General features: G+C 41.7%; 1 protein-coding gene and 2 non-coding genes across 3 annotated transcripts; 2 read left to right on the top strand and 1 right to left on the bottom strand.

Annotated features, from left to right (window-relative positions):
- The first annotated feature begins 21,278 nt into the window (after window positions 1-21,278).
- LOC124554000 (zinc finger and SCAN domain-containing protein 2-like) lies at window positions 21,279-103,662 on the top strand. The gene is made up of 7 exons (XM_047128019.1): window positions 21,279-21,562; window positions 45,385-45,480; window positions 55,623-55,718; window positions 64,454-64,519; window positions 64,657-64,731; window positions 96,454-96,491; window positions 102,313-103,662. The coding sequence occupies exons 1-7, from the start codon at window positions 21,506-21,508 to the stop codon at window positions 103,148-103,150; spliced, it is 1,266 nt and encodes a 421-aa protein (XP_046983975.1). The 5' UTR covers window positions 21,279-21,505; the 3' UTR covers window positions 103,151-103,662.
- On the bottom strand, window positions 66,988-67,061 carry Trnat-ugu. The gene has a single exon. It is a non-coding gene; the product is annotated as a tRNA-Thr (tRNA).
- Window positions 82,755-82,828, top strand: Trnaa-agc. The gene has a single exon. It is a non-coding gene; the product is annotated as a tRNA-Ala (tRNA).
- Window positions 103,663-121,896: the final 18,234 nt, after the last annotated feature.

Here is a 121,896-nt window from a genome sequence, read left to right as displayed (position 1 = left end):
GAAGGGGGAAACCAGATGGCGCCATGGTTGGCCCGCTAGATGGCGCTCCCATAGGTCAAACAGATATCAACAGCGATTTTTTTTTAAAATAGGAACCCCCATAAACCCATTTTTATTACATATTCGTGTAGTACGTAAAGAAATATGAATGTTTTAGTTGGGTCCAACTTTTTTCTCTTTGTGATAGGTGGCTCTGTAATAGTCACAAACATATGGCTCACAATTTTAGACGAACGGTTAGTAACAGGTAGGTTTTTTAAAATTAAAATACGGAACGTAGGTACGTTTCAACATTTTATTTCGGTTGTTCCAATGTGATACATGTACCTTTGTAAACTTATCATTTCTGAGAACGCATCATGTTACAGCGTGATTACCTATAAATACCACATTAATGCATTAAATGCTCAAAATGATGTCCGTCAACCTCAATGCGTTTGGCAATACGTGTAACGCCATTCCTCTCAACAGCGAGTAGTTCGCCTTCCGTAATGTTCGCACATGCATTGACAATGCGCTGACGCATGTTGTCAGGGGTTGTCGGTGGATCACGATAGCAAATATCCTTCAACTTTCCCCCCAGAAAGAAATCCGGGGACGTCAGATCCGGTGAACGTACAGTCCGCGGTAAGGTGCTTCGACGACCAATCCACCTGTCATAAAATGTGCTATTCAATACCGCTTCAACTGCACATCAGCTATGTGCCGGACAGCCATTATGTTGGAAGTACCTCGCCATTCTGATAGGAAATCAGTGTACATTGCACCATTTAGATTGCCATCGATAAAATGGGGGCCAATTATCCTTCCTCCCATAACGCCACACCATACATTAACCCGCCAAGGTCGCTGATGTTCCACTTGTCACAGCCATCGTGGATTTCCCGTTGCCCAATAGTGTCGGTTTACGTTACCGCTGTTGGTGAATGACGCTTCGTCGCTAAATAGAACGCGGGCAAAAAATCTGTCATCGTCCCCAAATTTCTCTTGTGCCCAGTGGCAGAACTGTACACGACGTTCAAAGTCGTCGCCATGCAATTCCTGGTGCATAGAAATACTGTACCTAGTGCATAGAAATACTGTATGGATGCAGTAGATGTTGATGTAGCATTCTCAACACCGACGTTTTTGAGATGCCCGATTCTCGCGCAATTTGTCTGCTACTGATGTGCGGACTAGCCACGACAGCAGCTAAAACACCTACTTGGGCATCATCATTTGTTGCAGGTCGTGGTTGACGCTTCACATGTGGCACAACAATTGCTGTTTCCTTAACTAACGTAACTATCCGGCGAATGGTCTGGATACTTGGATGATGTCGTCCAGGATACCGAGCAGCATACATAGCACACGTCCGTTGGGCATTTTGATCACAATAGCCATACATCAACACGATGTTGACCTTTTCCGCAATTGGTAAACGGTCCATTTTAACACGAGTAATGTACCACGAAGCAAATACCGTCCGCACTAGTTGAATGTTACGTGATACCACGTACTTATACGTTTGTGACTGTTACAGCGCCATCTATCACAAAGGGAAAAAAGTGGTCCAACTGAAACATTCATATTTCTTTACGTACTACACGAATATGTAATAAAAAATGGGGGTTCCTATTTTTAAAAAAACGCAGTTAATATCCGTTTGACCTATGGCAGCGCCATCTAGCGGGCCAACCATAGCGCCATCTGGTTTCCCCCTTCAAGCTACACGAGTTTCGTTCTTTGTAGTTTTTTCGTTTGACGCTTATTTCGTGAGATATTTGGCCCAGTCACTATCAATGGACCACCCTGTATAATGCCTTAGTAAACTGGGGGCTGTTTCTAGCATGAAAGACATTAGTTAAGCAATAACTGCCACAACTAATTGAGTGTGTTGCTTAACTACTACCGCAGCTTTGATTATGAGAAATGTGGCCCCTATACAAAGCAGCATATCTCAAATCATGAATGTATTATGTACTCCTATGAGACATAAATGAGGGATATTTGTAACTAGTCAAATTAATTAAAATTTTCCTGCTGAAATGTGAATGTAGTACGTGTCATGAACTATGAACGTTATAACAACTTGCTATATAGTAATGTTTCGGAACATACGTCTCACTTTTCTGATCCTGCAACAGCAGTGGACTTTCTTTCTCTTGCTGTGAAAGAATACGATGATCTGAGTGCATTGTCATGATGCCTAATTTCAGGACAAGCTGCAATGGGTTATGGACGGATTTTCTTGCTACATACCTAGCTCAAACGCATGCGTCCAAATACTAGTTTTCTTCCAGCTTACAAGGATTAGTCCATCTCAGTTCTTGGTACTATGTTATGTGTCCATAGTTTGTGCCTTTCTGTACGAGTTAAACTTATATTGTTACTTAGTGACTATCGACACCTTTGTTGACTGAATCTCTACTTGCTTTGTTGTAGTGGTAGGGAATGGTTATTCAGCCATCGTTGTTAATTATTCCTGAAACATTTCCTCCCCTTTCTCCTGCTTGAATCCTTGGGGCTGACCTCAAGTGAATTCTGAGTATTTCAGTGTAGATCCAGCCACTGTTTTGTCGGTTTGTCTTTGAGATTTGGTGCGTCATTTAACTCAAAAGCATTTCAACTGTATCGGAAATAACTGGCATCTTTTTGGAATTTGGAAATACTTTGGGGTACGCCGTAGTTCCCCCCCCCCCCACCCTCCCCCGCCTCTTCTCATAAAAGACTCACTGAGAAGTGTGGGCATTCTTCAATGAACTACTGAAACTACTGAGAACAATCAATATTGAGTTAGGAGATTTGTGACAAATAAAATAATTACACAGGCTCTTCACTCATATCACCTAGAAACTGCAAATCAACTGTTTGTGTGTCTTTATCTCCATATAGAAAACTGGAGAAAAATCACTGGCTACACTGTACATGTTTCACGTTTGTTACCAGAGCAACAATGCGTTGTCATGTAGCTATGGCGTGAAAGCATGGTGGTCGAGAAGGGAAGGAAAAGGGGGGAGTGTTAGAATACTGCCCCTTCTCACATTTGGGATCTAAAAAAGTTTGTACCACCTGCAGATCTACGAACGTGTATGAACTTAGATTCAAGGTGAATCGAACAGTAATGAAGGTGATGGCACTTGTTTTGAACAGTGTATTATTACACAGGTGTATTATTACGTAAAGTGACAGCAAAACCAAATTTTTACAGTCATGATTTCTGCCTTAAGTCTAGAACCCCTCCCCCAAACTCAGCGCAGTGTCTAGTCTGCAGTTCACCTGTTCGAAAGTGCTATGCACAATTAGTTACATATGCATACATGGATTGTCCCACATTAAGAGACACAGACTGAAAAATGGAAAGAAGGGAGAGGTTCAAATGGCTCTGAGCATTATGGGACTTAACAGCTGTGGTCATCAGTCCCCTAGAAGTTAGAACTACTTAAACCTAACTAACCTAAGGACATCACACACATCCATGCCTGAGGCAGGATTCGAACCTGCGACCGTAGCAGTCGCACAGTTCCGGACTGAGCGCCTAGAACTGCTAGACCACCGCGGCCGGCCAAAGAAGGGAGAGGACACAATGTGTAGATTCTGTAAGATGCTTCAATCAAAAGCAAAAATCGCTGCCAACAAAAATACTGATACCGTATTTCTTGACGGCAACATAGTTTGTTCACTGGCTCTGCCTAGAGATCAAATAAAACTCCAAGCCAATTTCTTTTTTCTGTGGGGGGGGGGGGGGGGGGCAGAAACCGTAACTCGCCCCCTCAGAATCTGAAGTGGGGGGGGGGCGAGCTATTTAATTTTGGAGGGTTATAATAAACGTTAGTTTATGAGACAGTGCAGGCAAAAGATATGGCCATTTATGTCAGATACACTGAAGAGCCAAAGGAACTGGTACATCTGCCTAATATCATGTAGGACCCCCGCGAGCATGAGAAGTGCTACAACACGATGTGACATATACTAAACTAATATCTGAAGTAGTGCTGGAGGGAACCGACACCATGAATCCTGCATGGATGTCCATAAATCCGTAAGATAACGAGTGGGTGATCTCTTTTGAACAGCACATCTGAAGTAGTGCTGAAGGGAACCAACACCATGAATCCTGCATGGATGTCCGTAAATCTGTAAGATAACGAGTGGGTGGAGATCTCTTTCGAACAGAACGTTGCAAGGCATCCCAGATATGCTCAATAATGTTCATGTCTGTCGAGTTTGATGGCCAGCGGAAGTGTTTTAACTGAGAATAGTGTTCTTGTAGCCATTCCATAGCAATTCCGGATGTGTAGGACATTGCATGGTCCTGCTGGAATTGCCCAAGCCTTCGGAATGCACAGTGGACATGAATGGCTGTAGGTGATCAGACAGGATGCTTACGTACGTGTCACCTGTCAGAGTCGTGTCTAAACGTATCAGGGCTCCCACATCACTCCAACTGCACATTCCTCGCACAATTAAAGAGCCTCCACCATCTTGAACAGGGTCCTTGGAGTCATGAGGTTCTCTCCATACCTGTACAGGTCCATCCAAGCGATACAATTTGAAACAAGGCCCATCCGACTAGGCAACAAGTTTCCAGTCATCAACACCCCAATATCGGTGTTGATGAGCCCAGGCGAGGCGTAAAGCTTTGTGTCGTGCTGTCATCAGGGTTACATGAGTGGGCCTTTGGCTCCGAAAGCCCATATGTTTCACTGAATGGTTCGCACGCTGACATTTATTGATGGTCCACCACTGACATCTGCAGCAGTTTGCAAAAGGGTTGCACGTCTGTCAAGTTGAACGATTCTCTTCAGTCGTCGTTGGTCCCGTTCTTGCAGGACCTTTTTCCGGCCCCAGCGATGTATGAGATTTGATGTTTTACCGGACTCATCATATTCACAGTACACTCGCGAAATAGTTGTACACCAAAATCGCCGCTTCATCGCTACCTCAAAGACTATAACACCATGTTCAAACTCACTTAAATCTTGATAACCTGCCATTGTAGCAGCAGCAACCGACCTTTCAACTGCGCCAGACACTTTTTGTCTTATACAGGTGTTGCCGACCACAGCGCCATATTCTGACAGTTTACATATCTCTGTATTTGAATATATTATCTGTACCAATTTCTTTGACACTTCAATATAAGGTGCTTCAGTTAAAAGCAATAATCGGTGCCAACAAAAATTCTGATCCCATATTTCTTGGCGGCAGCATAGTTGATTCACAGGCTCTGCCTAGAGATCAAATAAAACTCCACGTGAATTTGGGGGAGGGCCCCTCGTGCCTCTCCCCCCCCCCCCCCCCCCCCCAGTTGATACGCCATCTAACAAATTAAACGACTGAACTGAAAACTGATAATCATAGCTTTTCTATATTTTCATACACATTCTAATAACATGTATGAAAGTTTTTGGAGCTTTTTAGATAAGACACTGTTTTCCTCTCTATATTTACACAAGCAGGATAAATTGCACCATTGGCCGTCGATATAGCTAGGAAATGTTTAGCTGCAACAATGCTTGCACACGAATTGAAGCCAGATGTTGGCAACATTAGTGGCAAAATATTACCAGACCAGAAGGCCCACATTATCGCCACAAAATGAACGAAAGAGCTAGTGGGAATGAGGGGCTTTGTATTTGCTTCCTTTTTTTAAGTACCGTAATCGGAAAACATCAGAAAATTTAACTCACGAACTGATGGTGGATACATAGATTATTTATTGCAGAATATCGAAACACGAATTGGAATCAGAATGAGATTTTCACTCTGCAGCGGAGTGTGCACTGATATGAAACTTCCTGGCAGATTAAAACTGTTTTAATCTGCCAGGAAGTTTCATATCAGGGCACACTCCGCTGCAGAGTGAAAATCTCATTCTGGAAACATCCCCCAGGCTGTGGCTAAGCCATGTCTCCGCAGTATCCTTTTTTTCAGGAGTGCTAGTTCTGCAAGGTTCGCAGGAGAGCTTCTGTAAAGTTTGGAAGGCAGGAGACGAGATACTGGAAGAAGTAAAGCTGTGAGAACCGGGCATGAGTCATACTTCGGTAGCTCAGATGGTAGAGCACTTGCCCGCGAAAGGCAAAGGTCCCGAGTTCGAGTCTCGGTCGGGCACACAGTTTTAATCTGCCAGGAAGTTTCACGAATTGGAATATGTATTGTATAAATATAACGTTCGAGAATTGGTTAAACCAATACAAATAAGAGAGAATCACTACGTTTACATGCGACGCACTTCCGAAAGACGAAAACCGAATTTCGGAAACCGTTTTTCATTCTCGTGTATACGTGTTAAATTTTAAAGAGGGTTTTCCAGCCCAATTAAATATGGCATCTGGAAAACAGCTGATCGAGTAACTTATTCAGTCAACATAATAGTTATTTCTGTTCACTTTAATATCACAGGTGGATAGCGTCATGCTCACTCTAATATTTCTGCCAATCTTTCGCTGCACAGTAAGTCCATATTAACCGAATCGTCTGAAAATAAGACGTAGCTTGAAAACACAAGCTCGTTTCAAAACAGGTTGCGTCGGAAGCGAAATTCGATTGCGGAAATGGATAACCGATAACTAGAAGCGGATTTCCAGAATCGATTTTGAAGTGTTTACATGTCTACCCAGTAACGGTATTGGGAGATCGGTTTACGAAATCCGGTTTTGGGGCCTCCATGTAAATGTGGTGAATGTATATCAGTTACAGCCCGATTGGCTAGTACCTTTGGGGCTTTAGCAGCCAGCGATTCATAGAGAGATTTGTTATTGTTATTTATTGAGTATCCATTTTATCATATACAATGATACAGAAGTTGTCATGTTACATTTTATGAGTTTGTAATTATACAGTAAATTAATAACATAGGCCTACGGTGGTAAAACATATATAAATATATATCTCGTGCATTGTATAGTAAAGAAAAACAAAACAAACAATAATTAATTATTTATAGTGAATACTATTTTCATACATTTGTTTTTCAGATATGGCTTATTATTATCATTGACCACTATAGTAGAGATTAACAGAACAAACAATAATTAATTAATTGTCGTGTTTACCTCTTTACTATGTGCTGTTCATCATTAAGCCTCTTTGTACCGGTACCAGAAGCATGCACCGCTTTTGTATGACTCAAGGATACAATTAACGCAAGTTAAATCCAATTTTTAATGTTAATATTTTTCTTTTGTTCACGAGAATAGTAGCAGCTGGCAAGATGCTGTTATGAGCATGGAAACGGATGTGAAAAAACTCACAAAGAATACAAATAATAAAGTATGCCTCACTGCAGCAGATTTTAGTACACATTGTTTTCTACATCCATTAGTTCTGGTCATAAATGTATCACTTATGAAAACCATAGTTCTTTCTGTTGTAGACAAACAAAACAACTGGCTCTGTGCTCGTACATAACTTTCGAATAGAAACAAAACAATTTTGTTTCCACTCAGACACTACAAATTCAATCACGTAACTGCAGCGCTGTTGGTCAGAGGAGGCAAATGTGAGAGGGGGAGCGACGCTGTATTGAGAGACAAGGTCAGAGACAGATACGGTCTGGCCATAAGAATATTCTCAAACCCTGGTGAACGACACTTGCAACACCCGGCTACATCAGCAATACTGTCCAGCCGTACCGCAATATTGGTCTGATTTGCAGTCACCTTGCAACTATGTTGACAACAACACTATTACACCCACAAACTGCCGCAAAATATTGTCCATGTTAAAGCACCGTATTGGCAGAGGAAGACATTAAGTTCACTTTGGCAGGGTCCTGTGTGAAGTCATTATGACATGTACACTCTGCATCGGTGGTGACAGAGGCCTTGTCTTGGCTTTTGTGATAATTCGAGACGTAAGGTAGCCATTCTTTCAGACGAATTAAAGGAGCAGTTCATTATATTCTCAACAGGTATTTTCACTGCAATGCTGGAAGTTACTGATGCCTTTTATTTTCTTTTGGAAGTGTGAACTTGCCAACTTGTGGAAAAAAGATCTCTCATTACGTTTTGTAAATGGTAAAGCTGACAGGTTTGCTAGGGACGTCACCAAAGTTCAGTCAGTTAGATGTAGATTCACGCTCACAATGTTCTCGTGTTTGAAACTACCCAGAGTATGATTTTTTTAAATGTTAAAATTGTCCCATTAAACTATATGTAAGTACACAATTACCTTCAGAAATGATGCAGTTGTCAAAATAACAGACACAAACGTATAACACTAAAGCATAATTTGAAATTTAAAATTTTGCACATCACAAAACGAAAAAATGTAGTATTCTATGACTGTAATATCATTAGTCAATTGGAATCGGCTAACTCATGCAAATACCTGAGTGTAGCACTTTGCAGGGGTATGAAATGGATTGATCACATAGGCTCTGTTGTAAGTAAAGCAGGTGATTGACTTTGGTTTATTGGTAGACTACTGGGGAAGTGCAGTCACTCTACAAATGAGATTGCTTACAGATCATTTGTACGACCCATCCTAGCGTATTGCTCAAGTGTGTGGGATTCATACCAAATAGGACTAACAGGGTATATTGAACGTATTTAGAGAAGGGCAGCATCAATGGTCACAGGTTTTTTTGACCGGGAGAGCCACAGAGGTACTGAATGTCCATTATAATTATCCGGGCTGCTATGCCGTGGTCGGTTGATGAATTCTGTGGTGATTCCCAACGTTTACATTTTAGTAAAAGGTACTGAAGGAACTGAACTGGAAGAGACTTGAAGATAGATGCCAACTGTCCCGAGTGCTTACAAGGTTTCGATAACGGGCTTTAAATTATGACTCTAGGAGTATACTACAACCCCCTACTTATTGCTCCAATAGGAATAGTGAGGATAAGAGTAGAATCATTACTGCACACACAGAGACATTCAAACAATCATTTTCCTGTACTCCATAGGTGAATAGAACAGGAAGAAATCCGAATAACTGGTGAAATGGAACATACCCTCTGCCAAGCACCTCACAGTGGTTTGCAGAGTACAGACGTAGATGTAGATATCCTAATTTTGTCAACCAATTACACATATCGTAGAAGAATTGCATCAGTCTATCTGAAGTTGTCCAGTAGCTTATTGGTAAGCATTATTGCATCTGACCCCGTAAACAAACTGAAGTTCTGAGACATCAGTTAGGTCTAGTCACAGTGTGATGTTAGAGTTAACTTCTAATTTCGTTTCTGTGTACACGATGGTTACAGCATTTTTGCTGAAAATGGGTGATCAAAGAGCTGGAGTTCAGTAAAATGCAAAATTTGTTAACAATACTGATGACAGTTTTAAAATCATAGGCCATGACTAATAACAATGTATGCAAGCAAAATAGTATGCCCCGATATATGAAACGTAACTTGCTGCTCTTAGTTGTAGAAGGCCACAGCATGCTAAAGTCCACCTGTATAGAATTCGTCAGTACAGCATTCATCATCTACATCTACATGACTACTCTGCAATTCACATTTAAGTGCTTGGCAGAAGGTTCATCGAACCACAATCACACTGTCTCCCTACCATTCCACTCCTGAACAGCGCGTGGGGAAACGAACACCCAAACCTTTCTGTTCGAGTTCTGATTTCTCTTATTTTATTTCGATGATCATTCCTACCTATGTAGGTTGGGCTCAACAAAATATTTTCGCATTCGGAAGAGACAGTTGGTGACTGAAATTTCGTAAATAGATCTCGCCGCGACGAGAAACGTCTTTGCTTTAATGACTTCCATCCCAACTCGCGTATCATATCTGCCACACTCTCTCCCCTATTATGTGATAATACAAAACGAGCTGCCCTTTTTTGCACCCTTTCGATGTCCTCCGTCAATCCCACCTGGTAAGGATCCCACACTGCGCAGCAATATTCTACATCTACATCTACATTTATACTCCGCAAGCCACCCAACGGTGTGTGGCGGAGGGCACTTTACGTGCCACTGTCATTACCTCCCTTTCCTGTTCCAGTCGCGTATGGTTCGCGGGAAGAACGACTGTCTGAAAGCCTCCGTGCACGCTCTAATCTGTCTAATTTTACATTCGTGATCTCCTCGGGAGGTATAAGTAGGGGGAAGCAATATATTCGATACCTCATCCAGAAACGCACCCTCTCGAAACCTGGCGAGCAAGCTACACCGCGATGCAGAGCGCCTCTCTTGCAGAGTCTGCCACTTGAGTTCGTTAAACATCTCCATAACGCTATCACGCTTACCAAATAACCCTGTGACGAAACGCGCCGCTCTTCTTTGGATCTTCTCTGTCTCCTCCGTCAACCCGATCTGGTACGGATCCCACACTGATGAGCAATACTCAAGTATAGGTCGAACGAGTGTTTTGTAAGCCACCTCCTTTGTTGATGGACTACATTTTCTAAGGACTCTCCCAATGAATCTGAACCTGGTACCTGCCTTAACAACAATTAATTTTATATGATCATTCCACTTCAAATCTTTCCGCACACATACTCCCAGATATTTTACAGAAGTAACTGCTACCAGTGTTTCTTCTGCTATCTTATAATCATACAATAAAGGATCCTTCTTTCTATGTATTCGCAATACATTACATTTGTCTATGTTAAGTGTCAGTTGCCACTCCCTATACCAAGTGCCTATCCGCTGCAGATCTTCCTGCATTTCGCTACAATTTTCTAATGCTGCAACTTCTCTGTATACTACAGCATCATCCGCGAAAAGCCGCATGGGACTTCCAACACTATCTACTAGGTCATTTATATATATTGTGAAAAGCAATGGTCTCATAACACTCCCCTGTGGCACGCCAGAGGTTACTTTAACGTCTGTAGACGTCTCTCCATTGAGAACAACATGCTGTGTTCTGTTTGCTAAAAACTCTTCAATCCAGCCACACAGCTGGTCTGATATTCCGTAGGCTCTTACTTTGTTTATCAGGCGACAGTGCGGAACTGTATCGAACGCCTTCCGGAAGTCAAGAAAAATAGCATCTACCTGGGAGCCTGTATCTAATATTTTCTGGGTATCATGAACAAATAAAGCGAGTTGGGTCTCACACGATCGCTGTTTCCGGAATCCATGTTGACTCCTACATAGTAGATTCTGGGTTTCCAAAAACGACATGATACTCGAGCAAAAAACATGTTCTAAAATTCTACAACAGGTCGACGTCAGAGATATAGGTCTATAGTTTTGCGCATCTGCTCGACGACCCTTCTTGAAGACTGGGACTACCTGTGCTCTTTTCCAATCATTTGGAACCTTCCGTTCCTCTAGAGACTTGCAGTACACGGCTGTTAGAAGGGGGGCAAGTTCTTTCGCGTACTCTGTGTAGAATCGAATTGGTATCCCGTCAGGTCCAGTGGACTTTCCTCTGTTGAGTGATTCCAGTTGCTTTTCTATTCCTTGGACACTTATTTCGATGTCAGCCATTTTTTCGTTTGTGCGAGGATTTAGAGAAGGAACTGCAGTGCGGTCTTCCTCTGTGAAACAACTTTGGAAAAAGGTGTTTAGTATTTCAGCTTTACGCGTGTCATCCTCTGTTTCAATGCCATCATCATCCCGGAGTGTCTGGATATGCTGTTTCAAGCCACTTACGGATTTAACGTAAGACCAGAACTTCCTAGGATTTTCTGTCAAGTCGGTACATAGAAATTTACTTTCGAATTCACTGAACGCTTCACGCATAGCCCTCCTTACGCTAACTTTGACATCGTTTAGCTTCTGTTTGTCTGAGAGGTTTTGGCTGCGTTTAAACTTGGAGTGAAGCTCTCTTTGCTTTCGCAGTAGTTTCCTAACTTTGTTGTTGAACCACGGTGGGTTTTTCTCGGCCCTCACAGTTTTACGTACCTGTCTGAAACGCATTTTACGATTGCCTTGAACTTTTTCCATAAACACTCAACATTGTCAGTGTCGGAACAGAAATTTTCGTTTTGATCTGTTAGGTAGTCTGAAATCTGCCTTCTATTAATCTTGCTAAACAGATAAACCTTCCTCCCTTTTTTTATATTCCTATTAACTTCCATATTCAGGGATGCTGCAACGGCCTTATGATCACTGATTCCCTGTTCTGCACTTACAGAGTCGAAAAGTTCGGGTCTCTTTGTTATAAGTAGGTCCAAGATGTTATCTCCACGAGTCGGTTCTCTGTTTAATTGCTCGAGGTAATTTTCGGATAGTGCACTCAGTATAATGTCACTTGATGCTCTGTCCCTACCACCCGTCCTAAACATCTGAGTGTCCCAGTCTATATCTGGTAAATTGAAATCTCCACCTAAGACTATAACATGCTGAGAAAATTTATGTGAAATGTATTCCAAATTTTCTCTCAGTTGTTCTGCCACTAATGCTGCTGAGTCGGGAGGTAGGTAAAAGGACCCAATTATTAACCTAGCTCGGTTGTTGAGTGTAACTTCCACCCATAATAATTCACAGGAACTATCCACTTCTATTTCACTACAAGATAAACTACTACTAACAGCGACGAACACTCCACCACCGGTTGCATGCAATCTATCCTTTCTAAACACCGTCTGTACGTTTGTAAAAATTTCGGCAGAATTTATCTCTGGCTTCAACCAGCTTTCTGTAGCTATAACGATTTAAGCTTCGGTGCTTTCTATCAGCGCTTGAAGTTCCGGTACTTTACCAACGCAGCTTCGACAGTTTACAATTACAATACCGATTGCTGCTTGGTCCCCGCATGTCCTGACTTTGCCCTGCACCCGTTGAGGCTGTTGCCCTTTCTGTACTTGCCCAAGGCCATCTAACCTAAAAAACCGCCCAGCCCACGCCACACAACCCCTGCTACCCGTGTAGCCGCTTGTTGCCTGTAGTGGACTCTTGACCTATCCAGGGCAACCCGAAACCCCACCACCCTATGGCGCAAGTCGAGGAATCTGCAGCCCACACGGTCACAGAACCGTCTCAGCCTCTGATTCAGACCCTCCACTCGGCTCTGTACCAAAGGTCCGCAGTCAGTCCTGTCGACGATGCTGCAGATGGTGAGCTCTGCTTTCATCCCGCTAGCGAGACTGGCAGTCTTCACCAAATCAGATAGCCGCCGGAAGCCAGAGAGGATTTCCTCGGATCCATAGCGACACACATCATTGGTGCCGACATGAGCGACCACCTGCAAATGGGTGCACCCTGTACCCTTCATGGCATCTGGAAGGACCCTTTCCACATCTGGAATGACTCCCCTCGGTATGCACACGGAGTGCACATTGGTTTTCTTCCCCTCTCTTGCTGCCATATCCCTAAGGGACCCCATTAAGCGCCTGACATTGAAGCTCCCAACTACCAGTAAGCCCACCCTCTGCGACCGCCCGGATCTTGCAGACTGAGGGGCAACCTCTGGAACAGGACAAGCAGCCATGTCAGGCCGAAGATCAGTATCAGCCTAAGACAGAGCCTGAAACAGAGGACGAACGAGTGTAGTGTAAGCTGTCTCTTTAGTGGACTTCTTGCATCTTCTAAGTGTCCTGCCAATGAAACGCAACCTTTGGCTCGCCTTCCCCACAATATTATCTATGTGGTCTTTCCAACTGAAGTTGTTCGTAATTTTAACACCCAGGTGCTTAGTTGAATTGACAGCCTTGAGAATTGTACTATTTATCGAGTAATCGAATTCCAACGGATTTCTTTTGGAACTCGTGTGGATCACCTCACACTTTTCGTTATTTAGCGGTAACTGCCACCTGCCACACCATACAGCAATCTTTTCTAAATCGCTTTGCAACTGATACTGGTCTTCGAATAACCTTACTAGATGGTAAATTACTGCATCATCTGCGAACAACCTAAGAGAACTGCTCAGATTGTCACCCTGGTCATTTATATAGATCAGGAACAGCAGAGGTCCCAGGACGCTTCCCTGGGGAACACCTGATATCACTTTAGTTTTACACAATGATTGGCTGTCTATTACTACGAACTGCGACCTTCCTGACAGGAAATCACGAATCCAGTCGCACAACTGAGACGATACCCCATAGGCCGGCAGCTTGATTAGAAGTCGCTTGTGGGGAACGGTGTCAAAAGCTTTCCGGAAATCTAGAAATACGGAATCAACTTGAGATCCCCTGTCGATAGCGGCCATTACTTCGCGCGAATAAAGAGCTAGCTGCATTGCACAAGAACGATGTTTTCTGAAACCATGCTGATTACGTATGAATAGATCGTTCTGTTCGAGGTGATTCATAATGTTTGAATACATTATATGCTCCAAAATCCTACTGCAAACCGACGTCAATGATATAGGTCTGTAGTTCGATGGATTACTCCTACTACCCTTCTTAAACACTGGTGCGACCTGCGCAATTCTCCAATCTGTAGGTACAGATCTATCGGTGAGCGAGCGGTTCTATATGATTGCTAAGTAGGGAGCTATTGTATCAGCGTAATCGGTATACAATCTAGACCTGAAGACTTGCCCGTATCAAGCGATTTGAGTTGCTTCGCAACCCCTAAGGTATCTACTTCTAAGAAACTCATGCTAGCAGCTGTTCGTGTTTCAAATTCTGGAATATTCCATTCGTCTTCCCTGATGAAGGAATTTCGGAAAACTGCATTCAATAACTCCGCTTAAGTCGTCGGTAACAGTACCATCGGCACTGCGCAGCGAAGGTATTGACTGCGTCTTGCCCCTTGTGTACTTTACATATGACCAGAATTTCTTCGGATTTTCTACCAAATTTCGAGACAATGTTTCGTTGTGGAACCTATTAAAGTCATCTCGCATTGAAGTCCGTGCCAAATTTCACGGGTCTGTAAATTTTAGCCAATCTTCAGGATTTCGCATTCTTCTGAACTTCGCATGCTTTTTCCGTAGCGTCTGCAACAGCGTTCAAAAAAATGGTTCAAATGGCTCTGAACACTATGGAACTTAACATCTCAGGTCATCAGTCCCCTAGAACTTAGAACTACTTAAACCTAACTAACCTAAGGACATCACACACAACCAAGCCCGAGGCAGGAGTTGAACCTGCGACCGTAGCAGTCGCGCGGTTCTGGACTGACAACAGCGTTCGGACCTGTTTTGTGTACCATGGGGGATCAGTTCTATCTCTTACCAATTTATGAGTTATGAATCTCTCAATTGCTGTTGCTATCATATCTTTGAATTTGAGCCACATCTCGTCTACATTTGCATAGTCAGTTCGGAAGGAACGGAGATTGTCTCTTAGGAAGGCTTCTAGTGACAATTTATCCGCTTTTTTAAATAAAATTGTTTTGCGTTTGTTTCTGGTGGATTAGGAAGAAACGGTATTGAGCCTAGCTACAATGACCTTGTGATCACTAATCCCTGTATCAGTCATGGTGCTCTCTATTAGCTCTGAATTTTTTGTGGCTAAGAGGTCAAGTGTGTTTTCGCAACCATTTATAATTCGTGTGGGTTCGTGGACTAACTGCTCGAAATAATTTTTGGAGAAAGTATTTAGGACAATCTCGGAAGATGTTTTCTGCCTGCCACCGGTTTTGAACAAGTATTTTTGCCAACATATCGAGGGAAGGTTGAAGTCCCCACCAACAATAACCGTATGAGTGGGGTATTTATTTGTTACGAAACTCAAATTTTCTCTGAACTGTTCAGCAACTATATCATCGGAGTCTGGGGGTCGGTAGGAGGAGCCAATTATTAACTTAGTTCAGCTGTTAAGTATAACCTCCACCCATACCAATTCGCACGGAGTATCTACTTCGACTTCACTACAAGATAAACCACTACTGACAGACGCAAACACTCCACCACCAATTCTGCCTAATCTATCTTTCCTGAACACCGTCTGAGACTTCATACAAATTTCCGCAGAACTTATTTCAGGCTTTAGCCAGCTTTCTGTACCTATAACGATTTCAGCTTCTGTGCTTTCTATTAGCGCTTGAAGATCAAGGACTTTCCCAGCACAACTACAACAATTTACAACTACAATTCCGACTGTTCCTTGATCCAAGCACGTCCTGTATTTGCCATGCACCCTTTGAGATTGCAGCCCACCCCGTACTTTCCCAAGGCCTTCTAACCTAAAAAACCGACCAGTCCACGTCACACAGCCTCCGCTACCGTGTAGCCCGTTGGCCACTGAAATGAAAGTACGGTGCAAATTTAAAAGTATTTAAAGTAAGTGTCAGATGAGTAATGCTAACTAAACTTCCCATTTTACTTAAAAAACCAACCACTTGCAATTATCGTCAGCTCAGTACAATCCTTGCAAATAGGTGTTAAAGATAGAAGCTCTTTGGTCACCTATTTTCCGCAAAAATGCAGTAACCATCATGCACACAGGAACGAAATGAGAAGTTTACATTAGGATGATGAAGTTTCACTGATTTATTTTCTTTCTTGGGGGAATTCAGATTAAATACAATGTTGTCTGTTTTGGTATTATTTATGTGTAGTGCATTAGCCTGAAACCAGGAGGTACATACATCTACTGCTATTGCTACATTCAGCTGTTACTCATCCATATTAGTGTTCTGAACTATTAATGTGGTGTTATCTGCATATAGTCTGGTGTCACAGAGCAATATGGAAGGCAGACCATTTATATATATATAATGAACAGAAATAGCCCAAAAACGGAGCCCTGTGGCACTCCTTTTTTAACAGGTAAAGGATCTGATGTTTTATTATTGTTTTCTATTACTTAGGTATGACTGCAGTAGGAGGATGGTCTTATCCCCAATTCGATGGAACTGTAGCTTTCTTATTAGGATAACATGGGACACAGCATCAAAGGCTGTTTTTAAGTCCAGTAGTGTCACAAAATTTACTGACAAATTTTCAAGACAGTCATATACTGTTGTTATAGTGCTGTCAACTGCTTTCTCAGTAGAGTGGGTAGATCTAAAGCCATACTGTGCAGGACAGATTAGGTTATTATGTTCAAAATATTTGTTCATATGCTGGTGAATACAGTACTCTGTTATTCTGGAAATAGTTGGGAGTACTGAAATGGGTCAGTTATTGTCAGGTGTTGATGTTCTACCTTTCTTATAGACCTGATTGATTATGCATATTTTTAGACATTTGGGTACACTACCTCTGTTAATATTTTGTTTATTAATCCTCTGTTAATATTTTGTTTATTAATTTTGTTAAGGCCATTATCATCTCTTTTCTTATTTGTTTAACAATAAAATTGAGAAAACAGTATTACAGTCACATTAACATTATGAAACATTCTTTATATGATCCTTTGACAAGTATAGAAAACACATGAATGGTTACCAAATCATATAACAGAGTATGTTGATGGTAATTACAAAACTTAATATGTTACATAAACTTTGAATAATAGTCTTTATGAACTTCTTGAGGATTTGCAAGATTGGAGGATAATAAGAAAAACATATAAAATGTATAGTGTATGACAAATATTATCATGTATGGCAAATAGATATAACTGTTAGAACAAGAGGTGATTAAAATATTTTCTTCTCTACTGTACACAATGAAGCAAAATGAAAAGGTTATTTTGTATCGATTCTCATTCATTTTGTGAGATGCACACTTTACAAACAAGCATCGTGCGCGTTCCACATATGTGATTTGTGCAGATGCTGCTGGACTGGTTAGTTTTCTCATTCAGATTAGAAGGGCAGACACACCATCTTTTCCATGAAATTGGTGAATCTTTCTGCACGAGCATTTTGAGAGGCTCTGGAGGCTGCAGCATCCTATCAACGGCATTCCGGGTTTCAAACAGGCAAATGTCGATTCAGTCATGTCTAATTCATTAACTAGATTGCAGTTGTTCTCTGAATAGTTCGCTTTCGCAAAAGTAATTTTTTTAATTGTATGTCTTCTTGGTTCCTTCACCATACTACCAGAGGAAAGGCAACCCTGACCAAATTACATGCTGGACTTTTCAAAACGCGCTCTAGAGGCTGTGATGACTATCTGAAATTATTTTCCTTTCCCAAAGGAATAAGAAATGCTATCAGTATCTCGCTCTTCACCTTCACTAGGATGCAACTCAGAGCGAAAATCGTGTTCACGCTCTTCATGTGTTATCTCACCAGCTTCACTTTCTTCCTCATTACTAAAGCTGTTTCGTTCAGTCTCAGGCATTTTTACTATCAGTAAAACCTGAGTAAACTGTTTTGCCACTGTTAAACTTTTATTGCACTTGAGGTAATGAAAGAAACCAGATCTGACTCAACAATTCTTACGTAACTGGTATGCTGTGGGTCACGATGACCAATCGGGCTTTTTTCAACAATGGAATTGTGCATGTTTGTGATTCGTGAAGCTGAGAAATATTTATGGGCATGTTCTATATTCACGAAATTTAGATCATAAAACATAAGAGAGTTTTTCAAAGACGAACAGCAGAAACAGCTTTTTGACCCGCAGAATTAATTCGTCTGCAACTGTTTGATGGTTACCATCCCGAACGATCACAAAAGTCGATACAACGTCTCTGTTGTATTCGATACAACACGCGGATATGTCGGCAGCAGGCAGTGGTAAACCACCTCGGCACCTCATAATAGTGATGGGCTAAACTGCGATTTTCCGATATCAGTGATTTCTGTGAATGCTACTTTTCAGTATCAGTTCAAATCACAGTTAATAATCTGTGATTTGCCGCAGTTAAGAGTCGCAGTTATGGAACTAAGGTCGTGTATCCCTCCGCTACTGCTATTTCTGCGATTTCTGCTACTTCCGCGATTTCTGTGACTTCTGCTACTTCTGCGATTTCTGTGATTCCTGCGACTTACCACCGTATGAAAAAGTTCCATCTGTCAACACAGAAAATTGCATCTCAACAAACCTGTCATTGGCAAGTATGTTTTACGTTTTTTCTTCCATTGGCTTTAACTTTGTATTAAAGAAACAACTGTGAAAATATTAATAGTGTAATTAATATGTAAGTAGCCGTACAGTACCGTAATAGTTCGTATTTAGAAAATGAATTCTAACATATTGTTATGTTCACAGGTACCTGAACTACATTTCAGTCACTCAGTAAAGTGATAACTCAAAATATCATTGTCAACAGATCTGAAGAAATTGCCACTGCGTCTTTAGACCGTTTTCGTCAGACGAGAGGTTAGTTTCTAAGCGTTTCGATGGACTTAATTACTTCAGTGAGATCGTTCTTGGAAATGTGATATTCATTATAGCAAATATTAGCAATCTACTCTGTCAATTATATTGCTAGTAATTAATGACAGCAAAAATTGTTTAATAATCCTTGTGTTTTTGCAGACACAGTTCTGACTGATTACTGGTTGCTGTACGTATCCATCCACATCAAAGCTGTTGAGAGAGACTCGTGAAGATTCAAGACAGCTCTTAGAGGATTTGCAGTTTAAAAGTGAAATAATTGTGAAATAAGTGTGTGAATGATTAAACTGTGTTTTATTGAAGTTGTTGTGCGAGTTTAAAGTGAGTGAATAATAAAAATCTCATTTTCCACATGTTTAAGCCGTCCTATACCCATAATTTTTCGCCACTTATTGGTAAACACTTGTTGGAGAGTGACATGCCCCCCCCCCCCCCCCTTTCTCCACAATCTTGGTGTGACACTGACCTGTAACATATCCCGAAGTCTACAATATGCATTTTGAGGCTGTTGATATGAAAGTGGGAAGTACAGATCTTCCAGTTAAATCAGGAATAGCTTAAGTGCATTACTTGAAAGTAACACAGGAAAAGCTTACTTATGTAGGTGGTAGTAGTGTCGGCAAAAAGTTCCTGTGTGTGAAGTTGCCATGTTGAACACCAGGTGTAAAACTTTTCTCCTGAGTCTTGAACTGTGTCGGAACAAAAGTGAGGCATTCATATGACTGTTTTCATTTCTCTACACTTATACAGATGTCTGAGTTCTGCTGTGTTAACATTGCAAAGTCCTGTAGGCATGTGGAGTATTAACCAAAACTGTCATATTGGAAGCAGAATCAAACACATTTGTTACGTTACTTGATATTTTCAGGAGAAAAAGGCAATGTTGCTTCTTATTAATATAATACATTCAGAGTCACAGCAGTATTTGACCAACGATAACTGATGCTGAATGTGCATGTCGTCATATAATATGAAGGGCTTATTTCAATAGTGGTACAAGTCCATTACCTCCACTTTTCTGTCTATAATGCTTCTGAAATCAGTGATCCAAACAAACATAAATAAAGGTTCATCTCTAGCAAGAAGCCATATGCTTGAATATTTCTGGTATCTCAACTGCAGATTTTTCAGCGCTCATTTAACTTTACGACTCTGTATCTCAAAATGAACAAAAATGGACTTGTACCACTATTGAAATAAGCCCTTCATATGCACACACAGCACATCGATCTCGTGAGGCACAAGGCTCTCATAACGAAGTATGTACGTCGGTCAACAGATGACACTAGGAAAAGTATGTTAACTGCGCTTTTTAGTTGCTACTTGCGACACTTAGTAGCGATTTGTGACAGAAATCGCAGTTTGACTCGGTAGCGAACAGCGTAGTATGAACTTTGCTCAACAGATGGCAGTGCTAACTGCGCTTTTTAGTTGCTACTTGCGACTCTTAGTTGCGACTTGTCACGGGAATCGCAGTTGGTCTCCATAGCGTACCCCAGAGATGGGAGTGTCTCCCGACAGTACGCACTTGGCTGGTTTGACGTTTACTGACCGGAAGTTGGTCTCACGTGACGAGGCATCCTGTTCGAAGACGCCATTCATGTTGATGTTTATTGTTCTGATAACCAATGTTTACACAGACACAGTAAAATTGGCTTCACTTCTATAAAGAGTGATAACACACTTAGTTCTAAGAGACAGGCACTGCTTGCGATTATGGGAGTAACTTTCTGAGCGGTATGTGATCCGTATACACTTAATTCTTCTTTCTGTTTGTCACAGAAAAGATGGACGTAGTACGAACTTAGGCCAACAGATGCCACTGTTAACCGCGCTTTTTAGTTGCTACTTGCGACTCTGAAATCGCAGAAAGCAGTGCTAAATTCGACCAATAGATGGCTCACATCTTTGAATGTGAAATACTACTTGCGACTGCTAACTGTGACTGAAATCGCAGTTAGATTCTGTAAAGTTGCTACTGTGATATCTGTGACTTCTCAGTCACTGTGATTTCTAACAGATACGCGATTTTCTGCCCACCACTACCTCATAATGATGTTACGCTTGTTCCTGACGGAGCGAGCGTACTGTGGACCTGTATTGACAGATGGCCATGCAGTTGGCTAGTAGCGGCATAGGCTGCTTAAACATTCAAGGACGTAGCGTAAAATCTATACAAGAGACCAATATGGCGCACATGTGGGTGGCTGAAACGCGCTCACCCAGCGATTGGGTGGTTCCTCGCCCCCCACCCCTCGACTCCCACAAGTGTCAATCACAAAGTTATTTTGATCGGAAGTTCAAAAGATCAGCGGATGGGTAATTGTTGGTTGTTGCAAACTCGAAGCTGCAGTGACTGTGCAGCATTCATTGATACTCGAAGCCGTCTTTTTCGTGGTGATATTTGTTGCAAAATCGGAGATTTTCACAGCATTCGAGAAGACAACTTTTGAAATAAATCGTTATTCGAGAATGGCGGACGACAGCATTGCCCGCAGCTTTCAGCGTATAATTTTTTGGGAGGAGTTTGTAAGGATCAGATGTTTTTATTTACTATTTGTGGGGTTCTGTCGTTCGATAGTTTTATTCATTTTCGTATATTTGTTAACGAACAGCTTCTGTGTTCTGACCGTCTGTGCGTTTTATAAACGTGTTTTGGTATTTTACGACTTTGTCCCACGAAAGCAGAGTATTTGTGGCCTGGGAAATTCTTTGCAACTTGTGGATGCGTTGACATTTCAGTTAAGCCGCATAAAAAGAGCAGGGAGATCAAAATTCTTGCCTTAGCTCTTGAGTAACCTTCACATTGATTCGTGCTGTAGAACAGCAGTTATTGTATACTTAAATATCTTGAGTATTATACTGACCGATGTTGCAGTTGCAATACTTGCTTTGCAGTGATTAGTAGATTTCTTAGCACACTAATTAATGTAAAAAAAATGCGTGAATGTATGGGCCGCATTTTTGCACATACAGACGCATTTACATTTAATTAAAACAGAAACAACACATGTTCTTCGAAACCGGGTTTACCTAATGCGAATTTTTGGCATAATTGTCTTTTTGCCACGTTTGATATCTTAATTCGTTCTCCGTTTCATAGATTCATCTTGAGATCCTAATGCGGCAAAGAACCAATCCTGTCACAGTGCATTACATTGGATTGACAACTAAACGTCACCAAACTGATGTATACTATTTGTATTTAGACTAGATAAAACGTAAATAATGACATTAGGAGCAAAATTGCTACTTTGAAAAACATTTTTACTGATCCAGTTACAGTACAAAGCTACAGTATTTTTGCTGGCGTTGTATTTGCTTGACTGTACAGATATATATAAAAGTAATAGTTTCCATAACCTGTAAAAACTGTAGATTGATTATGAAAGTCACTCTTAACTTGCCATTCTGTTAGTGCGAATCTTCAACTCGTAAATACTGATAATTATATAATTTTGAAGGAGTGGGTAATGATACCTATTCAAGTGGGATTTCCATATTCATCCTTAGTGTTGTTATCATGTTAAGTGCCCTTGGTATATTTACTCTTTAAACGTTTCTGTTGCCAGTGATTAACATTAGTTTCAGCTTAACTGTGAGATATACAGTCATAAAACAAGACAAAAATAATTTTATGTAGACTTTCCTCCTTGTCAGTGGTACCAAATTGAGTTATGTACAATGATGGGAAGATATTCAATAAACCCCCGTCCATAATTAAGCAAGAAATAGGGAATTCCTACCAATTCAGAAGACATAAAAAACGCATCTCATAGGCCATTTTTTAAAATAAATTGTCAGTGTATCTAATTTAGAGGCTGAAAAGTTCTGCTATCTACATGCCTCGTAGTAGTGTTTGTGGGAAAGCTGTAAGACCAGTTTTAGTGTACCATAAATATGACTCAGTATTTACAAGTGTGAGGAAATATTAAGCTAGCACCAGGAGACAAACATGAGATGTATAGTAAAACTGAGGAGGCAGCAACTGTTTTTTCAAGCTAACCACTTCCTTTCTAGTTTACTTGGTTAAACATAGGTGACATAAGTGTGATTAGCATGAAGCGGTGTAGTACTATATGATTGTTAATAGAATATACAAATTAAGTTTGTATTATGTCCTTGTCTTTTGTTAATGTAATACCTTGACTCTTCCACACCCCCAGTTTCTCCTTTTGGTGGTAGCTACAGCATATAATTAATGAATGAACCATAATGTAGAATCCTAGATATGTAGGAAAATTATTGAATTAATTATTTGTTGCCTTGCACTGTGGTTATGTGATTTATAAATCATCTGAAAGTTATCGTTATTATTACTCGTAATACCAGTGAATAAATTTTCAGGGAAGTGAGATAAGAAATCCAGATATTTGACAAGACATCTGCAAGGTGTGCAGTTATCTACTGTACACATTATTCTTACTGCTTGCATTTGGTTAATGACTTTTTTGGATTGCTATAGTAAATCATTCCACAAGATAACATGGACTGAAAGTACACAAAATGAGATACCATATTCATATCCAAGTCAACTAATGCGAAATGCAGTTAATGCAGAGCATGATAGCATGAGCATTTCCTTTTTGTGACAGCCATCTAAGTTTGATAAATTAGCCTTCACCACTCAGATATCCAGTACTTAAGCCGATGGCACCAAAACCTAAAGAAATCCCATATTTAAGCAATAACTATACATTTTTCGGTTTGATTCTTTTATTTTTGCCACATCTGTAGGTCTAACATGCTGCAAAATATATCTGTATTTATGTTGAAGAAAACCGTAAGTAGAGATCTTGTCACATCCCATCTACATGTATACTTTGAAAACAACTATGAGGTGCATGGTGGAGGGTACATACCATTGTACCAGTGATTAGGGTTTCTTCCCATTACACTCATGTATGGAATAAGAGAAGAATGATTGTCTGAATGCCTCATGATCCTTATGGGAGTGATTCATGGGGGGTTATAGCATATTCCTAGAGGGAAATACGGAAGCGTCCGATCCCACCCGTCTGCTTTGACCCCATTTTGTCACAAATATGGCGGAAACAAAAACAAACACACACACTTTCCACAAGAAGCCTAATGACACTAACGGGACAAGCGCGGGAAATGGGGTGTTTTGGGTGGGGGGCAAACTAAATATAAACAAATTTAGACGCCTTGCGTAGCTACAGTGTGTAAGTGAAGACAGCCATGCATGAATACCCACCCACCTCCCCAGGGGTAGTAACCCCTGCAACCCATAGAAGATAAAGATGCTTCAGTAGCTGATTAGTGTTTTTTGTCTTTTTTAAAAAAAAAATCTCACGGGATAGAACGAACAGATCAGAAAGATAAATTTAATAAACTAAAACAGAAATTCGAGGAAACAGATAATTAAAATAAGTAATAAGTGTTTTTAAATTAAAAAAAAAAAACAAAACTCACGAGATAGAACGAACAGATCAGAAAAGTAAATAAGATAAAACAGAACTGGAGACAGCCACACTCAAACCAAACTCTGCGCTGTCATGACGTCACACACGACAACACCCTTACGTCACGGGTCAAAGCCGATGCGTTGGATCGGACGCTTCTGTCGACCCTCCTAGAGTCATCATTTAAAGCCGGTTCTTGATACTTTGCTAACAGGCTTTCTAGGGATAGTTTATGTTAATCTTCAGGAGTCGGCCAGTTCAGTTTCTTCAGTATGTCAGTGACGCACTCCCATGGGCCAGAAAAACCTGTGACCATTCATGCTACCCTTCTCTGTGCGAGTTCAATATCCCCTGCTAGTCCTATATGGTACAGGTCCCACACACCTGAGCAATATTGCAGAACTGGCTGCACAAGTCGTTTGTAAGCGATCTCTTTAGTGGACTGACTGCACTTCCCCAGTATTGCACCAATAAACTGAAGTCTACCACCTGCTTTACCCATAACTGAACCTATGTGATCATTCCATTTCACATTCCAACAAAGTGTTGTGCCCAGGTATACGTATGAGTTGGCCAGTTGCAACACTGACTCATTGATATTATAGTCAAAGAATGTGACTTTTTTTGTTTTGTAAAGTACACAATTTTACATTTCTAAACACTTAGTGCAAGTTGCCAATTTTTGCGCCACTTTGAAATCGTATGAAGATCTGACTGAATGTTTTTGCAGTTCTTTGAGACAGTACTTCATTATAGATAGCTGCATCTGCAAAGTCTGAGGTTTCTTTTAATATTGCCTGCAACATGAACAGCAAGGGTCTCAACGCATTTCCCTGGGGCACACCTGAAATTACTGCTACATCTGATGATGACTCTCCATCCAAGATAACACTCTCGTCTCTACCAAAAATTCCTCAACCCAGTCACAGATTTCACTTTTGGTACCCCATATGATTGTTCTTTTGACAGTAATTGTAGGTGTGGTACTGAGTCAAATGCTTTTTGGAAATTAAGAAATACTGCTCCTACCTGACTGTCTTGATCCAAAGCTTTCAAAATGTCATGTAAAGAAAACTTCAAGTTGGGTTTCACATGATCAATGTTTTCGAAATCCAAGCTGGTACATATCTAGTTACGTCTGCTTACATATCTATCCGGTGCATGCTAAACTATTCAAAAATTATTCAAAACTAACAAAAATGAGCTATGCAGTAAGAATGCTTATCAACAGTAGTCAGTGGTGGACATTTTGTTCGTGTACATTCATTACAGTAGTACGGTATCATTTTCTGGGAAAACGTACACCACACCAAAACAGTTTTGCAGGAGACAAAAGGCAGTTATAAAAATAATGAAACAACCAAGCAGCATAAAACTGTGCAAACCTTTTTTTTATTTTTATTTTTATTTATTTTTTTTATTTTTTTTTTTTTTAAAGATCAAATAATCTTACCCATCTTTGCTATTATATAAGTAGTTATACATGTCAAAAAAAGTATTCTAAGGAAAAGAAAACCTTTTTATTCAAAACAACTTTGCCCATGACTACAGGAGAAAGTCGGTGCCATACATCTTAACCAGTGCAACACCACATTACGCCAAAAAGGTCTGTATCAAGCAGGGACAAAACTGTGCAACAGATTGCTCAGATGTATAAAATCTCGTTGTAAACTGCATTCTTGTAAAAAATCCAACATCCTGTCTACTGCAAAACTGCTTTTATTCAATCTCTCAAAACATTGTATGTGAAAACATGTAAGTCATACTTTTTATTGTAGTTTAATTTTAGTATGATTATCAAAATTTAAATGACATATGTTTACAAGTTGTAAAACCAACAGGTAAAAAGATTTTCTGTCCAGTATCTCATGTGCATTATATGTCCTGAAAAAGAGATTAGATGGGCAAATAAAGATATGTGTAGGAGCCTATATATAGTTAGGCCATATGTGTAGGAGCCTATATATAGTTAGGCCTACTTGACATATATTTGAGTGTTACTTAATGGTTAGAACAGTCAATGTACGGTTTCGGTGCCTACAACTTAAGGCAACACCATAAGTGAAGAATGTGTTGTTTGAATATTCGTCTTAATAATTTAACTGAGTGTAATAATATGGGACCAATATTATGACTGCTTATTTCGTGCTGACAGGATTTTAAGTTCAGATTATGTTATACATGTGTTTGTGATTCACAGATCGTTTTGAGAAGTCCCTTCCTTGAATTTGTTTTATGTGATGTTCTGTGAATCCTAGTATTGAAGGACTACTTTCAAAGATATGAAATATGACAAGATTTTCAGTTTCTCTCCATTGCAAATTTGGTGGTTTCATCTGTTCTGGTCAACAAAATCCAGCCGTCTCTTCTGTGGTCTACCACAGTCTTGTCCCTATAGGTTTCTAGTCAAGAATTTGTTTTGGAAGTCTATTTTGATGCAGTCCGTATACACATTCCAACCATCTGTTTCTATCTAGATCAACTTTTTGGTGCACTGAATCAGCTAGCAATTCATTTCTAATGTATTCATTTCTGAAGTGACCTTCTTTGGTGCACCCTTTAACACTACAGAAAAATCTCATTTACATAGCCTGGGTCCTGCTCATATTCTTTTGTGTGGGAACCAATGTTTCAGATCCATAGAGCATAGTAGGAACTGCCATGACTTTCTGGATCTTCAACTGTGGCTCTTTCTTGGTTTGTTTTAAAGCCTATTTATAATTGTTCCATAGACTGTTAAATTTTAGGATCTTGTTATCAATTTCATTGTTGAAATTTCTTCGTGTGTCACAGCTGCAATACTGAAAGTGGGCTATCTGTTACACTGTCACATTAATTATAATAATTTTAGATCTTATAGGTAATTATTTTTGCTTTTAGTATCGTTAGCTGCATTAACTGTGGATCACAGTTGCAAACTCTCATTACAATACAAAACATGCCAGTTTTACAATTGCAGTAAACATTCAAAAATATGCAACATGCTGAACATTTATTCTTTTTTCATGACTCCATGAACAAGTTTTCTGGGGGGTGTGGGGAGTGGAGGAAGTAAGCTTTGCATATCAGAGCCAGGCATGGCTCCAGAATTCAGTTCTAGAGGAGAGGGTTACAATTACTTATGTCTTCCCCCCACCCACCCAACAAAATAATGTGGTTTACCATCACTCCCACATTTGACATGTCACAGATGCCTAGGATTTTAATAATAACAGTAACAAAATACTGGAGTGAGAGATGAAAAAATTGAATTTGAGATGTATGTGACACAACATGTGTCCAGTACATATAAAAAATTCACTAAATAACGAATACACAAAGTTTTGAAGTTTTGTTTGTTCAGTCTCACATTTCAACGTAAGACCGACAAGAGGAATGGAGGATGTCTCATTGATACTTAATTTCTCTCAAAGTATATTTTTGCATATGTGGCTTAACTGTCTCAGTTAGTTCTAATCTGCTCATGAAGCTGTTCTAGAGTTGTCACTTTGGTACAGTACAACCTGTCTAACATACCCCCACAGGAAGATATCCAGGAGAGTAATTTTAAATAATGCACGTTTAGGTTTATCATTGAGTTTTACCTCATGTAAGAGTTGAACTTTGTATGCATAAAGCTTTAGGCTGTTGTTTAGTACATTGTGGATAGATGATTTTGGGACAAGGAGCACATGTAGTATCATACAGATGTCTTAGGACTTCTTGCAAACGTACCTGAAGTGTGATTAATAGCCGCCACCACTGTTACTGACACTCCACCACCACCATGCCTCTTAGCAACAGATCCTATCTCTAGACACACTTCTTTCCAGGCCTTGTTTCTCTTGGCATCAAGTGAGCTTATGTGGTACTTAGCAGAGAAATATCGTTGAAATGCAACAATGAACCCTAGTTTGCATAGCACCACTTGGCTTGTGCTGTTCAGTATCCGTGTGTTTGAAAAACTTTCAGTTTCTTCATTTTTCAGTTCCTAAAATAAAAAATGAATAAAAGTAAAAATGAGCTTGATACAACATTATAAATAATAAAATTCCACAGCTAATCTACCAACTAGCATCTGACTGTGTATAAAATGTTTTAATACAATCATAATAATTTGTTTACATCAGTGGTTGATATAGTGGAACTCGTCCCCCCCCCCCCCTCCTCCCCTCACCACAACGAGGACATATGCCTGACCAAAGACGAACACGTACACAACCTGGGAGAGACAAACTAAACTTTCCTCTTGCAGTGATGGCTTACACATATGCTTAATGGTTTGGAAATGTAACTCATAGGTGCTTATTTTTGGCAGTTGGTGGAAGCACTTCATTTGTGGCACAAAATTGGCCAAGTTCTATATATGTCAATGTATCTGGTACTAGGCCATGTTTCACCTGCGTAAACATTTGACATGTATACTGAACACATCTCCACATCCCCTTCTTTGCGTCCACCACTTGCTTCCTCCGTCTCTCTGTCCACTTCGTTGTATCACCTCTGTGTGTCCATCTTGTCCTCGCCACTCTGTCTCTCCTTCTCCCCACTCTTATTTGTCCAGCTCCTCCACGTCCTTTCTCTGACTATTTTCTTGCTCCCCTTCCTCTATCTCTATCCTTCTCCCACCTCTTTCTTTTCCACTTGTTCCCCTACCCCTCATACCTCTAGTACTGAGTGAGGTGGCACAGTGGTTAGCCCACTGGACTTGCATTTGGGAGGTTGATGGTTCAAACCCATATCTAGCTACTCTGATTTAGGTTTTCCGTGATTTCCCTAAATCGCCTCAGGTAAATGCCGGGATGGATCCTTTGAAAGAGGCATGGCCGACAACCTTCCCCATCCTTCCCTAATCCAATGAGACTGATGACGTCGGTGTTTGGTCCCCTTCCACAAATCAACCAACCAACCTCCATGTACATCTTGCATCACTCCCACTCCTCCCCTTTCTCTGTTTATCTCTTCTGCCTACCTCTCTCTATTCCCCTTCTTGCCACCTTCTCCCTCTGTGCATGCCGTGCTACCAACCTCTCTGTATTCCATTTCAGTAATGACAGTCCGGAAGGTCCTTAAAGTAGTTTGTTTACATATTTGCAATTGGCCTTCCTGTTAGTAACAGTAACTACATTTCTCTCAGACAGGAGAATGCTTTGCAATTTTGTAGCAAGGCTTATAGTGTAATTTAATTCAGTTTTTTAGTTACAGATAATACCTGATTTAAAATACTCTGTTGAGTCAGAACCTTATGATCACTGTCTTTGTGAGGTCGTATGCTGTCTGGTGCCACCAAGGGCGCTGGACACGGTAAGAGAAGTATACAAATGGAGCAGAGATGAATGGGGAATCATTCTAGTGAGGATAAGTGGGAAAATATGGAAATATGCAGACTTAAGCGACTTTGACGAAAGCGAGATGGTTGTCAGAATGCCTGGGAGGAACCACCTCAGAAACAGCAAAGCTAGTCAGCTGTTCACATGCTACTGTTGTGAGCATTTACAGAAAGTGGTTGAAGAATGCTGAAACCACGAGCAGGTGACGAGAAGCTGAATTTCCGTACCTCATCACAGAACCTAGGGATTGGAGGCTTGCCACCCTCTCTAAAGCAGGACAGCCAGTGATCCGTAGCAAATTTGATGACAGAGCACAGTACTGGAGCAGGCACAAGTTCAGTGCATAGCCTTAAATGTTTGTTCCGCAGCAGAGCCCCCTATGTCTCTGTGCAATAGCAGTGGAAATACTATCGAAGACAGTGCTGCCAAAGCAGAGTTACTAAGCACAGCCTTCCAAAATGCCTTCGCAAAAGAAGAAAAAGTACATAGTCCAGAATTCGAATCAAGAACAGCTGCCAACATGAGTAACGTAGAAGCAAATATCCTCGGAGTAGTGAAGCAACTTAAGACACTTAATAAAATCAAGTCTTCTGGTCCAGACTGTGTACGAGTTAGGTTCCTTTCAGACTATGCTGATGCATTAGCTCCATACTCAACAATCATATACAACCGTTCGCTCGACGAAAGATCTGTACCCAAAGACTGGAAGGTTGCACAGGTCACACCAATATTCAAGAAAGGTAGCAGGAGTAATCCACTAAATTACAGGCCTATATCATTAACGTCGGTATGCAGCAGGATTTTGGAACATATATTGTGTTCGAACATTATGAATTACCTTGAAGAAAATGGTCTATTTGACACACAGTCAGCATGGATTTAGGAAACATTGTTCTTGTGAAACACAACTAGCTCTTTATTCGCATGAAGTGTTGAGTGCTATTGACAAGGGATTTAGATTGATTCTGTATTCCTGGATTTCCAAAAGGCTTTTGACACTACTACACAAGCGGCTTGTAGTGCAATTGCGTGCTTATGAAATATTGTCTCAGTTATGTGACTGGATTTGTGATTTCTTGTCAGAGAGGTCACAGTTCGTAGTAATTGACGGAAAGTTGTTGAGTAAGACAAAAGTGATTTCTGGCATTCGCCAAGGTAGTATTACAGGCCCTTTGCTGTTTCTTATCTATATAAACGATTTGGGAGACAATCTGAGCAGCTATCTTAGATCGTTTGCAGATGATGCTGTCGTTTATCGACTAGTAAAGTCATCAGAATATCAAAACAAATTGCAAAATGATTTAGAAAAGATATCCGAATGGTGCAAAAATTGGCAGTTGACCCTAAATAACAAAAAGTGTGAGGTCATCCACACGGTTGCTAAAAGGAACCCGTTAAACTTTGGTTACATAATAAATAAGTCAAATCTAAAGGCCATAAATTGAACTAAATACTTAGGAATTACAGTTTTGAACAACTTAAATTGGAAAGAACACACAAAAAATGTTGTGGGGAAGGCGAACCAAAGACTGCGATTTATTGGCATAACACTTAGAAAATGTAACAGACCTACTAAGGAGACTGCCTACACTACGCTTGTCCGTCCTCTTTTAGAATACTGCTGCGTGGTGTGGGATCCTTACCAGATAGGATTGACAGAGTATATCAAAAAAGTTCAAAGAAGGGCAGCACGTTTTGTATTATCGCGAAATATGGGAGAGAGTGTCACTGAAATGATACAGGATTTGGGCTGAACATCATTAAAACAAAAGCGTTTTTCATTACGACGGAATCCTCTCACAAAATTCCAATCACCAACTTTCTCTTCCAAATGCAAAAATATTTTGTTGACACCGACCTGCGTAGTGCGAAATGATCACAATGATAAAATAAGGGAAATCAGAGCTCGTACGGAAAGATATAGGTGTTCGTTCTTTCTGCGCGTTATACGAGATTTGAATAATAGAGAATTGTGAAAGTGGTTCGATGAACCCTGTGCCAGGTGCATAATGTGATTTGCAGAGTAACCATGCAGATGTGCGTGTTCCCATGCTGACCCAATGACAGTGTCAATTATGACTACAGTGGACACAGGATCATCGAGGTTGGGCTGTGGACCAATGGAACTGTGTTGCCCGGTCTGATGAATCACGTTTATTGTTAAACCGTGTCGATGGTCGTGTCCAGGTACGCTTTCATCCTGATGGACGGCTGCTCGAAACGAGCAGCGTGCCACAGACACAAGCCAGTGGGAGGAGTGTTATGTTATGGTAGACATTCACCCGGGCTTCCGCAGGACCTGCAGTAGTAATCAAAAGCATCGTGAGAGCTATGGACTGTGTGAACATTATTAGGGACCACCTGTAACCCCATATGTTTGATGTGTTCCCTAACAGCGATGGCATCTTCCAGCAGGATAACGGTGTGTGATGAGCCCAGAATTGTGCTGCAGTGGTTTGAGGAGCGTGATAATGAACTCAGTTGATGTCTCGGCTGTCATATTCACCTTATCTGAATCTCATGAAACCCAACTGGGACGCTATCGGCCTCCAGCTCCACGCTCACAAACTGACAGCCCGTAAATTATGGGAAGAGAGAGAGAGAGAGGTGTGTGTGCTGCATTGGCATCTGGTGCCACATACCTCTGGAACCCTATCAATTACTTGTCGAATCCGTGGCACACAGAATCACTGTGTGTCACAGAAAATGATCGTAACCGTATTTTAGTGATTTTAAGTAAATAACACGGTTTAAAATACTTACTTACTCCTTCATGCTACAACCCTTGTAGGGCCTTGGCCTCCCGGACAATCTCTGCTCACTCTTCTCTGCTGGCTCTCCACCCTTCTCAAATCCCCCTCCATTTTATCTAACCATCTGGTCCTCGGTCTGCCCCGTATACGACGCCCACCAGGTTTTCCTTTGAAAACTTTCTTGACTGTGCTGTTCTCCACCATTCTTTCTACATGTCCCAACCAACATAGTCTATTACTCTTTATTTCTGTGTCACAGTATCTGGTTTGGTGTACAACTCTCTGATCTTATTATTTCTGATTCTCCAAAAACCCCTATCATTCACTGGCCCATAGATATTCTTAAATATCTTGCTTTCCCATTTCAGCAACAGCTCCTCATCATTTTGTGTCATAGTTCAGGTCTCCGAACCATGCCACATATCTAACTACTGTACGATACACAGTCAGCTTCAGATCCCTACAAAGGCTCCTTGCTTTAAACACTGTAATCAGTGCAAAGCAGCTCCTGTTACCAGCTGCAATCCTTGCATGTATTTCTTCTCTCATATCATTATTCTCAGTCACCAGTGACCCAAGATATTTAAAGCTCTCACAGCGTTCATATTCTTCTCCGTTCAAAGTCATGCCTGTTTCTCCTTCACTATATCTTTTCCTAGATGTTAACATATATTTGGTCTTTGATTAATAGTCAGCCCCATCTCCGCACCATATCTTCCTACTTTTTCAAGCACGCTTTCAAATGTTCTTACCTATTACAGTGTCTACCTGAGGCATAAGGAATACTTTCTACTGGTTTATTTCATCATAACAGTTCTCAAAGTGTAGTATTGCCTATGTTACGCATATTTGGCTATGCTTATGATTACAGTTGACACGTTATTAGCTTTTCAACTAATCAAATGTGAGTGAGAATCTGACGGTCATAAACTTTAAAGATGCAGAGAAGGTCCTAGCTGTTATTTTTCAACCAACATGTGGCTCGTCTACAGAGAAGATGGGCAAAATGGTCGATTAGCACAATGCCTGTGTTATGAACGATTTCCAGGTCAATTTTTGCAAGATTGGAACAGCGGCTTAAGGGAACTAACACCTTCAGGGCTAACAGGGCCAATTGTGGTCATCACCAGACGCGACGCACTGTTGACCTGGAAGAGGATGTCTTCTGACTAGTTGATGAGTACGGGAAACATCGCAGGCTATGTGGATGTATCCCAGTGCAGCATCTGGAGATTTCTCCACAAACAGCAACTTTCCCTGTACTACCTCCAGAGGTTGTACTCCTTGAGTCAATCTGATTTTGAGCCACGTGCTGATTACTGCATGTGGTTCCTACACTGCAGTGTCGACATTCCAGACTTTCCTCAGATCGTTCTTTTCAGAAAAGAAGATCTGGTCAACCATCATAACAGCCTCATTTGGGATGAGGAAAATCCTCGTGCCACGCATCCCAGTGGATTTCAACAGTGTTTCGGTATTAATGTGTGGGCTGGTGTTATGCATGGTCATCTGACTGGCCCGTGTATTCTACCACACTGTGTAACAGGTCACAGCTAAGTGGTCTTCCTGTGAGACATACAGGTGCAGCATTTGGAGGTGTGCCATTGCATATTTGTCGGACGATAAGGTTCCAGTGCGATGGCCACCAGCAGCTTCATGAAACATTCAGGGAGAGGTGGATAGGTCACGGTGAACCAATTAATTGGCTGCACAATCTCCCAATTTAATGCCTCTGTTCCTCTTCTCCTCCTCTTTTTTTTTTAAATCTACATTAAAAGTATTGTTTACGAGACTCCTGTGGAATCACAGGATGTGTCTGCCTGCATAATGGCTGCAGCAAAGGTAATTCAGGAAACTCGAGAACTTTTATACTGTGTGCATGTGAACATTGTTTGTAGGTACATTTGCGCAAAGAAACTGCATCTTTGAGTAAATATACTAGTTCACACTGGGACAAATTGGTTGATGCATGTGCCGGATATCTTTGGATGTTGTGTCTAAGTCATTTATCTTCCAAGTGGCAAATTTCCGGACATGGGTTTTTTACCAAATATTGCTGTTCTGAGTGCCCTCTAGAACTTTGTAATAGGCATTGTGAATCACCCAGTCGATTTATGCATGGCAAATACATTTTTTATCTGTGATTTTAGGTTTTCCTGGTGTAGGGAAATCTTGAATAATTTTTGGTTATTCAGGCAGGTGGCATAGTTAAAAAGGCACAATATTTTGGCAAGCCAACTTCTTGCAATCTTCAGGCTCAAACTACTTTCTATTTGACGGAAATTATTACAGACAGATGGACTACTGATGAGCTGCTCACTATCACCAGTGGTGGTCAGCATGCTTTTGGAGGCATTTGGAGAAGTCCGGAAGTCAGTTGTCTTCAAGTCCTCGTGCTTTTTTTGATATCTGGACAATAAATTCGTACTCTGACTCCACGGATGACATCACCTACAAGACTTCCTGCAACACCTGAATTCGCTGAACCAGAACATCAAATTCATGACAGAGGTAGAGGAAAACCACCAACACACAGATGTGGAAAACCATTTAAAAACCATATCCAGGCTATCCCGCACACCGGCCCCCGTAGTTACCAACTGCACATCTCTATTTGGCCCCCTGCGATCGGCAGAAGTCGGCTGACTTTATGCCACTCCGGAATGTTTACTTTCGTTGCCAACCTTAGCTACACTTTGTGCCGTGACAATAAGTAGCCATTTTGAATATAGTGTTTATCTGCATGCACTGTTGTGAATAGTGATTGTTAATACCATTTACAACAATGAGTGAAGAGGCTGTATCTGGTCCTTCTAGTGAGTCACCATAAATTTTCGTGTCACTTCCGTTTCTTTTATGCACTATAAGCTATACACTGGCTGCTCTGGGAAAAGGAGTTGGGGGTTGTCTCGGCAGCCGATTTGCTACAAGCTGATTGCAAACTTCCGCTCCCAGTATCCTACATGCAGGGGCCAAGTTAAAGTGTGCGATAAGTAATCCACAAGGCATGCCCGCTTGGCTAGCCTCGCGGTCTAACACACTGCTTCCCGAGCAGGAAAGTGTGCTGGTCACCGACCCAAATCTGCACGGCGGATTAGTGTCGAGATCCAGTGTGCCGGCCAGCCTGTGGATGGTTTTTAAGGCAGTTTTCCATCTGCCTCGGCAAATGCGGGCTTGTTCCCCTTATTCTGCCTCAGTTACACAATGTCGACAATCGCTGCACAAACACTGTCTCTACGTATGCGTACACCGTAATTACTCTACCACGCAAACATTTGGGCTTACACTCGTCTGGTATGAGACGTTCCCATGGGGATCCACCGGGGGCCGAACCACACATTAACCGTGGGTTCGGTGTGGGGCGGCGGTGGGGTGGGTGGACTGCTGTGGCCTGTCGTGCGGTTGTGAACCACTGAGGGCTACAGCAGGTCGAAGCCTCTCCATCATTTCTAGGTCCCCGGTTTAAATACACAATCCACGAGGCAGATTCAGTCTGGGTCCTGTACCCCCCCCTTTTCTCTGGAAAGAGTCACTTTAATGAGCTCAGCTATCTGGGTGGGTTCCAGTTAGTCTTAATATTATCTTTGCAGCCTGAATGGTGATGATAAACTGGGGCTTGTAGTATATTCCTAGATTCATTGTTTAAGCATATTTTGAAACAGTGTAGGTGGTCTTTTATATTTTTGAGCATCTGCCCTTTCAATCTTTTCAGAATCTCTGTGGCATTCCACCAAGTGTCAAAAGAATATGTAATCATTCAGGTTGCCCTTCTCTGTATACACTGAATATTCCCACTAGTCCTGTTTGGTATGTATCGCACATACTTGAGCAATATTTTATGATTGGTTGCCCAAGTGTTTTGTTAGCAATTTCCTTTTTAGGGTGACCTCAGTTTCCTCCTATCCTATAAATGATTTTATAGTGTCCGCAATCGAACAAGTCCGGGAATGACTCTGGAAAACTGTGGTGGCTGGCAGAATGGCCAAGAGCGTTGACAACGAGTCACCAGAGAATGACAGGTGGGTGACAAGAGAATGCCCAGCAGTGGAGATGAGATGGCAGAATAACAAGTGCAAAGGTCAAACCGAGATAGAATAATAAGATGTAGCGAATTCAGAACCAAGCCAATGATATGTACACTGATGAGCCAAAGCTTAATAGCTTGTTTGTCCATCTTTGGAATGAAATGCATCACTGAGCCTGCATATTAGGGATGCTTGATGGTACGTTTGTGAAAGTATGTGGCATTAGATGTCTAAGCACAGGTCATGTGATTCACTTAAATAAGGGACCACTGATTTACTGATTTGCATAAGCAGTAACGGCACCCTGTAGTGACACAGATGGGTTTCATAGGATTTACATCAAGTGAATTTGGTTGCCGAGACAGCAATGTGAGTTCACTATAATGCTCCGCAAACCACTGTAGCATGGTTCTGGCTCCGAGGCACAGACAGTTGTACTGCTGAAAGATGACATCGCCGTCAGGGAAGAGATCAAGTGTGAGGGGACGCAGGTGGTTCACAGCTGTCACCGTGTCTCAGTTACTACCACAGATCCCATGCAAGTGCGGGAGAATGTCACCTGTAGCATAATATTGCTCCCACCAGCCTGCATCTGTGTTGCATTGCACGTTTTGAGCTGCCGTTCACCTCAGTGATGGCGTTTATGGACACGACCGTCAACCTAGCATACCAAAAATGTGATCCAGCTGAAGAGCTGAAACGTGTCCATTGATCTATGGTTGAATCCGAATGATCCTGTCCCCACTGCAATCGTAACTGAGATGTCGTTGGGTCAACTTGTGAAGACAAAGGGCTGGTGTGCCGAGGAGCTCCATGTTCGACTATGTACGGTGAACGGTGTGCTCTGAAACACTCGTGCATGCGTGAGCATTGTGATCTTTTGACAGAGGTGCGACGGATCACCATCTGTCCTACTTTAAAGAGCTGACAAGCCTCCAAACCCCACGGTCTGTGAAAAGTCATCGATGTCCAACCATTTAGCATCTAGTGGTAGTTTCATTGTCCTCCTGCCACTTTCCGTAGATGTTCGAGGCAGTAGCATGTGAACATTTGATCAGCTTCACCATTTTCGAGATATTGTAATATCTCTTTATATTCGATGAATTATTCTGATACAATTCTACCCTGGAATGACGTTTACTAATTTTCTATCTTCATACTCGCAGAATCCATGCACAAAGTAGTTTCATACAATAGCTATGCCATGAGCGCATAATTATTCTTTTTAGTACTCTCTCTGGTGGTGGTTAGAAAAAACTTCCGAGATTGTCTTTGTGCCGAGTAGCCTGAGCATTGTTTGAAGAATTGTAATCTGAGTATTGAGATTTATGACAAAAGGTAACTGATACGAAATTGTACGATTAAAAGGAAAATATATACTTATATTGCTCTTTCATACAAATTGTGTGTAACAATTTACGTTATTTGACATTTGAGAATTAATGATATTCGTCGATATATTGCGTAGTTGTTAATCAGAAGGGAACTTCCGAAAGACTGGATACGAACCTGCATTTAATAATCCAAGAGCTCCATTACTTCTTCAGAAGGTTAAACTTCATCAAATCCAAATATCCGCTTGATCTGAGGTATCCCGACTGATTATACAACGCTCCCAAAAATACGAGGCATTTTATTTGTACAGATTAGCAGACTGCCGCGAAGCACGAGCCTGCAGAGAAGAAGAATCATTGCCTGATTTCATTCTAACAAGTAAAATTTCTGAATCATTTTGAGTGACCGAGTTATGACTGTGTTTCCTATTATGAATGATTGACTGCTCGAACTAATTGACAACTACATAATTACATAGATAGGAGGAAAAATTACAATATTTGTTCACAGGCTCTGCATAATAATAATTTGCCCTTTGTCAAAGTAGCTTATCTCAATGGATTTTACCATTTGCAACCCATATCTTCGTTAGCGTGGTCCCCCATCCGTGTATGCTCCACTTACATGCTGTTGTTGCCATATTGTGGTGGGCAGTGGTCATAATGTTTTGGTTTATCATTGTATTATGTAAATTGAAGGTGGAGAGGGGTAGGGAGAAAGGAATAGAGATGAAAGAGGAAAACAGTTGCATCGGGGCTTTAAGTGGAATCTGCAGCGACAAGTGAAAATGTATGCCAGACCGGGTCTCGAACCCGAGATGTCATGCATACTAGGGAGTTGTGTTAACCATTGCGCCATCCGGACGCAGTGTTTATCACAGTTGTGCGGACTACATCGGCACGCTCGCCAGCATGCGTACATTCCCATCCGGCACCACCTATCCACAGTCCCTGTTGTGCTTGCCAAATTTATATTCCTGGTAGAGGTCAAATGTTGGTGTGCATCCACACTGAAGGTTGTGGACTCACTGCCTATCAAGGCAAATCAATTACATGAATGTGTGGTTTCTGTTCTTTTGGACATGCCCGAAAGAACAGACGCCACACATTCATAAATTGATGTCTAGCGAGACCTGTGCAGTAATAGAGAGAAATCACACCTAACGGATTGAAGAGGCCTAACTGGCGCCCTTAAAGCGCAGCCCAGATAGGCCAGCCGGACAGGCGTGGTTTATGGCAGCACTTCCATTGGTGCCCACAGCACCTCTGTAGTGGCAATGCTGCCTAGCGTCTGTTCTTGATATCTGTACTGTCCAGCGGGTCTTCAGACACACTGGACTGGGACACCAGAGATTTGAAGTCTGCCATCACTTTTACTTGTGACTGTGTTGATGTGACGGTTCCATTTCATACCCCTGCAAATTGTTCCAACCAGGTGCGAAGGTCACTCCAAAAGAAATGCACACTATTTTTTTTTTTAAATCCACCTTTTATTCTACATGTTTGAAAGTTTTACAGTGTGTATATACATCCTTTAGGAGCAATATTTTCATTTCTCCACATAATTTCCATCCCTCTCAACTGCCTTACGCCATCTTGGAACCAGTGCCTGTATACCCGCACGGTAAAATTCTGGACCAACCTGTTGGAGCCACTGTTTGGCAGCGTGCACAAGGGAGTCATCATCTTCAAACCTTGTTCCATGATGTTTCAGTTTCCCAAAGAGATGGTAGTAACATGGAGCCAGGTCAGGAGTGTAAGGTGGGTGTTTCGGTCCGTCCGAGTTTTGTGATCGCTTCCACGGTATTTTGACTGACTTGTGGCCATGCATTGTCGTGCAACAGCAAAACATCCTGCTCTTGCCGATGTGGTCGAACACAACTCAGGTGAGCTTGAAGTTTCTTCAGTGTCGTCACATATTCATCAGAATTTATGGTGGTTCCACTTGGCACGATGTCCACAAGCAAGAGTCTTTCGGAATCGGAAAACACCGTAGCCATAACTTTTCCAGCAGACGGTGTGGTTTTGAATTTTTTTTCTTGGGTGAATTCGCATGATGTCACTCCATCGATTGCCTCTTCGTCTCTGGTGAAAAACGATGGAGCCACGTTTCATCACCTGTCACAATTCTTCCTAGAAATTCATCTCCACCATTCTCGTACTGTTCCAAAAGTTTGCTCCATACCGTTTTTCTTCTTTCTTTGTGAGTCATTGTCAACATCCTGGGAACCCACCTGGCACAAACCTTTTTTAACGCAAACACTTTCAGTATTCTGCAAACACTTCCTTCCCCTATCCCAACGTAGCGCGACAGTTCGTTCACTGTGATGCGTCTGTCAGCAGTCACCAATTTGTTAACTCTCTGCACATTGTCTGGAGTGTGTGCAGTATGAGGCCTCCCGCTGCGAGGACAATCCTCAATATTGTCGTGCCCGCTTTCGTCACGTAACCTGCTCGCCCACCGACTAACTGTACTGCGATCGACAGCAGCATCTCCGTACATCTTTTCCAACCTCTTGTGGATGTTTCCCACTGTCTCATTTTCACAGCACAGGAATTCTATGACAGCATGTTGCTTCTGACGAACGTCAAGTGTAGCAGCCATCTTGAAGACATGCTGTGACGGCGCCACTCACGGGAACAGGTTGAACTAAGTTTGGAAACAAGTGGGAAGGATGTATCTACACACTGTAAAACTTTCACACATGCAGAATGAAAACTGTATTTTTATGAAAATAGTGTGCATTTCTTTTGGAGTGACCCTCGTATTTGTATGAGTTGACCAATTCCAGTGGTAACTCTTTAGTATTGTGGTCATAGAGAACAACATTTTTCTTTTTGTGAAGTTCACATTTTTATATTTCTGTTCATCAAGGCAAGTTGCCAATCTTGGCACCGTTTTGAAATCTTTCAAGGTGTAACTAAATATTTGTGCAGCTTTTTTCAGTCAGTACCTCAGTATACATAGCTGCACCATCTGCAAAAATCTGAGGTTACTGTTAATATTATCTATATATTACATGAACGGCAAGGGTCGTTTTGCTTTTGTTGATGTTCATCTTATATCCCCCTTTCAAGACACTGTCCATTCCGTTCAACTGCTCTTCCAAGTCCTTTGCTGTCTCTGACAGAATTACAATGTCATCGGCAAACCTCAAAGTTTTTATTTCTTCTCCATGGATTTTAATACCTACTCCGAATTTTTCTTTTGTTTCCTTTACTGCTTGCTCAATATACAGATTGAATAACATCGGGGAGAGGCTACAACCCTGTCTCACTCCTTTCCCAACCACTGCTTCCCTTTCATGCCCCTCGACTCTTACAACTGCCATCTGGTTTCTGTACAAATTGTAAATAGCCTTTCGCTCCCTGTATTTTACCCCTGCCACCTTCAGAATTTGAAAGAGAGTATTCCAGTTAACGTTGTCAAAAGCTTTCTCTATGTCTACAAATGCTAGAAACGTAGGTTTGCCTTTTCTTAGTCTTTCTTCTAAGATAAGTCGTAAGGTTAGTATTGCCTCACGTGTTCCAACATTTCTACGGAATCCAAACTGATCTTCCCCGAGGTCCGCTCCTACCAGTTTTCCAATTCGTCTGTAAAGAATTCGCATTAGTATTTTGCAGCTGTGACTTATTAAACTGATAGTTCGGTAATTTTCACATCTGTCAACACCTGCTTTCTTTGGGATTGGAATTATTATATTCTTCTTGAAGTCTGTGGGTATTTCGCCTGTCTCATACATCTTGCTCACCAGATGGTAGAGTTTTGTCATGACTGGCTCTCCCAAGGCCATCAGTAGTTCTAATGGAATGTTGTCTACTCCCGGGGCCTTGTTTCGACTCAGGTCTTTCAGTGCTCTGTCAAACTCTTCACGCAGTATCATACCTCCCATTTCATCTTCATCTACATCCTCTTCCATTTCCATAATATTGTCCTCAAGTACATCGCCCTTGTATAAACCCTCTATATACTCCTTCCACCTTTCTGCCTTCCCTTCTTTGCTTAGAACTGGGTTGCCATCTGAGCTCTTGATATTCATACAAGTGGTTCTCTTCTCTCCAAAGGTCTCTTTAATTTTCCTGTAGGCAGTATCTATCTTACCCCTAGTGAGACAAGCCTCTACATCCTTACATTTGTCCTCTAGCCATCCCTGCTTAGCCATTTTGCACTTCCTGTCGATCTCATTTTTGAGACGTTTGTATTCCTTTTTGCCTGCTTCATTTACTGCATTTTTAATTTTCTCCTTTCATCAATTAAATTCAATATTTCCTCTGTTACCCAAGGATTTCTACTAGCCCTCGTCTTTTTACCTACTTGATCCTCTGCTGCCTTCACTACGTCATCCCTCAGAGCTACCCATTCTTCTACTGTATTTCTTTCCCCCATTCCTGTTAATTGTTCCCTTATGCTTTCCCTGAAACTCTGTACAACCTCTGGTTCTTTCAGTTTATCCAGGTCCCATCTCCTTAAATTCCTGCCTTTTTGCAGTTTCTTCAGTTTCAATCTGCAGTTCATAACCAATATATTGTGGTCAGAAGCCACATCTGCCCCTGGAAATGTCTTACAATTTAAAACCTGGTTCCTAAATCTCTGTCTTGCCATTATGTAATCTATCTGATACCTTTTAGTACCTCCAGGATTCTTCCAGGTATACAACCTTCTTTCATGATTTTTGAACCAAGTGTTAGCTATGATTAAGTTATGCTCTGTGCAAAATTCTACAAGGCGGCTTCCTCTTTCATTTCTTCCCCCCAATCCATATTCACCTACTATGTTTCCTTCTCTCCCTTTTCCTACTGACGAATTCCAGTCACCCATGACTATTAAATTTTCGTCTCCCTTCACTGCCTGAATAATTTCTTTTATCTCGTCATACATTTCATCAATTTCTTCATCATCTGCAGAGCTAGTTGGCATATAAACTTGTACTACTGTAGTAGGCATGGGCTTTGTGTCTATCTTGGCCACAATAATGCGTTCACTATGCTGTTTGTAGTAGCTAACCCGCACTCCTATTTTTTTATTCATCTTGTTACAGTCACCTTTTTATCAATTTCTGATGCAGCGATCCTGCTATGCATTGCCACCAATTATTTTCCAAACTTTGTTCCAACTGCATTGGTTCAAGGGCTATAAGGGAGTTTGTATTCTCTGTTGACTAGCTATAAAACTCATATAACCACATTTCCAGTAATTCCTCTGTATTTTAATGGGTCTCCTAAACTTTGATGACATCACAAAAAAGCTTCCAAATTAGAAGTTTTACTGCCCAGATTGCAGCTAATACATATCCTGATTACTCCACTACTGGCCTTTAAAAGTTCTACACCACGAAGATGACGTGTTAGAGACGCGAAATTTAACCGACAGGAAGAAGATGCTGTGATATGCAAATGATTAGCTTTTCAGAGCATTCACACAAAGTTGGCACTGGTGGTGACACCTACAACGTGCTGACATGAGGAAAGTTTCCAACCAATTTCTCATACACAAACAGCAGTTGACTGGCGCTGCTTGGTGAAACGTTGTTGTGATGCCTCGTGTAAGGAGGAGAAATGCATACCATCACATTTCGTCTTTGATAAAGGTCGGATTGTAGCCAATCGTGATTGCGGTTTATTGCATCACGACATTGCTGCTCACGTTGGTCGAAATCCAATGACTTAGCAGAATATGGACTCTGTGGGTTCAGGAGGGTAATACGGAACACTGTGCTGGATCCCAACGGCCTCGTATCACTAGCAGTCGAGATGACAGGCATCTTATCCGCATGGCTGTAACGGATCGTGCAGCCACATCTCGATCCCTGAGTCAACAGAAGGGGACGTTTGCAAGGCAACAACCATCTGCACAAACAGTTCGACGACGTTTGCAGCAGCACAGACTATCAGCTCGGAGACCGTGGCTGTGGTTACCCTTTGCGCTGCATCACAGACAGGAGCACCCGCGATGGTGTACTCGACGACGAACCTGGGTGCATAAATGGCAAAATGTCATTTTTTCAGATGAATCCAAGTTCTGTTTACAGCATCACGATGGTCGCATCTGTGTCTGGTGACATCGCGGTGTACGCACATTGGAAGCGTGTATTCGTCATCGCCATACTGGCGTATCACCCTACGTGATGGTATGGGGTGCCATCGGTTACATGTCTCGGTCACCTCTTGTTCGCATTGATGGCACTTTGAACAGTGGACGTTACATTTCAGATGTGTTACGACCCGTGGCTCTACCCTTCATTCAATCCCTGCGAAACCCTACATTTCAGCAGGATAATGCACAACCGCATGTTGCAGGTCCTGTACGGGCCTTTCTGGATACAGAAAATGCTCGACTGCTGCCCTGGCCAGCACATTCTCCAGATCTCTCACCAATTGAAAATGTCTGGTCAATGGTGGCTGAGCACCTGGCTCGTCACAATACGCCAGTCGCTACTCTTGATGAGCTGTGGTATCATGTTGAAGCTGCATGGGCAGCTGTACCTGTACAAGCCATCCGAGCTCTGTTTGACTCAATGCCCAGGCGTATCGAGGCCGTTATTACAGCCAGAGGTGGTTGTTCTGGGTACTGATTTCTTAGGATCTATGCACCCAAATTGCGTGAAAATGTAATCACATGTCAGTCCTAGTATAATATATTTGTCCAATGCTTACCCGTTGATCATCTCCATTTCTTCTTGGTGTAGCAATTTTAATGGCCAGTAGTGTAGTTTCAGCAAAGTTATATTGACCTCTTCGGGTCATCGGACATGTAATGATAAAGCCCCTCTGTGTGGCACATTGCTGTCTGGCTGTTGAAAACATGGCAGTAAATTCACAGAACAGACACTCTGACACAACGCTAAGTACACTAAAATAAAAGCCATAACTGGATCAGCAAGGCACAGAAGTATCAAGTACATCAGATAGAGCATATCCACTGCTATCAATAAAACTTCTACTTTGGAAGATTTTTACATTGATATAGAGATCACTCGGCTCTGACAATGCCAGGTAAATACATTTTATAACCTCAGTTAGACAGAACTCTTTTTTACAATTTCAATGAAACTCGTTACAACACTGCAAGTGACATATTGAGAAAAAAGAGAGAGGGAGAATAACAGATTTTTTACAACAAGCTTCTTTTTTTCTGGTATGAAATCATTGTCATCTGGAACTCGTCTTGTCTGGAGTCCACATCATCCCGAAGTTGCAAAGGCAAAGTGTAATATAAATTAAAAAACAAATGCATGCATACCAGAAATTCCTGTCTGTACTACCATCTAAAATCAAATTTCTCCACAGACATCTTTTGTCAGTATAGTAGAAGGAAGTGAGGTGTGTTGCTACTTCAAATAACGACGTACACCACTGCACTGTGTTGCTTAGGAATAATATTGGCTCCCAATGTCATTGTCTCTACTGCTAGTTTGTTGTTTTATTTTTTTATTTTATTCTTTTATTTATTTTTATATATATATATATAAAAATAAAAAAAAATGGTGCTGTTTCTTTGTTACAGGTAACTGAAAAGCTTAACATGGAGTCAGCAGATTGTCCCGAAGTGAAGGAAGAAGTTGAAGAAGAGCAGTGTTGTATTGACATGAGTTCTCCATGGGTAAGTATCAACAGGACTCTTTCGTATGTATGATCCATAGCTGCGGTGAATTTCTCAAAGGAAGTGACTTTCCTGTGTAGGCTTTTTCTGGAGTTTTGAAATATTTTGTTTGCAATTTAAACAATGGAAAATCGTGAATGGAATAACAACACCGTTGGGTGGCTTGCGGAGTATCAATGTAGATGTAGAAAAGGTTAGATTGGTACTCGCAACTTAGAGGAGGTGCTGAGTTGCAGATAGGCACAATGAAAAGGCAAACAGTTAAGCTTTCGACTGAAAGGGCTTCTTTGGAACACACACATGCATCTATTGTCTCTGGCCGATGTCACCTGGCTGCTGGAGAAAGTGGCGATTTATGTGTTAGGTGTGCTTGTGTGAATGTGTGTGTGTGTGTGTGTGTGTGTGTGTGTGATTTCTATTTCCGAAGAAGGCCTTTTGGACGAAAGCTTCATTGTTTGATTTTTCATTATGCCTGTCTGTGACCCAACACCTCCTCTATGTAGTGGATAGTAATCTCCCCTTTTCACATTTTTGGTGTTTGCAGTTTGTCGCATTTTGAAGTGGCTGATGTGAATTATTTGAGAATGTGTGGTAAAACTTTTAAGTTTATCTGAAACGCAGTAGTGTCTTGCAATAGTAATAATGCAGCAAGCTCCAAGGATCACATCATCCTGATTGAGATTTGTAAACTATGCCATTTTTGGTGTTTGTGAATGTGCCACTCTGGAAATAAATTAGAACACTACATCAGCAGTTGCATTAGTATAGCTAAAAACCGAAACAAATTGCTTATTTCAAAATAAAAGAATAGCACCTCCATCGAGGAAGTGTCACCTGCTGCGTACCTGATGTGACAGTTGCTGTTTTTGTTGTTGTTGTTGTTTGCTGGGTTCTTCAGTCCAAAGACTGGTTTGATGCATCTCTTTTCACTTTTGACTTTTATGTTTTTAATTGTGCGCATCTCAAGCCCAACGTGCCCATGGGGCTAAGCTTCGTGTATTCATTCGGCAAGTGACTGCCCGGTACACTGACGAACCATTTCCATTGCATTATTTCTTGTATACGTCACAGAAATATGTCAGGGGTGCTAATTACTGGTCAATGTTTACTAAATATTGCTGAATAGTTCATCCGTTACTCTGGACATTTTCTTCGTGAGCATATGTATTTTTTATGCGCCAGTGATCATGCATCCGCCAACAACAATATTTTTAAATTGCTGCAATCTTGTTCTTGCAATTTTGCATCAGCAAACCTCTCTTACATTACTTTTCTGTTGATAATGAAATTAAAAAAAGATCCATTTAGCCTGACTATTATTTTCATCTATTGATTATGTATCTTTGAATGAATCTGATTTTTCTGCTAGAATTGATAAATATCAGGAGCTTTTTCACTAATGATGATCTTTATCCTGAAAATGTAACTGGCTTTTAATAATAGAGTTTTTGCATTTGAACCTCAAATATGGATATTCGAACTTTGCTTTTTGTTTCATTTTTTATTCAAATCAGAGCTTCATGGATAAAGTAATCTCTTTTCTCGACTGCTTTGATACTACAGTGGCTCATATTATGATTACATAAAATAGTTTTTCATTTACTTTCAAGTAACTGATTGTGTCAGCCAAAAATAAAATTCAGTCCATTTCATTTTGAGATTCAATTATAGGCCCATATGGTTGCTAGCTACACATTTAAAAGCCCAGCTTTTAATTTTAAATACAAATAACAAATTTATTAGTTCCTTTCCTTAAACTCATGGTATAGCATTCTGAGCAATTTACACATATTTCTTTACCTTATGAACCTAAAGCTCTTGTCTAATGGCTGCCATACAAAATAATAATGCAAAAGACATTTCTTCTTCTCAAAGGCACCACTTTAGTCTACCACACAAAAATTACCCAGCCACTTCCAACATTATCTTTCTTTTCTGTTCTCACCCCAGTAAGTAGCTACACTAATTTTCCACTCAGAAGTGACCCACACTAATTTGGGATATATTTTACTGCAAATAACTATGTATGCACTTTCCCCATCATCTTTAGACTGTAGACAATAGGTCATGACCATATACCTTGACCAGCTCTCACAGTTTCACTACATCAAAAGAACAACACTTTGACCCCCTTACTACATTGTATTTTCTTGTGACATGATTAAACTCTATTGCAATTTGTGGCCAAATAACGCCATTTATATACACTGTCTCAGTCTCGCTACACTATCCAGTGCAAGCCTCTTCATCTCCGAGTAACTACTGCAACCTACTTCCTTCTGAATCTGCTTTTTGTATTCATCCCTTGAGCTCCCTCAGCGATTTTTATTCCCCGCACTTTCCTCCGCTACTAAATTGGTGCTCCCATGATGTCTGCCGGCCGGAGTGGCCGAGCGGTTCTAGGCGCTACAGTCTGTAACCGCGCGACCGCTACGGTCGCAGGTTCGAATCCTGCCTCGGCCATGGATGTGTGTGATGTCCTTAGGTTAGTTAGGTTTAAGTAGTTCTAAGTTCTAGGGGACTGATGACCTCACATGTCAAGTCCCATAGTGCTCAGAGCCATTTCAACCTTTTTTTTTTTTTTTTTTTTTTTTTTAAACCTTGATGTCTGAGAATGTGTCCTACCAACCCATGTGTTCTTCTAGTTGGGTTGTGCCACAAATTTCTTTTTTCCTCACTTCTCTTCACTTCTCTTCATTAGTTACATGATCTACCCATCTAGTCTTGAATATTTTACTGTTGCATCACATTTCAAAAGCTTCTATTCTCTTCTTGTCTGAACATGCTTACCACCATGTTTCAGCTGCATAAAAGTCTGCTCTCCCAACAAATACCTTCAAAAAGACTTAAATAATGGAAACTCCACCTGGGAATATCAACAATTTAGGAAAGATAACGTGTTAAGCTGCAGACAGGCACAATAAGGCAAGCACATCTCACACCCACAACTGCCAACTCTGGCATTCTGGCCTGAGCTGCCAGAGTTGGCAGTCATGTGTGCGCGAGGTGTGGAAGGCTGTGGCCGAAAGCTTATGTGTAAGTGTCTTTTAATTCTGTCTGTCTGCAACTTAGCATGTTATCTTTATGGTAAGTAGCAATCTATATTTTTCTTCATTGTTCAATAAAATTTAAACATTTAAATTTTTATTCTCTGCTAACAGATTTCTCTAACTTCAGAAATGCTTTTCTTGCTGTTGCCAATCATGTATCCCCTCTGCTTTGACCATTATCAATTATTTTTCCACCCAAATAGCAAAACTTGTCTATTACTTTGAGTGTCTTATTTCATAATCTAATTCCCACAATATCAGATAATTTAATTTGACTACATTCCATTACCCTTGTTTGACTTTTGTCGATGTTCATTTTATAATGTCTTTCCAAGATGCTATCCATTCGATTCAGATGCATCCTTTCACATATTGGACAGAAATGCAGGCTCACTGGCAATTGCCAAATTTTTTAACTACTCATAGCTCACAGCTATGTAAAACTATTTAATACACATCATGAGACTCATTGATTGTAAATGATTTGTTTATAATATCCATTCTTGCAATTTTGGCCATGTGTATTTTGAAATTGTGCTTCAATGTATATCAAAATCTTAAACAATATCTGACTCGTATATATGTGATTGTCACCTCTGTATGTTAGATATTTGATATTACCTTTGTTATCATGAATAGAAGTGTGATTTTATTTTTGTGAAAGATAAATATAATGATAACAGTAAACACCAAACATATGGATGTGGTGATGACATATACACATGTCAGATATTCCTTAATATTTTGACTTGTGCTGAATCATGATTTCCCAGTACTCCACTTGAATATGACAACACAGCTGAAATTGTTGTGGTGGATTTTATAAATAAATAATTTGCAGTCGGAAGTAATCATGGCTGTTAGTAAAGGCCCAAACGTACAGAATAGGTTCTAAAATATGAGTGGCTTGAACGTTTCTTAAGCAACGTTGTCCTGGATGGTGAGTATTTGTCATAAACAAGGGTATTGCCATGAGTGCCCCAAGGAAGTATGTTAGGACTTCTTTTGTTTCCCACATACATAAAAGATCTGACGGATGCAGTAAGCTACTGTTTGCTGATGATGTTGAAGTGCCATCTTTGTGCAACTGTAGGAGGATACAGGTTGACTTGGGCAGAACTGCTGTTTGATATGATGGATACCATGTGGCTCTAAATGTGGGAAAATATAAGTTAATGCAGATGAGTAGGAAAACAATCCTACAGTGTTCAGATACAGTATCAGTGGAGTGTTACTTGACACAGTTCACGCTGATAGATATGAAGCCATAACTTTGCAAAAAAAAGTGACATGAAGTGGAATGAGCATGCAATGTTGGTGGTAGTGAGGGCGAATGGTCAACATTCCTAGTAAAATTTTGGTTTTCTGTAAAGGAGACAACTTATAAAACACTAGTGTGACTCATTCTTGAATGCAGTTCAAGTGGTTGGGATCCTCACCTGGTTGGATTGAAGATAAACATTGTTTGCAGTTCAGAGGAGCACTGCTAGATTTGTTACCAGTAATTTGATTAAGTCACAAGTGTTATAGAAATCTCTGTGAACTGAAATAGAAATAAATGATGATTAATTGAAGCCCCCAGCTGTCAACAGGTGTTGTTGATATACCTCAATGGGGACAGCTGAAAATGTGTGCCTCGACTGGGGCTCGAACCCAGGATCTCATGCTTACATGACATATACTCTATCCATCTGAGCCCCCGAGAGCACAGAAGATAGCGCAACTGCGGGGACTTATCCCCTGCACGCTTCCCGTGAGACCCACATTCCCAACTGTCCACGACCTACATTTGTAGTGTTCCTGAAGGCAGCTGAGGGTTTCAATTAATTATCATTTCTTTCTAGAGAAGCTGCATGGTCATCATTAGTATCTGTTCTTTTGGAACAATTACTATCTTCATATGAAATAGAAATTTCTGGAGGAGTGATGACTTTCTTTTTGTGAAACACAGCTAAGAAATTTTGACACCTGTCATTTGTGGCTTATAGCTACAGAACGATTCTGCTGCTGCTGATGTAAATTTCTCATAAGGACTATGAAAGTAACAAAGAAATTAGGGCTTGTATAGAAGTCATTTACTGTCATCTAAAGTCGTCAGGTGATCAAAACTAATTGCAAAATGTTGTAGACAGTGTATCAGTATGGAGTAAAAAGTGGCAATTGACTCTAAATCTTGAAAAGTATGAAGTCACTCACTTGAATACTAAGAGAAATCTGCTAAATTTCAGTTACACAATAAATCATACAAATGTAAAGACTGAAATTTGAATGGAATACCTAAATATTCCAATTATGAATAACTTACAGGGTGTTTCAAAAATGACCGGTATATTTGAAACGGCAATAAAAACTAAACGAGCAGCGATAGAAATACACCGTTTGTTGCAATATGCTTGGGACAACAGTACATTTTCAGGCAGACAAACTTTCGAAATTACAGTAGTTACAATTTTCAACAACAGATGGGGCTGCGGTCTGGGAAACTCTATAGTACGATATTTTCCACATATCCACCATGCGTAGCAATAATATGGCGTAGTCTCTGAATGAAATTACCCGAAACCTTTGACAACGTGTCTGGCGGAATGGCTTCACATGCAGATGAGATGTACTGCTTCAGCTGTTCAATTGTTTCTGGATTCTGGCGGTACACCTGGTCTTTCAAGTGTCCCCACAGAAAGAAGTCACAGGGGTTCATGTCTGGCGAATAGGGAGGCCAATCCACGCCGCCTCCTGTATGTTTCGGATAGCCCAAAGCAATCACACGATCATCGAAATATTCATTCAGGAAATTAAAGACGTCAGCCGTGCGATGTGGCCGGGCACCATCTTGCATAAACCATGAGGTGTTCACAGTGTCGTCTAAGGCAGTTTGTACCGCCACAAATTCACGAAGAATGTCCAGATAGCGTGATGCAGTAATCGTTTCGGATCTGAAAAATGAGCCAATGATTCCTTTGGAAGAAATGGCGGCCCAGACCAGTACTTTTTGAGGATGCAGGGACGATGGGACTGCAACATGGGGCTTTTCGGTTCCCCATATGCACCAGTTCTGTTTATTGACGAAGCTGGCCAGGTAAAAATAGGCTTCGTCAGTAAACCAAATGCTGCCCACATGCATATCGCCGTCATCAATCCTGTGCACTATATCGTTAGCGAATGTCTCTCGTTCAGCAATGGTAGCGGCGCTGAGGGGTTGCCGCGTTTGAATTTTGTACGGATAGAGGTGTAAACTCTGGCGCACGAGACAATACGTGGACGTTGGCGTCATTTGGACCGCAGCTGCAACACGGCGAACGGAAACCCGAGGCCGCTGTTGGATCACCTGCTGCACTAGCTACGCGTTGCCCTCTGTGGTTGCCGTACGCGGTCGCCCTACCTTTCCAGCACGTTCATCCGTCACGTTCCCAGTCCGTTGAAATTTTTCAAACAGATCCTTTATTGTATCGCTTTTCGCTCCTTTGGTTACATTAAACCTCCGTTGAAAACTTCGTCTTGTTGCAACAACACTGTGTTCTAGGCGGTGGAATTCCAACACCAGAAAAATCCTCTGTTCTAAGGAATAAACCATGTTGTCTACAGCACACTTGCACGTTGTGAACAGCACACGCTTACAGCAGAAAGACGACGTACAGAATGGCGCACCCACAGACTGCGTTGTCTTCTATATCTTTCACATCACTTGCAGTGCCATCTGTTGTTGAAAATTGTAACTACTGTAATTTCGAAAGTTTGTCCGCCTGAAAATGTACTGTTGTCCCAAGCATATTGCAACAAACGGTGTATTTCTATCGCTGCTCGTTTAGTTTTTATTGCCGTTTCAAATATACCGGTCATTTTTGAAACACCCTGTTAATTGCAACGATCTCATAGATAATGGCGTGGGGAAACCAAACCAAAGACTGTGATTTACTGCCAGAACACTTTGAAAATATAACAGGTTTACTAAAGAGACTGCTTACACTCTGCTTGTCCACCCTCTTCTGGAGTATTGCTGAGTGGTGTGGGATCCACATCAGATAGGATTGACAGAGGACAGAAAAAGTTCAGAGAAGGGCAGCTCGTTTTGTACTATTGCAAAATAAGGAGAAAATTCCCAGATATGGTACACAAATTTGGATAGAATTCATTCAAACAAACCCATGTTTTGCTGCGACAAGACCTTCTCATGAAATTTCAATCACCAACTTTCTCTTCAGAGTGTAGAAAAATTTGTTGGTGCCTGCCCACACAGGGAGGAATGACCTCCATAGTAAAATAAGAGAAATGAGAGCTTGCATGTTAAGATTTAAGTGTTCATTTTCCCCACCCACTGTTTCAGAGTTGAATGGTAGAGGTTTGATAAACCGTTTGGCAAGCACTTAATTGTGAATTGCAGAGTAATCATGTATAATGTAATTGGATAGATAAAAAATGTACTCACCAAGTGGTGGCAGGAGAACACACACAAAGAAAAAAATTTAAATTATGCAGGCTTTCAGAGCCAGTGGCTCCTTCTTCCGGCAGAAGAATTGGAGGGGAAGGAAGAGGGATGAAGGAAAAGGTCTTGAGATGTTTAAGAAAGGGGTGTAGTTCTGAAAAGTCACCCAGAACCACTGTGTCAGGGGACACTTACTGGATGGGATGAGAAGGGAAGACTGATTGTTGGGGACTGCACCACACGAGACTTGAAAACCTGAGGGCTTAAAGGTGGAAGACAGGGTAATGTGTGAGACAGAGATTACAACTAGAACATCGTGCACGAGTAAATAAGAGTGAAAAGCTAAGTGCAGTTTATGTAACAGTGTAGGGGAGGGGGACAGTGAAAAATAGCCAAGTTAGAAAATGAAAAATGTTGAAAACTAAAATCGAGTGAAGAAAGGAGTAGTTACTCTTACGAAATGCTGAGATGGAGGGAATTAACATAAATTACGGCCAGATGGGTGATGAGAACCAAGGACGTGTTATAGTGCTACCGTATTTACTCGAATCTAATCCGCACTCGAATCTAAGCCGCACCTGAAAAATGAGACTCGAAATAAAGGGAAAAAAAAATTTCCCGAATCTAAGCCGCACCTGAAATCTGAGACTCGAAATTCAAGGGGAGAAAAAAGTTTTAGGCCGCACCTCCAAATCGAAACAAAGTTGGTCCATTGTAATATGAGACACAATTTAGGTCAAATGAATGACGATGCAGCTACAGTAGTTTGGTTCGAGTCGTAAGCTTAGCAGTTAAGCTTTACCAGGTAGCCATTGCTATGCGTCAGGCGCTCCGTCCGTATTTATACGCGTACCCTTCCTTTTTCACGTGCTTCGTCTGGTTTGAATCGATTGCTCATTTTGCTTTGATCTGGTAAGTGCTGTTTTCTTTGTTATAGGTGTTTACGTCACTCTAAGCTGAAAATGCATTACTGTACTGTGTCATGCATTGTTTGTCGCATTCTGATAGTCCGTGTTTACGGCCTGTCGCCGCTCGCGGCATTGCTTGCTTTTGTGCGCTGCGCGCTACCGCCGCTTACAATTAAAAAAGAGGAATCGTCTCATTAGCAAAACAATGGCAAGAGACTGCTATTTGTTGTTACTTACACTGCTGCGTATGATAGAACATAGTTAGGCAAAAAATTTTCTCCGTTTGAAAATCTTTGCGGCCGCTTCTTTAGTACATCAAATTCTGCACAGAAATTAGAGTCATCTTAGATTTAAAAATCTAGTCAGTTGCCGTGCTTCATTTCTGACTGTATCACTACTAGGAATAAGAATAATACGAATATAAACATGAAACGATACGTATATTCTTCCGCGTTTGCTGTTGTCTCACTCTAGTTTCGTAGTTTATTAGGCAGACAGAATTTAAATGAGATAGCAGCAAACATGAAAGAATACATGAGGTAATGTTTATATTCGTATTATTCTTATGGTGAAGAGAATACTGCATGTGATTCACATTTCATCAGGTTCCTATTAGCAACCATCTCTTCTCACAGGTAGGAAAAAATTCAGAACGTAGAGTTGGCCATATTGACAAACATGCCAAACAGTCTTGCCAGTCGGATTTTCGTATTACATTGAAATTCTGCTACATTCGAAGATGAACAATACGGAATTTGTATTTACTTCGTTGAATAATGTATGAAAATGCAGTGGTCGAAACTCGGGGCGGAGAAAAAAGCTCGTCTTCCACCTTTTTTTTTTTTATTTGTTTACTGACACAGAGGTTTTGGCGCCAGTATTTATCTTTGTGCCTGCAAAGCATGCCTGTGCAGCGCTACATATATTCGATGGCAGAAGTTAGTTGTGGCGGCACCTACCACCATTTTTCAGAACTTGCGCTTATTTTGCACTTGATTCTAAGCCACAGGCGGTTTTTTGGATTACAAAAACCGGAAAAAAGTGCGGCTTAGATTCGAGTAAATACGGTAGTTCCCACTTGTGGAGTTCTGAGAAACTGGTGTCTGGGGGAAGACTCCAGATGTCACGTGTGGTGAAACAGGCACTGAGGTCACGACTGTCATGTTGTAGAGCATGCTGTGCAACAGGATATTGTGTGTTGCCAGTATACCCTCTGCCTATGCCCATTCATCCTGACTGATAACTAGGTGGTAGTCACGGCAATGTAAAAGGACGAACAGTGTTTACGTAAGAGTTGGTATATGACGTGTCGTTTCATAGGTGGCTCTCCCTTTGTTGCATCTGTTTTTCCAGTTATGGGGTATGGTATAGGCGGTGGTAGAAGGGTACATAGGGCAAGTCTTGCAGCAGAGACACGGGTAGGAGCCATAGGGTAGGGAGACGGGTGCAGAAGGAGCATAGGATTTGACGAGGACATTGCTGAGATTGGGAGGGCAATGAAAAGCTGTTCTAGGTGCGGTGGGCAAAATCTCAGACAGGATGGATCTCATTGCAGGGCATGATTTTAAGAAGTCGTGGCCTTTTCAAAATAGCTGGTTAATACATTCAGTTGTTGTGTAGATGTCAATGCAGAGGCATATAGACAGTCATTTTTCCTCTCTCTATTTGTGAGTGCAACAAGATGTCCTTGTGCGAAATGACTAGTAGATAACATGAATCTGCTTATCACGGATACGGTATCTCATCTCGGTGCTTATATTTCAGATCTCGTGCGGAGCAGTGGCAGCTGGTGAACCGCTAACGGACCCTCTGTCTCTCGAAGGAGGGCAGGCAGGTGGCAGTGCGGGAGGCCAGGCAGAGGTGAGTCCAGCCTTTCTTGTTTATGTTTATCTTACCGATTGGGAAGTGTTGCGTATCAGTATCTTTATTTGTGGGACATTACAGTGATATTGACTATCTGTGACCTTATCTGTACCGGCCTCCACAGTTGATGTCGCTGACGCACGTTCGTGTGGTTGTGCTCGACTTGGGAGTAAGCCAATTTGAATTCTGGTCGTGGATGAGATTTACACTGCCTGTATTCACCCTGCAAGGGGAGGTAAGAGGAGGGGAGCTGGTGGGATAAAGTTCCTAATCTCCAATCCTTGTGCCAATGTTCGAGATTAAATTCCAGATATTGCCGTAGTGTCTCACGAAGTGGGGCCACGTGACACTGCCAATGATTGCCTGTTCGTGGAACTGGAACAGGGGCTCGGTACTATTCGTGAATAGGCTGTGTGACAGCACTGAATTTGACCCTCTTCCTTCTCTTATCATTGTACATCACAAGACTAACACCGTGCTATACACCACATTCGTTACACTCTCCTACACTTCACAGATACACATACGACACAACTGTCACATATCCGTAAGGGAAGGAGCCAGTGTGTGCGGAGAAAGAAGACCCTGTCTGACACATGCCTGAACCCACCTGTTGCAAATATCACTGCCAACAATGCCGTACGATCAAGAATGAGATTTTCACTCTGCAGCAGAGTGTGCGCTGATATGAAACTTCCTGGCAGATTAAAACTGTGTGCTGGACCAAGACTCGAACTCGAGACCTTTGCCTTTCCCGGGCAACTGCTCTACCATCTGAGCTACCCAAGCATGACTCATGACCTGTCCTCACAGCTACAATCCTTTCTTTCAAGGGTGCTAGTTCTGCAAGGTTTGCAGAAGAGCTTCTGTAAGGTTTGGAAGGTAGGATGTGAGGTACTGGCAAAATTGAAGCTGTGAGGACAGGTCATGAATCAAGCTTGGGTAGCTCAGATGGTAGAGCACTTGCCCGCGAAAGGCAAAGGTCCTGAGTTCGAGTCTTGGTCCGGCACACAGTTTTAATCTGCCATGAAGTTTCATATCAACGCACACTCCGCTGCAGAGTGAAAATCTCATTCTGGAAACATCCTCCAGGCTGTGGCTAAGCCATATCTCCCCAGTATCCTTTCTTTCAGGAGTGCTAATTCTGCAAGGTTCGCAGAAGAGCTTCTGTAAAGTTTGGAAGGTAGGAAACTGAATTGAAGCTGTGAGGACGGGTCATGAGTCGTGCTTGGATAGCTCAGATGGTAGAGCAGTTGCCCGCGAAAGGCAAAGGTCCTGAGTTCGAGTCTTGGCCCGGCACACAGTTTTAATCTGCCAGGAAGTTTCATACTGTATGATGTTTATATTTATTTGATCTGCACATTGTATACTCCACAATGTACCTTCCACTGCGAGAAAGTAAACAGTGTGACATCATATTGGAATCGTGGTGTTGTGTGCTGGTAAAAGGAAATAACCCAGCTTGACTGGTTAAAACTAAATAAAATTCATTCCTTCATTCACACTCGTATTTTGTAAATCCCACAATGGAGGAGAGGCTTAAGGGAAGTGGGATGAGTCAAGTTGTACTTTAAAACGCAGATGGAACCACTGTTCTATAAAGTATACCACCAACAAAATTATGACTAGTTGTATTCTGGTTAAGCAAATAAGTGTGGTAATTACTTCTACAAGGGCAGTTCAATAAGTAATGCAACACATTTTTTTTCTGAAACAGGGGTTGTTTTATTCAGCATTGAAATACACCAGGTTATTCCCCAATCTTTTAGCTACACAACACTATTTTTCAACGTAATCTCCATTCAATGCTACGGCCTTACCCAACCTTGAAATGAGGGCCTGTATGCCTGCACGGTACCATTCCACTGGTCAATGTCGGAGCCAACGTCATACTGCATCAATAGCTTCTTCATCATCCGCGTAGTGCCTCCCACGGATTGCGTCCTTCATTGGGCCAAACATATGGAAATCTGATGGTGCGAGATCGGGGCTGTAGGGTGCATGAGGAAGAACAGTCCACTGAAGTTTTGTGAGCTCCTCTCGGGTGCGAAGAATTGTGTGAGGTCTTGCGTTGTCATGAAGAAGGAGAAGTTCGTTCAGATTTTTGTGCCTACGAACACGCTGAAGTCGTTTCTTCAATTTCTGAAGAGTAGCACAATACACTTCAGAGTTGATCGTTTGACCACGGGGAAGTACATCGAACAGAATAACCCCTTCAGCGTCCCAGAAGACTGTAACCATGACTTTACCGGCTGAGGGTATGGCTTTAAACTTTTTCTTGGTAGGGGAGTGGGTGTGGTGCCACTCCATTGATTGCCGTTTTGTTTCAGGTTCGAAGTGATGAACCCATGGTTCATCGCCTGTAACAATCTTTGACAAGAAATTGTCACCCTCAGCCACATGACGAGCAAGCAATTCTGCACAGATGGTTCTCCTTTGCTCTTTATGGTGTTCGGTTAGACAACGAGGGACCCAGCGGGAACAAACCTTTGAATATCCCAACTGGTGAACAATTGTGACAGCACTACCAACAGAGATGTCAAGTTGAGCACTGAGTTGTTTGATGGTGATCCGTCGATCATCTCGAACGAGTGTGTTCGCACGCTCCGCCATTGCAGGAGTCACAGCTGTGCACGGCCGGCCCGCACGCGGGAGATCAGACAGTCTTGCTTGACCTTGCGGCGATGATGACACACGCTTTGCCCAACGTCTCACCGTGCTTTTGTCCACTGCCAGATCACCGTAGACATTCTGCAAGCGCCTATGAATATCTGAGATGCCCTGGTTTTCCGCCAAAAGAAACTCGATCACTGCCCGTTGTTTGCAACGCGCATCCGTTACAGACGCCATTTTAACAGCTCCGTACAGCGCTGCCACCTGTCGGAAGTCAATGAAACCATACGAGACAAAGCGGGAATGTTTGAAAATATTCCACAAGAAATTTCCGGTTTTTTCAACCAAAATTGGCCGAGAAAAAATATGTGTTGCATTACTTATTGAACTGCCGTCGTACATAATTTTACACAGGATGATTCTGCCAAATAAGGAGGAACTGCAGGAAACGGTCCCTGAGAGGATAAGGAACAAAAAATTTCAAATGGAAGTACAGCCAGAAATGCATTCCAACAAAGATGCACACACTTAAAGGAGCAGATAAAAGATGTCGAAAGCTGTGCAATGACAGTATATGTTAATGGGAGAATTATACCACCTCTGTTTAGGACCATAGAGTATTACTCAGTTGGAAGTGATATCAGAATGACATGTCACTTGATGTCGCAGACGCCATACTGATTTTGGTGTATTTAGCTGTTTTGTGCTATAACTTGCAGTATGCCATTTCAGGGCAATGGCAAATTGAAGAGTTATCACAAACGTGCCACACTTATAATTAAATGTCAGTTAATGAGGCCTCAACAACATAAACCTTCAATAGATACTATGATAATCGACACAAAAGACAAAAATAGCGTCTCCGGCATAGCTTAGTGGATAAGGACACGGATAACAGAGTCAGAGGAAATAGGTTTGTGTGCTATCACGTGCTGTTCTTTTCACTTGTAAGAGTATCTTTTCCCAGCAGATAGGCAGTCTTTAGTGGTCCAAATAAATGACGTGGATGATGTTCTAGTGTGGTCAACAACAGTTCCTGCATTTTTTATAGAGTTCGCGCGGCTGTGGGGGATCGAATGTCCTCATGTAGCACGATCACATCCCTGGTTGGAAGTGCACATCTCTTCCGACAATATGGATGTTTTGTTTGGTCCAGAAGTTGGCAAGAGCACGCAGCGTTCACAGTACAATGCTCATGGAAAACAAATAATGAGAAGGACTCCTTTAAAATCAGAATATTGCAGAAACCTTTCCTGCAGAGAGACAGTTCATGACTTTGACAGGTGTAGATTTGTCCTTTTTTATGTCCTTATGTGATGTTTTTTTTCAATTCTGAGGTGTAATGGTGCACCCACATCTCATTGCAGATCACAGTCCAGTGCAAAAAATGTTACCCTTCAGTTTGATAGCAGGTATCAGTAGCCATTTCTGCATCTCAAGATGACGAAATTTCTGCTCTGCATTGAGAAGATGAAACCCCCGCCTTCTGAAATCCGAACCTTCTGTTAATGAGCACTACCGTAGCTGATGCCAACCTCGACAGCAATTTCAGCAACTTCATGTGGCGATTGTTTTCAGAGAGCTGGCTAACAATGGGAATACTCTCCTCAGTTGTGCTGGTCCTCGGGAGATGTCGGTGAGCAGCATTATCAACTATTTCTCGTGCCTGTAAAAACTGTTTGTGCCATACATGCACTTGAGCCAACCATTACCATGAGTAAAAGAATCGTTAATGTCAATGCTGAAATTAAGTCTACATCCACAGAATACACATGGTCCATCGACAAGTGCAGTGGCGGCAGTATTCTTCACAGTATTCTTCTTCTTATCTGCAGCAGATGTCGTGAATTCGATGTTCTCAATTGTTTTGTATATTGTCTGTTTAGATCGATGTCGTATTCTTCTGTACGGCATTGTGGCGGCGTTCAATGCAGTTGCGTGTGCGGCAGCAGCAGCGCAAATGAGCCGCTGCGCGGCGATCGCTCGCTTAAGTCCGTGACCTTGATTCGGACTTAGAATATTTCACAGTGCCAGCGGCGCGTTATCCCGGACGGGAGCACTAGCCGTACGAGGTGCTCCCGTCCGCTGCTGGCGCGCCGCCACGTTGCGTAACCCTGTAGTCGGCAATGGCGGGGTCAAAGGTCAAGCGATAAGAACTTTAACATGGAACATGCTGTTGCCTCCTTGAGCCCCCGGTTCGTGATGTTCTCAATTGTTTTATAAATTGTGTTTCTCGAGCGACGACGATATCTTCTGTAGGGCATCTTGGCAGCGTTCAATGCAGTTGCCTGTGCAGCAGCAGCAGCACGAGTGATCCGCTTCGCGGCGATCGCTCGCTAAAGTCCGTGACCTTGATTCGGACTTAGAATATTTCACAGTGCCAGCGGTGCGTTATCCCGGACGGGAGCACTAGCCGTACGAGGTGCTCCCGTCCGCTGCTGGCGCGCCGCCACGTTGCGTAACCCTGTAGTCGGCAATGGCGGGGTCAAAGGTCAAGCGATAAGAACTTTAACATGGAACATGCTGTTGCCTCCTTGAGCCCCCGGTTCGTGATGTTCTCAATTGTTTTATAAATTGTGTTTCTCGAGCGACGACGATATCTTCTGTAGGGCATCTTGGCAGCGTTCAATGCAGTTGCCTGTGCAGCAGCAGCAGCACGAGTGATCCGCTTCGCGGCGATCGCTCGCTAAAGTCCGTGACCTTGATTCGGACTTAGAATATTTCACAGTGCCAGCGGTGCGTTATCCCGGACGGGAGCACTAGCCGTACTAGGTGCTCCCGTCCGCTGTGCGCTAAGTCCGCCGCTGGCGCGCTGCCAAGATTGCGTCAGCCGGCCTTATCGGCGCGGGGTCAAAGGTCAACTGCTCAGTGTGATTTTTCTCCTGTTACGTGTATACAATGACAATGGGGAAGGGGACATATACACAGATTTACCAAAGTCTTTATTTGCAAGTTCTCCAATATGATAGGTGCCGTAGGCGATAATGTCTCTGTCTACAAAACTTTCTAGACCTGGAACAATTGAAAACATAGAATTCTCCACATCTGCTGCAGACAAGAAGAAGAATACTCTGAAGAACACTGCTGCTACTGCACTTGTCGACGGCCCCTGTGTATTTGTCGGATGTAGACTTAATTTTAGTATTGACATTAACGATACTTTTACTCATGGTTATGGATGGCTCACGGTAGCAATTGTACGAGGCGGTACTGGAGTTCCTAACGTGCCTGGCCTTGAAAGTTTTGTAGACAGAGACATTATTGCCTACCGTACCTATCATATAGGAGAACTTGCAAATAAAGACTTTGGTAAATCTGTTTATATGTCACCTTCTGCATGTGTAACAGATGACAGTAAACCCCCCCCCCCCCCCCCCCTCCTCTCTCTCTCTCTCTCTCTCTCTCTCTCTCTCTCTCTCTCTCTCTCTCTCTCTCCCCTCCCCCTCCTCCCTCCCCCTCTCTCTCTCTCTCTCTCTCTGTGTGTGTGTGGGGGGGGGGAGGGGGGGGGGGCAGGTGGTCGTGAATTACTGGACTTCATCTGAATTCACTCTTTTTATCATTATTATTAACCGCAAACATCATTAGGGAGCATATGTTTGTTGACACATAAATGCAAGAATTACTAGGTGCCTGAACAGGCCACTGGAAGGTATTTGGTTATCAACTTTACACAATATTCTCATTGGCTGCGTGTGTAGATTATGCCAAAGGGCAGGGTAAGGTAATTGTTTTTGGCTCAGGGACCGCATTGTGGAAGAGGAAATTATCAATACCTTTTAAAATGGTTACATTCATTAGTTAAATTTGCATATTAGAAAAGCTATAAACTGTACCATAAAAATCAACAAGTAGAAGTTAAATAAAACAGTGGCAGTTTTATTGAATTTGTTTATTGTGCTAATTTTGTATGATCTATAGCTGAAAGCATGTTTAATGAGATGTATCCTATCACCCTTTCCTACAAAAAAATCAGAAGTGAGATTGATTGTTGAAATTCTGATCACAGACTTGTATTTAATGTCTGCCATAGAGCATCTACAGGGTGATTCGTGATGACATTACAAACTTCCAGAAATGGTGGAGGACTGTCAAGGGTATCAACTTCAGGTGGTCCGGGAACAAGCGAGTCGAAAGTTATAAGTGAAAATCTTTCCGATACCTCTGATAGCTTCAAGTTGTTTGCTTTCCATGTTTTGGGAGGAGGTAGTGTGAACCAAAACTATAAAAAATTGTTCATTAAATGTGGGCTCTACATTGCATACAGTAAGAATTATGAACATGTACATCTTTGCTACTGTGAAAATACTCCTCTTGTAGCAAATAATATAGAGAACATTTTCCCAACAAATTTCTTTATACATGGAAACATTTTAACAGACAAATATTTGTAAAAGTCAACTAATGTCACTGCATTAAATATTTCTTTCACATTGTGATCTGACTGCATGTCAGCAAGCAAGCTGCAGCTCCTCTGTTCCTGTGTCTATATCAGGAGTGATAGGATAAGAGAACAAACTGAGTTGAGGCTCAGATTTCTTGAAGTCCTGAGATCTTCTTGTGACTTCATCTTAAAAATTATATAGATGATCGCTAACCTTAGCAGTTGTTGTTGTTGCGGTCTTCAGTATAAAGACTGATTTGATCCAGCTATCCACGCTACTCTACCCTGTGCAAGCCTTTTCATCTCCAAATAGCTACTGCAACTTATATTCTTCTGAATCTGCCTACTGTAATCATGTCCTTGTCTTCCTTAACAATTTTAACCCCCTCCCCCCCCCCCCCCCAAACACACATACACACACACACACACACACACACACACACACACACACACACACTTCTCTCTACTGCTAAATTGGTGATCCCTTGCTGTCTCAGAATGTGTTCTATCAACTGATCCCTTCTTCTAGTCAAGTTGTGCCACAAATATCTTTTCTCTCCAATTTAGTTCAGTACCTACTAATTAGTTATGTGATCTACCCATCTAATCTTCAGCATTCTTCTGTAGCACCACATTCCTGAAGCTTTATTCTCTTCTTGTCTAAACTTTTTATCATCCATGTTTCACTACCATACATCACTACACTCCAGACTAATACTTTCAGAAAAGATTTTGTAAGACTTAAATCTACATTTCATGTCAACAAATTTCTTTCCTTCAGAAACGCATTTCTTGCCACTGCCAGTCTACATTTTACATACTCTCTACTTCAGCCATCATCGGTTATTCTGCTGCCCAAATTGCAGAACTCATCTAATACTTTGAGTATCTCATTTCCTAATCTAATTCCCTTAGCACCTCCTCATTTAATTTGACTATGTTCCATTATCCTGGTTTATTTTGCTGATGTTCATCTTATACCCACCTTTCAAGACTCTGTCCATTCCATTCAATTGCTCTTCCAAATCCTATACTGTCTCTGAAAGAATTACAGTGTCATCAGCAAACCTCAAAGTTTTTATACCTTCTCCTTGAACTTCAATTCCTACTCTTAATTTTTCTGTGGGTTCCTCCACTGCTTGCTCAGTGTACGGTTGAACAACATCGAGGGTAGGCTACAACCCTGCCTCACTCCTTTCTCAACCATTGCTTCCCTTTCATGCCCCTAAATGTAATATCTGCTGTTTGGCGTCTGTACAAGTTGTCAAAAGCCTTTTGCTTCCTATATTTTACCCTTGCTGCCTTTAGAGTTTCAAAGAGAGTATTTAGCTGACCTGAAAAAATCGAATCTACGCTGCTGTTGCACAAGTTACGTCCGATTTGCTGTAACGAGTGTGGGAAGAAATTTATTACCTGTGGGACGCTTGCCACATCACAAATGGTAATCACATCGAACCAGAATGACACTTGATACTTTTGTGTGAAACTTGAGGTTGTTTTCTACAAAAGACATATCTATGAATTTCTATATTACTTCAAAGTTGTAAAGTCCTCTTTGACTCACTACGTATAGATACACAAGTATGGTTTCTAGATCACCCATAATGGATAAGCACAATCCTCAACTCATTTATGCCATTTGTAATTCCACTGTTGGAATATGTTACTCTGTTTGACAGGGTTACTGAAACTGTTGTTGTTGCTTGTTGTTTAATACTTCCTTGTGGCTATGTTGCAGATTTCCTCAGGAGCATTAGCTGCCGTGCAACAGTTTGCAGACAATTTAATTCCCCACGGACGCCAGGTGAGTCTTTGCAGTGCGCATTGGAGCAACACTTTTTTGTTCCTTTGGCAGTCATTTGTTAATTTTACTGCAATGCTTTGTGTAGACTGCCTGCTCTTGTTCTTTAAAAAGTAATTGTCTGTTTTTGCTTGCTACAGGCAAATAAAGATGCAGGCAGAGAAGGAAGGAGTACCTTAAAAGTCAAAGAAACAAGATCTGATGGAACTCCTGAAGTGAGTATCATTACCTTACAATAATGTGTGTGTGCACTTATATCAATGTGTGCTTATGAACCTGGCAGGCAGTGGCCTTGGCAAGTTGTGAGAATAAGCAGAACTGCATCTGTGGCTACAAAATTGCATTGGTTAGTTAGCTATATGTTCCATAGATCGTTTGAATGATTCATTTTGAAATGATGTGGAAGAGTAAGATTATAGAATATGTACACATGATTAACATTAATATTGAATTACATTCTGGGACATCGACAACTTTAATTATGGGTAATAAGGTCATTTTTCCTTTTAGTGTTGTAGGTATGGACATCAGTGTTCTTGTCAAATTGTGATGTATCATTGCAGTGAATATATGTATTGTGATGACACAGTGAAAATGCTTAGTACCCTGAAGAGAAACCTATATGACACCTGTCGGTGAACACCGCATATTATTCTTACTGCTTACTTTTGTCCAAACAGTACTTTCTTTGTAAGTGGTGAGCTACCCCAGAAAATTATTCCATATGACATTATTCAGTGGAAAAATATGCCGGGAGTTGTTTCGAAGATTAGCATTTATATAAAGAACAAAAGTAGCTGAACTTAATTGTTTGAGAAGCTCAGTAGTATGCTTCTTCCAGTTCAAGTTTTCCTCAGTATCCACACTCAAAAATTTAGAGCATTCTACCGTATTTACTGATTCCTGCTCATGTGCTACATTAATTGTTGGTATGACTATTTGTTGTGCAGAATTGAATTTGGTGTGTGTTTTCAAAATTTAAGGAGAGCCCATTTTCTAAGAGCCACTTAATAATTCTTTGGGAAACATGTACAATGTCATCCATTGCCTTCTGCCATAGAAGGATTTATTATGACATTAACGTCACCACTAAAAGTGCCAGTCTGCTTCTTGAACATTAATTAAAGGTCATTCAAATATATAGAGAATGGGAGTGGACCCAAAATTGAAACCTTTGGGACTCCCTTTGTGATTTCTCCTCAATCCTTAAAATTTTCACGACTTTTAGCATTCTGTTTGTTAAGTGTGATTCAAACCACTTGTGTGTAAAGCCACCAATTCCACAAAACTTTTCCTAAGAGAATAACATGCTCAACACAATCAGACTCCTTCCAAAGATCACAAAAAATAGCAACTGGCAATATTTTATCATTTAAGACTTACACTGTTTGATGAATGAATGTATAAATAGCAGTCTCTGTCAATTTTTCTGCTTTTATTAATTTCATTGAAGGATGTTGGTGTTTCTTCTAGTTTGCCATGTGTTCAGTATTGTAGGTAGTGGTTATTGGTCAGCAGAGTCATGGTCGAGCTGCTGTAGTGGTTGATTCTAGGGGCCGGTTGTGAGAATTTGACTCTGAAATTATTCATCTGCAGATGATAAGGAAGTCGGTCACACAAAATGGTTCAAGGTTTAAGTAAATTGCTGATTAGGTATCTCTGTTAAATGTGGTAGTCTATATTATTGTAAGTTTACGGATATAAGATAACGTTCCTACTCATTTCTACCAGACCAGAACACATCTGGTGGGGGGAAGGCCCATCATTCGAGATAGGTGTGGTTCTGACACCTGTCAATTTCGTGTGCAGGAATGAGCCAGTTCTCGTTTGAGGTTGCCTGCCGAGCAGGTCACGGGCTAGTGCAATGTGCACAGTCGCGCAGCATAGCATGGAAAGCACGTGAGAACAGTCGTATTTGTATATTCGCATCAGAGTTGTACAATATGGGATAAAATCTACTATTTTAAGTTAGTTGTAGGAAGTGTGAGTTGGGTCACACTAATGGGGCCTACTCAATCACACATTTGGGGCACAGAAAATATGTGCCAGTATTATTAACCATTGATTTATGTGCATTTTTGCATGAAATGAGGAAACAGACAGTTTTTTATGACAACCATAATGAAAATGAAAGCAGTAGCTAACTCGAGTGGAGTTGTGAAATTGTGAATGCTGCTGCAGAGAAGATGAACGGTAGGCATCATAGGGACATTTTTCTCTAAACACAAAGAGCAACGAGCTCAGTGCTTAATACAAGCTGTTGCCAATTTCAAGAAACCTTACTCATCATTTTAGCATGTATAAACGGCATCAATTTATGTGGAGGAGTGAGAATAGAAGTTTGATAGGGCACGTGTCACGTAAGCACTAGAGATCAAAAACAAAGCGAGTACTTGTCTATTACAATGAAATGAACACCCTTAGCTGCTTACAGGCATTGACATACGTCAACAGGGACAGATGAAAATGTGTGCCCCGACCGGGATTCGAACCCGGGATCTCCTACTTACATGGCAGACGCTCTATCCATCTGAGCCACCGAGGACACAGAGGATAGCGCGACTGAAGGGATTTATCTCTGGCACGCCTACCGCGAAACCCAAATTCTCAACGTATTGCCCCACACTACATTCGTAGCGCTCCCGCCCATTGTACACATTACTCGCGGCACGTTGCTGATTCCCGTAAGAGTTCAGGCACTGTTTGTGCATTCACACAGAAGAAGAAGATGGTCAAGTGGCTGGTGAGCCTTAACTATATATTTACTAAGATGGTATCTGTTCTTTCGGACATGTCAACGCCTGTAAGCAGCTAAGGGTGTTCATTTCATTGTAATTTCATTCTAATGAGCTGCTTGGTCACTGATGGTATTTGTTCTTTCGGACATATCCGAAAGAACAGATACCATCTTAGTAAATACTTGTCTATTGTTGAGAGTTGTGCACACCTGAAATTTGAGGGACCGCTATTGCATTACAGCAATACTGGCTTCGTTTGTTCCCTCTGTAGTTCCGTGAGTACGACTTCCCGAGTCGTTCTCTCTACTGAAGTATGCCAGAATGAGGCTAGTCGCAGTTTAGTACAGACATTGAGTGCCTCGATCTTGCTGTTGTGAAGTAGTACTGATGGGACAAAATGACCAGTTGTTGGGATCAGATCACCTCTAATGAACCTATGTTTGCGAGACTGTGGATTAGACGAAATGAAAATGAATTTCATCCAGTGCAAACATTTCTGCATTTGGAGGAGAAAGTTGGTCACTGAAATTTCGTGAGAAGATTCCGCCGCAACACAAAACACCTTTCTTTTAATGATGTCTACCCCCAATTCTGTACGATTTCTGTGGTGTCACCGCCAGACACCACACTTGCTAGGTGGTAGCTTAAATCGGCCGCGGTCCATTTAGTACATGTCGGACCCGCGTGTCGCCACTGTGTGATCGCAGACCGAGCACCACCACAAGGCAGGTCTCGAGATACGGACGAGCACTCGCCCCAGTTGTACGACGACTTTGCTAGCGACTACACTGACGAAGCCTTCTCTCATTTGCCGAGAGACAGTTAGAATAGCCTTCAGCTAAGTCCATGGCTACGACCTAGCAAGGCGCCATTAGCCTTACATAGTTTGATAGTTATCGTATGAAATGTCTCATCAAGAACGTTGTAAACCAATGAGGAATTAAAAGATAAGTATTCGAGGAGCTGCATACTTTTCTTATTAGAATTCACTACTTATCCTGTTCCAGAATTCACGCCCGTCTGCGTTAGATAGCGTGCATTTCGGCCTCCTCTATCTACAAGGTGTTGGCACATTTGCCAACACATCAATTTCAGTGACACTCTCTCCCCTATTTCTCAACAATACCAAACATACTGCTCTTCTTTGAACTTCCTTTATGTAATCTGTCAATCCTATCTGATAAGGATCCCAGACCACACAGCAGTACTCCAAAAGAGGATGGACAAGCGTAGTGTTGGCAGTCTTTTTAGTAGATGTGTTACTTTTTCTAAGTGTTCTGCCAATAAAATGCAGTCTTTGGTTTGCCCTCACCACAATATTTTCCGTGTGTTCTTTCTAATTTAAGTTGTTTGTAATTGTAATTCCTAAGTATTTAGATGAATTTAAGGCTTTTAGATTTGATTGACTTACCATGTAACCAAAGTTTAATGTATTCCTTTTAGCACCTCACACTTTGCATTATTTAGGGTCAACTGACAATTTTTGCACCATACACATATGTTTTCTAAATCATTTTGCAATTTGTTTTGATCTTCTGATGACTTTATTAGTCAATAAATGACAGCATCATCTGCTAACAACCTAAGAAGGCTGTTCAGATTGCCTCCTAAATCATTTATGTAGGCAAGGAACAGCAGAGGGCCTATCTTGGGGAATTCCAGAAATCACTTCTGTTTTACTTGACAACTTTCTGTCAATTACTACGAACTGTGACCTCTCTGACAGGAAATCACAAATCCAGTCACATAACTGAGATGATATTCCATAAGCACGCAATTTCACTACAAGCCACTTGTGTGGTACAGTGTCAAAAGCCTTTTGGAAATCTAGAAATATAGAATCAATTTGAAATCCGTGGTCAATAGCACTCAACACATCGTGCGAGTAAAGAGCTGTAGTTGGAGTCACGAATGATGGCAGTTGAGTTTAGGCTTGTTCTACGCATCTACGCCACGCATTCTCCAACAGCCAATGAGCGTTCAATAACATTCTCAGCCCTCTGCTGTGAATGTCATAGCCAATGCGAGAATTGAGTTATTCAGTGAATTGTTATTCTGTTAGTTGCGAATCTTCACGGTTGATGGTGATGGTAAGTGACAAATTCTGCCAAGCAAGCGAGAGACGTGATTTGTGGTATACACACTTCCTTCAAGCGCAGAGTGCACATATGTGCGTACCACAACTGTCACTTGGAACCAGCAACAACCCAGTCCCCATCTGTGTCTCAAGCTGCGTGAACTGCCACTGTTCGTGAATCGGACTATACAGGGCTATTACAAATGATTGAAGCGATTTCATAAATTCACTGTAGCTCCATTCATTGACATATGGTCACGACACACTACAGATACGTAGAAAAACTCATAAAGTTTTGTTCGGCTGAAGCCGCACTTCAGGTTTCTGCGCTCGAGAGCGCAGCGAGACAAAATGGCGACAGGAGCCGAGAAAGCGTATGTCGTGCTTGAAATGTACTCACATCAGTCAGTCATAACAGTGCAACGACACTTCAGGACGAAGTTCAACAAAGATCCACCAACTGCCAACTCCATTCGGCGATGGTATGCGCAGTTTAAAGCTTCTGGATGTCTCTGTAAGGGGAAATCAACGGGTCGGCCTGCAGTGAGCGAAGAAACGGTTGAACGCGTGCGGGCAAGTTTCACGCGTAGCCCGCGGAAGTCGACGATTAAAGCAAGCAGGGAGCTAAACGTACCACAGCCAACGGTTTGGAAAATCTTACGGAAAAGGCTAAAGCAGAAGCCTTACCGTTTACAATTGCTACAAGCCCTGACACCCGATGACAAAGTCAAACGCTTTGAATTTTCGGCGCGGTTGCAACAGCTCGTGGAAGAGGATGCGTTCAGTGCGAAACTTGTTTTCAGTGATGAAGCAACATTTTTTCTTAATGGTGAAGTGAACAGACACAATGTGCGAATCAGGGCGGTAGAGAATCCTCACGCATTCGTGCAGCAAATTCGCAATTTACGAAAAGTTAACGTGTTTTGTGCAATCTCACGGTTTAAAGTTTACGGCTCCTTTTTCTTCTGCGAAAAAAAAAGAAGCATTACGGGACACGTGTATCTGGACATGCTGGAAAATTGGCTCATGCCACAACTGGAGACTGACAGCGCCGACTTCATCTATCAACAGGATGGTGCTTCACCGCACTTCCATCATGATGTTCGGCATTTCTTAAACAGGAGATTGGAAAACCGATGGATCGATCGTGGTGGAGATCACGATCAGCAATTCATGTCATGGCCTCCACGCTCTCCTGACTTAACCCCATGCGATTTCTTTCTGTGGGGTTATGTGAAAGATTCAGTGTTTAAACCTCCTCTACCAAGAAATGTGCCAGAGCTGTGAGCTCGCATCAACGATGCTTTCGAACTCATTGATGGGGGACATGCTGCGCCGAGAGTGGGAGGAACTTCATTACCGGCTTGATGTCTGCCGAATCACTAAAGGGGCACATATCGAACATTTGTGAATGCCTAAAAAAACTTTTTGAGTTTTTGTATGTGTGTGCAAAGCGTTGAGAAAATATCTCAAATAATAAAGTTATTGTAGAGCTGTGAAATCGCTTCAATCATTTGTAATAACCCTGTAGTTATGTTTCACAAGAATGATGTTTTCTAAATCCATTTTGACTTTGTGTCAATAGACAGTTCTGTTCAAGGTAATTCATAATATTCGAACACAATATACATTCTAAAATTCTGCTGAATATTGACATTAATGATACGAGCCTGTAATTTTGTGGATTGCTCCTACTGCCTTTCTTGAATATTGATGTGACCTGTGCAGCTTTCCAGTCTTTAGAATCCCGCGTCCGGCCATCCTGATTTAGGTTTTCTGTGATTTCCCTAAATCACTCCAGGCAAATGCCGGGATGGTTCCTCTGAAAGGGCACGGCCGACTTCCTTCCCCATCCTTCCCTAATCCGATGAGACCGATGACCACGCTGTCTGGTCTCCTTCCCCAAACCAACCAACCAGCCAACCAGTCTTTGGATGTGGATCTTTCATCGAGCAAGCAGTTGTATATGACTGTTAAGTATGGAGCTATTGCATCAGCATACTCTGAAAGAAACCTAATTGGTATACAGTCTGGACTGGAAGACTTGTTTTTATTAAGTGATTTAAGTTGCTTCACTGCTTCGAGGCTATCTACAAGGGTCACTCCAAAAGAAATGCACACTATTTTCGTAAAAATACAGTTTTCATTCTGCATCTGTGAAAGTTTTACAGTGTGTAGATATATCCTTCCCACTTGTTTTCAAACTTAGTTCAACCTGTTCCCGTGAGTGGCGCCGTTACAGCATGTCTTCAAGATGGTTACTACACTTGACGTTCGTCAGAAGCAATGTGCTGTCATAGAATTCCTGTGCTGTGAAAACGAGACACGGGGAAGCATCCACGAGAGGTTGAAAAAGGTGTACGGAGATGCTGCTGTCGATCGCAGTACAGTTAGTCTGTGGGCGAGCAGGTTACGTGATGAAAGCGGGCACGGCAGTATTGAGGATTGTCCTCGCAGCGGCAGGCCTCGTACTGCACACACTCCAGACAATGTGCAGAGAGTTAACGAATTGGTGACTGCTGACAGACCCATCACAGTGAACGAATTGTCACGCTACGTTGGGATAGGGGAAGGAAGTGTTTGCAGAATACTGAAAGTGTTGGCGTTAAAAAAGGTTTGTGCCAGGTGGGTTCCCAGGATGTTGACAGTGGCTCACAAAGAAACAAGAAAATCGGTATGCAGCGAACTTTTGGAACAGTATGAGAATGGTGGAGATGAATTTCTTGGAAAAATTGTGACAGGTGATGAAACATGGCTCCATAATTTTACGCCAGAGATGAAGAGGCAATCAGTAGAGTGGCATCATGCAAATTCACCCCAGAAAAAAAATTCAAAGCCATATCTGCTGGAAAAGTTATGGCTACGGTGTTTTTTTGTTCCGAAGGACTCTTGCTTGTGGACATCGTGCCAAGTGGAACCACCATAAATTCTGATGCATATGTGACGACACTGAAGAAACTTCAAGCTCGACTGAGTCGTGTTTGACCACATCGGCAAAAGCAGGATGTTTTGCTGTTGCACGACAATGCACAGCCACATGTCAGTCAAAAAACCGTGGGAGCGACCACAAAACTCTGATGGACAACACTGAAACACCCTCCTTACAGTCCTGACCTGGCTCCATGTGACTATCATCTCTTTGGGAAACTGAAAGACTGTCTTCGTGGAACAAGGTTTGAAGATGATGACTACCTTGTGCACGCTGCCAAACAGTGGCTCCAACAGGTTGGTCCAGAATTTTACCGTGCGGGTATACAGGCGCTGGTTCCAAGATGGTGTAAGGCAGTTGAGAGGGATGGAAATTATGTGGAGAAATGAAAATATTGCTCCTAAAGGATGTATATACACACTGTAAAACTTTCAAACATGTAGAATAAAAGATGGATTTTTAAAAAAATAGTGTGCATGTCTTTTGGAGTGACCCTTGTACTTCTAAGTTACTCATGTTGTCAGCTGTTCTTCATTCTAATTCTGGAATATTTACTTAGTCTTCTTTGGTGAATGAATTTCGGATGGCTGTGTTTAATTACTCTGCTTTAGCAGCTCTGTCATGGATAATATCTCCATAGATATTGTGCAGAGAAGGCATTGATTGTGTCTTGCTGCTAGCATAATTTACATACGACCAGAATCTCTTTGGACTTTCTGCCAAGTTTTGAGACGAAGTTTTGTTGTGGAAACTATTATAAGCATAACACATTGAACTCTGCGCAAAATTTCGAGCTTCTGTAAAAGATCACCAATCTTAAAGATTTTGCATTCGTTTAAATTTGGCCTGCTTTTTTCGTTGTTTCTGCAACTGTGTTCTGACCTGTTTTGAGTTCCAAGGGGGGGGGGGGGGGGGGGGGGGAGATCGGCTCCGTTGTTTGTCAATTGATTTGGTATAAATCTCTCAGTTGCTATTGATACTATTTATTGGAATTCAAGCCACATCTGGTGTACACTTACATTGTTAATTTAGAAGGAGTGGATGTTGTCTCTCAGGAAGGTGTTAAGTGAATTTTTATCTGCTTTTTTGAACAGTTATATTTTTAGTTTATTTTTGGAGGCTTTGGGGGTTACAGTGTTCAATCTCAGTATGACGATCCTGTGTTCACTAATATCTGTATCCATTTTGAAGCTTGCCATTCGATCAGGATTATTTTTTGTTGAGAGGTCTAACATATTTTCACAACTGTGTACTATTAATGGGGGCTCATGAACTAATTGCTCAAAATAATTTCAGAGAATGCATTTAACACAATTTCAGATGATGTTTTTAGCGTACCTGTGGATTTAAACTTTTTTTTACCAACATACTGAGGGTAAATTAAAGACACTACCAGATATAGTTGTATGAGTCTGGGACGTGTTTGAAATTAGACTCAATTTTTATTTGGAACTTTCAGCGATTGTATCATCTGAGATGAGAGGTCGTTAAAGGGATCCAATTATTATTTTATTTCAGTTGCCAAGAATGACCTCTACCCATACCAGCTCACAGGAACTATTCACTTCAATTTCACTACAAGATAAACGACTTGTAAGAGCAACAAACATGCCACTGCAAACTGTGTTTAGCCTATCCTTTTTTTAACACCATTAGGTCCTTCACAAAAATTTCAGCTGAACTGATCTCCAGCTTTAGCCAGCTTTCAGTGCCTATAATGATTTGAGCGTTGGTGCTTTCTATTAGCACTTGGAGCTCTGGTACTTTCCCAAATAGCTACAACAATTTACAACTTTTATACCAGTGGTTCCTGGATCTACATCCTTCCTGTGTTCGACCTGCACCCTTTGCGACTGAAGCCTTTTTTGTGTTTTCTTGAGACCCTCTAACCTAAAAACTGCACAGTCCACGTCACACAGACCGTGCTGCCTCTGTAGCTGCCTCCTGCATGTTGTGGACTCCTGACCTATCAGAGGAATCCAAAACTCGATCACCTTATCGCAGGGGTGGGCAAACGTTGCACGCGGCTCATGAGCACACAGCGCTGCACATGTGCTGCTCATGTGCTATCGTCGAACGGGACAGTGGCGACAGCTGGCAGGTTCCGGCAGTGTAGTACCAGGCTAAGCTGCGGACATTGAAGTGAAGTGACCACTACGTAGTGAACGTTGTATTTCAAGAACCGGGAAATGCAGAGTGAATCAAGGAAATGGAGAAGTGGAGATTTGCTATCTTTTAAAAAGGAATGGGAGAATCATTTTTTGTTTGTGCAAAAAACGTGAAAATTCGAAATGTATAATATGTGACAGTATTCTTGCCGGTCAGCGGAAGTTTTTTTATTGAACGCCATTATAATAAATTTCATCATGTTCCCGTACTTAGTGCAATAAAAGAGGAATTTCTCAAGTGATTTGGGGATATATCATACTTATCCCAAGGTTTTGAATAGTTCTCGAGACAATTTGCTGTTTCTGTAAATGATATTCATCCCAATTTGCAAATGGAATTAATAGATCTACACTGTAGATTCTACAGTGTAATTCTCGTCTGAGAGACAAGTTCCTTTTGGCAAGATGTGTTATAGATTTTTACCACGACTTTCCACAGCAAGAGTTTCCCCTTCTCCACCGTGAAGCCGCGAAGATAATGTCAATGTTTGGCTCGACATACGTTTGTGAGAGACTTTTTTCTGTTATGAAAATTAATAAGTCTCGGTTAAGAGCAAAAATACAGGGAGCGAAATGCTATTTACAATTTGTACAGAAACCAGATGGCAGTTATAAGAGTCGATGGGCATGAAAGGGAAGCAGTGGTTGGGAAAGGAGTGAGACAGGGTTGTAGCCTCTCCCCGATGTTATTCAATCTGTATATTGAGCAAGCAGTAAAGGAAACAAAAGAAAAATTCGGAGTAGGTATTAAAATTCATGGAGAAGAAGTAAAAACTTTGAGGTTCGCCGATTACATTGTAATTCTGTCAGAGACAGCAAAGGACTTGGAAGAGCAGTTGAACGGAATGGACAGTGTCTTGAAAGGAGGATATAAGATGAACATCAACAAAAGCAAAACGAGGATAATGGAATGTAGTCAAATTAAATCAGGTGATGCTGAGGGGATTAGATTAGGAAATGAGACACTTAAAGTAGTAAAGGAGTTTTGCTATTTAGGGAGTAAAATAACTGATGATGGTCGAAGTAGAGAGGATATAAAATGTAGACTGGCAATGGCAAGGAAATCGTTTCTGAAGAAGAGAAATTTGTTAACATCGAGTATAGATTTAAGTGTCAGGAAGTAGTTTCTGAAAGTATTTGTATGGAGTGTAGCCATGTATGGAAGTGAAACATGGACGATAACCAGTTTGGACAAGAAGAGAATAGAAGCTTTTGAAATGTGGTGCTACAGAAGAATGCTGAAGATAAGGTGGGTAGATCACGTAACTAATGAGGAGGTATTGAATAGGATTGGGGAGAAGAGAAGTTTGTGGCACAACTTGACTAGAAGAAGGGATCGGTTGGTAGGACATGTTTTGAGGCATCAAGGGATCACAAATTTAGCATTGGAGGGCAGCGTGGAGGGTAAAAATCGTAAAGGGAGACCAAGAGATGAATACACTAAACAGATTCAGAAGGATGTAGGTTGCAGTAGGTACTGGGAGATGAAGAAGCTTGCACGGGATAGAGTAGCATGGAGAGCTGTATCAAACCAGTCTCAGGACTGAAGACCACAACAACAACAACAACAAGAGCAAACATTAGTAATGAAAATTTACATAACTGTTTGCGTTTGTCTGTCTGTAGAAATTTTGTTCCAGACATTAAACGTATTGTAAACTCCACCTGTGATAATCAAATGAAACGTATCATAGGTAATAGGTACTCTTCAAACCATGATTTATTTCAAGCACTCCTGCTAACCTTATTCCATCATTCAATAAAGCAAACTAGAAAAACAAAACGCATTACAGAGGAAGAAGCGCAGAGACGGTATGGTGGGGAGTGGAGAGAAGCAGGTGGCCAGCTTGCCCCTGTGTGCATGCAGAACACCTATTAAGTGCACACGGGCAAGTGCACCGCACACGTGCGTGATTCCTACCCGCCCCTGCCTTATGGTGTGCAAGTCGAGACATCTGCAGGCTACACGGTCGCAGAACCGTCCGGGCCTCTGATTGAGACCGTCCACTTGGCTCTGTAGCAGAGGTCCGCAATCGGTCTTGTCGACTATGCTGCATATTGTGAGATCTGCTTTCATCTCCCGAGCAAGACTGGCAGCCTTTAACACATCAGACAGCAGCTCGAAACCAGAGAGAATCTCTTCCAGTCTAAAGCAACACACATCATTGGTAACAATGTGAGCCACCACCTGGATCTGGCTGCACCATCTGATTTTCATGGCATCCAGAAGGGCACATTCCATGTCTGGAATGACTCCACCAGGTATTGCTGGGTGTTTGTGTTGTCCTCATCATTTCATGATCATCATTAAAGTGGCGAGATTGGGCTGAGCAAAGGTTGGGAATTTGTAAGGGCGCTGATAACCGCGCAGTTGAGCGCCCCGCAAACCAAACATCATCATCATCATCATCATCATCATCATCATCATCATCATCCACCCGGTATGCACATGGAGTGCACATTGGCAGCCATGTTCTTAAGATGTCTCCACAACATGCCTAACATTGAAGCATTCATCGGTGTACTGTATCTCATAGTGTTGCATATACACTGCGCACGACTGTTCCAACTAACAGTGTTATTTTTTCTACAAAGACCCATGCTTTTACACTGATTTCTACTACTGTACGTACAAATACATATAACAACATTATGAAAAGAATGGATTGCTACTCACAATATAGAGGATATGCTGAATTGCAGACAGGCACAGCAAAAAGACTGCTGCACAGTTAAACTTTTGGCCAAAAGGCCTTCTTCTGAAGGAGAAAACACACACAAATTCACATGAGCACAACTCACATGCACACGACCAGTCTCTGGTCACTGTGATTGTGGTTGTGATTTTGTGTGTGTGTGTGTGTGTGTGTGTGTGTGTGTGTGTGAGAGAGAGAGAGAGAGAGAGAGAGACTGATTTGAGTATTAGATTAGTGGACTTACTTCCTCCAGAAATGTCATCTGCAATATTTTTCTCAACACAATATGTAAATAATATATATATATATATATATATATATATATATATATATATATATATATATTGTTAATAATGTCGATTACTTTGTGGCACACAGTTATTGTAAATCATAAAAAGAATGAAGAAAGTTTCTTCTACTAATTCCCTTACAAATTGTGATATTTTAACCATAGTCTATGTAGGATGCTTTGTAACCAAACTGTACACATGTTGCACTGTTTTGCTTTCTTTGGCAGGCACATGTTAATCATATTACAATACTTTACTGCCTGCTCCTCTCCTGTTGAAAGTAACTTTTGGTCATCTGCTTGCTTCAGGTGTATAAAAACGTGGGGAGAGAGATGAGGAGTATGTTAGAAGTCAAAGACATTAATGTGGAGGGAACATGTCAAGTGAGTATCATTACAATATACTGGTAAACAACGATACTCTTCTCCACTTATGTTCTCATTGGAATATATTTAATATTTCGTTTGTATAATGATATCATAGATTATTTTATTGCTGGTTCATTATAAATCATAAAAAGAATAAAGAAGGTTTCTTTCATTAATTCCTTCAAAAAATTCAATATTTTATCTAACAACAGAAAATCCATGTGGTTTCAGTTGCCTGAGGCTGTAGTCGTGTGTGTGAGTTGCATTTGCATGTGTGTTTGTGTGCGAATGCATGTCTACTGTTGACAAAGGCCATCGGCCGAAAGCTTTTAGTTGTGCCTATCTGCGACTCAACATTTTATCTATTGTCTATGTAGAACCAGCCATTCTTGTTCACATTGTTTAAAGTAATCATTATCAGTTTTCCAAGACTGTTTTTGAGCTCTTGTACTACAGTTCTCACACTTCTTTTAAAATGAGATTTAGTATTGGCGTAAATTTCTTTAATGCTGTAGGCATATATTGCCTTTATATTCTTTTTTTTTTCAATAAATCTTTAAATACATTGTAATTTCATTTATAGGTAAATACTCTCAATGCAACATTGTTTATTAACATCCTGCAAAAATAGAAATACAGAGTGTTTCATAAGAGCATGCAAAAATGTAACAGGACAGAGAGAACGCTCCACTGAACAATTTAAGGTAGGGAACCTGGCGTCGGAAAAGCCAGCTTAAGTAGGTATGTAAGTAAACTTGTCTACCGCTTTGTCTAACATTACTGTTTTTCGGCTTATTTACAACTATCACGTGTACTAGCTTACACGTACCATGCTGTTTATTTACATGTACGTTCCTTATTTCCTGCAAGGAAATAAGGTGGCTCTGTTGTATCGTCTTTACATTGTCCCACAACAGAACATGCTATGAATCAATGATGGACCCATTCATTACTCACAAGGGAACCTCCCCATCGCACCCCCCTCAGATTTAGTTATAAGTTGGCACAGTGGATTGGCCTTGAAAAACTGCACACATATCAATTGCGAAAACAGGAAGAAGTTGTGTGGAACTGTGAAAAAATAAGCAAAATATACAAACTGAGTAGTTCAAGGGAAGATATGCAACATTAAGGACGATAGCAACGTAGGAGTGCCGTGATCTCGTGGTAACGTGAGCAGCTGCGGAACGGAAGGTCCTTGGTTCAAATCTTGCTTCAAGTGAAAATTTTAATTTGTTATTTTCAGTTTATGTGACGAACTCTTATGTTTTCATCACTTTTTTGGGAGTGATTATCACATCCACAAGAAAACCTAAATTGGGCAAGGTAGAAGAATCTTTTTACCCATTCGCCAAGTGTACAAGTTAGGTGGGTCGACAACATATTCCTGTCATGTGACGCACATGCCGTCACCAGTGTCGTATAGAATATATCAGATGTGTTTTCCTGTGGAGGAATCGGTTGACCTATGACCTTGCGATCAAATGTTTTCTGTTCCCATTGGAGAGGCACGTCCTTTCGTCTATTAATCGCACGGTTTTGCGATGCGGTCGCAAAACACAGACACTAAACTTATTACAGTGAACAGAGATGTCAATGAACGAACGGACAGATAATAACTATACAAAAATAAAGAAAGTAAAATTTTCACTCGAGGGAAGACTTGAACCAAGGACCTCTCGTTCTGCAGCTGCTCACGCTACCACGGGACCACGGCGCTCCTAAGCTCACATTATCCATTATGATGCTTATGTCGCCCATGGACTACTCTGTCTGTATATTTTGCTTATTTTTTCACAGTTCCACACAACTTCTTCCTGTTTTCTCAATTGATCTGTGTTCAGTTTATCAAGGCCTATCCACTGTGCCAACTTATAACTAAATCTGAGGGGGGTGCGATGGGGAGGTTCCCTTGTCAGTGCTATTCAGAGATGTACAGTACAGTACTATGGAGCGGTACCAGTACAGTTTTGCAGAACTCATTGACATGCACCTTTGTGTATGGGGAAGTACATTGCAATGCTCTCGCTGCTGAAAGACTGTACACGGAGCAATTTCCTAACAGGCTTCATCCGTCACAACGAGTGTTTATTTCTCTCCATTGACGAATGTAGGAGACTGGTTCATTGGAGAGGAGAAACAAGGGACGTAGCGATGTGAGGACCACTCGCACACCCGATTTTGAAGAAGAGGTGCTGCAACGTGTTGCAGCAGACCCCACTACAAGTACTCATCGTATTTCATGTGAAATAAGCACAGCACATGCTAGCATGTGATGAGTACTCTACAAACAACAATTACGCCCAGAATGAGATTTTCACTCTGCAGCGGAGTGTGTGCTGATATGAAACTTCCTGGCAGATTAAAACTGTGTGCCGAACCGAGGCTCGAACTCGGGACCTTTACCTTTCGCGGGCTAGTGCTCTACCAACTGAGCTACCCAAGCACGACTCACGCCCCGCCCCGTCCTCACAGCTTTTCTTCTGCCAGTACCTCGTCTCCTACCTTCCAAACTTTACAGAAGCTCTCCTGTGAACCTTGCAGAACTAGCACTCCTGAAAGAAAGGAGTTGGTAGAGCACTTGTCCGCAAAAGGCAAAAGTCCCGAGTTTGAGTCTCGGTCCAGCACACAGTTTTAATCTGCCACGAAGTTTCATATCAGCGCACACTCCGCAGCAGAGTGAAAATCTCATTCTGGAAACATCCCCCAGGCTGTGGCTAAGCCATGTCTCCACAATATCCTTTCTTTCAGGAATGCTAGTTCTGCAAGGTTCGCAGGAGAGCTTCTGTAAAGTTTGGAAAGTAGGAGACGAGGTACTGGCAGAAGTAAAGCTGTGAGGACGGGGCGTGAGTCGTGCTGGGGTAGCTCAGTTGGTAGAGCACTTGCCTACGAAAGGCAAAGGTCCCGAGTTCGAGTCTCGGTCCGGCACACAGTTTTAATCTGCCCAGGAAGTTTCAATTACACCCATATCACCCACTACGAGTCCATGTAGTGCTTGTGACTGACTTTGCACCAAGGGCGCATTGTGCCAGTGGTTGCTCCAACAGTGGATTGATCCACCAGATTTCCTCCAAATCGTGGTGCTTACTGACAAGACCTCAGATGATCGTGATGGTATTTCAAACGACAGGAATAGCCATGTGTGTGACGAGGAAATCCCTCACGCTGTAGTAGTCACATCATCAAGTACATTTTGCTGTGAGTATCTGGGCAGGCATTGTAGGTGGCAGTCCCATTGGGCCATATCATCTGCCTGGCTGTCTGAATGGCTGCCTGTACTTGAGATTCGTGCAAAGAGTTCTACCTAAATTGTTGGAGAACGTACCCTTGGCTGTTTGTGAGAGGATGTGGATACAACATGACGATGTGCCGCCTCATATCCGTGTGGATGTCCACAACCATCTCAGTGCTGTATTTCCTGGCCACTGGGTTGGAAGGGGAGTTCCTATTCCAAGGCCTGCAAGGTCACCTGACCTGAATCCACTTGATTATTTCCTATGGGCATATCTAAATTGACTTGTGTATCAGTCCCCAGTGGATACGGAGATGGAATTACTTGCCAGAATTGTAGCTGCCTGTGATGTGATTCAAAACGTGCCAGGGATATTTGTGAGGCTGTGTCAGAACCTTGTTTGCAGATGTCATGCTTGCATTGGGGTGGATAGCTGTCAGTTTCAGCACATTTTGTAAGTTACAGTTCAAATGGCACGTTCATTGTGACAGTGGTGGTACTTGCAGTTAACTGTAACTAATGTAAACAAAAAAGTATACAGTAATGTGATTTTATTCCTATGATATCCTTGAGCTTTCTTCTATGATCCCAGGTTCCCTACCTCAAATCGTTGAGTGAACCATCCTCTATGCCGTGTTAAATTTTTCCACACTCTCACAGAAACATGCTGTATGTTGTCCATAGCAAATCTGTTTGTGCAGTCTAGATTTTTTGCAAGTAGCTGCTGAAAACATGGGGATGAAAAATGGTCTATCAAAGGCAGATCCAATAAACTTACTGGGACATGCGATGCATACTCCATCACTGGAAATTAGTTTTCCCGGCTCTCATCTGTTAGAGAGGCACAAAAATTATTAGGTCACTAAAAAGTAATAACCCTGCTGAGCAAGATGGTATCTCTACTAAAGTACTAAGATCTTGTGCTGTTTTCAGTTACTTTTGCAACCAGTCGTTGAGATGTATTTTCTGAATTACTGAAGTATTCTATTTTTTTGGACCAAATTGAGGAAAAATCTCTATGGTCACGGAATGAGTCAGTACATGAAGTACATGAAATTAACATAAATAAAATAAAATTTAGACAAATCCTAAGCAGATGACAGACTGCAAATATATGCTACCATAATGAACTATGTACAAAGGAATTAGCTTAATTTTTCTAGGAACTCCCCGACAGAACAGGCGTGATCCATGAGGAAATTCTTCAATGTAGATTTTAATGTCTGATGATTAAAGAAAAGACCTTTTAATTCCTATGGTAGCCTACTGAATTTTTTACAAGCCACAAACATATGTCTTGAACTACAATATTTGACGCATTCAAATGAAACTGTATGGTTCCAGAAACTTTTACAAAGCTCAAACATTTGTGATGTATATATGGAGACTGAAGGGACAAATGAAAATTTGTACCAAGACCAAGATTCGAACCCAGGTTTCCTGCTCACTAGACAGATAAACTAACCACTTCACCACCCTTGCACAGCGGCTTTGTACAATTGTGTACGGACTACCCTAGCATGTCTCCCCCCTGAATCCAAACTCTCATTCACACCTCAGCCCACGGGGTATTCCCCTATGCCTGGGTTTCAGACAGGATCCCCAGTTTCTTTCGCTATTCCAATAAAGTTCGAGAGCCTCTGCAGTGTTGTTCGAGTTTACAGGAATGTCAAGTAGCAAAGGTGTGAATGAGGTGGGCAGCATGCTAGGGTGGTCCGTGCAGTCGTACAAAGCCACTGTGCCAGGGTGGTGTAGTGGTCACTGCATCTGCCTAGCAAGCAGAAGACCTGGGTTCAAATCCCAGCCTTGCTGCAAAATTTCATTTATTGCTTCAGTCTGCATATACAGGGTGGTCCATTGATAGTGAGTGGGCCAAATATCTCACCAAATAAGCATCAAACGAAAGAACTACAAAGAACGAAACTTGTCTAGCTTGAAGGGGGGAAACCAGATGGCGCTATGGTTGGCCTGCTAAAAAGCGCTGCCATAGGTCAAACGGATATCAACTGCGTTTTTTAAAAATAGGAACCCCCATTTTTTATTACATATTCGTGTAGTACGTAAAGAAATATCAATGTTTTAGTTGGACCACTTTTTTCGCTTTGTGATAGATGGCGTTGTAATAGGCACAAACGCATAAGTACGTGGTATCACATAACATTCCGCCAGTGCGGACGGTATTTGCTTCGTGATTCATTACCCGTGTTAAAATAGACCATTTACCAATTGCAGAAAAGGTCGGTATCGAGTTGATGTGTGGCTATTGTGATCAAAATGCCCAATGGGCGTGTGCTATGTATGCTGCTCGGTATCCTGGACGACATCATCCAAGTGTCCGGACCGTTTGCCGGATAGTTACGTTGTTTAAGGAAACAGGAAGTGTTCAGCCGCATGTGAAATGTCAACCACGACCTACAACAAATGATGATGCCCAAGTAGGTGTTTTAGCTGCTGTCGCGACTAACCTGCACATCATAGCAGACAAATTGCGCGAGAATTGGGAATCTCAGAAATGTCGATGTTGAGAATGCTACATCAACATTGATTGCACCCGTACCATATTTGTATGCACCAGGAATTGCATGGCGATGACTTTAAATGTCATGTACAGTTCAGCCACTGGGCACAAGAGGAATTACAGGACGATGACAGATTTTATGCACACGTTCTATTTAGCGACGAAGCGCCCTCCACCATCAGCGGTAACGTAAACTGGCGTAATGTGCGCTATTGGTCAACAGAAAATCCATGATGGCTGCGACAAGTGGAATATCAGCGACCTTGGCGGGTTAATGTATGGTGCGGCATTATGGGAGGAAGGATAATTGGACCCCATTTTATGGATGACAATCTAAATGGTGCAATGTATGCTGATTTCCTACATAATGTTCTACCGATGTTACTACAAGGTGTTTCACTGAATGACAGAATGGCGATGTACTTCCAACACGATGGATGTCTGGCACGTAGCTCGCGTGCGGTTGAAGCGCTATTGAATAGCATATTTCCAGACAGGTGGATTGGTCGTCAAAGCACCATACGGTGGCCCGCACGTTCACCGAACCTGACGTCCCCGGATTTCTTTCTGTGGGGAAAGTTGAAGGATATTTGCTATCGTGATCCACTGTCAGCACCTGGCAACATGCGTCAGCTCATTGTCAATGCATGTGCGAACATTACGGAAGGCGAACTACTCGCTGTTGAGAGGAATGTCGTTACACGTATTGCCAAATGCATTGAGGGTGACGGACATCATTTTGAGCATTTATTGCATTAATGTGGTATTTACAGGTAATCACGCTGTAACAGCGTGTGCTCTCAGAAATGATAAGTTCACAAAGGTACATGTATCATATTGGAACAACCGAAATAAAATGTTCAAACGTACCTATGTCCTGTATTTTAATTTAAAAAACCTACCTGTTACCAACTGTTCGTCTAAAATTGTGAGCCATATGTTTTTGACTATTACAGCGCCATCTATCACAAAGCGAAAAATGTGGTCCAACTAAAACATTCATATTTCTTTACGTACTACATGAATATGTAATAAAAAATGGGGGTTCGTATGTAAAAAAACGCAGTTGATATCCGTTTGACCTATGGCAGTGCCATCTAGCGGGCCAACCATAGCGCCATCTGGTTTCCCGCTTCAAGCTAGACAAGTTTTGTTCTTTGTAGTTTTTTTTTTTTGTTTGACGCTTATTTCGTGAGATATTTGGCCTGGTCACGATCAATGGACCACCCTGTATACATTTGATACACTGCCAATTGTGCAGTTGTAAAAAGTGGAGATAAGCAACTGACTTCCTTCCCGTGTTCTCAAAAGTTTTTAAAAAAGTAGCTTACTACAGAATATAGGACTGTCTCTCCCATGTGGGAAATTACAGATTGGCCCGTTTGATTTTCTTCAAATTGGGTTGGTGCTTTAAGTCCACAGGAGTCTTCATTGGGTTGTCAGCACTGCATTGCAAAGCCTTAATTTTTCATCATTCAGTTGTTTTTCATCAGTTTGAAGGTTGATTCTTATGAACAGGAGCTTGTATGTCAGTAACAGTTCATTTTGGCCATTTTGAAGGCTAATTGGTGCAGAGTGTCAGGCAGAGAAAATTGAACACTTTTGACTCATTTTACACTTCAAGTTTAATCGGGTATCTAGTTCTGCAGAAGCCATGAGAAGAATTTGTGGTGTTTATGCAAGGAAAGCATGTGCTGAGTGGATGACACGGAAATGGTTTTCTTGTTTTTGAAAAGGAAAATTTGACTTGTGTGATGAACAATATTCAGAAAAAATTCTTCATTTTATTGAAAGCTCCTAAGTCAGTTGCTTGACAATAATCCTTGCAAAAATGCCTCAGAAATCGGCACAATTTATGGTATGTAATCACACAATCATTGCATGCCATTTGCATTCATTGGTAATGTGCAAAAATTGGGCGCATGGGTACCACATGTGTAAAGCTAAGTTAGCAGATATTGGTGAATAACTGTATTTTCATCTTTGCTGGCCTGTTACTGTTTGACTCACAGTAGGCACAAGCCATTTCTTGGATTCACTGTTACAAATCGCAAGAAATGGTGCCTGTATGTGAATATAAAAAAGAGGAAAGAGTGGCTGAGACCATCGAAAAAACGAGGATGTTGCAGCCCCTCAAAAAAATTGTATTGTGCTGTTTGGTGAAATCAGATGGACATCCTTCATTATGTATTGTCATGAAGTAATGAAACAATAACAACTGTTGTTGCTATTCTGAACAACTAAGGTGAATTGCTGTTGCTGCTGAGAACAAAACATGTGTTGAACCTTTTTTGTTACTCCACAGTAGTGCACACTTACATACGGCCAGAACCATCTAAGACGCAATTACTGGGCTTGATTTTGAAGCACTTCTTCACCTTTCACATTCACCAGACTTAGCCCAGTCTCTCTCTCCAGTAACATTCAGGTACAAGTGATTCATGATGAAGTTTCTCTTAACAAGTGGTTAACAGATTTCTTCACCTCAAAACTGTGAAAATTCTACAGAGAGAGGCATAGAACTCTGATGTACCTCCACTCATGATGCACGATTTCAGAGATCGTGCATCCACACAGTTCACAGGCTGGTTTATAGAGGCCACGTGGATTGCCCCCTGGCATGCTCTGGCGAGCCACCAAAGAAACAGTATTATTTAAGTGATCGCAAATGAGTGCTCAACCTATTCTGTAACCTGTGTCATTGTTGTCCAGTCTGTGTGTTCAATACTAGACAGCCTGCACTTCATTGTATCTTACATTTTCTGTATAGAGTACTGTTTTCCATAAAGCACATTTATTCTTGCTATAGCAAACTCTTACCTGAATGCTGGGGGGTGGTCATTGACAAAGATTGTGATTACATCACTGAATAAATTATGATGTAGTGTATCAGTCGTGTTATTGTGTATTCTGATGTAATGTAATAATAGAGGGAAACATTCCAAATGGGAAAAATATATCTAAAAACAAAGATGGTGTGACTTACCAAACGAAAGCGCTGGCACTTCGATAGACACACAAACAAACACAAACATACACACAAAATTCAAGCTTTCGCAACAAACTGTTGCCTCATCAGGAAAGAGGGAAGGACGAAAGGATGTGGGTTTTAAGGGAGAGGGTAAGGAGTCATTCCAATCCTGGGAGCAGAAAGACTTACCTTAGGGGGAAAAAAGGACGGGTATACACTCTGTATACGTGTGGATGGATATGTGTGTGTGTGCGAGTGTATACCCGTCCTTTTTTCCCCCTAAGGTAAGTCTTTCCGCTCCCGGGATTGGAATGGCTCCTTACCCTCTCCCTTAAAACCCACATCCTTTCGTCCTTCCCTCTCCTTCCCTCTTTCCTGATGAGGCAACAGTTTGTTGCGAAAGCTTGAATTTTGTGTGTATGTTTGTGTTTGTTTGTGTGTCTATCGAAGTGCCAGCGCTTTTGTTTGGTAAGTCACATCATCTGATGTAATGTAAGGTATTTTATATTAGTAACATCACGGCATTGTAAAAACAGCACAAACATCTGCTCCAATTGTGTAGTAATAGGATTTGAAGCTAAGTACCTGAAAAGAAAGTAGAAGATTTCTGAGCATTGTTAAGCTGTAAAGATTTGCAACTTATTTGACAATTGCTGGTAGGTGAGTGTGTAGCATAAAAGTTTTGTGATTGTAAAATTAGAGAACCAAATTTTGATAGTAGGTAATCTTTTTTTATTTACGTTCAATATTTATTGACAACAATATTATAAAAAAGATAGTGCTACTCACCATGTAGAGGAGACACTGACTTGCAGACAGGCACAATTAAAAAGGTGTTATGCATTTAAGCTTTCAGCCAAAAGACCATCTTAGCAACTCACACACACGTGGCCACAGATGGGGCAGCCTCAGCTGGACTTCTCTACTGTGAAGGCAATATATGATCTCAGAGAGAGAATTCTGGCAGAGCTAAACAACAAACATTACTGTTTTGGCATTTTCTGTCATCTTGCTAACCCTGTTGATTGTGTAGACCAGGAAATTGGAAATTTGTGGTAAGATTTTATGGGACCAAACTGCTTGGTTCATAGGTCCATAAGCGTACATACTACTTAATCTAATTTAAAGTAACTTACACCTAGGACAACACACACACATCCATGCCCAAGGGAGGACTCGAACCGCTGACGGAGGGAGCCACGCGGACCGTGACAAGACGCCTCAGACCGCGTGGCTACCCCCGTGGCTGTAGACCAGGCACGGGGAACCTTTGCTGACCTGCAGGCGGGATTCACATACTTACTTAAGCTTGTGGGCCACCTTGTCACATGACATGGCAACAACACTCCTCCTGCATAGTGTAAAACTATATAGTCTGTGACTTAAATCTTTATGGGGTAATGTGCCAATGTGAATGGCACTGCTTCTCTGAATAGCCATGCCAACAAATTAAGCCTCAAAACATTCATTTTTGACAGCACATATATTCATTCTATGTTCACCCCATCGATCGTTACATTTATTTGACTTGTTTATATACAACATTTTACAGTAGCTGTCTTAAAAATTTCTGCAGCACCTCACTCTCTGTACCACGAATTTCCCCAAACAGCCTGGAGAGAATCCAATTGTGGACTAGATCCGGCCTGCAGGTTGCCGTTTGCCCACTTGTGGTACAGACCTTAAAATTCTACTATGAAAACTACAATGGTATGGCATTAAAGGACAATCCCTTGCATGGGTCGAGTCCTATCTTAAAATTAGAAAATGGAGATTCACATTAGCAAATTATACAACAGGAGTAAGACTAAATTCAGAGTGAAAAAACATTAAATATAGTGTGACCTGCTCTTTGTCTACATAATTGGTTTGCTCGGGAACAGTGTACGTTTCTTCAAAAACTATAATGTTTGCTGATGCCACAAGTATGTTGATAAAGTGCCCAGTTGCAGACACAGGCAGGAGAATGCACTGAACAGGCTGATAGATGGTCAACATTTAATCTTGTAAAAACTTGTATTGTTCAACTCAACACAAATAAAAGTGGGAGACAGGTACCAGAAGTATAGCTCAGTGAATGTACACTGGATGAGCATCCATGCATCAAGTTCCTGGGTGTCCAGATGGGCAAGAAACAGTTTGTGCCTCCATGTAGATATACATGGTGTTTCAAAAATAATGACCTGATTTCAAAACTCCACATTTTTTTATATAATGAAAGGTACTACCCACATGGTGTGAACTGCAAAAATACTGACAAAATCTTAAAGTTTTACCTATACTGTTACAAATGCTCTATGTGTCCACCAGCAGCAGCACAAACAACATCTAGACAATATCTAAATTCATCATAAACTTATACAATGTATCTGCTTTTACAGAACTTATGACAGCTGTTACTCTTTGAAAATCCTTCTGGTTGATCTCTTGTCTCGCATTTGATATAAGTACCACCCTTCTTTTTCTCATTACTTTCATTATGTCTTCTATGTTTTGATAAATTTCACTGCTACTTCATAGTTTTCAACTTTCCATAGTTTTTTTGTGGGCCTGATTTTTCCTAATAACTCGCCATTTTAGTACTTCTGACGTATCTAAATTATATAGTATAATGCTAGACATTCACTTGCCTACAGATATTTTGGCTTCACCACTGTATTGTAATGCCTCATTTTTGCATTTTTGTACAAGCATTTTTTACTCTAAAGGTATTTAGTTACACCGAATGCCCTTCCTATTTTGTGTATTCACTCCTCTGTAACAGATATTTCCAAACCATTTTCTTTCATCATCTCCACGACATGTTTAAATTTTTTGACATTCGTTATTTTTCCTATAGCTGCTTGCAGAAATTTTGGTGCATTTTCAATGCTTGTAAAATTTTTTTCATGTAGGAATTCTTAAGCTGGTCCTACTTGCTATTTCTTTTAAAATACTAATTTGTGTTGCAACAGGTGTCACACTTTCTGAAATCATAGAAAAGTCATCTGCAAAAAATGTGAGAATAATAAATGAAAAGCACAATACTGCATATGTTTTGCATGATTAATTTAATCAGTTAACCAGTTTTCAAGGCCATCATCAGATTTTAAATATCAAAGTCAAAGAAGTTCCAATGTTTATAAAGAATATTGACAAATATGTTACTCTTCCTGACTAAGGCACAAACACACAGTAAAAGTCATCTTTAACAGAATGGTCACAATGTAATTAAAAAAGGTAAAAAGTTGAAAAATATTTAAATATAAAGGGAGCAAACCAAAAAAAAACATAACACTAAACTCAAAAAACAATGCCCATATAACAGTTTGCATTAAGTTAACAATCCCAATTTAAAAAATTAGGATTACTGCTAATGTCAGATGGAGTCACAGTCTGCAGATGGGCCGCAGTGACTGGAGACTGTGGCCATGTGTGTGTGCGTGTGTTGTGCCTTGTGTGAATGTGTCCGAAGAAGAAATTTCTGTCCAGAAGCTTAATATTTTAGCAGTCTCTTCCATTGTGCATGTCTGTGACCCAGCGCCTCCTCTGTATCGTGAATAGCAATGTGTTCTTTCCGTATTGTAATTTTTATGCATTGTTATTTATAGAAGTTGACCAATTCTAACTGTTGTTGTTGTGGTCTTCAGTCCTGAGACTGGTTTGCTGCAGCTCTCCATGCTACTCTATCCTGTGCAAGCCTCTTCATCTCCCAGTACCTACCGCAACCCACATCCTTCTGAATCTGTTTAGTGTATTCATCTCATAGTCTCCCTCTACGATTTTTACCCTCCACGCTGCCCTCCAGTACTAAATTGGTGATCCCTTGATGCCTGAGAATATGTCCTACCAACCGATCCCTTCTTCTAGTCAAGTTGTCCCACAAACTCCTCCCCAATTCTATTCAATACCTCCTCATTAGTTATGTGATCTACCCATCTAATCTTCAGCATTCTCCTGTAGCACCACATTTCGAAAGCTTCTATTCTCTTCTTGTCTAAACTATTTATCGTCTATGTTTCACTTCCATACATGGCTACACTCCATACAAATATTTTCAGAAACGACTTCATGACACTTAAATCAATACTCGATGTTAACAAATTTCTGTTCTTCAGAAACGCTTTCCTTGCCATTGCCAGTGTGCATTTTATATCCTCTCTACTTCGACCATCATCAGTTATTTTGTTACCCAAATAGCAAAACTCCTTTACTACTTTAAGTGTCTCATTTCCTAATCTAATTCTCTCAGTGTCAACCGACTTAATTCGACTACATTCCATTATCCTTGTTTTGCTTTTGTTGACGTTCATCTTATATCCTCCTTTCAAGACGCTGTCCATTCCGTTCAGCTGCTCTTCTAAGTCCTTTGTTGTCTCTGACAGAATTACAATGTCATCGGTGAACCTCAAAGTTTTTATTTCTTCTCCGTGGACTTTAATACCTACTCCAAATTTTTCTTTTGTTTCCTTCTCTGCTTGCTCAATATACAGAATGAATAACATCGGGAAGAAGCTACAACCCTGTCTCACTCCCTTCCCATCCACTGCTTCCTTTTCATGTCCCTCGACTCTTATAACTGCCATCTGGTTTCTGTACAAATTGTAAATAGCCTTTTGCTCCCTGTATTTTACGCCTACCACCTTCAGAATTTGAAAGAGAGTATTCCAGTCAACATTGTCAAAAGCTTTCTGTAAGTCTACAAATGCTAGAAATGTAGGTTTGCCTTTCCTTAATCTAGCTTCGAAGATAAGTTGTAGGGTCAGTATTGCTTCACGTGTTCCAATATTTCTACGGGATCCAAACTGATCCTCCCCGAGGTCGGCTTCTACCAGTTTTTCCATTCGTCTGTAAAGAATTCGCGTTAGTATTTTGCATCCGTGACTTATTAAACTGATTGTTCGGTAATTTTCACACCTGTCAACACGTGCTTTATTTGGGATTAGAATTATTATAAGTCTGAGGGTATTTCACCCGCCTCATACATCTTGCTCACCAGATGGTAGAGTTTTGTCAGGACTGGCTCTCCCAAGGCTGTCAGTAGATCTAATGGAATGCTGTCTACTCCCAGGGCCTTGTTTCGACTCAGGTCTTTCAGTGCTCTGTCAAACTCTTCACGCAGTATCGTATCTCCCATTTCATCTTCATCTAAATCCTCTTCCATTTCCATAATATTGTCCTCCAGTTTATCGCCCTTGTATAGACCCTCTATATACTCCTTCCACCTTTCTGCTTTCCCTTCTTTGCTTAGAACTGGGTTTCCACTGAGCTCTTGATATTCATGAAAGTGGTCCTTTTTTCTCCAAAGGTCTCTTTAACTTTCCTGTAGGCAGTATCTATCTTACCCATAGTGAGGTAAGCCTCTACATCCTTACATTTGTCCTCTAGCTATCCCTGCTTAGCCATTTTGCACTTCCTGTCGATCTCGTTTTCGAGATGTTTGTATTCCTTTTCGCCTGCTTCATTTACTGCATTTTTATATTTTCTCCTTTCATCAATTAAACTCAATATTGCTTCTGTTACCCAAGGATTTGTACTAGCCCTCATCTTTTTACCTACTTGATTCTCTGCCGCCTTCACTACTTCATCTCTCAGAGCTACCCATTCTTCTTCTACTGTATTTCTTTCCCCCATTCCTGTCAATTGTTCCCTTATGCCCTCCCTGAAACTCTGTACAACCTCGGGTTCTTTCAGTTTATCCAGGTCCCATCTCCTTAAATTCCCACCTTTTTGCAGTTTCTTCAGTTTTAATCTACAGTTCATAACCAATAGATTCTGGTCAGAGTCCACATCTGCCCCTGGAAATGTCTTACAATTTAAAACCTGGTTGGTAAATCTCTGTCTCACCAATATATACTCTATCTGAAACCTGTCATTATCTCCAGGCTTCTTCCATGTATCAATTCTAACTATGGCTCATTAATGTTGAAGTCGTAGGATACTACAATCTTTCATTTTGTGAAGCACAAAATTTTTCATTTCTGAACATTTAACACAAGTTGCCAATGTTTGCCCCACTTTGAAATTTTATCAAGATCTGACTGAACACGGTGCATCTATTTTCAGATTGTACTCCATTTTAGATAACAGCATCATCTGCAAAAAGACTTGGGATTCTATTAATATTTTCTGTGGGGTTATTAATATACATCATGAAGAGTAAGGTTCTAACATACATCCCTAGGACACACCTGAGGTTATTTCTTCATCTGTCAGTGACTCTCCTGCTGTATCCTCCCTACAAAAAAATCCTTAATCCAGTCTCATGTTTCACTTTGATACCCCGTATGTTTGTAGTTTTTATGAAAACTGTGGGTGTCGTATTGAGTCTGAGGCCCTTTAAAAGTCAAGAAGAAATAGCCTATCTACTTGTTTGCATTGATCCACGGTTTTCAGGATGTCATGTGAGGGAAGTGCAAGTCTGATCGATGTTTTTGCAGTCAGTGCTGTGGAGGGTGTCATCCTGTTGGAGACACCCCATGACAGGACAGTGGTGAAACTAAAATGCCTCTATGCAAGTGATTGCCTACACTGAATTATGAAGTGGACAAACTAGAAATGTTAGACAGGAGCGCGAGGAAATTTTTGGGTTCTGTGAAAAGTAAAAAAGGCTGGAAAGTAAGAAGCAGAAATGAACGGCATCAAAGTGTAAAAAATAAAATAAAAAGAAACAGAAACAATAAGGAAAAGGGGACTGATACTGTTTGAACATTTATACTGGATGAATAGCAATAGACTGACAAAACGCATCTTTGTGTTTTTGGAAAAATAAATTACGAATAATTGGATCTAAGAAGTTTAAAAAAAAGAAAAATAGAAATACACCATCTATCCAAAAAGTTCATAGAATGATTTTTTTCCATGACGTATAAAGCCATGTTCACACTGTCCAGTGGAAACATATTTCCTGTGGTGTTTTGCTATATGTGTCAGACTTTCTTTCTTGTCTCTGTACTCACATTTCTCGTTTTATTTTAATATTGTGTGCTAAATTATGTCTGGAGACAAGGAAACTTTAATGGTATGTGGTGCTGCGGTACTAATACTCAATGGGTCATGAAAACAAACGGAAACACATCATTGTTGTCAGTGCTGGATGAAAACATTCTATAGAAGAACATGTGGGAGCAACTTGCTACGGAAGCTGAATATGAGAGACAGCTCTAGTTTCAGTAATTTCATTCAAGTGTCATCTATAGATTTTGAATTTCTGACAAACATCATAGCACCATTTGTTTAAAAAGAAGGAAAATTTTAGGAAAGCGATTATAGTCAACCAAAGACATGGTGTAATTCTTAATATGTTGAAAAAGGGAAATTCATTTCAGAGTCTTGCTTATTTATTTCACAGTTTGAAGCAAGCTTCAATTGACAAGATTATTTCCTTTTCCACACAGTCTTTGTCAGTACAAATGAAGCAGCAATTCTCTGCAGAACATCTTGCTGTTCTTGTACTGCTTACTTTGTATTTTCGCAAGCAGCCTTCAGCCTGATACAGCCGTATCACGCACTCCATAAGTTCAGATAAACTTAATACAGCAAGCTGAGACACAACACCTAACACCTCTGATGCAGTAGAACGTGACATATAACCACACACCACTGCTGCACTGCAGTGACAAGTGGTAGCTGGCCTGAAACATTGTTTCCTGTGACCTTTACTGGCACTGCTGCAGTTAGATGTCTCCACGTTTTGAAACATGTTTCCTAACGCTCTCCTCATATAGTAGCTGGAAACATGTTTTGAAAATGATTCAAGCTCTGTGTGCATGGCTGAATCGATGCCAGTGTGGTAACTGTGTTGGAAACTTAAACTAACAATTGTAAACAATATACACTCCTGGAAATTGAAATAAGAACACCGTGAATTCATTGTCCCAGGAAGGGGAAACTTTATTGACACATTCCTGGGGTCAGATACATCACATGATCACACTGACAGAACCACAGGCACATAGACACAGGCAACAGAGCATGCACAGTGTCGGCACTAGTACAGTGTATATCCACCTTTCGCAACAATGCAGGCTGCTATTCTCCCATGGAGACGATCGTAGAGATGCTGGATGTAGTCCTGTGGAACGGCTTGCCATGCCATTTCCACCTGGCGCCTCAGTTGGACCAGCGTTCGTGCTGGACGTGCAGACCGCGTGAAACGACGCTTCATCCAGTCCCAAACATACTCAATGGGGGACAGATCCGGAGATCTTGCTGGCCAGGGTAGTTGACTTACACCTTCTAGAGCACGTTGGGTGGCACGGGATACACGCGGACGTGCATTGTCCTGTTGGAACAGCAAGTTCCCTTGCCGGTCTAGGAATGGTAGAACGATGGGTTCGATGACGGTTCGGATGTACCGTGCACTATTCAGTGTCCCCTCGACGATCACCAGTGGTGTACGGCCAGTGTAGGAGATCGCTCCCCACACCATGATGCCGGGTGTTGGCCCTGTGTGCCTCGGTCGTATGCAGTCCTGATTGTGGCGCTCACCTGCACGGCGCCAAACACGCATACGACCATCATTGGCACCAAGGCAGAAGCGACTCTCATCGCTGAAGATGACACGTCTCCATTCGTCCCTCCATTCACGCCTGTCGCGACACCACTGGAGGCGGGCTGCACGATGTTGGGGCGTGAGCGGAAGACGGCCTAACGGTGTGCGGGACCGTAGCCCAGCTTCATGGAGACGGTTGCGAATGGTCCTCGGCGATACCCCAGGAGCAACAGTGTCCCTAATTTGCTGGGAAGTGGCGGCACTGCGTAGGATCCTACGGTCTTGGCGTGCATCCGTGCGTCGCTGCGGTCCGGTCCCAGGTCGACGGGCACGTGCACCTTCTGCCGACCACTGGCGACAACATCGATGTACTGCGGAGACCTCACGCCCCACGTGTTGAGCAATTCGGCGGTACGTCCACCCGGCCTCCCGCATGCCCACTATACGCCCTCGCTCAAAGTCTGTCAACTGCACATACGGTTCACGTCCACGCTGTCGCGGCATGCTACCAGTGTTAAAGACTGCGATGGAGCTCCGTATGCCACGGCAAACTGGCTGACACTGACGGCGGCGGTGCACAAATGCTGCGCAGCTAGCGCCATTCGACGGCCAACACCGCGGTTCCTGGTGTGTCCGCTGTGCCGTGCGTGTGATCATTGCTTGTACAGCCCTCTCGCAGTGTCCGGAGCAAGTATGGTGGGTCTGACACACCGGTGTCAATGTGTTCTTTTTTCCATTTCCAGGAGTGTATGTGCATTCAACCACTCACTTGTTTTTGACCAGTCAGTTGTGAGCTGGCAGTGTTCAGCAGTGGACATGGGGTGATGCTGTTTCAATGTTGTTGTGTCACAAATCACAGTGGAGCAATATCTCGAAATCAAATGTTCAAGACAGTCTCGAAAATGTTTTGAAGAGATGATGAGTGTGCAAAGTCTGTTCTGCACATCCTGACTCCCAAACAAAAATAACAAAGCATTATGATCGAAGTGCAAAATCCTATCATAAAAGATCAGAGTGGAGAAATTCACACGAAGGGCGAGTGGTTTGATGATGTAATTGACATTCAGGCGAATGCAGTGCGTGAGATGAACATCGTCTTGAGGAAGGATATTTCTGGCAGTTTCACGTGGTTGTTTCAACATTCTGTGCATTGTACACAGGTGAGGGGAGGCTACCACCTAAAGCATTAAAACTGCCATCTTAACATTCTCTATTTTTTATTCATCCAGTCTTGAAAATTTTTGGGTCGCTGGCATACACAACATAAATGCAGAAGCAGCAACAGAAAGAGGGATTTTCAGAAGAAAAGTGTTACAGATTGAAGGTTTTTTTCACTGTAATAAGCCACTCCTGATCAGGTCTCATGGAAACATTTACAGCTGAAGCATTTCTGATTCATCTATTTATATGTTTGGATAATTTGCTGAAAAGTGTGTGTATGTGTTTCTGTAGTGTAGCTGAGATTTTGTATTTTCAGTTGCAGGAGGCCAATCACGAAACACACTTCACCATGAGGTAAGTCTCCATTTATAGTAAGAAACATTAATCAAACACTGTAAATTATTTAGTTATCACCAGTAGTAAATAAAATGTAATGTTATTAAACTTTTTAAACATGAAAATTTACATCACACTTAGCGGTGTGTTATTTGTAAGCATTCAGAAGTAGATTAAGTTAGTCATTAGTCACTAAAGTACAAATAAATGATATTGTGCAAAGGAAAGTTGCTATTCATCATATAGCGGAGATACTGAGTCACAGATAGGCACAACAAAAGGCTGTCACAAATCACAAATAAGCTTTCGGCCAACAAGGCCTTTGCCAAAAATAGACAATACGTGCATGCGCGCGCGCGTGCACACACACACACACACACACACACACACACACACACACATGTGTGTGTGAGTCTGTGTGTGGGAACGCTTATTTGCGACAGTCTTTCTGTTGTGCCTATCTGTGACTCAGATCTCCGCTATATAGTCAGTAGCAACTTTCCTCTTCATAATATTGTTACATTCCATCCTGGATTTTCATTTGTTTGAAATAAATTATTTTCTATCACAGTAGTGTATCAGTTCATTTGGAAAGTGAATTAATGTCCACATAGAAAGAATAAAAACTTCAGATTAGTTGGTGGCATTGTAATTCTGTCAGAGATGGTAAAGGGCTTGGAAGAGCAGCTGAACGGAACGGATAAGTGTCTGGAAAAGAGGCTATAAGATGAGCATCGACAAAAGTAAAACTGGTAATGTTGAGGGAATTAGTTTGGGAAATGGGAACTAAAAATGGTAGTTGAGTTTGGTTACTTGAGCAGCAAATGAACTGACAGTGGCCAAAGTAGCAAGGATATGAAATTCAGACTGTCAATATCAAGGAAAGCATTTCTGAAAAAGATAAATTTTTTCAGATCTAAATTAAATTTAAGTGTCAGGGAGTCTTTTCTGAAGGTATTTGCCTGGAGTGTAGCCATGCATGAAAGTGAAAAGTGGATGAAAAGCAGTTCAGTGAAATGTGGATGATAAGCAGTTCAGACAGGAAGAGAGTAGAAGATTCTGAAATGAGGTTCTATGGAAGAATATTGAAGATTAGATGGGTAGATTTGATAACTAATGTGGAGGTACTGAGCTGAATTTGAGCAAAAATGAATTTCTTGCTCAACCTGACTGAAAGAAATGACTGGCTGATAGGACACATTGTGATGCTTCAAAGAATCAACAATTTGCTACTGCAGGGAAATGCGACGGTAGAAACATGAAAAACCGAGAGATGGGGAGGCCTGCACAGGAGAGACTAGCCGAGAGAGTTGCATCAAACCAGTCTTCGAAATGAAAGCCACAACAACAACGTTCATAATGGAAGATTGTATTTTTGTGTGTGTTTGTGTGTGATACCCTTTTGTGTTCTGACTACAATTGGGGAAAAATCAGAAAACTTACTACCTTGGGGAAATTATATAGCAGTGTTACTGAAGAAAAAGCAGCCACCAGTATTATTCAGTAAATGATCTATTTCACTGTAACTACAATGCCGTACAAGGATAGTGAAACACCTAGAAAAGGAGCAGTAAATGAAATGAAACGTTGCTGGTCGAGAGGGACTGTAATGTTATTTCAAAGATTACATGATCGATCAAATTAATCAACAACATGGCAATGTGAGCCCGCTTGTCAAAGCGTCATTGTACCCCTCTCTGGTATGGATGTATGTACTCATTTGGTTGGGAAGGGTGTCACAAAGCCTTTTTATCCTTTGCTGAGACAAGGTGGCCCAGAATTGTTGTAACCGGTCCTCGATAACCTGGATATTGGCACGGTCACGGTGTTGACATTCGAACTGGGCCCACGTTTTATCGGTGCCGATGATCGTGGTGACGAGCGCCCGTAAGCTCCAAATACACGCACGACACATGTTTTATTGCCGACGGATGTAGTGATCTTGCCAGCCGCAGGAGTACCTCTGCTGCACCCAGCAGGCAGTTCATAGAGACATGTGTCGTGTGTGGATGAGCATTGTCCTATTGAAAAATGGTACCATGATACTGTCGCGAGAGAAGTAACAAGTGAGGACACAGGATGTCAGCTGTGACCTAAAATTGTACCTGATAGGTCCCCACACCATTATGAATTAGGCACATAGTTACATGTTCCGTAGATCATTTGAACGATTCTTGTTTCAAAATGATATGGATTGAGTCAGTTGACAGGATATGTATACATGATTAGTGTTAATATTAATGGACACATTATTTTTTAGTCCTACTCATGCAACTATTTTTACTGGCTACTAGGTTTTAAATACACTACTGGCCATTAAAATTGCTACACCAAGAAGAAATGCAGATGATAAACGAGTATTCATTGCACAAATATATTATATTAGAACTGACATGTGATTACATTTTCACGCAATTTGGGAGCATAGATCCTGAGAAATCAGTACCCAGAACAACCACCTCTGGCCGTAATAACGGCCTTGATACGCCTGGGCATTGAGTCAAACAGAGCTTGGATGGCATGTACAGGTACAGCTGCCCACGCAGCTTCTACACGATACCACAGTTAATCAAGAGTAGTGACTGGCGTATTGTGACGAGCCAGTTGCTCGGCCACCATTTACCAGACGTTTTCAATTGGGGAGAGATCTGGAGAAAGTGCTGGCCAGGGCAGCAGCCGAACATTTTCTGTATCCAGAAAGATTCATACAGGACCTGCAACATGCAGTCATCCATTATCCTGCTGAAATGTAGGGTTTCACAGGGATCAAACGAAGGGTAGAGCCGTGGGTTGTAACACATCTGAAATGTAACGTCCACTGTTCAAAGTGCCGTCAATGCGAACAAGAGGTGACCGAGACGTGTAACCAATGGCACCCCATACCATCACGACGGCTGATGCGAATACACGCTTCCAATGTGCGTTCACCGCGATGTCGCCAAACATGGATGCGACCATCAGGATGCTGTAAACAGAACCTGGATTCATCCGAAAAAATGACGTTTTGCCATTCGTGCACCCAGGTTCGTCATCGAGTACACCATCGCAGCTGCTCCTCTGTGTGATGCAGTGTCAAGGGTAACCGCAGCCACGGTCTCTGAGCTGATAGTCCGTGCTGCTGCAAATGTCGTCGAACTGTTCGTGCAGATGGTTATTGTCTTGTAAACGTCCCCATCTGTTGACTCAGGGATCGAGACATAACTGCATGATCCGTTACAGCTATGCAGATAAGGTGCCTGTCACCTCGACTGCTAGTGATACGAGGCCGTTGGGATCGAGCACGTCGTTCAGTATTAGCCTCCTGAACCCACCAATTCCATATTCTGGTTACAGTCATTGGATCTCGACCAATGCGAGCAGCAACGTCGCGATACGATAAACCACAATTGTGATAGGCTACAATCCAACCTTTTCCAAATTCGGAAACGTGATGGAATGCATTTCTCCTCCTTACACGAGGCATCACAACAACATTTCACCAGGCAACGCTGGTCAACTGCTGTTTGTGTATGAGAAATCGGTTGAAAACTTTCCTCATGTCAGCACGTTGTAGGTGTCGCCACCAATGCCAACCTTGTGTGAATGCTCTTAAAAGCTAATCATTTGCATATCACAGCTTCTTCCATTCGGTTAAATTTCGCGTCTTTAGCACGTCATCTTCATGGTTTAGCAGTTTTAATGGCCAGTAGTGTAGAAATCCATCCATGGAATAGAAAGTGTTGTCCAGGAGAAACGATTTTAGGCTAAATTTAAAAGTTGCTTTGCTATATGTCAGATATTTTACTTGTCTATTATTAGGTGAACAGTTATAGATTTTTGTTGCTGCATGCTGTACTCCTTTCTGAGCCGCCGACCGTTTCAGTAATGGATAAAGGACGTCATTTTCTCTCATGCCATAGGTATGGACCTCATTGTTTTCAAATTATCATGAATTATTTATAATGAATTTTAGTACCGAATATATCTATCCTGAAGGTGCAGTTAAAATGCCTAACACCGTCAAGAGGTGCCTACATGACATCCATCAGTGATAATCACATATTGTTCTTACTGATTGCTCTTGTGAAAACAATACTTTATTTCTGAGTGGTAATTGAGGCATATGTCCGATATTCTGTATCACATTGAAACGTCAACATCTGAAGAGAATGATGTGTTTTGTTTCTTTCAAATAAATAAACTTCATTTATAGTAACTCCAACTCTGGCATTCTTTTTTGGGACACCTTTTGGTAAATAGGTTAGTAACAGCAGACTATTACATGAAAAATCGTAATTGTATTCACAGAGTGTATAAGCTAACTCCCGAGGAGATGTGATTATGTATAAAGGGTGCAAACCACAAACAATAATGTCTTTTACCATTCCAGTGTTTGTTTTACAATTGTGAGCCCAGGCCTATTCCTTCATTATTGCATCAGCGAACACTGTGACAAGTTGTGTTGTCATATGTCCAAGTGACCAGCAGTAACATAACATCAACAGAGAGCTATGCAAGAAAAAATTTACAATCCGTGCAAGAAAAGACTTAGATTATGGGCTGGCACCACAGTCCTGTAATGAGGCTGTTTGGGTCAAACTGTGGGGTAATACTTGTCTGGAGCAACAGAATGATATGATGAAAGTTTACTTTATTATTTTCTAATTAAACACTGATTTAACTAATATAACATGAATTTATTTTATCATTGTTGAATTAAGCTAAGATTAAACTGTAATTTTGCTTATACACATTTACCTTTGTAACATAAAGACAGCTATTCTTTACATGTGTACAAAGTGCACCACGTGCTTGTTCGTATTATGAAAAGCGACACACCCTTTCGAGGGCTAAACGTGTGTATTACTGTGAGCCAAAGTACGTTTATACTTTGTGGTAAGACTAGAGGATCAGTGGCAATTTTACTGCTTGCTGCACATCTGCACATTATTCCTACTGTTCTAGTAACTAGTATTTGACTGTTTTTGGAACCTACTGTCCCAGAATTTTAACAGTGAGTAGTACTATGGTATTCTGCCTTACGGCAGGTCTTGTCATGGGTTAAGCCCCTTCCACTTTTGTCTGTCCATAGCCAGTCTTTTCATTTCTGAATATTTGTCTCCTTTTATATTGTCCAGCACCTGATATCTTCTTTTTTCTCTTCCCCTTTTTCCCTCCACCATTCCTTCTATTCCTTCCTTCAATAAACAGTCCCTCCTCAAACAATGTCCAATCCAGTACTGTTTTCTCTTTCTAATAACTTTCAGCATGTTTCTTTCTTCTCCAACTCTTCTTAATACTTCTTCAGTCCTTACTCGGTCTTCCCGTTTCACTTTTTCCATTCTTCTCCATATCCACATCTCTAGTGTCTCCATAATCTTCTTTCATCTTCCTTCTTCCATGTCCAGGTCTCCGCACCATATAGGCAACGCTCTAGGTGTAACACTTGACAGGTATTTTCCTCAGATCTTTGTTTAGTGGTCCGCAAAATAATTTGTGTTTCCTTTGAATCCAGTGAAGCACACCTTAATGCTCTAGTTGGCACATAAACTTGTACTACTGTGGTAGGCGTGGACTTTGTATGTATCTTGGCCACAATAATGCATTCACTATGCTGTTTGTAGTAGCTTAGCTGCATTCCTATTTTCCTATTCATTATTAAACCTACTCCTGCATTACCCCTATTTGATTTTTTATTTATAACCCGTTATTCACCTTACCAGAAGTCTTGTTCCTCCTGCCACTGAACTTCACTAATTCCCACTATATTATTTTCTAACCTACCTGCCTGTAGAGAAAGGGAACATGTGTTTTCACAATGCAGACATGTGGACTATTAACCTTCTTTTCTTAATTACAGTTCAGTGAAGCAAGAACACGGCAGACAAACTGACCACGGCTTGTACCCTGACACTGTGACACCGAGACTTCGAATGACTACCACTTCAGCTGAGAGTGCAAAATCCGGAGATGACGGGCCGCAGTGGAGAAGCCCGCACTCGCGTCCTCCGGACATTCTCACACTGTCAGACGTTGGCAGGGCACGTGACGACGTTTCCCACGGCAGTGCAGAAGAGCGAGAGTCTCTCGGGCATCCCGAGGTGGCACTGGGTCAGTCCTCCGTGCAGTGCGGCGACGCGCCCGGTCCGAATGCCGATCCGGATGCCCAAACTGGCGACGGGCAGTACTTCTGTACCGACTGCGGCAAGTCGTTCGGGAAGCTGGTGTACCTCAAAGTCCACACGCGCATCCACGCGGGCAGGCAATCCTACAGCTGCGAGTCCTGTGACAGGGTGTTCACGACGTTTGCCCAGTGGCAGACCCACTCGCTCGTGCACACGGGCGAACAGCCGTACGGCTGCTCGTCCTGCGAGAAGGCGTTCCGGACGAAGGCGAAGCTCATGTACCACGAGCGCTCGCACCACGGCGAGCGGCCGTTCCCCTGCACCGTGTGCGGGCTGTCCTTCAGGACCCAGGTCAACCTCAGGCTCCACGTGTGGACGCACACTGGAGACGGACCCGGATCCCCCGAGAGCTCTCGTGCGGACTCTGCCTCGTTCGCGTGCTCCGTCTGTGGGACGTCGTTCAAGTCGAAGACAAAACTGACGTACCATTTACGCACCAGCTGTCTCTTAGGCACGTACACACCTCTCCTGGAATTGTGTCGCAACGGTGACAGTGAGTTTGTGGATACCTGATCGTAGAGTGAGGACAACTGCTATTGAAAAGAAGTGACGGTGTAAGTGCTTACATGGTCTGTGACCGTTTAGTGGTCACTAAACTACAGTTGGCAGGCTCCGTCATGTGTGATTGCCAATTAAAAACAGTATCGACAAGAGTGCTAAAGCCATTTTAAATGTGTGTACAGTTTTTTTTTATGAAGATGAACTTTATTTTATCACATTAATGGCGAGTTTAGGCCTGTGGCATTGGTGAGTGTGTGTTATATTAAAAACTATTTATTGCTGTGTGGATGGAGAGGTTCCCACACATACATAAAAAATCTGCACATGCTGCTGCATGCTGTAAACTGGAATGTGTTGTTTAGCATGTCATATAACTGGATTGGTGACAGATTGCTTCCACATCCTTGCTTAAAGTATTTAACAGCACAACTTGTCCTTTCACTCATGGCCGTGCAGTTCTAGGCGCTACAGTCTGGAACCGAGCGACCGCTGTGGTCGCAGGTTCGAATCCTGCCTCGGGCATGGATGTGTGTGATGTCCTTAGGTTAGTTAGGTTTAATTAGTTCTAAGTTCTAGGCGACTGATGACCTCAGAAGTTAAGTCGCATAGTGCTCAGAGCCATTTGAACCATTTGAGCCTTTCACTCACATGGATGTAAGTAAGTGTTTCTCTCTCTCTCTCTCTCTCTCTCTCTCTCTCTCTCTCTCTCTCTCTCTGTGTGTGTGTGTGTGTGTGTGTGTGTGTGTGTGTGTGTGTGTGTGTGTAGGAACAGTGGTATGTTTCCATGAAGCACTAAATAATTTCAAATACAGTAAAACTCCGCATTTATGTTCCCAGAATTGACATTTTCCTGCCATTTACGACATTTTTTATCGATCTGGTCAAATTTACAATGTTCACAATGTTAATTTGCACATTGATTTTGCGTCTACATCTTTATAATTTTCCCGCGGTATATGCATTACGAAAAAATGTTTGTGGAGAAAAAATGACGCTGGCACGATCTTGGCCGTCCAGCAGTGTTCACAAATATTCAGTGGTTAAGTTTCTTGACACGAGGCCATTAAACTCAGTAGATTTGAACCGGTAAACGTGTAAAAGTTGGAACAATGCGTGCCGTATCTCCCGCCGCTGCCAAGCTCAACTCTTGGTGTGGTGGCTGATAGGAGTAGCTCAGTTCGTTCGAATGAAGATATCGTGACCAATCACAGCCATTTCCAAACTGTCTCTACTGCGCAAACACAGTTTCGTGATTGTTGTGATCATTGTGACACCTTTGTCGAACCATATTTTAGCGTGTTTCGCCGTATGGCCACTTGGAGTGCAAGTTGACACCATCATTGTGTTGCTCAAATGTTTTTAGTTTAAACACAGCACCACCTATGCATTTTATTCACGCTGTGCAAAACGTGTTTTGAGAATTTATTCTCGTTGCCAAGTGCAGTATTTACATATGTATTTTTTGTGATGTTACACAGACAAACAATGTGAGTGATAGTTTGCGTGTGTGTGTGGTTTTCTACATAACTGATGACCACAGCACCTGACAATCTCAAAAAGATGACTACAGTTCAAGAGATGCCGAATAACACATATTCATCACCAAACAAAATACTTATTTACATATTTGCACTTGACATCGAGAAAAAATTCTCGAAACGTATTGTGTTAAACATGAAAAAATATGTAATTAGTGCAGGATTTCATTACGTATTTAAATAACGAATGTCAGCTGCAGGCTTTCAAAAACATCGATTATGACATATGAAATTAAGTCAGATGTCCCTACTTCCCAGATAGTTATAAGTTCCAGTTACATCAGCGGTTTTTATTACATAATAAACCTTTATTAGATAATAAACAAGTCTCTGACAAGTCTTTTGCTGCGTGTTATGTACGTATATCATACATAAAGTACAACGGGGTATCCTACATGTAACTTTTACAGCTTAAAACGTTATTTCACACATTTTACATTTTCCCGTGTTTTACACCATTTTCTTGAAGTCCCTTGAAAAGTGTAAAAGCGGGGTTTCACTGTATGACACATATTTCACTGATGCAACTGCGTGGCAGACATTTAAAACTGCTTTAGCATTAAAAAATAATGGTTCACTGTCGATCCATATATAAAGAAACCAGTGTGAAGAGGAGTGCTAATTCTGTGTGACTCAGTGCTTGCTGTGTTTACGATAACAGTTGCAGAGAAAGGGAGAAAATACAGCTGTAACCAGACTTTGTCTTCTGCTAATACTTCAGCTGTAAATCATGGAGCCATCTACTGAGGAAGCCATAAAGACTAACTGTAAACTTCTTGTTGTTGTTTTTCTCCGTCGCTGAAGGGAATAGCAGGTCCATTTTTGAATTGTCATTGATTCATATGTGAAAGTGGTAATTTAGTTGTGACTCTTCAGGCTTTCCCTGCGGATCCACTGGGAAAGCTTGAAGAGTCAAATCTGGTTCCTTTATGGGGAGGAGATGATGAAGAACATATGTGAGTTTGACAATTGACGTCTCAAGAGAGGTAGATTCTTAAGCAGCCTTGCATTTTTACTGAGATGCCATGACAATCAGACCATCCCTACGTTCGCTAAATTTAAACATTGTATAAATTCTGCAGCTGCCATTAGAATTTTAAACGACGGGCGAGTGGGACACTTGTGAGAGAAAGGGTGCACTATATGCGTCAGGAATTGTATGTGGTGTCCAGACAATTACTCTCACTCCATCTGAAGATTTCAGTGAACTTTTCAGCAGTAGCTTGGAACTGGGTTGACAGTGCCACTTGGGCACTGGCTGACTGGACTGAACGACAAGCTAAGGTTCGTCAAATGACAAAATACGATTGACTCGAAGCCCGAATGCAAGAAGACGTACCGTGTTTAATCTCATGGAGAAGACTTTGGATGAAACTTCCTGGCAGATTAAAACTGTGTGCCGGATCGAGACTCGAACTCGGGACCTTTGCCTTTCGCGGGCAAGTGCTCTACCAACTGAGCTACCCAAGCACGAATCAGGCCCCATCCTCACAGCTTTACTTTCGCCAGTACCTCGTCTCCTACTTTCCAAACTTTACAGAAGCTCTCCTGCAAACCATGCAGGACTAGCACTCCTGAAAGAAAGGATATTGCGGAGACATGGCTTAGCCACAGCCTGGGGGATGTTTCAGAATGAGATTTTCACTCTGCAGCGGAGTGTGTGCTGATATGAAACTTCCTGGCAGATTAAAACTGTGTGCCCGACCGAGACTCTATCTCGGGTCCCGCTGCAGAGTGAAAATCTCATTCTGAAGACTTTGGATGACTCTGCAGTTTCAGTGCTAGGAAGGGTCTGAATTTTGCACCTACACCGGAGCCATTCCCATCCGAGATGTGATTAATGGAATAGAGCAGGCTGTTTTGAAACTTTCTAAGGATGCTACCAAAGAGATTAGGCATGACACATGTCGCATCGTGACTTGAACTTCACCTAAGAAGTCCAACTTTAACATCATCTCAGCTGAAAGAAATGCTCTACGAGAATTGAGAGCAGACCAAGACATCGTCATCTTACCTGCTGACAAACAAAATGCTACTGTACTTCTCTCATGCACAGAATATAATAGCAAGATATACAAACTGCTTGACGATCCCACTTACAGCAAATTAAAAAGTGATCCGATGGGTAGGATCCAGAGAAAGACCTGGGAACTCATCAGGAAGAGCTCGATTCCAGCGCAAGTCACTTAGGGTTTCCGTCAACGGACTAGAGTTCCTCATAGACTCTATGGCCCACCCAAGATCCATAAGAATGGGGTGCCTCTCCATGTCATTGTAAGTAACATAGGGGCACATACTTATTTTGTTGCCAAATGTCTGGCATCATCATTGGGACCTCTCGTTGGCAAGTACGACTATCATATTCGAAGCTCTGAAGATTTCATAGGTCACTTGAAAACTTTTAGATTGCATCATCAGATATCTTAGTAAGTTTTGATGTTGTGTCTTTATTTACGAAGGTGCCGTTGCAGGACTCTTTGGAGCTAAGTAGTAACAAGTTTGAGGAGGACATAGTAGCATTATTTAAACACGTGCTTACTTCAACATACTTCTTATTTGATGAACAATATTTTGAACAAGTGGACAGTGTCGCCATGGGAAGCCTCATCTCCTGTCGTGGCCAATTATTTTAGGGAACACTTTGAAGAAAAAGCACTACAGTCAGCCACTCTCAAACCCTCTTGTTTCCTGCAGTATGTGGACGATACATTTATGGTGTGGCCACACGGGCTTGATACTCTACCTACATTTCTTTAGCATTTGAATTCACTCCATCAAAATATACACTTCACAATGGAAGTGGAAAAAGGCGGTACTTTACCTTCCTTGAGGTTTTGGTATGGAGGAAAGCAGATGGAACCTTGGGACACAGCATTTACTGCAAGCCAACGCATACAGATCTATATCTGCAGGACACAAGCTGCCATCGTCCTGCACAATGCAGTAGTGCGTTACGTACAAGGTGCATTCAAGTTCTAAGGCCTCCGATTTTTTTTCTAATTAACTACTCACCCGAAATCGATGAAACTGGCGTTACTTCTCGGCGTAATCGCCCTGCAGACGTACACATTTTTCACAATGCTGACGCCATGATTCCATGGCAGCGGCGAAGGCTTCTTTAGGAGTCCGTTTTGACCACTGGAAAATCGCTGAGGCAATAGCAGCACGGCTGGTGAATGTGCTGCCACGGAGAGTGTCTTTCATTGTTGGAAAAAGCCAAAAGTCACTAGGAGCCAGGTCAGGTGAGTAGGGAGCATGAGGAATCACTTCAAAGTTATCACAAAGAAACTGTTGCGTAACATTAGCTCGATGTGCGGGTCTGTTGTCTTGGTGAAACAGCACACGCGCAGCCCTTCCCGGACGTTTTTGTTGCAGAGCAGGAAGGAATTTGTTCTTCAAAACATTTTCGTAGGATGCACCTGTTATCATAGTGCCCTTTGGAACGCAATGGGTAAGGATTACGCCCTCGCTGTCCCAGAACATGGACACCATCATTTTTTCAGCACTGGCGGTTACCCGAAACTTTTTTTGGTGGCGGTGAATGTGTGTGCTTCCATTGAGCTGACTGGCGCTTGGTTTCTGGATTGAAAAATGGCATCCACGTTTCTGGATTGAAAAATGGCATCCACGTCTCATCCATTGTCACAACCGACGAAAAGAAAGTCCCATTCGTGCTGTCGTTGCGCGTCAACATTGCTCGGCAACATGCCACACGTGCAGCCGTGTGGTCGTCCGTCAGCACTCGTGGCACCAACCTGGATGACACTTTTCGCATTTTCAGGTCGTCGTGCAGGATTGTGTGCACAGAACCCACAGAAATGCCAACTCTGGAGGCAATCTGTTCAACAGTCATTCGGCGATCCCCCAAAACAATTCTCTCCACTTTCTCGATCGTGTCGTCAGACTGGCTTGTGCATGCCCGAGGTTGTTTCTGTTTGTTGTCACACGATGTTCTGCCTTCATTAAACTGTCGCACCCACGAACGCACTTTCGACACATCCATAACTCCATCACCACATGTCTCCTTCAACTGTCGATGAATTTCAATTGGTTTCACACCACGCAAATTCAGAAAACGAATGATTACACGCTGTTCAAGTAAGGAAAACGTCGCCATTTTAAGTATTTAAAACAGTTCTCATTCTCGCCGCTGGCGGTAAAATTCCATCTGCCGTACGGTGCTGCCATCTCTGGGACGTATTGACAATGAATGCGGCCTCATTTTAAAACAATGCGCATGTTTCTATCTCTTTCCAGTCCGGAGAAAAAAAAATCGGAGGCCTTAGAACTTGAATGCACCTCGTACATCAGTTAATAGAGCGCATGTGGTACCTGATCCTAAAAGCCTGTCAAGCGAAATACAACATTTGAAGACAGTGTTCCGACAAAGCAGTTATTCTGAGAGACAGATACGTAATGCATTCAGGGCCAAGCGATTTCAGTCTTTGGAGCAGAATGAAAACACAAAGACGTCCACCATTTTGGCCTTTTTGCCATATTTTGGTGTGCCATGTCATCAAGAATCGGAATTTTCCTCAGAAGATATAACATTAAATGTGTTTTTTGACCATCTGCAAAACTGATGAACCTGTTAGGTTTGGTTAAGGATGATCTTGGCCTGAGTAAATGTGATGTGTAAAAGTTTCCTTGTCATTGTGGGGCAGTATGTTAGGGCTGACATATCGCGCAGTACAAGAACACTGCGATGAACATCAGCGTCATACAAGCCTACGTCAGCTGGAAAAGTCAGCAATTGCAGAACACTGTCTGAATACAGGAAATCACATGAGTTATACATATCCGTACAGCTGATAATCTCACCAACAGGGATGGGGGATTTCAACCGAGCCTGGAACTGTGCATTGGCTGCTATTAAATAATTATGAAAAAATTAAGATTTTTTTGATAACAGACTCATCGTAAAATTGATCTAGTGTAGTTTTTTAGCGACGTCTGGCTGCACTGTTAGCAAACATAGCGTACAATGCATGCACAGGAGGGTCACTCTGCGATTTTTGACTGAGAGCGATTTAGTATTGCACCATCTATCTGCAAATCATTGCGCGTGTGTGATTTCTGCACCTGCACATTCTTCGCACGCATGTTCTATACAGGGTGTTACAAAAAGGTACGGCCAAACTTTCAGGAAACATTCCTCACACACAAAGAAAGAAAATATGTTATGTGGACATGTGTCCGGAAACGCTTACTTTCCATGTTAGAGCACATTTTATTACTTCTCTTCAAATCACATTAATCATGGAATTGAAACGCACAGCAACAGAACGTACCAGCGTGACGTCAAACACTTTGTTACAGGAAATGTTCAAAATGTCCTCCGTTAGCGAGGATACACGCATCCACCCTCCATCGCAAGGAATCCCTGATGCGCTGATGCAGCCCTGGAGAATGGCGTATTGTATCACAACGGTCCACAATACGAGCACGAAGAGTCTCTACGTTTGGTACCGGGGTTGCGTAGACAAGAGCTTTCAAATGCCCCCATAAATGAAAGCCAAGAGCGTTGAGGTCAGGAGAGCGTGGAGGCCATGAAATTGGTCCGCCTCTACCAATCCATCGGTCACCGAATCTGTTGTTGAGAAGCGTACGAACACTTCGGCTGAAATGTGCAGGAGCTCCATCGTGCATGAACCACATGTTGTGTTACACTTGTAAAGGCACACGTTCTAGCAGCACAGGTAGAGTATCCCGTATGAAATCGTGATAATGTGCTCCATTGAGCGTAGGTGGAAGAACATGGGGCCCAATCGAGACATCACCAACAATGCCTGCCCAAATGTTCACAGAAAATCTGTGTTGATGACGTGATTGCACAGTTGCGTGCGGATTCTCATCAGCCCACACATGTTGGTTGTGAAAATTTACAATTTGATCACGTTGGAATGAAGCCTCATCCGTAAAGAGAACATTTGCGCTGAAATGAGGATTGACACATTGTCGGATGAACCATTCGCAGAAGTGTACCCGTGGAGGCCAATCAGCTGCTGATAGTGCCTGCACACGCTGTACATGGTACGGAAACAACTGGTTCTCCCGTAGCACTCTCCACACAGTGACGTGATCAACGTTACCTTGTACAGCAGCAACTTCTCTGACGCTGGCATTAGGGTTATCGTCAACTGCACGAAGAATTGCCTCGTCCATTGCAGGTGTCCTCATCATTCTAGGTCTTCCCCAGTCACGAGTCGTAGGCTGGAATGTTCTGTACTCCCTAAGACGCCGATCAATTGCTTCGAACGTCTTCCTGTCGGGACACCTTCATTCTGGAAATCTGTCTCGATACAAACGTACCGCGCAACGGCTATTGCCCCGTGCTAATCCGTACATCAAATGGGCATCTGCCAACTCCGCATTTGTAAACATTGCACTGACTGCAGAACCACATTCGTGATGAACACTAACCTGTTGATGCTACGTACTGATGTGCTTCATGCTAGTACTGTAGAGCAATGAGTCACATGTCAACACAAGCACCGAAGTCAACATTACCTTCCTTCAATTGGGCCAACAGGCGGTGAATCAAGGAAGTAGAGTACATACTGCCGAAACTAAAATGAGCTCTAACATGGAAATTAAGCGTTTCCGGACACATGTCCACATAACATCTTTTCTTTATTTGTGTGTGAGGAATGTTTCCTGAAAGTTTGGCCGTACCTTTTTGTAACACCCTGTATACAGGGCACCAATGCGCGGATACCGTCAGTTGTACCTAGCCACCAGCAGGGTTGAACCACCTGAAGATGTCGGACAATTATTCCGAGTAAATATTGTGGAATTTGCACATCATCATCTGGGGGTAATTCAGTTATTTCATATTGACGCTATTTATTTAGAAATTTTTGGGACTGTGGTCTTGTCTTCTGTTGTTGCAAGTTCTTTTTCCTTTGTTAGTATGTTGGAGTATCTACAACTCCAACATTTGCCTGACTACCGAGGAAAAACCTCCCAAAAAACTTCTGTCGGGTTTGATATCATTTAGTCAGTGTTCTCATCTTGCTCATTTTGATCATTTGGACAGTAAATCCTGGTCTTCTAGAACTCCCTCGAAGTTTTTAAGGCCCAGATATCTTATTACTATTGCCTGTGCTATACAAGGGGTGTTTGAAAAGCCCATGCAAAGTCCGAGAGATGACACCACCAGTGCATACCGAGGTTATGTTTAGTTAGTAGCATCTTTGGAAAAAACACACACCAAGTGTGAATCAAGGAAGTCGATTGATTGCCAAAAAATGGACGAAAAAGAATTTTGTGTGGTGATTAAACATTACTTTATGAAAGGCAAAACGCCTCAGGAGACTAAAGAGTAGCTTGATAAACATTATGGTGACTCTGCACTAAGTGGTTTCAAAATTTTTGGAGTGGCCATGTGGGCACAAGTGATGCTGAACATTCTGGACGCCCTGTGGAGGTTATGACTCCAGAAATCATTGATAAAATCCATGATATGGTGATGGATGACAGAAGAGTTAAGGTGTGTGAGATTGCTAGTGCTGTGGGCATCTCGAATGAATGGGTACATAATATTTTGCATAAACATTTGGACATGAGAAAGCTATCCGCAAGATGGGTTTTGCTACTGCTCATGCTTGACGAAAAACGGAATCATGTGAAGTGTTGCAAGGATGGTTTGCAGCTGCTCAGGTAGAATCTGCAAGACTTTAAGCGTCGTTTTGTCACTGTGGATGGAACCTGGATACATTACTATACTCCTGAGAGCAAACAACAATCTAAACAATGGATTACCAACGGAGAATCTGCACCAAAAAAGGCAAAGACCATTCCTTCGGTCGGATAGGTTATGGCGACTGTCTTTTGGGATTCACAAGGGATAATCCTCGTCGACTATCTGGAAAAGGGTAAAACTATTACAGGTGCATATTATGCATCATTATTGGACTGTTTCAAAACCAAGCTGCAAGAAAAACGCCGGCGACTGGACCGCAAAAAAGTCCTTTTCCATCACGACAACACACCAGCACACACCTCAGCAGTTGTGGTCGCAAAATTAATGGAAATAGGATTCCAACTCATTTCACAGCCCCCCTATTCTCCAGACTTAGCTCCCTCAGACTACTATTTGTGCCCCAATATGAAGAAATGTCTGGCAGGACAAAGATTCTATTCAAACGAGGAGGTGACTGCAGCAACTAATAGCTATTGTGCAGACTTGGACAATTCGTATTATTTGGAAGGGATCAACAAATTAGAACAGCATTGGATGAAGTGTATAAGGTTAAAAGGAGACTATGTCGAAAGATAAAAAAGGTTTACCCCAAACAAGTAAGTAGTTTTTATTTTTGCACGGACTTTTCAAAGTCCCCTCATAGCAGTAGGTATACACTGAAATGTTTCTTCCCGCTTTTCGTATTTTGGTGGTAGCTGTTGATATGCAAAACAATTCATTAGTCAATCTGTAGAATTTTTGTAGGTTGATTCTTCAAATTACTTGTGATATATTTATTGGTCACCTTATTTCTTGTGTGGAAAAGGCCCTGCTAACCTAACCAGCACCCCTTTAGCTGTCGATCAGCTCTACTCAGCAGACTACTACTGCTTTTGTATCAAAAGGTGCTGGAAGAAATTTCTGTTGTTCGACATATTCACTGGAATAACGCACTGAGATACTTTGAACTTGAGGTATTGCCTATAATATACAATTCTAGATTGTCACAGATTGACTACATCTCCACATATTCCAGTCATATAAGAGAATGTATATCTAGCAGAGCCCATCAAGACGCTACCGCTAACAATTGGTACAAAAATATTTTGACACCATTTGTTCTCTGGCAAGCATTTCTTTGATGTCGTGGAATCACATTCTGTCCGTGCCCTTCATTCACAGCACCACAGATTAGGCAACTCGACTCAGCGGATACAGGTGCCCGTTCGCAACCCGGCTCGTCGATAACGCGGGATCAGCCCGACTCCAATTTGTGCAGACCATAAAACACCTCCAGAAAGTGTGTTGGGTCCTACTTACCGACTACCTTAACTTGCGAATATCTTTTGTCGGCCAATGGGAAGTGGGGCATCTCAGACCCAGAATGAGATGTCACTCTTCAATATTGATATTTGAACCCTGGAAAAATGAGTTTAAATTGTGGTAGCTTGAATAACTCTATTGTTTTTGATTCCATTATTAATCTGGACACTCCATAATTTGCTGTTAGTGTTGAGAGCAATTCCTCCAGTGACTACATGTTGACCAAGCAATATAAGATGCCCCTACTGGTGCTTGGGTTAGTTTTAGCAGCTACTTGTATGATTTCTCTTTCAGTACTAAAGATGTTGGATGCATGTGCTTTAGATGTTATCTAAATTGATGCTGCATACTCCATAACTTGGCTAGTGAAGTTGCTGTATGTACAGATGAGTGTCGAGATACGTGTACCATTAAGGTTTCCTCTTATAAGTTTTAAAAGTCTGTGTCTTTTTCCGAGCCTTCATTATTAGCTCTATAACTGATCATCTATAAGTCAAGGTACTGTCTAAAATTATTTCGAGGTACTTGGCAGTGTTTCTCGGTAGTCCCTCTTTTCCCCATAGTAATATACATAGATTTTCAGTATTTTATGCCAGGTACTGAGTGAGGTTTTTGAGGTGAAAGATTATAAGCTGGATTTCTTGGGCATTTGTGTATATCTTCCACTCTGCTATCCAGGTTTCCAACATGTGAACATATCCTGTAATGAGTCTATCTAGACTTTTTGCCATTGGTGCATGACATGAGAAGGCAGCAACGTCTGTGTACAGTGACAGTCCTTCATTCCATGTAGTCGGTAATGGAATGTCTGAAGTGTATAACATATACAGGGTATTTCTCTAAACGTGTTTTCGTCTGTAAGTTACAAAGTAATAGGTGACGGAAATATTTATTGTGGTTGGTCACCATAAGAAACGTTACACTGTCTGTGGAGCTATGAACATAGTTTATTGTGTTATTATCCAAAGAGTTACAGCAAAAAGATACAATTTTTTAAATGGAACAATAGTTGTTTGTATTATGCACTGGAATCAGTAACACCAGCTGTGTATACATCAGTTTAAATTACATTCCTGTCACTTTTAGTTTGGGAACTACAACCCCTCAAAGTTTCAGGGGCAGATACCACACATTCTGCACATAACGCAATGTGCTTTCTAAATGTGGTGCACCCGAGTTGTAACGTCGCCGGTGTCACGGAACGAGAAGCTTCCTCGATGCGCTGTTAGACTCCCAACTGTCGCCGCACACGGCCGTATACCCGACAGTTCGAGCCACACAAACAAACGGGGCTCAATATACCACAGTTACTGACATCGGATGAAGATGGCATACACGAACAACGAGTACGTTGACTTGTTGCTGCTGCTCGGTGAGTGCCGACACGATGCCACTGAAGCAGACATGGCGTACGCCGTGAGATATCCTAGGCGAAGAGCTCCGGCAGCCATTACGTTCTTACGTGCCGAAAGACGACTTCAGGAAACAGGTAGCTTGGTAATGCGCCTCAGGAACAGACGAAGAACTGCAAGAAGTGAGGAGACGTAGGTGTTTGTTTTAGCTGCAGTAGACCACGATCCTCATGTCAGGATACGAGCTGATGCTGCAGTCGCTGGTGTCAGTCTCACATCTGTGTGGCATATAGTACAAGACCACAGGTTTCATCCATACTGCCTGTCACTGACCCAGGAACTGCATGGGAACGATTTCTGTGCGAGAGTTACATTCTGTGAATGGGCCATGCGTAATTTCACACTGGTGTCTTTACAAGGTGTTATGTTCTCTGATGAGTCCATGTTCACAAATTATGGTGCAGTGAATCGCCATAACGTGCACTGCTGGGCCGCAGACAATCCTCGGTGGGTACGACCTGTCGACCGTCAATGTAGGTGGTCTATTATTGTATGGTGTGGAATCCTTGGGGATGAAATCATCGGTCCATGCTACTTCCCAGATACACTAACAGGTGTGTTATATCGCACAATCATAGTCGACAGTTTGGGTGCTCTCCTTGAACACGTGTGTCTACACACAAGAGTCCATATGTGGATGCACAATGGTTACCCAGCCCATTCTGTGCGTGTTGTTGTGGAAGAATTAAACAACAGGTTTGCAGGAAGGTGGATGGGGCACCACGATCCTCAGTCATGGCCCGCAAGGTTGCCCGATTTAACACCATTAGATTTCTTTTTGTGGGGATATCTAAAGGATCATGTTTATGTCATTGAGCCCACATCCCCAGATGATCTAAAACGGCGCATCGAGGACGCATGTTGCTCCGAGACACCGGCGATGTTACACCTCATCCGCAGATCCTTTAGAAAGCACATTGCATTATGCATTCGGGAACATAGACGCACATTTGAACATCTCCTTTAAATCAGCTTCCCACTGCCAGAACATCCATCACCCACCACACAGCCATGTATTATGTACAGCGTGTGGTATCTGCCCCTGAAACTTTGAAGGGGTTTAGCTCTCAAACTAAAAGTGATAGGAATGTAATTTAAATTGATGTTTACACAGCTGGTGTTACTGTTTCCAGTGCATGATACAAACAAAAATTGTTCCATTTAAGATATTGTATTTTTTTTTAACTCTTTGGATAATAACACAATAAACTATGTTCAGAGCTCCACAGACAGTGTAACATTTCTTATGGTGACCTACTGCAATAAATATTTCCGTCACTTATTAATTTGTAACTTATAGAGGCAAACACATTTAGTGAAACACCGTGTATAATACTCGTGAAAGAACTGCGCCTTAAGGAACTCCAATCTTTGAAAAGAATGGTGTTTATGCACTGTGATTTATCTGGTGGATAGTTGGCCTATTTTCTAGACAACTTGCTATTAATTTAACAAATTTGCTTGGGAAGCCAATCTTTATTCAAATAAAATATAGTCAAGAGTTCAATATGTAACATTAGTGCCAGTGCAGTCTCCAAAATTTAAGGCATAAGTCACTCTGCTGGAGATTCTAAATATTGGATCCGCAGCAGAGTTTCCCTTCATAAGACCTGCTCGGGTCGAGATATTTATGTTATTTTTCTCAGCAGTATTCTGAATTCTGGTATGAAGTATAGTTTTGAAAGTTTTACCTATAATGGGTAGTGATGATGCAGGGCGATATGACACTGGATGCTTTCCTTATTTTAAGATTTGTATAATTTTGGCCATTTTCCATTACATTGGACTTTTTTGTTACTTAATAATGATGCTGAATAAATTTCAGAGGGATTTAATCAATTCATGTGGCGCTGACCTTAACACTTTCCAGGCTATAGCATCAGTACTTGGTGCACTGTTTCATTGTTTATTGCAGCAGTAATTGCTTGGTAAGTAATTTTAGTGAGCAATAAGGCTTAATCTTTGCCTAACTGTAAGTCAGTATCGATCAGCACTTCTATTTGCTCATTCAGTACTTTTTCACGTTGTGAATCAAACATGTCATCAGAAGGATGTTGAATTTGATCTAAAACATTTTTAAATTCTTCAACTTTTTGTTATTTTCAGCACCAATTGTTCCTTGATGGACTAGTTGCGGATTTACTTCACTGGCATCACCAGATATTTTTTTCAAGGTTTTCCAAAAAAGAGATGAGTATATATGGTCAAACTTGTGAATGGTTTGATCCATTTTTGTGTGCAAAATACTTTAGTTGATTTCCTACTACATTACTTAGTCTAATTCATCACTGTCTTCGTGTAATAACAAGTCCTAGGAGAACACACATCAGTTACCCTGTTTAAGGCATTAAGAATTCTTTCACAATATTCATTTATGTCATCTTTTTTGGTTCAGCATTCGAAATCATGGAATGAAACTGTTAATGTTTGCTTAAATTTTTTGACATCTAATCTGTTGAGGTATTACCTTTCATGTTTCTTTCTTGATATTTACTGGCATAATGGAGGTGTTAATCTACATGATCAGGTGTAGAACTGCCGACATTGCTGATGAAGGTGGCAATATTACAATCAATTCGAGTTAGGTTGCTGTAGAAATTAAAGTAGGTGGCCCAATTCAGATTGTCATGGTGTCACCAAAGGCTACAGCTCGAGTGCCAAAATGTCCTGTTAATATTAGTGAACCTAAATTTGCAAGGTAGCTGAGGAATACCGAAGGTATTAGGTCCCTCGGTGGATTATATAATATTGCGACAAAAATATGCAGGACACCACAGTCTGAAACTTTCAATGTTGGCCTGGCATAAAGCCCCATATGTATTTAGATGTATCATACATTCTGATCTTTTCAATTTTTTCATGAATTGTCCAACAATTAAAGACCATTTGCCATTTGCAGTGGTACAGGCACCATTTTTCCCTAATTGGCAACACTTGTTTGTAGTGCAGGCTTCCCTCTTCACAACGAGCGGTCATGCAACTTGGTAGTTTATTCAGTCTGTCTGTGGCTGCTGTTATAGATGGACGTTCTACTGCAGGCTACTGCCAAATTTGAAATGTGCACAGTTATTCGCTTTATTAACATGGAGAAGTTCCCTCCAGTTGAAATTTGTCATTTATGCCTATGCGATTAATTGGTACAATATTAGGAAGTGGTGTGCCAAGTTCTCAACTGGTAAAACTAGTGTGCATGATGAGGAAGAAAGGTGAAGGAGGTTTTCAATTGATGGTGCATTCATGGGGAAAATGGATGGTAAACTTCATGAAGACCACTGTCTGACAGGCCAGAACATCGCAATTTTGGTTCCAGAAGTCAGCAGATCAATGATCCAAACCATTTTAATTAAGAAAAAAAAGGGTACAGAAGGTCTGCACTGATGGGTGACAAAAATTTTGACAGAGGTTCACAAGCAAATGAAAGGGAAGGTGATGAGTTTTTTAATTCAGTCGTCACAGGAAACAAAACGAGGGCTTACTGTCACGTGTATGGGTCCAAAAGGCAATCGATGGCATGGTGCCACCTCAGTTCACCTCCCATCTGCAAATTTCATCAGGTGATCCCTGACTGCACAGTCATGGTCAGAGTGTTTTTGAATCAAAAAGGAGTTCTCACTGAATTTTTGCTAAAGTGGAACACAGTCAATACCAATCATTATTGTGAAGGGTTAAAGAAACTTTGAAGAGTGATACAAAACAAGTGAAGAGGAAAACTGAAGAAGGGCGTTTGTTTGCTGCATAACAATGGCTGACCCCACATGGCAGCTGTACCACCACTCTCCTGCAATCTTTCAAGTGGGATGTCCGCAGCCGTCCGGCTTATAGACCTGGCCTGATGCCCAGTGATTTCCATCTCTTCCTTCACCTAAAGAAACATTTGTCTGGAAAGCTGATGAGGAACTCCAGTCATACGGGGTGTTCCATTTATCTGATGACTGCGTGCTCGGCATATCAGACTGGCCACAGAAGCCAACCCTGGCGGTCGAATAGGTCTCGTGGGACTGCAGTGTGCCCCTCCTTTTCTTGTGGGTTTTAGCCTAAAGGCGGTACAGACATACACACCTTGTCAGCCTGTGTCATTCGAGCAGTGATACAGGCATCAAAAGTATAATAGTGAAGTTTGCGAATGCAAAGTTTGCAAAGCAACAGTGGCAAGAGCGAATTATTCATTTCCACAACAAATGTTGATTTACGATTCATTGTTATTTGTTGTGGTCTTCAGTCCTGAGACTGGTTTGATGCAGCTCTCCATGCTACTCTGTCCTGTGCAAGCTTCTTCATCTCCCAGTACCTACTGCAACCTACATCCTTCTGAATCTGCTTAGTGTATTCATCTCTTGGTCTCCCTCTACGATTTTTACCCTCCACGCTGCCCTCCAATGCTAAATTTGTGATCCCTTGATGCCTCAGAACATGTCCTACCAACCGATCCCTTCTTCTAGTCAAGTTGTGCTACAAACTTCTCTTCTCCCCAATCCTATTCAATACCTCCTCATTAGTTACGTGATCTACCCACCTTATCTTCAGCATTCTTCTGTAGCACCACATTTCGAAAGCTTCTATTCTCTTCTTGTCCAAACTGGTTATCGTCCATGTTTCACTTCCATACATGGCTACACTCCATACAAATACTTTCAGAAACGACTTCCTGACACTTAAATCTATACTCGATGTTAACAAATTTCTCTTCTTCAGAAACGATTTCCTTGCCATTGCCATTCTACATTTTATATCCTCTCTACTTCGACCATCATCAGTTATTTTACTCCATAAATAGCAAAACTCCTTTACTACTTTAAGTGTCTCATTTCCTAATCTAATCCCCTCAGCATCACCCGATTTAATTTGACTACATTCCATTATCCTCGTTTTGCTTTTGTTGATGTTCATCTTATATCCTCCTTTCAAGACACTGTCCATTCCGTTCAACTGCTCTTCCAAGTCCTTTGCTGTCTCTGACAGAATTACAATGTCATCGGCAAACCTCAAAGTTTTTACTACTTCTCCATGAATTTTAATACCTACTCCGAATTTTTCTTTTGTTTCATTTACTGCTTGCTCAATATACAGATTGATTAACATCGGGGAGAGGCTACAACCCTGTCTCACTCCTTTCCCAACCACTGCTTCCCTTTCATGCCCCTCGACTCTTATAACTGCCATCTGGTTTCTGTACAAATTGTAAATAGCCTTTCGCTCCCTGTATTTTACCCCTGCCACCTTCAGAATTTGAAAGAGAGTATTCCAGTTAACGTTGTCAAAAGCTTTCTCTAAGTCTACAAATGCTAGAAACGTGGGTTTGCCTTTTCTTAATCTTTCTTCTAAGATGTTACGATTCATATGTGCATACAAAGTCGGCTCGTACTGTTCAGAGATTGTTTGAACAGAAATTTCCAGGTGTTCGAGTTCCAAGTCGTGATGCAGTTCACAAATTAGTGAATAAATTTCGTGAAACGGGAAGTGTTCAAAGGCCTGGAAAATTCCCCTAAAAAGTCTGTTAGACATCTTTTGCAGCAGACACAAATATGATGCACCTCTGTACAAAGAGGCGCTAAGCTCTTTGGGATAAGGCCCTATATAGTATCAGTAGTACAAGAACTTTGACCTGATGATCCTACGCACTGGGCTAAGTTTTGCAAACGGGCTTTAAAACAAGTGCATGACGGTGAAATGGAGCTTGCCTCATTCTGTTTTCAAAGGAGGTTCGATTCCATTTACACGGATATGTTAATTCCCAAAACTGTCGACAATGGAGCACCGGTAGACCTGTTGTGCTTCATGAGGAACCCCGTCACAACCAGATAATAGGAGTGTGGTGCGCAGTTAGTGGTGACAGAATAATAGGCCCAATTTTTTTTAATGACACAGTTACAAGTGAGAGATATTTGCACAGCTTCACATTTTTCAGCAGGATTTGGCAAGGGCTCATACAGCCAATGTTTCTTTGCACACAATCCACAATGCGTTCAATGAAAGAGCGATTAGTAAGGATATCTGGCCCACTAGAAGTCCTGATTTAGGTCTGTGTGATTCTTATTTGTGGGGTGCACGGAAGAAGAAAGTGTACACAACAAATCCTCACATGATAGAGGATATCAAGGATAATATCCGTGAATAAATTAATTCGATATCTCAGAGAACATCATGCGATTAATAATTTATTGAGTAGATGTCAGAAATGCGTGGAAAATAATGGCAGGCAGTTCCAGCATCTCCTTGCCTGACACGGGTGAGTAAAAAATTTATTTGCTTGTACTTTAAATGTAGTCACGTCACACCACAGCAGTAAACGGGCGACAAGGCATCCGATCAGCAGGCAACAGAGCGCTCGCTGCCCGGCTTCTACTGCGCCGCACAGGCAGTCATCAGATAAGTGGAACACCCTGTAGTGTCAAACTGGTTGCGGACCGAAAAATTTTCCTGATTTTAAGAAAGAAAACAGCCTTTAATTTCCGGGCAGCCCTCATATTTGGCTGCCTATATAGGCTGCTTTTTAACTGCCCCCCTCTTAATATTAATCTTAATTTTGCGGACGCAAATGGGGTTGCCGTTACGTCTGACCTTCATTTTCATGGAATAGATGTCGCAAAGTGTCCCCAATTTCTCTTTGAACTCCTCATGAGTGAGTTCCCTGTGGAGGTGTTTACTCACCAACAGGTGGAACTCACGCTCGTGCAGGCAGCGGGCATCAAGATCTTTTGCCCAAATAGACTTCTTCCACTGCACTTTCAGCTGCATAAGCAATTTTCTGGCTCCAGCTGCACTCACACTCTGGCTCTTGGACAACGTGTTATTTAAAATTTA

The sequence above is a fragment of the Schistocerca americana genome, chromosome 11 (assembly GCF_021461395.2).
Source record: "Schistocerca americana isolate TAMUIC-IGC-003095 chromosome 11, iqSchAmer2.1, whole genome shotgun sequence".
Taxonomy (NCBI): Eukaryota; Metazoa; Arthropoda; class Insecta; order Orthoptera; family Acrididae; genus Schistocerca; species Schistocerca americana.
Note: the sequence above shows the minus strand (reverse complement) of the source record. Positions and strands in the feature narration are given on the sequence as shown.

Coding starts and splice junctions, on each gene's coding strand:
- LOC124554000 (XM_047128019.1), top strand. CDS start 21,506: ATGGCGGACGACAGCATTGCCCGCAGCTTTCAGCGTATAATTTTTTGG. Junction 45,481..55,622: donor TTGACATGAGTTCTCCATGG/GTAAGTATCAAC, acceptor CTTATATTTCAG/ATCTCGTGCGGAGCAGTGGC. Junction 64,732..96,453: donor GATCTGATGGAACTCCTGAA/GTGAGTATCATT, acceptor TTGTATTTTCAG/TTGCAGGAGGCCAATCACGA.